General features: G+C 41.2%; 6 protein-coding genes across 6 annotated transcripts; 2 read left to right on the forward strand and 4 right to left on the reverse strand.

Annotated features, from left to right (window-relative positions):
- Positions 1 to 361: 361 nt before the first annotated feature.
- Positions 362 to 18,514, reverse strand: LOC139454010 (palmitoyltransferase ZDHHC1-like). The gene is made up of 12 exons (XM_071235483.1): positions 18,429 to 18,514; positions 14,749 to 14,921; positions 12,250 to 12,425; positions 11,242 to 11,343; positions 10,127 to 10,251; positions 9,386 to 9,403; positions 8,954 to 9,079; positions 7,891 to 8,021; positions 5,998 to 6,077; positions 4,394 to 4,499; positions 3,154 to 3,244; positions 362 to 1,826 (listed from the first exon to the last, which is right to left on the reverse strand). Exons 2-12 carry the CDS (start codon positions 14,911 to 14,913, stop codon positions 1,276 to 1,278), a joined length of 1,671 nt encoding a protein of 556 aa, XP_071091584.1. The 5' UTR covers positions 14,914 to 14,921; positions 18,429 to 18,514; the 3' UTR covers positions 362 to 1,275.
- Positions 18,515 to 28,788: 10,274 nt separating this feature from the next.
- On the forward strand, positions 28,789 to 58,962 carry LOC139445874 (uncharacterized). The gene is made up of 12 exons (XM_071227112.1): positions 28,789 to 28,864; positions 43,326 to 43,477; positions 44,249 to 44,331; positions 45,050 to 45,193; positions 47,970 to 48,076; positions 49,390 to 49,502; positions 50,615 to 50,724; positions 51,355 to 51,497; positions 52,371 to 52,498; positions 53,439 to 53,611; positions 55,082 to 55,195; positions 56,745 to 58,962. The coding sequence occupies exons 2-12, from the start codon at positions 43,343 to 43,345 to the stop codon at positions 57,016 to 57,018; spliced, it is 1,524 nt and encodes a 507-aa protein (XP_071083213.1). The 5' UTR covers positions 28,789 to 28,864; positions 43,326 to 43,342; the 3' UTR covers positions 57,019 to 58,962.
- A 3,001-nt stretch (positions 58,963 to 61,963) lies between these two features.
- LOC139446821 (histone-lysine N-methyltransferase SETMAR-like) lies at positions 61,964 to 62,992 on the reverse strand. The gene is made up of 2 exons (XM_071228161.1): positions 62,665 to 62,992; positions 61,964 to 62,385 (listed from the first exon to the last, which is right to left on the reverse strand). Exons 1-2 carry the CDS (start codon positions 62,990 to 62,992, stop codon positions 61,964 to 61,966), a joined length of 750 nt encoding a protein of 249 aa, XP_071084262.1.
- A 14,253-nt stretch (positions 62,993 to 77,245) lies between these two features.
- Positions 77,246 to 93,312, forward strand: LOC139445884 (sushi, von Willebrand factor type A, EGF and pentraxin domain-containing protein 1-like). Its single transcript, XM_071227123.1, has 8 exons — positions 77,246 to 77,369; positions 78,501 to 78,683; positions 85,769 to 85,930; positions 86,493 to 86,657; positions 88,045 to 88,209; positions 88,700 to 88,855; positions 89,577 to 89,952; positions 92,895 to 93,312. The coding sequence occupies exons 1-8, from the start codon at positions 77,246 to 77,248 to the stop codon at positions 93,310 to 93,312; spliced, it is 1,749 nt and encodes a 582-aa protein (XP_071083224.1).
- An 8,274-nt stretch (positions 93,313 to 101,586) lies between these two features.
- Positions 101,587 to 103,897, reverse strand: LOC139445891 (atrial natriuretic peptide receptor 1-like). Its single transcript, XM_071227135.1, has 2 exons — positions 102,536 to 103,897; positions 101,587 to 101,691 (listed from the first exon to the last, which is right to left on the reverse strand). Exons 1-2 carry the CDS (start codon positions 103,895 to 103,897, stop codon positions 101,587 to 101,589), a joined length of 1,467 nt encoding a protein of 488 aa, XP_071083236.1.
- Positions 103,898 to 103,907: 10 nt separating this feature from the next.
- Positions 103,908 to 105,707, reverse strand: LOC139447101 (phosphate-binding protein PstS-like). The gene is made up of 3 exons (XM_071228266.1): positions 105,400 to 105,707; positions 104,140 to 105,089; positions 103,908 to 103,960 (listed from the first exon to the last, which is right to left on the reverse strand). The coding sequence occupies exons 1-3, from the start codon at positions 105,705 to 105,707 to the stop codon at positions 103,908 to 103,910; spliced, it is 1,311 nt and encodes a 436-aa protein (XP_071084367.1).
- Between the last annotated feature and the right edge of the window lie 26,948 nt (positions 105,708 to 132,655).

Consider the following 132,655-nt stretch of genomic DNA (forward strand, 5'->3'; position numbering starts at 1 on the left):
AGTGAAGAAACCCTTATTATGTGTGTATAGTGAAACCCTTGTTATCTGTGTGTTGTGAAACCCTTGTTATCTGTGCATAGTGAAACCCTCGTCATCTGTGTAGTGACTTTCATGATGTACATAGTGAAACCCTTGCTATCTGTGAATAGTGAAACCCTTATTATGTGTGTGTAGTGAAACCCTTGTTATCTGTGCGTAGTGAAGCCCTTCTAGTTCTGATAATTTCCTTCTCGACACTTAGGAACATCTACACATAAACAGCATTCTCGATTATCCAGTATATAATATCTCCATTCTATTATGATCTATTACCTGGACCCGTTCGCCGCCATAGATTCATTCTATGGCGTCATCCATGTTTCCCTCTCCCTCCCTTGCCCCATCCTCCCTCTCCCCATCCTCCCTCTCTCACACATCTCTTAAAATTGTGTACGTTCAACGGGACGCTGGCTATGTTGGCAAATGGGTCCATCCATGGTTGTTATTACAATAGAATGGAGATATAATACCCTGGATAGATGAGGATGATTCTGAAATGTGATAGTTAAGATGATGATGCTGGGATGTTACTGTTTGGATTAACAAGGTTTCAGTGTATGTGGATCGAAGGGAGATACAATGAGTAGCAGGGTCCTGTGTTTGTACGATCACAGTCTCGCAGCAAGTAACAATTAAAACAGCGCTGGATCGGATTGGACAAGTGAAATAAAATATCATAAATAAAAACAGAAAAACAGAAAACAAACAATACTAAATTAACATGACACAATATGTCAATGACTGTCGCTCTGATAAATATGTCAATAAATATTATACACACAGAAAATGACTACAAGTTAGGCGTATATCCACCATTTTTCAGAAAACAAAGACATGTCTATACTTATCACTCCTGTACTGTAATTAGAATCCACAGGAACAATTAATGTTTACTTTATACTCTCTTTTCTAGTGTGATGACACCGATATGTTGATAACGGATGCTACAAATATGTTCCTGAGTAAATACTGAAAGCAAATTTATAGTTTTAACATCAGTTACTGGCACAGAGAAGTATATTACAAAATTTGGAACAATGTTAAACATTGTTTACTGAGCAATTTTCAACTTCCTGGACAGATGTAGAACCAATTATATCCTTCCCCACACACCACAAATGTAACTTATCTGCTTCATAATTAAAGGAAGTATGTTTTGTAGACTACATGTATATTTAACAATTGATGTCATCTCATGTATCTATTCCCTTCTGTCTTCCTGACCCAAACAGATGATCAAACTTCAGTATCTAACCCTCCTTCCGGAACAGCCTTCAACCTGGGCAGAGGTCTGTCCGTCAGACCATATGTGTCCGTGGAACGGACAGTTCCGCTATATGGCCTGAATGTAGCGGACGCTGTGCTTTCAGTGCTTGACCTCAGCGCGGTCAAGTCAAGCGGGGGCACATCCTGCTTCTTCCGCAACATCACAGGAGTGAGGGGCAGAGAGGCACCGCCATTGGAATAATCTAAGCTACCATCCTTTCTGTACTTGGCATTTTCGTTGATAGAAAACATGTGTGTTGCATTGAGGTCATCATTGTCCTCTTCCGTGTTGACGTCAACGCCAATGACTTTCGTTCTGCGTTTCCTGTTTTCCTGGCGCCGGTGGGAGTTCCCTGACAACAGGCTCGCCTGCGAGGAGTGTTGGTCAAAGTTCATAAGCACGGCGCTGTCATAAGACTCGGTGTCTGGGTGCCTGTGTTGGACTTCTTTTAAGGACTCTCCAGAATCCGAGTGGTAATCAGAGTGCCGTGTACGACTCGAACTATATAAGTCGGGGTTGTCTGAAACAGGAGATGCTTGTTACTTGAACTCTGCTCTCATCAATATTGCAGTTATAATGACAGGGGTCAGTAATTAACAAACCAGTGAATGATATGAGTAACAATGAATGCTAACAACAATGTCACAGAACATGACCACCAATATCATTCAAATCAGACCTTAGTTCTCGCTATCGCTAAACAAAGATCTGAAGACATCCCATTAGGGGTCACGTCAGAACAACCTTTCATCCGACCAATCAGAGTGTCGCTTACCAGATTATGAAAGTGACAGTCGGAATGTGATTTCTAATCATGCAACCTCGAAATTTTAACGCGGTGCATTCCGAACAATAGTTACGGGTTTAACGACAACAAATTTGTAATCAAGAATTTGTCAAAGTATGTTTCGAAGTGTGGTCGCCAATTTGAAATTGGTGCCGTAAAGCGCGAGAAAGCTGCCTTCTGATTGGTCATTCCCTTGGTCAGTCAAAGTTCGCGCAAGGTCGGTCTGCCGTGACCTGTAATGGGATGTCCTCAAATCTTTGTTTAGCGGTAGTGAGAACTAAGATCTGATTTTAATGAGATTGCATGACCACCTGAGTTGTTTTGTCACCTCATTCAACCAGCTCAGAAGGCTGGGGAAATATTCTTACTGGAATCCCTACATGGGGTGATGTTGGATCAGTGTCCAAAATAACTGCCTGCCAACCTGCCTGTGTCTGGTAGCTTTTCTGTCGGGATGACTGAAATTTTCCTCGACCTGTCCGGCTGTGTGGCAGATAATGTTAAGACTACTCACTAGGGCTGGGATGATAATCCAACTGTGCGATACAATATGTATCACGATACCTTACTCACGATCCGATATGTATCACAATACTTGCATGTGCTCTTATCTGTGGTGCGTAAGCCATCTTTGTCATAGACAGGATGGCCAAATACTTGGCACACTGACGATTTACAGTTGGCATTTTTACTGTAATTTGCTGCAGACTTTGGGGCCAAATATTGGCCTCTGAGCAGGTCTAGAGAAATACCTGCTGTTGGCCCAAATGACCATATTGTTAAACAAGTAACAACGGTAACATACCAGCTGTGCTTATACCCAGCTGTTGTTTAACCAGTAACCTTGGTAACATACCAGCAATGCTTATACCCAGCTATTGTTTAACAAGTAACCTTGGTAACATACCAGCAGTGCTTATAAACAGCTGTTGTTTAACCAGTAACCTTGGTAACATACCAGCAGTGCTTATACCCAGCTGTTGTTTAACCAGTAACCATGGTAACATACCAACAGTGCTTATACCCAGCTATTGTTAAACAAGTAACCATGGTAACATACCAACAGTGCTTATACCCGGCTTAACAACTTTCTTTTTCTTCTTTTTCATCTTTTTAACGGCTGTCATGCTGTCATCTGGTCGGATGCTTTTCTGAAAGAAGTAGCACAGAAATAGACATGTTGCCATGGTAACATGAGTAAAGAAACACTTGTAGTCAAAACAATGATGGGCAAATATTAATGTTAGGCATTCTTGACATAAATCAATGAAATCTTGAGTGAAGTCACCAACAGTAAGACTAAAAACGCCACATGACAGCCTTTTTATTTTTACTACGAATGAATGACAGTCATGTTATATTGAGTACCAATCCAGTACCCCACTTTTCACAAACACAAAAGAAGTTTCCTGACCCCAACACTTTTCTAAAAGATATGATATTCAACCATATTTATTTATCTGAATAATATAATTTTGAATCCGGAATGGATATTCAAGCTTATATTCTGAACTGCAGTTATCTTGAATCTTCCTTCAACCAATCTTTGATTCATTGTGATTGTTCATGATGTTACCAAATACTCCACTGAATTAGTGACCTGGGTGCGATTTACCAAAAACAAAAAGGTGGAATTCCAACTTTAGATGGAAGAAATCACAAAAAGTGAGTGAATGCTGCGAATATACACCATATTCAGTTATCTCACTGCATTCAGTAATCTCACCACATTCAGTTATCTCATCACATTTTGTTATCTCACTACATTCAGTTACCTCACCACATTCAGTTATCTCACCACATTCAGTTATCTCACCACATTCAGTTATTTCACCACATTCAGTTATCTCACTGCATTCAGTTATCTCAAAACATTCAGTTATCTCATCACATTCTGTTATCTCACTGCATTCAGTAACCTCATCTAATTCAGTTATCTCGCTGCATTCAGTAATCTCACCACATTCAGTTATCTCATCACATTCTGTTATCTCACTGCATTCAGTAACCTCATCTAATTCAGTTATCTCACCACATTCAGTTATCTCACCACATTCAGTTATCTCACAATATTCAGTTATCTCACTGCATTCAGTTATCTCACACATTCAGTTACCTCACCACATTCAGTTATCTCACCTTGGAACAGAATAACCAGTGTTTGATGGTGTGATCCACATCACTGGGATACACTAGCACACAATCAACACAGTATCACATCGTTACCCACAATCCTCAGGCCTTACTTAAGTAAGGGGAACTGGGGGAGACAGGTGCTCCACAAAGAGAAGAGTACATACTTTAGTACGAGAGTCATCATGCTTGTGTATTGGGCTGGCTGTAGGGGGTGGAGTCTCTCCCTCCTCATCACAGTGGTTCCTGAATGCCTTGTCATACGACAATTTCCTGTAGCGAAAACAGGCCAACACTACACACATCCAGCTCATACGCAATACTACTACATTTTGTACTACTAATAGGCTAATAGGTGCAGATATTCCACACCACACAGAGGCATGCTCAAAGCGCTATTATTACCCTGGTCCCTGGATCACTGTGCACTCTAGAATTATTCTCAGCTCCCTTGGGAGTATACAACTCAAGCTGCGTTAGAAGGTTAACAACCACATTGCCATCGCATCCTACCGGGTACCCATTCACTGCTGGGTGAACAGTGGCACATTTCAAAAACAGTCACTTGCCCTAGGAGATGCCAAGTTTGTTACATGTGCTTCAGTGCGGGGCAGAACAGAAGTCCTAGAAACTCCCAGGAGCCAAGCTGCCGAAACGCGGTCATCCATCAGAGGACTCTGCGACCGACGTTGCTTAACTTCACCTGATTTGTGACCTGTGTGCTGTGCACAGAACCCGTGACAGCATGTACATGAATAAGGAATCTGAACCATTCTGAAAATTCGAAAGTAACTTTTTTTCTTTGTTAACTTCTGAAGCATTGATCCAAATGAATAAAGGTTTCTCTGGGCCAAACAAAACAATTTTTTTTTGTTATGCTTAGAACTGTTTGGGACAAGAGTTAGTGAACATTATTTCAGTTACATCTTCTTAATGTGGGAGGAGAGCCCCAAGCGATGCAGGTCATAAGCATCTACCGTCTTCATCATGTTCATGCAGCCTTCAAGATGTGACACTCTGAACTTTGAGTGTGCCTCTTAGTGGAACACAAATGCCAGTGATATGGAATTTGCAAACTTTCACTTTGATCAGGTTTATTGAATCAAACAGACACAGAGCTACAGATAAGCAGCGTATTTGCATAAAATACCCCCCCAAATATTCAAAATCCAATTACTATCAATTAAGTTGCATACAGAAACACATGCTTAAAAAAAACACCTCAAATGTATGAAAACAGCTTGCGTAAATACCAAATGAAGCTTTTTCAGTATGCGTACAAAGAAGCTAATTTCCAAAACACAATGATGAGCTTATTTACTTTCCGAGTCAAGCCTATATATTTAGAACAGTTATATACATCAAAAACATTATTTCATTTTTTGTAAATCCTTAAATGTTCACTAATTTTGGGAAAAAAACAATAGAGTGATAAATAGATGAGTGAAAAAATATTGGTTACCCAATGAAGAACGTAATGACCAAATCAAAATCGAAACTCTGGAGTAAAAACTCAATTGCTCGAAAAGTTATCTGTAGCTTTGCAGACATATTTTTTGTGAAGTATTTGAATCCATTCTAAGTTTGCATGTGTATAGGGAGCAATATTTTGAGTCTGGTGAAAACCCTGCCTCAGAGATGAAAATCAAGACAATTCTGGGATTCATTCACACCATCATCAAGATCATAGGATCTTGGCACGACTAAGGGAGGCAACTCCACACATTACAAACAATGTGGTGCCTCAGACAACTGGGCCCTGAGAACATACCTGCGTTGTTTGTGAAGGCTGCCATCAACAGTGTCTATTGTCGTTGCTGGCTTTGGCTTTGTTGGCGTCACTCGATTACTCTGTACACAAACAACAATCATTGGCAATCTATCCAATCTCAAGTACTACCTTCCTTTCCTAAGCACAAAAAAACACAATTGTGCCTATCCTTCTCACAATGCTCCTCACATGTATGTGCGTTGGATGTTTTTAGGGTAAACAGTATTTCAGCTTAAGTTCAGTCCATGTTGTTTACAATGGATCTGAATTGCGATGAACATCTTGGCCTTGGAAACCCACTATCAGCAGGTCTTAACGTGGATAAGAGACACAACTCATGATTGTGAAATGCAGCATCTTATAACACAAGCAACTCAACATCAATCTCTGGGCAAAGTTCTTCTTAACCAACTAGGAGCTACAACCCTATGAGAGCTAAAACAATCCAAGCTACAACCACCACAGAGTTACAACTATGATAGAGCCACAACTACCACAGCCCAAACTGACACATAGCTAGAACCATCACAGAGCTGTACCCATCACAGAGCTACACCCATGACAGAGCTACAACAATCACAGCCACAACTGACACATTGCAAGAACCATCACAGAGCTACAACTTTAATGGAGCCACAACCATCACAGCCACAACTGACACATAGCTAGAACAATCACAGAGCTATATCCATCACAGAACTAGATCACAGAGCTACACCCATCACAGCTACAACCATCACACAGCTAAAACCATCACAGAGCTATACCCATCACAGAACTACACCCATCACTTAATGGAGGCACAACCATCACAGCCACAACTGACCATAGCTAGAACCATCACAGAGCTATACCCATCACAGAGCTACATCACAGAACTACAACCATCACAGAGCTATACCCATCACAGAACTAGATCACAGAGCTACACCCATTACAGCTACAACCATCACACAGCTAAAACCATCACAGAGCTATACCCATCACAGAACTACACCCATCACTTAATGGAGGCACAACCATCACAGCCACAACTGACCATAGCTAGAACCATCACAGAGCTATACCCATCACAGAGCTACATCACAGAACTACAACCATCACAGAGCTATACCCATCACAGAACTAGATCACAGAGCTACACCCATCACAGCTACAACCATCACACAGCTACAACCATCACAGAGCTATACCCATCACAGAACTACATCCATCACAGATCTACACCCATCACAGAACCACCCCCATCAACCAGCTACAACCATCACAGAGCTACATCCATCACAGAGCCACAACCATCACAGAGCTACATCCATCACATAGATATACCCATCATAGAGCTACAACCACAACAGAACTACAACTATCACAGAGCTACATCCATCACAGAACTACAACTATCACAGAGCTACATCCATCACAGAGCCACAACCATCACAGAGCTACATCCATCACAGAACTACAACTATCACAGAGCTACAACCATCACAGAACTACAACTATCACAGAGCTACAACCATCACAGAACTACAACTATCACAGAGCTACAACCATCACAGAACTACAACTACTATAAGTCTATCCAGGATGGGAAATATGACAGATAGGCAATATGTGAATCCTTCTATGTTAACATGGTTATGAGAATGAAAGGACAGAAGTTGGAGGAATATTTGCAGCATAAAAGTTGTCAAACTTCTGTAGTAAATTGCGAGTGAATCAGTTATTTAGGCTTATCACCGCTTCGAACAGTATTTCTGTCATACAGAAACATGTCAGCTTGATGTGGGAGGAAAGCCCAAAATGATGCAGATCTCAGATGTTGACGATCATGATGAAACTCAGGAGCACAGGCATGGTGGTGACAAAACAAGGCTCAAGAGCCGGTGTTACCTTCTTGGCGGCCTTGGCCTGCTGCTGCTGCAGCCGCTGCTTGTTGCTGGTGTACTCCTGGTACTCCTCCGCATCCTTCAGGTCCTCCCGCTGCATCACGATGTAGTCGTACGTACTCAGGCCCTTACACACTGCAACACAGGCAGGCCGTGAACACATTCATGTTGCCGTCAGTGCATCACAACATAGAAATTAAGTATGGAGGCTAGGGCTGGGTAAAAAAGATTGATAATCAGAAATATCATTGATGGGAAGAAATATTAACGATTATCAAAACGAAAATTGTCATGAAACATCTTACACGAACAACTGTGATGAAATAAAGTTTAAATTTACCCAAACAGACTTGTTATCATCAATCGTATCAATTACCAAAGATGGAAAGCAACTGTTTTTGTAATAACTTAAATGTTCACAGTGAGTGAGTGAGTTGGATTTAACGCCGCTTTTAACAGTATTCCAGTTATAACACCGCATGTCAGCTTAATGTGGGAGGAAAGCCTGAAGTGATGCAGGTCTCAGACATTTACCACTTCGGTGAAACCCATGAGCACGGGTATGGTGCTGACAAACCTAGAAACATAATCGGGGCAAACGGGGATTCGAACCCACAATCATAGGTTTCTGGTGTTCCCAAGGGACGCAACTCTGCACAGCGAATCGCGGCGCCTCAGATGACTGGGCCACCCGTGCCCCCCGTACGACTGCTGACAAACCTAGAGACATAGCCAGGATTTGAACCCTCGATCTTAGGTTGCTGGCATGCACAAGGGACACAACTCTGCACAGCGAATTGAGGCAACTGTGTGCTCCAACAGCGACAGGATGAACTATTCAGTTCTCCCACTTACAGATTTTGTACACAACACCCTGTCAAGGGAAATGTTTGGGGTACTTAAAGATAACTTGTTTGGATAGTAGAAGGCATGAAATGGTCCATGATCTTCTGTCGCATTATCACCGTCTGACAGAGCTTGTGAAGATAAGTGCAGATCAGCATGGCCTCTATAAGCATGTTATTGTACTAGGGGTGTCAGAGCAAGGTAAAATGTAGGACACTTACTGAGGTAGACATGGAAGCTGAAGAGATGTGTGAGCAGTGCGACTGCGATGAAAGCCAGCAGGCCTGTGATCCCCACAAGAGCAAGCCAGCCTTCCTTGTTCACTTTCTGGTGCAGTATCTCAAACTCTGTATTATGGAAAGTCATATTGAAAAAAAACAAGTGATGACATTCCGACGAACAAGCCCTGTTTTTGGTGCTTTGAAGTATTTATCAAGTAAAAAAAATTTATTTTACCCTTTCCTTACTTTATAAAATTCAATTATTCAAAATTATATAATTCTTATTCAAATTACAATATATTCTTTAAATCCTTGTATTCCTGTCACTATGGACAAAATAATAACAACTTGCCTAATGAAATACAGTTACAGTAATTATAGTTTCCAATGATAACGATTTCTTTTATAATGTTCAAATGTTTGTGTACATACCAGCTATGGAATGGTTGCCTGGAAATAAAGCAAACAAAATTATTACCTTTTTAATCCAAAGTTACCATGGTTACAAATGTTACATGTCACGTCTGCAAACAACTGAATACAACATCAAAATTTTGTCAATAGAAGAACCTTCATAGGCCATGGTCATTCAATTGCTGCCATGAAAAATAACATCTGTAATAGTTTATCATTGCGTGCAGGTTGTGCAGGTGTGCATCCTGTATTTATTGTTTATCTAGCAGCCATGTGAAGTACAGAATCTCAAACAAAGGGAGGTAACTCAGTGCGTATAATGGGAGATTACAGGAAACACTTAATGCATGTACAATACATAACATAACAAATCCCAGTAATAGCCAGCTCCAGTATAATCATCAAGCATCAGCCGGGACAATTTACCTGAAAGCCCTATTAATCAATTCAAGAGTGCAAGAGAAAAAAAGAAAATAAATGTTTGGCCTCTTGAAAGCATTAATAGTGAACTCAATGATGCTCATAAACCAAAGCACAGGGAACTTGAAAGTAAATACTTACATGAATGTCTATCAATATAGTCAAGGCCAAAAGAAAAGAAAAGGTGTTGTTCTTATGAATGTGTAAAGTGCAAAATGCTTTCATTTGTGGCTGTGCAGCTAATGAAAATATACTTTTACCAGGCGTTCAATGAGATGAACATGGTATTAGCCAGGAAATATTAATATCCTTAGTATAGTTTCCAATAACAGTGTGTACCTCTGTATGGCTGCAGGAGACGTCCATCTTTCTCATCTGTGTAGAATCCGATGAACTGTACCAGACACACACAGAGAATCAGCAGACATCCCACTCCTCCGCTGACCAGCGTGGCAAGGAACCATCTGCACACAAAATACTACTTCTTGACGACTACTTCACAGACAGTAACACTTCTTGACAATTACCTCACATTTACATAACATTTGAAACTTACTTACGTGTGATTATGACATACTACTTCTTGAAGACCTCAACATACAGACACCACTTCATGACAACTAATGAACATACCGTACTACTTTCAGGGCAACTACTTCACATACTGGTCGCTATATGGCTGAAATTATGCCGATGCGGCATTAAATTTTAACTCACTCACTCACTTCACCTACTGATACTACTTCATGACAACTACTTCACATACAGATACCAATTCATGACATAACGATGATGATGATGATGATGATGATGATGATGATGATGATGATGACATATTTGTACTATGATGTAATTATCATGAAGATCAACAAATACTGCCATGCAACTCAATCGCATTAGTAACACACCGTAAACGACTAGAAACAATAAAGCCTTAATTCTTGGCTGTATCATAGAGATTACTGTCTCATTTGCTGAAGCAATAACACACAGACATATGATAGTTCAGATGAGCAGTCAAATCCTACCAGCATATTTTCTCAAAGCAACCATGCTTGTCTTAAGATCCGATTAAAGAGGATCTATTGGTTAGGCTGTGATTTGGCCGATTCTGTGTTATCATGCCCCAGCAATGTAGCTCGGTGTTCATGCTCTCAGTCTGTGGTTTGCCTGATCGATTTCTTACAGCAATCGTGAGGGCAGTTGGGAAGCCTAGTGATCAAAGCGTTCTCGCGTCATGCTGAAGGCCCGGGTTCGATTCCCCACATGGGTACAACATGTGAAGCCCAATTCTGGTGTCCCCTGCTGTGATGTTGAAGGAATATTGCTGAAAACGGCACAAAACCATACCCACTCATTCACTACAGCCATCCTGATATTGCTGGAATATTGCTGGAATATTGCTAGCTGCTGCATCATGCCACGTTCATTCACTGACTCTCAACGAGACTGACCTGTAGTTCCTGCCGCCGACACAGTTGTTGAGCCACTTACAGTGGTGATCAAAGTCTGACACACACTTGTTGCAGGCACTGCAGTGCTTGGACTTGGACCCACTGAAACACAAACACATGAGTTGACGAATGCTGACACTCTGTGGCAGCCCATGTGGTCTAGGCTGAACCTGTGTCTTAATCATTTCAGTTAATTTTGATATTAGAGCAGAAATTAAATACAGTAAACTACGGTTATAACAAACACGCTTATAACGAACTGACGGATATAACGAACTTACTTTTTTGGTCCTGACTATTTGCTGTAGCAACGCAGTATATATGCTTATAACGAACTACGGTTATAACAAACCAAAATTAGAAGTCCCCTTGAGTTCGTTATAACTGTACTTTACTGTATAATAACATTAAAATAATCATGACACTTCACAGATGAATATCAAATTTCATTCAATGTCGTCTAAGGTGCTGCAATTCACTGTGCAGAGTTACGTCCCTTGGACATGCCAGAAACCTATGATTGAGGGTTTGAATGCTGATTGGCAGAATTATGTTTCTAGGTTTGTCAGCACCAAAGTTATAGATGTCCAAGACCTGCATCACTTCGGGCTTTCCTCCCACATTAAGCTAACACGCCGTGATATAACTGGAATACTGTTCACAGCGGCGTAAAACCAAACCCAAGCAATATTATGGATATAATTTGAGAGGTCCTAGTCAAAATCATACGTCAAAAATTAATTACACAACATATCGAAGGGTCCTTAAGAGAAAACCAAAATATATCTCAAGACACACTCCCTCCTCCACACAGTGTTAGTTATTAAGAAGATTAAAGATGTTATTGTGACACCTAACGTAATATTAAATATCCTATCACACATCAATATTACAGCTGAAACCATGAAATATGTTGCTATTTGCCCAGTAAACTAATTACTCATCATTAACGTATGATTTAGTCTGGTTCAGATACTCTACATTAGCCATGACAACCAATTCACTTACACATTCACACGACACAAATAACAGTGTTGATTCTCAATAACATGTCTTCGTTTCTTTCTGTCAAATGTTGGCATCTTGTCGTTGAAGTTTGCCCGGAGAACAGCTTCGTCCGCTGGGTTGATGAGGGTGGCGATGAAGTGTGTGAAGACGTGCACCAGACACGCCAGGCCGTTAATCTGAGGGTGTCAAGGAACAACAGAACAGGGAGATCAACAACAACACTAGAAACTGACCCATCACCATGTTGTTTGATTACTGTTGTTAATACTGCAGTCAGTAATACGCAAGCTTTTTCACACTGGCCTTTAAATATTCCAGTCTCAGCCAGTGGTTGATATTACGAGATACCTCGAACATTTTCAGGTTCTGTGACGTGCAATTGTCCAAATCACTGAGCCTTACCACTCAATCATTTTTTGTTCCTCTTACACCAAGAAATAGGCTGCTAGTAATCATTTCTAAACGAGATCCCTATGTGACGAACTGACCAAATCCAATTTAGTTTCTTCTTACACCAAGAAATGGGATGAAAAGGACATTTTCTAACCGAGGTCCGCACATGACAAACTGATGTATTTAATACTTATAGGTCATGTATCTCTCCACCATAGAGGGGGTGTGGGTGGGTGCAGTCGGGGTGGAGGAAGACGCCGGATAGGTGTGGTCTGGTCAACCCCTTTTGAAAACCAATTCAACATGTAGCATTTTTTGGCAGTAATTAGATATTAGTATTTTGGACCCCTCCTTTTTTAAAATGCTGGATCTGCCTTGTTCAGGTCCAAGGGGACACTCAGTATACGGCTCAGAAATGGATGGTCATTTGTTATTTCTGGGGTCAGTGACACAGGCCACCTGGAAATCTGAAGCATCGCAAGTTCATATCAAGCCTCACACATATCCATCTTGTCACTAATCTGTACATGCAGGTGACCATATTCCACCGTGCGTGTCGTGCCACTGTAGAATCTTCCATCTGAAAGTGTTTTGCTCCTCGTTTTAGTGAAACTGATCTAAAAGGATTTAATCTTGTATCATAACTGCTTCATTATTTTGGCATCATTATTCAAGCAGGGTAACCAGCAAATTTTCATATTCAGCTTTGTGTGAGTGAGTTTGATTTTACGCCGCTTTTAGCAATATTCCAGCAATATCACAGCAATATCACGACGGGGAACACCAGAAATGGGCTTCACACATTGTACCCATGTCGGGAATCGAACCCGGGTCTTCGGCGTGACGAGCGAACGCTTTAACCACTAGGCTACCCGACCGCCCCTATTCAGCTTTGAAAAGGCCCTTCTACATACTGTTTCTGGCAGAGCAAGTCACCTAATACTTCACTTGCGTCATCTGTATCAGCGCTATTATATCTGTTATGTTTTATAATTTTATTGACAGAGCAGCAGAATATTTATACATGTCTAAACACACCATATGATAACAATGTTAACGAGAAATCATTAGTTTGCGTTACAAGTCGAAATAAAAATAACCAAACATTGCAGAATGCTTTGCAAATGGCTAACTTCATAGGTAACTTCATCAACAGTCCCGATTGGACTTGTGAGCACATGAAGACACCGACATTCTGTAATTAATTCCAAGACAAAGTCTATTGTATTTTCAACAATGTTACCAAATTACTTAGCCACTTCTTTCATCTTGCTCACCTCGTCATTGCCAGTATACAAAGTAATAAATTGGTATAGTCCAAAGTCTGAAATAACTGGTAGCCCACCTGCCTGTGGCTGGTAACTTTTCTGTCGGGCTGCATGAAATTTTCCTCAACCTGCCCGACTGCCTGGCAGATAATTTAAGAATACTTACATATTCACTTTTATTATAACTCCTTGTAGATTCTCAAGTCATAGTTTGCATTATTTCAACAGAATCAAGATGCAATTTGTCTCCTATGTTTTTACGATATTAAATATTTATAATGTCTGAATGCGGGCAAGTAACTTTTAAGATGGGCAGGCAACACTTATGGGTAACCTGCCTGACTGCCTTGTTGGGTTTTAATATTATTCCAAACAGTGGTATAGTCTGATAATGGCCATGCTGTATCATGGTCAAGACACAATACCAAATCAGTAAAATATGACATATTCTCACTGATGTCTACCCGTAAAGATTCCGGGGTAGAATAGGTCTTCAGCAACCCATACTTGCCGTAAAAGGCCACTATGCTTGTCGTAAAAGGCGACTAACGGGATCGGGTGGTCAGGCTCAGTGACTTGGTTGATACATGTCATCGATCCCAATTGCGTGGATCGATGCTCATGATATTAATCACTGGATTGTTTGGTCCAGACTCAATTATTTACAGACCGCTGTCATATAGCTTGAATATTGCTGATTGCGGCGTCAAACAACAAAGCAACCAACCAACCAACTCACTGATGGAAACATTCAAAACAAGCAAGCAAAGTACATCCTGATCTAGTGAGGTGTTCAACATGTTAAAAGAGTGGTAATCTGCTGTAGGGTAAAAGATACGATATATCCCGCCGGCTGCCACTCCGTGGGCAGGACGGGGACGAGGGTGGTGAAGTAGATGATGATGAAGTAGATGACCACCAGCCAGGCCACGCCCTGCAGGGGATGCGGCGGGAGGGACCAGCCATTCCGGCGACTGCTCTCCTGGTAATACTCTGGCTCCATCGCTCCACCTGAAACAGGAGATATGGTACCTTTGGTTGATAATATGAGTAAACAAACCTTTGGTCGATAATATGAGTAAACAAACCTTTGGTTGATAGTATGAGTAAACAAACATGTGGTTGATACTATGAGTAAAAAAAACCTGTTGTTGATAATATGAGTAAACAAACTTTGGTAGATGATATTATTAAACAAACATGTGGTTGATTAAATGAGTAAAAAAACCTTTGGTTGATAATATGAGTAAACAAACCTTTCGTTGATAACATGACTAAACAAACCTGTGGTTGATAAAATGAGTAAACAAACCTTTGGTTGAAAAAAATGAGTAAACAAACCTGTGGTTGATAAAATGAGTAAACAACCCTTTGGTTGAAAAAAATGATTAAACAAACATGTGGTTGATAATATGAGTAAACAAACCGTTGGTTGAAAAAATGAGTAAACAAACCTGTGGTTGATAATATGTGTAATGTTGCACACATTCAGACGGACACCCAACCAACTAAATCAACTGACCATGAAACGCTCTTTTATCGGCTAATACACAGATACAACAACTATATGCATGATGAACATGCAAGCTATTTCACCCCAGAACCTTCCCTTACCTCCCTCCCCGCCAGGGGCGGCATGGCAAAATTGAGTTGAAATTCTACTACACTGCGTCACTGGTCAGGACTCGTATAGGCTTGAAAAAACCCTTGAATTTGAAGGTCCCACATGAAAATACTTGAAAATCACCAAAATAGCTTGAAAAGCCTTGAATTTGTACCTAATCACATATACTTGTCAAAGCACACACACATATGTACCAAAGACGTTTAAGTGAGCTTTATCACTGTGATAGATTTGTGTGCCAAAGACCCTGAACAATTCATGATTTATTTTTCTGTTGGGTGCAAAATAAATCTTGTTGGAAAATGTTTGATGGTCATAGTGCTTTTGAGACCTTATGACTAATATACAGTATGCTGGATTTAATACAATAATAACAGACTAAGGCTAATAACACAACAAAAAAAGCTTTGAAAATGACAGTTGGCAGCCTTGAAAAGCCTTGAAATTTAGTGTTCCATCTTTGTATTAATATTGAATCTTGTTGGTGATACTGAGTCTTCAGTTGATAAGATATACCACAGAGATAAGACTTCAAAATGAGTGAGAGAGTGATTGAGTTGGGTTTATCGCCGCTTTTAACAGTATTCCAGTTATATCACGGTGTGTCAGCTTAATGTGGGAGGAAAGCCTGAAGTGATGCAGGTCTCAGACATTTACCACTTCGGTGAAACCCACAAGCACGGGTATGGTGCTGACAAACCTAGAAACATAATTGGGGTGAACCGGGATTCAAACCCACAATCATAGGTTTCTGGCATGCCCAAGGGACGCAACTCTGCACAGAGAATTGCGGCGCCTTAGACGACTGGGCCACCTGTGCCCCCATTTTCAAGATGAAGGAGGAAAATGTGGTTCAATGATTTGCAATTTTGATTTTGTCTGTAATGCTTAGAATCATCCATGTCATCATCAGCTCTCAAAACAGGCCTTTAAAGTTTTCCACTATGAGTCTTTGGACTACGTAAATCTTTAATTTAAAAATTGGAGTTATGACACGGACCCCTTGATTTTTGTGGTTAATTCTTACACTGCATCAGTCGTAAGTGTTTACAAGTCTGGTGAAACACGCCAATGCACATCATGCATCTGGCCCAGGTATCGTGGTCTAGTCAGATGACAGTCAACAGTGCCAGTCTAGTGTTGTAAACTTGCTCCAGGGTCAAGTAGAGCCATGGTAACAGGCGCATCCTCAACTACCACATCTTTGTGTTCTGCCATTCTTATAGTGCCTCTATGCCACTTCTGCCATTATGGGAGGTAACTCTATTAGTTCATGTTCTATTTATAGCATATCGCGATCTCACAAACTGACATTTCAAATATCATGTGTAACTAGTATCAATGATGTCGTAGGTATCAGTGAATCATTACAGCCCTACTGTCAAGCATTCATTTTTCAGAGCTTGTTAAGACGCAATTAGTGCTGTGCGCACTTCCTCTGAATATTCTATGTAATCTTGACAGGATTGAGGAATGCAACACCTCAGCCAGAATCACACCAAACTGCAAGTTGTTGGTTGGTTGTTTTACACCGCATTCAGCAATACTCCAGCTGTGTGACAGGGGTCTGTAAATAATCGAGTCAGAACCAGACAATCCAGTGATTGACATTATGAACATCGATCCACGTAGTTGGAAATGATGACATGCATCAACAAAGTCAGCGAGCCTGACCACCCGATCCCGTTAGTCGCCTTTTAACGACAAGCATAGTGGCCTTTTACGGCAAGCATGGGTTGCTGAAGACCTATTCTATCCCGGATCTTCACAGGTCTCAAACTGCAAGTAACTAGGCTGAGTCGCATGCATGTGTGTGGCTGCTTTTAGAAGTCCAGAATAATACCAGTTTTACAGTGCTATGCCACACCACTGTTAACATGAATACCCAACTCAGACACAGTATATTGACTCTGAGTCGACCAGTCCTTGTTTTATCACCTTATGCAGAGCGCCAGACAGGGTAACAACAAGTACCATCTTTTAACGTCTTTTGGTATGACGCGGTCGGGGATCGAACCCCGGACCTTCCACTCTCCGGGCGGACGCTCTACCACTAGACCACGGAGACGGTCCTCATTTTCAAAGACACAGAAAGAGGTTTTAATCTCTAAACGTCTTTAGGTATGACACAGGCAGTCATCAAACTATCCACTAGACCATGGGGCTGCAGGTAATAGTCCAGACAAACCAATAGGCAACGTGTAATGAACCATGCACATTATGCCAATAGGATGCAATGACCAACAATCAGGTCACACACTGCAACTAAGGGATCCTCGTTGGTTATTTCTGACAAGCCTTGAGTACTGAGCGCTTTTTCACCACTTGTTTTACATGTATAGCTGAGATTGTTTAGGATGATGATGATGATGATGATGATGATCGGGGAGAAGTTATCAATATCAATGTTATCATTATCAATAATGAAAACAATGTCAAAATACAAGCTAGGAACATACTGTGCAAGCTATCAATATTCGTTTCACTACAAGGCCCCAGTACACATCCATGAGAGTGTTATACTAGTTTTATTTACTCTGGTATAGTCAATACTACGTAAGCCTGCACCCGCGGACCTTATGGTAAGCGGGCACCTGCGACAAGACGGAAAGGAATTTGAATAAAAGAATATAACGAGAATAACAGGCATGCACAATCACTGAAAAATACCAAAACACTAACATAATGTATTAAATAGTTTGAAAATAGTCAAACTTTCAAAGTGAAAATGATTAGGCCAATGTAGATATCGAGGTAGATATAAAACATACGGGCCTAGTGACACTGACACCGACTCTCTATTTTCGGAAAACACATCGCAGAGTATTCAAACACATGTCCATTGCCCGCTGATAAACAATCCTACAATTTTACAGCAATAATGACAGACTTACCTTAGTGCCGATGTCAGATCTCGAACATGTCACCCGTCAGATAGGGTAATATTTTGTCCACGACAGATAAACAACATTATTCCGCCATCTTGAATCCAAGGTAATTTCTCTTTCGGGAGACTTCGGTAATCTCCGACAATTGCTTTTACAGACGCTTCACACGACCTGCGCATGCAGGAAACGACGCAGCAAATGTGGGTGGTATTATAACCTCTGCAACTCACAGCTAGTTTTGTTGGAGGCCATGACATGAAAATGCTGTCAAGTTATGAAAAGGCAACACTATTCATTCACATGACACAATGTCGATAAAACCAATTGACTGTTTCAGTTGCTCTGAGAGTATTACTATGACAAGGGCGGGTAACAGTGCCTGCAGCAGACAAAGACTTAATTACTTGTAAATGACTCGTTAGTATTGATTGTGGTTCATCTTGTTAACCGTGATCCAATGCGTTCACCCGTTTCTTCACCTGTGTTTGACACCTGTTAGTCTGATACTAATTAGCTGGTTTGTTAGAACCAGTGAAAGAGAGTAAGTGTACTTTGACGAGACCAATTAACCGTATTATGTTCGCTATTGAATGAACAACAAAGTGTTTATCCCTCATTGTGTTTCTTAGCAACATTAATTAATTTGCATTATGTAAACGAAAGGTTGATAATCTGACATTCTCAAAATGGAAAAAGAACCCCCTTAGTGTTGGGATGGGAGGTTCTTTTTAAAAAACATTATTATTATTATTATTATTATTATTATTATTATTATTATTATTATTATTGTTGTTGTTGTTGTTGTTGTTGTTGTTGTTGTTGATGTTGTTTACAGATTTTTTTAAAAATGAAGCAAAGGGGGCTTGGGTGATCCTGGCACAGTCAGGCTGGTTAGGCTCATTATCAGCTCAGGGCCCTTGCCCCCTCTACACGCAGCCAAAACAGCGAATGGGACTTCTCCCAGGAAGCGCTGTCTTGTCGAACCCATCCAGAACTGTTCGGAGAATTTGAAGACGCCCCAACACTACAGCGTTCTGCATTATCCAGATTGTCAGAAGGGCTGTATTCCTGGTAGCACACCCGGGTACTCTCCTAATGTCAGTCAACAGATAGGGAGGTACCAAACCTATGGCACCGAGAACAATGGGGAGTCGGACAACTTGGTACTTTGGGATGCAAGCGTGACATTTCGAAAACTAGGTCATGTTAGTGTAAAACAGGACAGAAAATTCAATATTATGAATTATTTCATTGGATTTATCAAAAAGGACAAGATCAGGTTTGTTGGCCTGGAAAGATCTGAGGCTGTATACGGGCCTATTCCAAAGAATTGTGTAATTATCATTTTCCATGGCGCTCTCTACATATTCTGGGTCGTACCATGGATTAACCTCTGTGTCAAAACCACATACAGTCTATTTGGTATTCTCAAACCAACAAGTTGACATTTTAAAAATAACTCTACCTCATCTGGTGTTTCCTGTAACTAATTTTCCTCTGTTAACGTGTTGCCCACATGTGTCAGATTGCCGCCAAAGCTCACAACAGCGATACATGCGTCAGTTGCAATAAGCGGGACGTCGCTTTGTGCAGCATTCACTGCAGTAGAGTTTATGTACAGGCGATGTCTGCATTCGATCAGTGAATAAAGATGTGTCAAGATATTCGAGTACGCAAGCTATTGGGTTTGTAACATTACAGAAGTGACTCAAATTAATTTGGTTTTTGTGAACTATTTTACGTATTTTTACGCAAATGCGCAGTGTATTTGGTGCTCTAGCTGTGCACGCAGGAACATAACCTACTGAGTTCTCAAGCAGATTAACCCTTAAACTCGAAGTGTCAGTTATTCTTCATGTGTGGATATGTGAAAAAATCTGTTTGGCAGTCCCGGCTGTGCAGTTGTTATTCACGCCCTGATTGTGCTACTGCTACAGTAGCGACACACTCCGTCGCAGTGGTGACTCAGCATAACACCACTGCCACAGGCTAATTTGCATATCACGTGACCGGACTTTTCTCTTGTTTGTAAACAAACGCGCTTTTTCAGAAATCAGTATAGAACGGACTAATGCAAGTATTTGGGGGCGCTTTACATATTGTTTTGCATAACTTTATAGATATGCTACTACAACTGCGACAGTGACAATATATATTTATGCATCAAAACGACCGTGTCGCTAGCTCTCCGTTGAGCACGTGGAGCCGTACAACCAATGTAAACATAGGATAACTACTAAAAAACAAGTAGATTTTTACGTATTTGCATACTTCCTCAATGAAAGTTAACCATTCTTTGACATTTGTTTATGAAAATGTGTAGACTTGTCAAACATGAAACGGATGAAAAGCATATGCAATATCTTGAATGGACTGTGAAAGATGTGACGAATCGTCACATGGCGCTGGCCTGTGGCAGAGGTACTCTAGCTTGCTGCTTGCCGCATGGAACTCTGGGTAGGAGAGTGCTGTAGCGAGTGTTGATTCAATCAATCGCAATGAGTTCAGTTTGGTTCAATGTGTAGCGCCAATACGTCCGCGGCAGTTCGTTTCCTCGAAAACTAGCTCTCTGATTGGCCAACTGGAATCTCCGGGAAAACCCGAAGCTACGCAGTAGCCTTGTGCATGTCACATATCCAATGCAATACCGCATTTCGGATTGTATAGTAGACAGGATTTTCCGCGTTTTCACATCTTTTCTGATATACGACCAGCTTTATTCTATAAATACATGACCCGTATTTGAGATATTATTGGCATGAAATGTATGCCATTTTTACTAATGAATTGATAAGTTAAAGGAAGTGTGTGTATGTGTGTGTGTGTGTGTGTGTGTGTGTGTGTGTGTGCGTGCGCGCGTTCTCAGGGGGTCACTCAAAGGTCTACCCAAATATCATAAACGCGATATTTAACCCATTATTAATTGTATTTTAAGATCCAAATCAACATGTTATCATGGACTGTTTGATAGGCATTACTTAGAAGTTGACGGATGACAAGATAGACACAAATATATGGATAACAACTTAACTTCCCAGTATTAAAGAAGTTGTTATCCATAAAATTGTGTCTATCATGTTATCATGGTATGTAATGCCCATACAAAATGTCATCAGTGTGTGTGTGTGTGGGGGGGGGGGGGGGGGGGGGGGCACCCTCAGACCGACACAACCCCCCGCCACCTCACCCCTCCCCTGGATCCGCCACTTAAGGGCTGACAAGCCTACGATCCTTATCACGGTTATAATGAAATGCAAACCAACGATCACCGGATCCTTGTTCGTCTACAGGGACGCAACTCTGATTATGATCACGGGTAATCATATTCCCAAATAACTCGGGAAAATGCGACAGAAAGTACACCCTGTCAGCTGTGTACTACTATCCGAGAGCTGCGAGGGTACTACTATTCGACAGCTGTCAGGGTACTACTATTCGACCGCTGTGAGGGTACTACTATCCGAGAGCTGCGAGGGTACTACTATTCGAGAGCTGCGAGGGTACTACTAGTCGAGAGCTGTGAGGGTACTACTATCCGAGAGCTGCGAGGGTACTACTATCCGAGAGCTGCGAGGGTACTACTATCGAGAGCTGCGAGGGTACTACTAGTCGAGAGCTGTGAGGGTACTACTATCTGAGAGCTGTGAGGGTACTACTATCCGGGAGCTGTGGGGGTACTACTATCCGAGAGCTGCGAGGGTACTACTATCCGAGAGCTGTGGGGGTACTACTATCCGAGAGCTGTGAGGGTACTGCTATTTGAGAGCTGCGAGGGTACTACTATTTGAGAGCTGCGAGGGTACTACTAGTCGAGAGCTGTGAGGGTACTACAATCCGAGAGCTGCGAGGGTACTACTAGTCGAGAGCTGTGAGGGTACTACTATCCGAGAGCTGCGAGGGTACTACTATCCGAGAGCTGCGAGGGTACTACTATTCAAGAGCTGCGAGGGTACTACTAGTCGAGAGCTGTGAGGGTACTACTATCCGGGAGCTGTGAGGGTACTACTATCCGGGAGCTGTGGGGGTACTACTATCTGAGAGCTGTGAGGGTACTACTATCCGAGAGCTGTGAGGGTACTACTATCTGAGAGCTGCGAGGGTACTACTATCCGAGAGCTGTGAGGGTACTACTATCCGGGAGCTGTGAGGGTACTACTATCCGAGAGCTGTGAGGGTAATACTATCCCAGAGCTGTGAGGGTACTACTATCCGAGAGCTGTGAGGGTACTACTATCCCAGAGCTGTGAGGGTACTACTATCCGGGAGCTGTGAGGGTACTACTATCCGAGAGCTGTGAGGGTACTACTATCCGGGAGCTGTGAGGGTACTACTATCCGAGAGCTGTGGGGGGTACTGCTATTTGAGAGCTGCGAGGGTACTACTATCCGAGAGCTGCGAGGGTACTACTATCCGAGAGCTGCGAGGGTACTACTAGTCGAGAGCTGTGAGGGTACTACTATCCGAGAGCTGCGAGGGTACTACTATCCGAGAGCTGCGAGGGTACTACTATCCCAGAGCTGTGAGGGTACTACTATCCCAGAGCTGAGAGGGTACTACTATCCCAGAGCTGTGAGGGTACTACTATCCCAGAGCTGCGAGGGTCCTACTAACCCAGAGCTGTGAGGGTACTACTATCCCAGAGCTGCGAGGGTACTACTATTCGAGAGCTGTGAGGGTACTACTATCTGAGAGCTGTGAGGGTACTACTATCTGAGAGCTGCGAGGGTACTACTATCCAAGAGCTGTGAGGGTACTACTATCCGGGAGCTGTGAGGGTACTACTATCCGAGAGCTGTGAGGGTACTACTATCCGAGAGCTGCGAGGGTACTACTATCCGAGAGCTGTGAGAGTACTACTATCCGGGAGCTGTGAGGGTACTACTATCCGGGAGCTGTGAGGGTACTACTATCCGGGAGCTGTGAGGGTACTACTATCCGGGAGCTGTGAGGGTACTACTATCCGAGAGCTGTGGGGGGTACTGCTATTTGAGAGCTGTGGGGGTACTGCTATTTGAGAGCTGCGAGGGTACTACTATCCGAGAGCTGCGAGGGTACTACTATCCGAGAGCTGCGAGGGTACTACTATTCGAGAGCTGCGAGGGTACTACTATCCGAGAGCTGTGAGGGTACTACTATCCCAGAGCTGTGGGGGTACTACTATCTGAGAGCTGTGAGGATACTACTATCCGAGAGCTGCGAGGGTACTACTATCTGAGAGCTGTGAGGGTACTACTATCCGAGAGCTGCGAGGGTACTACTATCTGAGAGCTGTGAGGATACTACTATCCGAGAGCTGCGAGGGTACTACTATCCGAGAGCTGCGAGGGTACTACTATCCGAGAGCGACGAGGTTACTAGCATCCGAGATCTGTAAGGGTGGCCAGGACAATATCTGTTGTCCAACTGAGCTAACTAACGGCACACAGGATATCACAGCTCCCAATAGTCTAGATAAACGTCGAGTAGTACCTGGAAATCTCCCAGTTCGGTTTAACCTTCAACGTCGATACCATAAAGGTGTCATCCAGACCGCATACATGGAGTCCCATATCACACATGTACACATACACCCATATCAGTTGAGGTCGCTATATAAGGGGCATATTGCAATTTCTGTTTCGCTTTCCACGTAAATTGCACACACCAAATGCCTTCATGGTAGGACACTGCTTTGTATGTAAAAGGCCTGGTTAGGGTATGAATATAAGTATATATGTGGCAGTTGGTAATACGGCTGCATGTGCACAAAACATCACGTGTCGCTGAAGTATGACGTCACACGCATGTTTACACAGGTGAGATAGTTTAGATCACGCGGTCTTTGTTCAGTATGCATTGAACCCACTGAGAGAAGGAGTGAGTGAGTTTGGTTTTACGCCGCTTTTAGCAATATTCCAGCAATATCACGGCGGGGGACACCAGAAATTGGCTTCACACATTGTACCCATGTCGGGATTCGAAGCCGGGGCTTCGGCGTGACGAGCGAACGCTTTAACCACTAGGCTACCCGACCGCCCCACTTAGAGAAGGAAGGGGGAGGGGGGTTAAGAGAGAGAGGAGGAAGAGGGGAGACAGAGAGAGAGAGAGGAGGAAGGGGAGAGAGAGAGAGAGAGAGAGAGAGAGAGAGAGCATGTTTTGCATATTGCACTATGTTGAAACGAACACGGTCTCTTAGCGTGGCGAGCGAGCCTTTGACTCAAAACACTGTCACTTCTAGGTATGTTTGGCACTGTCATTTCTAGTTATGTTTGGCACTGACCCAAACAACGAATGGTAATGATTCCACGAAACGCTGGATCCATTCGAGGAATTAGCTTGTTAGAGATTCCATGAACTAACTGGAACACTTTAACCTACCACTCAACTTTTGATGATCAGGGTGCCGCTGTACAAAACAACTGTCGTAAATCTAAGTTTAGGTATGGGAGTTACGATCGCTAAGATCGCTTTCTACAGAGGCACCAATTTAATTACGTCATTTTATTTACATATTATGAGAATCTGTTTATGTAGCATAGAAATATAAACATATCCGTATCTAAAGTGGAGTATTAAATACACTTAGCAAGGTGACAATGTTTTTCCGTGTGACAATACATAATTTGAATACATATGCAAATATGCAAATAAAGGTTCTTTTGCCCTGTTGAAGTGAGACTGTGAATTCTCATTTACGCCGAAATAATCAATATGAGAGCTTCAAAATCGCGGCTTGTGCAATAGTTCCATATTATCCCATGCTTAATATATACTACCAGGGTGCAATAGTTCCACATTATCCCATGCTTAATATATAATGTGAAACTATTGTACCTTGGTGGTATATATTAAGCTTGGGATAATGTGAAACTATTGCACCTTGGTGGTATATATTAAGCATGGGATAATGTGGAACGTCACGTCATATTGTCACGTAGTGTTGCCACGTTCCCATGTGCCATTGTAGGATTTAACTATATGGGGTTCACGCTTATCTGTATGTAACATATATAGTACTATATACAGCCAAAGACCTGCACATTTCCCGGAACACCCCCAACAGCTGCAGTGTACAATACAAATGCATTTGCTGTATAGCTCTTTGTTACTGGCGTTGTCACATATCACCGCGACCTCCCCGGAGTCTGTAAATGTGAATGACACTCTTGCCCTTTCCTCCATGCACGACTGCAGAGTGAGTGAGTGAGGGAGGGAGTTCGGTTTAACGCCGCTTTTAACAGTATTCCAGTTACATCGCGGCGTGTCAGCTTAATGTGGGAGGAAAGCCCAAAGTGATGGAGGTCTTAGACGTTTACCACTACGGTGAAACCCACGAGCACGGGTATGGTGCTGACAAACCTAGAAACATAATTTGGGCGAACCGGGGTGATTCGAACCCACAATCATGGGTTTCTGGCGTGCCCAAGGGACGCAACTCTGCACAGCAAATCGCGGCGCCTCAGACGACTGGGCCACCCGTGCGCCCCGTACGACTGGAGAGATCCTGGCGCGTCTAAAATGGCCTAGAGAGGAATGGCGTTAACATTTATGTAAATAGAGCTGCATTAGTTACAAAGCGTTTAGCAAACGTACATTAACTACGACGAACGAAGACCAACTGCGCTTAAGCCCTCTTTATCTGACCTAGTTCAGTGGTCACAGATTGTGCATATGTCATGCCCGCATGAATGTAGGGCGTTTCACACGCAAAAACACACTGACGTCAGCCATGTCAGCAGCAATGCAGTCAACTGGAATGTTTGATACAATTGAGGTCAGCTATAAAAAGGCACCCCCAGATATAGAATACAGGACAGTCAGTCGTGCTGTAAAACATAATGTTAACGTTTGTAAATTCCTTAGGAGGTTGGTTGATTGGTTTGTTGTTTAACGCCGCACACAGCAATATTCCAACTATATGACGGCGGTCTGTAAATAATCGAGTCTGGACCAGACAATCCAGTGATTAATATCATGAGCATCGATCCACGCAATTGGGATCGATGACATGCATCAACCAAGTCAGCGAGCCTGATCACCCGATCCCGTTAGTCGCCCCTTGCAACAAGCACAGTCGCCTTTTACAGCAAGCATGGGTTGCTGAAGACCTATTCCACCCCGGATCTTCACGGAGGGAAAGAACAGGCGTGTCAACATAGATCTACGTGTGAACGACCAGCGTCAACGCAAAGTACATACGGTCTTGCTTGACAGCGGAATAAGGATCTGGACCGAACAGTAGCTATTACAGTATAATAAAGACGTTTGTTCATAAATTGTTTCTATTGTGACATCCATCAACCTCTCAGTAATGTTTATCAAACAATTCAAGCTTCAATGAACACGTTCTCTTCGTCATAACTAGGAATGTCTTGAGAGAGTGAAGGATGTCTTCATTATATCTGGCCAAAGGGTTGAGAAGAGCGGCTAATGCCATCTTATTCTGAAGAACGTAAACTTGAAGGTGAGTATTTGGGGAAATTCAGTACACAGGCACAACGCAATATGTTATATGTATGTGACAATATGTACTGATATGTATCTGGATGGTGCACTTGTCCTTGGGCAAATTGGAATTGAAATACCTACAATAGAGCGTGCCATCATTTCAGCTTTATCAAACATTGAAATTTTAAAAATAGATCACACAACATTATATCTGTTTCCATGGCTTGCATCGCCAAGCGAACACATCAATCATTTCGTTTGTGTTTCATATGACGCACTGTAAACACATGAGAACTTAGTTTTCTCAACATACTCCGTCACATGTGGAGTAGCCAAGAGGTTAAAGTGTTCGCACGGGTTCGATTCCCCACGTGAGTACCCTTCAAATGTTAGTGACATTGCTAAAAGCGAGTAAAACTATACTCTCTCACCCACCCACAGAATGTGAAGACTCTCAACACTGCAGCCTTCTGCATTACCCAGATTGTCAGAAGGGCTGTATTCCTGGTAGTAGACCCGGACACACTCCCAATGTCAGTCAACAGATTGGGAGGTACCAAACCTAAGGTACCGTGAACAATGGGAGGACGGACAACTTTGTACTTGGGATGCAAGCGTGACATTTCGACGGCGAGGTCTGCATATTTGCCGGGGTTTTCCTCAATCTTATCAATCACATTCGTGTCAAAAGGGACAGAAAATTCAATAATATATATGATTTCATTGGGTTTATCAAAAAGGACAAGATCAGGTTTGTTGGCTTGGATATGTCAGAGGCTGTAAACGGACCTATTCCAAAGAATTTTGTATTTATCATTTTCCATGACGCCCTCGATATATTTCGGGTTGTACCATGGATGGACCCTTGTGTCGAAACCACAAGCATGGCGAAGACGGTAATAAAATGATCGAGCCACCCCATCATGTCGCTTAAGATACTGTGTTTGTGCCAAATCCACTGACAATGTGTTGGACAGTCTCATTAAATTCATTGCATAATCTTTATTTCATATTTACATTTTGATGCAAAATCACACATTGACTGTTTCGAGTGGGAAGTGAATGGTCCTGAGCAGCGAACAGAAAGCCTTCTGTTTCACTTTTCACGCAAAGGACTCTGCAGGATTGCTGATCTTCTCAACACACTGCACATAAACTCGATGCAGTGGTCGTTCAGAAAGCCTCTCCTGGGCCAACCTGAGTCTTGGCCGACTTGATATGGCACTTCGCTTGGTTGACACTCATTTTTGTACCGTCCAGCAGTACAGAACCATCAACATAATCAACATCGACATTGAGATTATGTCCCACATCCTTGGCACGTTTATTATCAATATTATTATTACAGTAAAATACGTTTATAACGAACACGCTTCTAACGAACTGACGGATATAACGAACTTTTTTGGTCCCGGCCATTTGCTGTATAGATGTTGTATATATGCTTATAACGAACTACGGTTATAACGAACTAAAATTAGTGGTCCATCTGAGTTCGTTATAACCGTAGTTCACTGTATTATTATTATTATTATTATTATTATTATTATTACAACTCGATTCCCCCGCATTGTCATGCGGGATTATTGCTGCGCGAAACAATATCGACTATGAGTCATAGTATGACCCTACCACTGACATTCATCGTGAAGCCTATTCGCAGCGTCTATAAAGATATGAACCTCAAGTAGTCAAATCAGTTCCAATGATATTGAAAGAAAGTAAATCCTTGACTCCCGAAACCATCAAACACGAAACTACTGTGTGGTGACCTTCGAAACCACAGGTAAACCCCGTACTGTGAAAAGGAAAGTAGAACTGATGCATTGCAGTTATCAGTCGAGAGGTTCTAAAAATAAACATGTTTCCACGAACTGTTACGGTTCCAAGAATAAAGTCGATTCATTCAAATGTTGATCAAAGCGTTAAAAGCCCCTGTGGTTTGACAGCTCGTACAGTCGGACTGCGATTTGGACGAATGCGTAGAAGTTAGAGAAGCTGCTGTGTTGTATAAGGTGAGTGGCGGCTCAGGTTGTGCAGTAAAGATACGATCGATGGCGTGGTCGTAATGTGCCGTTGTGCTCTTGACAAGGCGCTCAGGTCATCGTACCTTAGCTGTCATACGCTCTAAGTCCACTGACAAAACAATTTTCGAAATTATTTCATTAAATATATTGTATTTCACACAAATACGAAATATTATGTCATATAATAAGTAAACGTAATTGTGTTTAACAACAAACGAAACGCGCACAGGTGTTTGGTTTAGACAGGTGTTGGTGTCCGCAGGTGCTAGCCTGGTGTAGCGTTTATTTTGTTTAGATCCATTTCCTCGTATAAAATGCATTTTATTAGAATAACTATGTAATTTGTATTTGAAACGAATAATAAGCTTTTTTGTGAAATTGTCGTTGATGGAAATTTTGAAAATGTTATCACAATAACTGATATGTTCGCAACGTGAAAATAAACGTTCCAACAAAACATTCACATTTAACCTTTAGGTGATAGATATCATGGGACACAATCACTAAACAGGACAAAAAGACCAAAAGACCGAATGTAACTTTGGTGTGACCTTTTCCTCATTGCATGACATAATCATTCGTGTCGTTAATCATGGTCATTCCCGTCGTTATTCATGGTCATTCGTTTCGTTAATCATGGTCATTCCTGTCGTTATTCATGCTCATTCGTGTCATTAATCATGCTCATTCGTGTCGTTATTCATGCTCATTCGTGTCGTTATTCATGGTTATTCGTTTCGTTAATCATGCTCATTCGTGTCGTTATTCATGGTTATTCGTGTCGTTATTCATGGTTATTCGTGTCGTTAATCATGCTCATTCGTGTCGTTATTCATGGTTATTAGGGTGGGAGCAGCACCTCGTTGGCTCCCCAGAAATCCATATTTTTGTGTCTTTGTTTGAGATCGAATATTATGCATTTTGTTAACATTCAGAAACCGTTTTAATGTTTCTGTTTTTGGTAGAGATTTCTATTGCCTATGGAAAGGGTTTTGTCGCTTTTATTTACTGACAATGTAGTGTAGCGTGAATATGTACTTGCATGTACAGTAAAGTATGGTTATAACGAACTCAAAGGGACTACTAATTTTAGTTCGTTATAACCGTAGTTCGTTTATACAGCATAACTACAGCAAGTAGTTACAAAAAGTAAGTTCGTTATATCTGTCAGTTCGTTATAAGCGTGTTCGTTATAACCGTAGTTTACTGTTATAGCATCAACACAGTGTAAGTAGCTATTCTCATCGAAAGATGGTGTTGTATATTGCTTTTTTGCGCTACAAACACTACTAAAAAAACTGTTTTGCTGGATTTAATAATCGACACAAAGCATTACGTAGATGTAAATACGAAATAACAAAACAACTGGAAAAATACTAGTCTGGATTTGCTAGTTTTATCTCAGTGCTCAATACAAAATGTAATTTACAGGAGGTAATTTGTAGGCACTTTCAACATTCAAAAATGAAACTAAGTCCAAATTGACATGGCAGAAACAGGCTTTTATCGAAACAAGAATTAAAAAACAGCTATGTTTGTGTACATAATAATAATGACATGGAAGTTGTTGTTTGAGAAGGGAATATGTTACTTTTACGTTCTGATATTTTGACGATGATCTATGACTTTCCTTTATAACTCTTGTTTCATGATGACAGGGGAACTTTTACACACTCCAGCTGAGGTAGTTGTGGGACTGTGATTGCATACAAAAGAAAAACAGGTTTGCAGCAGTACCTATATATGCAAAATAGACCACATAAGGTGAACTAAAGTCATGGTGCGTGGCTGAGCAGAATAAAATACATCTGGCAAGGGTAAACATGTATACAGGCACATTTCTTTTTACTCCCACCAGAAGACTGAGATAGCATTTTCTTAGAAACATATGGCTAACTCACCAGCTTATGTGCCACCATGGTTCTTGTGATTAAACAAACAAAAATTTCATGCACTGTTACAAGTAAGTAATATATCATATTCATATTACAAATATATTTTAGAATTGTTTTATTTGGAAACAAACAACGTAATGCACAAGATGAATGTCCATATGAGTTTAGTATGTATATGTTAAGGATCTGATCAATTTATTAATTATTTCTGGAATACTAAACTTAAATGACATAGTTACTTATTCACATAATTGATGTTCAGAGTGAAAGATAATAATTGTAGAATAAAATATCTTTAATCTCAAGAAAATAATTGAAGTTTGATCAGTAACACTGTGCTGATGCAGTGACCAATATTTAGTGTCCATACACACAATCATTGTGGAAAACAATAACTAATAGATATAAATATAAAAATAGAACATAAAATTTTAAAACCTGTAAACAGCTGTAAATAATTTAACAATTACAAATCTATAATCAATACGCAATCATGGCGTTCTTCATATTTTTGGAATAAATTTAGAAATGCTTCGTGAAATTGTTCTAAAATCATGCTAGAATCTATGAATGTATTATGAAAGGAAAACTGTCCCAAATGTAATGTGGAACTATCACCGAAAATATGTATGTAGCATTTTATTGCTTATATATAGCCTATCATATTCAACAACGCAGGAATGTTATTTTGAAACACGTTTCGTTTGTCAAAACCATTTTCGCTCACCTGTTGTAGAGGGTGATATTAAATTGATGATCGACGATATCCATAGACGTATTGCGTGGGATACACTTATAATAGTGAAATTTATCAGCGAGTACATCGCAGAAATATGAAACACGCTCATTTATATTCACCGTAACATTGAATGGGGATTCTTGAATATCAACAAAAGTTCAAAAGATACCGAGAAACTTGCATGTAGCATGCTGATTTATCGTCTACCGTTTCTGGGTCAAACGGATTAAATAATACGCCAATTATATCGTCAAAGTCACATTTTTATTTCATATTAGTGGTGATTACTGATACTATGTATTGACTTATGTTTTAGCTGTATGTGATAGGAGAAATATTTCAAAATTTACTGTAACTGTTTTGGTACTAAACATTATCAGGAGACAACCCCTGTCTGTGAACATCACATCCGGTGACCTTTGCACTTACTGAATTATTGCTATCAGAATTCACGATCTTTATTTTCGTTTTTCTCTCGTCATAATAATTGGAAAATGACAAAAAAAACATCCTTCGATTGAGAAGATCGTCATCTTTCGCCAAGGCATACTTATAAAGGCAATGTAAACTTTGTTCATATTGAAATAGCAAAGAGTTATTCAGAGGTCGGGCGAAGCGCGCCATGTTAGATTTTAGGATGTCTGCTAGCATCATGACACGGGTTGTTTATTTTTGTATATCGTAAATATTCAACCTAAACGCTTGAAATTAGGATTAGTGAATATTTATAAGTCATTAATTGTTTCCTGCAAGTTTTATAACATGACACATCAGATTAACCCGAATGTTCGTATTTCTCTAACCGACATGATGACCTCGAAAATTAAGTTATTTTTCTGTTTAACATTTAGATAATAAATTTACTGAAATGGTTCATAATTTACCATCGCGCTGTTATTTGCCGATAAAAAACCCCCGAATTTTAACACAATTAACATTAAGATATCGGAGATTATTGAAATCAATTTTCACAAATGTTACCATATTAAAAGGTTTCTAGCATGAAACGCAAACCACCTTCAATAACGCAATTCAGGAAAGTTTAAGAAAATTTAAAAATTTTGTGTTCGCTTTGGTCTTAACCTTGGTATGATTGAAAACCTCGGGATATTTTTATATGGTACTGTGTAGTTTTCTATTATGAATAAATGTGCAAAATATTTCTTTAATTTGCCCTTGTTTGATGAGGCACCGACTCATTGAAATCACCCATCCTCTTTAGAGCGCCTTATGCTGAAATTAATCCAGCAGGCAGGGGTAAGAAGTGTGAAAATAATTCAGCAGGCTAAAGGTTAAAGACGAGCAGGTGAGTGAACACGACAGCGCACAAATGTTAAGTTATTGGTAATGTCAAAGGTGTTCCAGATACGAAGTTTCGAAATAGATTGTGCATATGCCGCAGGGTTATGGTTAAACAGTGTGACAGTATATTCAATGAATTTATCTGTCGTCAATCAGCTGCGTAACATGCACCATGCACTCGCACCTAGTGCGAGTTCGAATACATTTAGTGTTAGGCGAATGTCAGCTTGGTTTTTGTTTGGCAAGAAAAAATATGACCTTTCACCACATCTTTTTTGTAATAATTAACTAAATTGCTACGTTGATTTTTGTTTTGTTTTGTACACACTTACATATCTACACACATGCTCTTATGTATACATACACACACACAAACACACAATACATACATACACACGTACGTATGTACACACATGCTCTGATGTATACATACACACACACAAACACTCAATACATACATACACACGTACATATCTACACACATGCTCTGATGTATATATACACACACACAAACACACAGAAGATAGGTACATACGTACATGTGTACAGACATGCTCTTATGTATATATACACACACACAAACACACAGAAGATACGTACATACGTACATGTGTACAGACATGCTCTTATGTATACATACACACACAAACACACAATACATACGTACACACGTACATATGTACACACATGCTCTGATGTATACATACACACACACAAACACACAATAGATACGTACACACGTACATGTTTACAGACATGCTCTTATGTATACATACACACACAAACACACACAATACATACGTACACACGTACATATGTACACACATGCTCTGATGTATACATACACACACACACACACACAATACATACATACACACGTACATGTGTACAGACATGCACTTATTCATATATACACACAATAGATACGTACTAACGTACATGTGTACAGACATGCACTTATTCATATACACACACAGTAGATACGTACTAACGTACATGTGTACAGACATGCACTTATTCATATATACACACAATAGATACGTACTAACGTACATGTGTACAGACATGCACTTATTCATATATACACACAATAGATACGTTCACACGTACATGTGTACAGACATGCACTTATTCATATATATACACACTAGATACGTACACACGTGCATGTGTACAGACATGCACTTATTCATATATACACACAATAGATACGTACACACGTGCATGTGTACAGACATGCACTTATTCATATATACACACAATAGATACGTACACACGTGCATGTGTACAGACATGCACTTATTCATATATACACACAATAGATACGTACACACGTACATGTGTACAGACATGCACTTATTCACATATACACACAATAGATACGTACACATGTACATGTGTACAGACATGCACTTATTCATATATACACACAATAGATACGTACACACGTACATGTGTACAGACATGCACTTATTCATATATACACACAATAGATACGTACACTCGTACATGTGTACAGACATGCACTCATTCATATATACACACAATAGATACGTACACATGTTCACACATGCATTTGTATACATATACACACGTACATATATACACACATGCACTTATTTACACATACACACATAGCGGATTCTTACAAAAGTTTGCACATCGGTTTTTCGATTCATACCTCAATGAACCGAAGAAAATACACAGTCAATGCTTATAATTAAATTCGACAAAGTAAAACATGTTTTATCTACAATAGTTTAACCCAAAACAGTCAAAGTAGACAAAAATGACGAGATTGATAAGGATTGATGTAGGAATACATACTGTGGCGTGACATGAATCAGATGATCGTTTAATTTATGCACATAACTTGACACGCCTACACAGTCAGTAGATAATCACCGGAGAGCAGGATCTAAATAATGTTCATTGGACCTGTCAATTAAGGCAAGAGGTGAAAAGAACTGCAACAGTCAGACTGTAAAGAATCGGAAAAAAGTCAGGGAGAAGGCGGCTGTTTCAAATTACATGGTCAGTTACCGCCAGATTCAGACATTACTTCTCTGATTACGGTAAAACACACTTGGGAAAATGCTGATTAGAAATGAAACCCGAAGCCATGAAAGTTGAACCGAGGCGAGCGCGAAAAAAACAGGCGAGCGAGTCTGCACGTTTGCTGTTTCATTCATTCCCGGCATTCGGTTTCAAAGGGTTGTTTGGACAATGAATATGCATGAAAGTCGCTAAACGTCCTGTGCATGACGATACACGTGAGCAGAAAGGTGATATTGGGATTCCCCGACATTCCGAAGTAATATAAGTATTGCGCCTCGGTGGGCGTGGCTTAATGTTTTACATTCACTGGGAAATGAATGCAATAACACGTGATCAGTTCAGCTAATCAGAATACAGGAATTTCAATGAACACAACGAAAGTTTAATTATATACACATAAACATACGTACATATATACACACATGCATTTATATATACATACACACATACATACACATAAACATACATACATACGTACATATATACACACATGCATTTATATATACATGCACACACACATACATAAATTCATACGTACACACGTACATATATACACACAGACACTTGTATATACATACACACAGATATTCATATACATATGCACACACGTACATATATACACATATGCACTTATATATACATACACATAGATATAGGTACACACGTACATATATATACACACATGCATTTATATATACATGCACACACACATACATAAATTCATACGTACACACGTACATATATACACACAGACACTTGTATATACATACACACAGATATTCATATACATAGGCACACACGTACATATATACACATATGCACTTATATATACATACACATAGATATAGGTACACACGTACATATATATACACACATGCACTTATATACACACACATAGTTAGTAATTACACATAAACATTCGTACACATGTACATATATACACACAAACACTCACATATACATACACACACATACTCGTATACATAGGTAGAGACGTACGTATATACACAGATACACTTATATATACATGCATATATACATAGACATACATATGCACACACAAACATGCATATGCATTATTATACATGTGATACATTTATATACATTTTCTTTCAAGTTTATCTATTTTTGGTACATTGGTTAAAAATATTTAATGCATTGCCAGTAGTTAATGAACGCTGTCAATGATGGACATTTTGGATTTAAGTTAAGGCTGGGAACTATAGAATCTTTCTAAACAGTGCTAATTACATGGAATACTATTGTTTTACTTCAAAATCATAGTCATAACGAATAGTAAAACCAATAGAAAATATAACTATGACTTGTTATGCCATACCAATATGTATTGAATGTACTTGTTACAATAGAGAAGTAGCTAGTGATTCAGTTCTTGTTAAATAAAATAAAATACAATTTATAATCTGTTTGTTTTTACTATAAATTGATGAACATATTTAAGAATTGAATAATGTTGTTCTTCTGATAGATTTTTGTAACCACATAGAATTGTATCCGAATTAGACCCAGCCTCTATATTGATAATGCTGATAAACAAACATTGTCTTATTAAAGTATATTTCTTACGTTCGAGATAACAGTGAAAAGCATTTTCGTATTGGGAACTGCAAGACCAAGAAAGTGTCCGAAAAATTAAGGGTAAATAAATCATCATTGAGATTGCTTTCCATAACTGAAATAATATGGAGATCTAAATAACATTTGGATATGTTTTTGTTTTAAATTCAGCTATAGAAGTATTGTTTGTTTTTTTCATTTTCATTTAAGTGATTTCCATGAATCTATAATACACGGCTTTTGGAACGTACATGTTCTGTTTGTTACGTTGGTTATAATTTGAAGCAGCTGATCTATTGTGGGGTTACAAATCATTTAAACACGAGTGACATTCGTACACTATTATTTTGTGTACTGTCGTGAGTTTTTCGCCTCTCTTTTAATGGAAGCCAACTCGTTTCGAAATATAAACTTTCTCTTGGGGCAAATTTTGTCAAACCTGTAGCAGCGTCAAGCTGTAATAATTCAAGTTTATTTAGCAGTTGTTCCAAACCTCAGATGAGTATTCAGTAATAGGTCTTATGAATGTTAGATAGATGTTTGACACATTGTATCTATTTACGCATAGCTAAAACAATGTTCGCTGTTGACCTAGCAATAATTGAAATACGTGCAGTCCATTTAGTATTTTGAGATAAAGTGACATCTAGGTGTTTGATAGTTTCTATATATTCAATGGCACTGTTAGCAGAGAAATTAATTGGATAATCCCGTACCTGTTTGTGACTATAAAGCATATGTTTTGTCTTAGTTCGATTAAAATGCACAAGCCCCCTGATGAAGAGTCGTTCTTGATTTAGTCTTTGTTCAATGAAAACCATATTGGTAGATGAAGTTCCTATACATGTATCATCGGCGAATAACCTAGTAATATTTTGAAGCTGGTCAGTTATATCCATAACGGTCCCAGAACAGAACCATAGGGGACACCTTCTTTGATGAATTGATTCCTTGATAAACTACCATCAATATATTACTTTTTGGCAACGATCTGACAGATAACTACGACATCACGCTGATAGTTTACCAGTAATACCCTATCGTTGAAGCTTTTGCAATATGTTTGAGTTTTCTCATTGAGTAAATCATCTTAGAAGTTGTTTTAATTATGGTATCTCTGTGACCAGACCATTTGCCACTGGCTTCAAGCATAGCACTCAAGTGCTTATGATTATTTACAGAGCTGATTTCTTTTCCGTTGAAATATAGTTTTAGACCTCCAGATTTAGTCTTTTCGGGATCGTAAGTTTTCAACCAAAGTTTCGCCCATTCGCTTAAGATTGCTAAATTTGTGCTTAAGGTACGTTCCAGTACACTGTTATCATTGATGACATGCCAATCGATATATCGTCTTCAAACAGTCTTGTCATACAGTCAAATTTATCAGCAATGTCATTTACATAAACAATAAAGAGTAAAGGACCTAGCACGGACCCCTGTGGCACGCCAGCCTCCATGTATCTTGGTTTGGATATTTCCCCATTCACAAATACGCTTTGGCTACGATTACTCATGTAACCGGTTAGCCATTTTAAGGCTTTTGATACATCACAAAATACAATACAATATTTTTCTTTGTTATCTCACGCTAGACAAATTTGATGATAAAGTTCTATTAGTTGATGGACAGTTGAGTGACCAGCCTGAAACCCAGATTGGTACTTATACAACAACCTGTTCTCATGAAAGTAATCATATAAATGTTTGAACACAACTCTCTCAAACAATTTTCCTAAACAGCTAATGAGTTGTATCAGTCTATAACGATAGTGTGATCACCTTTCTTAAATAATGGCATAACTTTTGATTTTTTCCATACTGATTGAAATATAATTGATTGTAGTGACATATTGAACAGTAAACACAATGCTTCGCTAATAGAATACACAGTTTTCTTTTTTCATAACGATATAATCCAATTCATGATCACATAGTTTAACAAATGGTGGTAGCAATAGTACGTAAACATTTTCCTTGGCAGCTTTCTTCAAATTATTTACGTATTTCTTTGATTTCTATTTTTAGATAAATCGCTTTCGTCTAGCTCTTTTTCACAGTCGTTCTCTTGTTCTTATTTCTCTAAATAGTTAACTATCAAACCATGGTTTATCTTTTGATATTTTTGTAACAGCACGACTTGGTACGCATAAGCTTATGCCGCAGTTAACTGTGGACAGAAAAATACCAGATATTGCATCAGCTGACTAGCAGGTATAATACAAGCACGTCTAATCAGTTTATTTGATCGGTAGTCACCTTTTTTAAAAGAAACCCCTCTTAGATAGGATTTTTTCATATAAATGCAGTTCGTTAGTGACGCAACAACAACCCTGCGGTCGCTGATATCCGTGCTGAAGTCGACAACACTCGACTCTATACAAATACAATCGTCAGTGATAACAATAGGGTCAAGCAGACACTAGATTAACATTTAGCCTCTGAAATGAATATATTTGAAAGATAAAAAGAGTTGGTAAGAATAGTTATGAAAGAAAATACAAACCAGTCCAGAGACTCTTCTGCAGTAATCTAGACTTACCAAATATTATAGACTTGCACGGGCTGTATTAGATAGATTTGTTTCAGGGTCTGTATGGCAGACAGGGTTTATGAATGCTGAATGACGCGTGTCGGCTCTTTAATTAAACTTACATTAAGCAAACTATTCCTAACTAAAATAGCGTGTAAATGATTAAGGTGGCTCTTGACCAAATCTTCCTTAAAATCACCGAACAACATTTAAGGTGTATAATCTGGTGCAGTTTCCAGCGAACGTTCCGGCTGATCCCACTGTAGCACAGGAGTGTCAGGTATTCCATACCAAGCACATGACAATAAACGCGCCCGACATTAATATGTCAGCATACGTACATCTTCCCGAGGCACGTGAGTTAACCGACTATAAAAGACTAGTTTCCACCCTTGCCGAACTAGACTGGAATTCCGGAGTTACATTTTGGCTTGACTAACGAGTCTATGCATAGGTCAATTAAAATCGCGTAACGAACTAGACAACATGAATTTCGCGTACAGATGTCCGTCGATTGAGGGACTTGCAAAACATGTGTACCGTCAACATGCCGTCGACAGATATTTTGGAAATCTTTCCATATTTTTAATCAAGGTGCTCAAGTGATTTGAAGAACTTCGCGGGGTAAGACCCGTTTTATTACAATATAGATCTTGCTTATCGATCAGATCATCTTGACTGGGCGCCGCCATTTTGTTGAAAGCGACTGCATGTGAGATGAGCGATGGAATCTGATTGGTCAACATAGCGAGGGATGTGGAAGACACATAACTCGATATAGCCACTGGTGGCGCTACGATCGAACCTGGTAATTCCATCCTATTTCGGTAAGGGTAGAAACTGGACTTTTATAGTCAGTTAACGCCCTTGCCTCGGGAAGATGCACACGTAATGATTTGTGATAAGTGCTTAGTGTCGAGTTACATGTTAAAAAAGCAACACGACATTCCAGGGGAATACAGCAACCCGCTGTTAATCAGGACGATATCAACCTTGTAGTGTAGTCATTCAGGGAAGGTGGCGAGGAGGAAGAGGATCCACAAACCCTTGTCACGTTTCAGGTGTACCGATAACTGGATCGAAACGAATTACCTAAAATATCGAATTACCTGACAAAAGTTAGAATAAAGGATGTCGCAAATAGTTCACATCATGTCCTGATGAATAATGGTTGTGGTCAAAACAGTTTCGTCCTTTCAAAAATCAAAGCAAACGCCATCTGAAGTTTACTGAGAAAACAATATGTGAAATGCTTGACTTCCTCATTGATAACATCTACGTACAATTTTGGGGTCAGACCTGTAGGCAAGAAGCAGGCATCCCCATGCACCAATTGTTACATCCAGCCTTTGGTGTTTACAATTTACATCTTTTGAGATTCAATCGAGCATTCCCTTTCTATGAAGATTTCAAAGAGCGTCATACGATTCTTACTCAGAGGTTGTGTGCTCAAGGTTACAACATTGAAGGCCCCAGTAAAGCTTGCATGGTAGACATGGGAAGGACATTTCAAAATTTGACGCATCACTGACAAAAATGATGTCCGATGCAATTCCCTATTTTGACTTGTACCATATGTTCCCGTGTTTTTTAGGTGAACAATTGAGTTGCCTTTGCATGTGTTTGTGACGCACCCCTTTTCGCGAAACCCGGCATCATCCTTATTTCATACTAAATTTATAAACACATGCTCATTATAGTCGGAATCATAAATCGACTATATCGATTTCTATTGAATAAGGTGAGGTGAAATGGGGTTTAACGTCGAATCCAAGATTATTGCACTTATATAGCGACGTGCATGTACATATGTGTGTGTTTGTGTGGTTGCTTGTACTAGTCCGGACTGATGCCGATTTATAGTGTTAGCACACTGAGATACCATGCCGCAGTTTAACATGAATACCCCACTCAGACACAGTATACTGACTCCGAGCCGACCACTCCTTGTTTTAGACCCTTAATGCCGAGCGCCAGACAGGGCAACACCAAGTACCATCTTTTAACGTCTTTTGATATTACGCGGCCGGGGATCGAACCCCGGACCTTCCGCTCTTCGATTTCTATTGAATATGGAAAGGTTTTGTCGCTTATATTTATTCAGACAAAGGAATTGTATGTCTTGAAGAGTTGATCTCAGAAAATTCTGCACCTTTGGCTGTTCACTGCATCTGAGGCTCTCATGTCACCACACCTATGGTTACATATCCCGCATTATGAATATTCCCTGTATGTTTGATATCTATAACCTGCATTTAGAACATGGGGTTTCATGTTTAAAGTTGTGCTGCATTAAATTAACGACCGGAAGTGATGTCATTGCACCGGAAGTACACACAACAATGTCCGGTTGCAATATCTGGCACTGCTTTGATAACCAAAACGGAGAAGGACCTGTATTTGGCTTTTCAGTCTCTGGGTATCGTTGACCGACAAACACTACGTGTACGTCTGCATCATCTACTAGGACATCCCGGGGGGAGGGGCAGAGGCATGATCGGGAACATCACCCAGGACTTAGACCTGAAGTGTACTCTGGTCATGGGACAGAGGTCTGGCATGATTACAATGTGTATTGTTAAAGCTCCAAATCCAAAGCATGCTCAAAGTGTTACATTATTACCCCGGTCAGTGTATCAGTGTGCATCCGATTTTCATTCTCAGCTCCCCGGGGAGTATATAACCCAAGCTGCCTCTGAGTCACAAGTCGCATATTTGGGACAAGATCGTTGCCCAAGAAAACAATTGTAACATGTGCTTTAATGTAGGGCCACACCCGAGCAGAGAGAAACTGTCTGGAGTCAAGCTGACGAGCACGGTCGTCCATTTTCACACACTTCTCTCCGCGACCAACATTGCTTACGTGGGCGTTTTACGCGGGATCACGTCCCACATCACAAAGCCGTCGTGGGCAGAGAGTCGACACAAACCTGAAAACAACAATATTGACACATGAACATATGGATACTCAGATAATCAAATTACAGTGTCAGTCGGAGAAATTCTTTGACTGAAAACTTCCCGTCGCTTGAACAAAACAACAAAACGCACAAGCTATTGAAGTTTATTATTGATATTCAGTCACATCATGTTTATAGTATCACACAACAAACATCCATCCAAATACTATTAATACATACATGCATAATTATGTACACACACACATACACACATACATGTACACGGATACATACATACATACATACATACATACATACATACATACATACATACATACATACATACATACATACATACATATATACACACACACACACACATACATACAAACATACATACACACATACATACATACATGTACACGAATACATCCATCCATCCATCCATCCATACATACATACATCCATACATCCATACATACATACATACATACATACATACATACATACATACACCTACAGAGAGAGACACACACACATATACATTCACATACACACGCATGCACGCACGCACATACGTTTTAAGTCTAGATTAAATTATACTTAAAAAATAAAACCATCTGCAGTTATTTTTTTAAATATATTATCGCTAACTTAAGAATTTTTCCATTGAAAATCAAACAAAATCAACTGAGAGGTAAAGTTTATTTTGCTCCTGAGTTTATTTAAGGTTATGCTTATCAGAAATCCTTTTGTGCCAGCTATTTAATATATCTATTTTATTTAATAGAACGTGCAAGTGGAACGTATTTAAATATGATAACCTGCTGCTAATCAAGAAAATGAATGTCAAGAAAAAGATGAATTATCTGTGAGGCATTTAAATTACTGATGACATGAGAGAGAAGCCATCGATATCAACTACCAGAAAAATAATTTGATATCAAGATTTGTCACCCTTGAAGTCGCACATACAAGTTTATATCTATACAACCTTTTGTATACAGTCTCTCGACCCGTGAAGATTCCGGGGTGGAATAGATCTTCAGCAACCCATGCTTGCTTGTCGTAAAAGGCGACTAACGGGATCGGGTGGTCAGGCTCGCTGGCTTGGTTGATGCATGTCATCGATCCCAATTGAGTGGATCGATGCTTTTGATATCAATCACTGGATTGTCTGGTCCAGACTCGATTATTTACAGACCGCCGTCATATAGCTGGAACATTGCTGAGTGCGGCGTTAAACAACAAACCAACCAACCACCTATACAGTCTCTCAAAGTACAACGCGAAATGCTGGAGCCACACTACGTATACGTTGTTAGATGTTTTCAAATCCAGCCTCAGATGGGATGCCATACGTACTAGTTATAGTAATATTCACAGTGTTGTAATCTGGATACGTTATAGTCACAACCATCTTGACTTATCCCCCATCAAATTTCAGTGTCTTACGATTTCACGATGTCTGTGGTTGGGGTGTACACGCTGCCAGGCTGGTGGCGTCGCGAGGTTGCTGCTGCCATTGTCTGTGGGGGAACTATTATCTGGGGCCTCTGCGTATTTGTAAAGAAACGGTACTTTTCTCCACTGAACAAGGTGAGGCCTTAATGCACCAGTATGTTAAGAGTGAGTGAGTGAGTGAGTTGGGTTTAACGCCGCTTTGAACAATATTCAATCAACACGGTATCTGAATATACACAACATCATTGCTCTGCTGATAACGTACCAATATTGTCCCACCTTGTCAGGTACAAAGAATGAATGATTGAGTGAGTGAGTTGGATTTAACGCTGTTTTGAACAGTATTCCAGTTCTATCAGGGCGTGTCAGCTTAATGTGGGAGGAAAGCCCGAAGTGATGCATGTCTTAGAGGTGTGTTCACCACTTTGGTGAAACCCACGAGCACGGGCATGGTGCTGCCAAACCTAGGAACATAATCAGGTGAACCGTTCCCTTAAGAAGATACACATGCACATGTACAGTCCTCCCTGGTTTCAATGCCACCTTTCGTCCAGCGGAAAAAATGACATTATAACCAGGGAGGACTGTATATCTATTCCCAACCTAAAGTTTGTAATTAAATGTTTGAAACAACGGCGATGAAGATATTATTACAGAAAGTGACATCAAACAAATTTGTCTGTTATTTAAGAAAGTGCATGATCCTCTGTCGCTATAACAATAATCCGGAATTGCGTTATTTCGTAGGTTTTATTGGTATGGATAAACGGGGTTTTGTTGTACTCTAGAACGTGGGGGTTAACAATAATTCGTTAAACTTGAATTGAGTTATTTCGTAGGTTTTATTGCTATGGATTAACGGGGTTTCATTGTATTCAGAGCATGATATGCTTCGTCTACCTCCAGATCCCCAGCCGACCGAAAGGAAGTCTCTTGTATGGCAACATGAAGGACTATTTCAACGGGGACAAGATGGATATACACACGGAGTAAGTTTGTTTGTTTGTTTGTTAATGTACTGGGAATATTCTGCCCTTGGCCACCAGCCTTGTTTGTTTGTTTGTTGTTTAACGCATCACTCAGCACTATTCAAGCAATATATATAATCGAGTTTGGACCAGACAATCCAGTGATTGACATCATGAGCATCGATCTACGCAATGGGGACATGATGACACGCATCAACCAAGTCAGCGAGTCTGACCACCCGATCCCGTTAGTCACCTCTTACGGCAAGCATGGGTTGCTGAAGACCCGGATCTGGACATCAGCATAAACATGCATATGGTAGATCGGTTTCAGACAGCTTCTTCTGAACCACGACCTACTGAGTGAGTGAGTGAGTAAGTGAGTGAGTGAGCTTCCTCTGAACCACGACCTTCTGAGTGAGTGAGTGAGTGAGGTTTAACTCCGAGGGTTACCGAGAATGTGCTTCACCTGATGTGTCGCCATGTGGTTGTAGTGCGAGTTGGTTTAGTTGAACGCCGATTACAGTTTTCAGTCATGTCAGCTTAAGGTGGGAGCAAAGCACGAACTGATGCAGGTCAGAAGTTTACCATGGTTATGGTGCTGACATAACTAGGGCGAACCTGGGATTCGAACCCACGATCCTAGGTTTCTGGCACGTCTAAGGGAGACAACTCTGCTCCACGAATTGCGTGTCACCTGGTAGTAGAGGGTGTCAGTACAGCGATGGAACTGTTTCAGGTGGATGCGGGAGATGGGGACCGGCGTCATCCGCTACTTCCACTGCATGGGCGAGCAGCGGGTGATGATTGCTGACGCCCAGGCCATGAACCACATCCAGCACGCCAACAACAGCAACTACGTCAGACCCAACTATGTCAAAACGTGAGTTTACTTCCGGTCAATGAAGTTCCAGGGTTCTGAAACATACCAAATCATGTGATACCCATACTTACTGGTTGAAATGTAATTCATGGAGATGGCCTTAGCACCTGGTATCTGTAATGAAGGAACTCAATCTCACTGTGATTAAAATAAAATCTTGTACTCCAAGCGATGATTTTTGACAAAAACAGAAAACCCTGCAAAAGAGTTTTAATGAAATTGGTAAGTGAGTGAGTGAGTGAGTATGTCGCTTATAGCAATAGTGCAGCAATATCATTTCCAGGGACACAGAAATTGGCTTTACACATTGTACCCATGTTGGGAATCGAGCCCGGACCTTGAGGACGCGTTGACCTCTTGGCTATCCCACCATCAATATCTATCAATAACAACAACTGAAGCATTTCCTAATACCCCCTTCACATACACGGATTTTTCGGATCGCACAAATTCACGGATCCTTACGATTTGGCAACTTTTACGACCGATTTAAGAGTTGTTACGAGTTATTACGAGCTATTTAAGGTTTATTACGGATTATTACGAGTTATTACGATGTATTCACGGCAAAATTCAACGATTTGTTACGAGTTGTCAAGGATAACTACGAGCAACTTACGGTCATTTTACGAGCTTTTCACGGATTGTTACGAGTATATTATGTTGTTACGAGTATTTACGAGTCCTTACGATTTTTTACCAAAAAATATATAAATCCTGCAAATTTCAATGTATCATCATTGGACAACTGACATCCAGAGAGACAACATGGCATATGAGAGAAACAGATTGTTACAGTTCTACAATTGCTTCTGCAACTAGCCCAGAGGGAAGAGGACAAGGCCCAGAAGCTACCAGATATTCCTCTTCTTCCGTGGAGATTTTCGAAGAACGGGAGACTTCATGTTGACTGCCTTCTTCTTTGGAGCCATGCTTGTAGATATTGTAGAGTAGATATGCAGAGATGTGACTTCCATGACTTCTTAATAACAACTGAATATGAAGTGTTCGATTTTGCAGCTTTTATACCTTTCCCCAAATCGTAAACAATACGTAAGAATATGTAAAGTATACGTATCTATTCGTAAAGTACTCGTAACTACACGTAAAGTGCTCATAATAACTCGTAACAATCCGTAAAGCCATCGCAACACGACCACAATGAAATCGTAAACAACACCTAAGCACTCGTAATAATCCGTAAATAATTCGTAAACAAATCGTTAAAAAACTTGTTACGAGTCATTTACGGATTCTTGCGAGCAGTTTACGGATGGTTACGTGTTGTTGCGAACGGTTTACGATACTTACAGATTGTTCCGAGTTATTTCAAAACAATCAATCCGTGGACAATCGTAAGATGATTGTTGACATGTCAAAAAAATTGCCTCTCCTTCCACGGATCCTTAAGAGTGTCTGCGAGTTGTTGCGAGTTGTGACGAGTTATTTACAGATACCAGCGAGTTATTTACGGATGCTTGCGATTGACTACGAGTTGGCGATCCGTAAGGACTCTTTAGAAAAATCCGTGTATGTGAAGGGGACATTAATAATAGTTACTGCAGTTACAGATTCAGCACGTTCTGTGGATGTTGTTTGGGAGATAAGGGAGGCAACTATGATCAGTACATGTTAAAGATTTTTGAATGGGTCACGGGTGGATCAATCTTCGAGCAGATTTCTGGTTGACAAATGTTTGAACAAGTTTCAACATTTTCTTCCTTCTTAATGTCTATCGAGTCTACTATCGATGTGTAGTACTGTATCTATCAACCATACCATCGGGTCTCGTGCGCCGCGATTAGCTGTGCAGAGCTGCGTCCCTTGGGCATGCCAGAAACCAATGGTTGTGGGTTCGAATCCCGGTTCGCCCCGATTATGTTTTTAGGTTTGTCAGCCCCATACCCGTGCTTGTTGGTTTGACCGAAGTGGTTAACGTGTGAGACCTGCATCACTTCGGGCTTTCCTCCCACATTAACCTGACATGCCGTGATATAACTGGAATACTGTTAAAAGTGGCGTTAAACCCAAGACACTCACTCACTCACTCACTTGGGTCGTGGACAGTAAATATCCATGGAAAAACCTGCTGTTTCTGGACATATAATCCAGATGTGTTACACATACTTCATTCGGTTTTATGTGCAAAAATTAGGGCTTCCTTTGAAAGTGCGATATTAACGACTTTCATTCTGTAACACATACTAATGGTAGTCTTGGGGACCAACTTTTTTATATCCTTGGGTTCGTGGGGGACTGGTGTCGAGGATGGGGCTGGTATTTTGTATTGAGACGAGATATTGTTTTCAGTTACAGCTGCAAAACCAGATATATTTATTAATTAAAACTTTGAGCCAAAAGTGTTGCCCATGTTATTCCACATTGCAATAATGGTTTTCATTACTTTTGTGGCAGACAAGTTCGTTTTTTCAACAATATGAAGCATCCTTCATTTATTTCAAGAAATGTCGTGAATTTTTTTTCATAACAACCCAGCCAACCCCCACTTTTCAATCCCTGTGGTCTATATTTGTAGCAATAAAAGCAAATATTTGCACTGATACTCGTGACATTCTGACCAGAGGAGGGTATTTGAAGATGCTGATGTTTTATTCTGGGCGGGGAATATTATCGGGGAGGTTATCGTACAACATTGATACCATCTTCCCGAAGCAAGGTTGACTTTTATAGTCCTTTATAGCTCCCTCGCCTCGAGTAGATGCAGTGGTTCATGATAATCCGTTGTATGATTTTTATTGTTATCATGCATTTCCAGAGTGTTGGAGCCAGGGATAGGCATGAGCCTACTGTTTATGAACGGCGAGGAGCATCAGGTTCACCGCCGACTGTGTAGCCAGGCGTTCAAGACGCAGGTCCTGCAAAGTAAGTCTCACAGACTGGTACACAGACTCTCCACAAGAGAACATCTCACTTAAAGCTTCGCGTGTAGCATCACAGTCTCCTTCCGCCCATCCCTTACTGTAATGCTATAGCTGTACACAACTGAAGCAAGTCTAGTGCAGGAATCTCGAATCTCACAGGAGCTCCTGTTCAATTTAAATGTGTGATTATTTGTAGTTTCTCAGAATGGATCTAAATGACTCCTGCTTGTCCTAGCAGCCGACTCAAATGGGGATTTGGTGTTTTACAGTATATAACCGCGCCTACGTGTCCCCCTGGCGGCGTAGTGTCGGTGCTCATGGCATCAACCACTGGACACGACTATTACAGCCCTCGTGTATTGTACTGCCCACGGCGTAAAACAACATTCACTTACCTAGTTATTTGTGATACGAGTACCCATTGTTCAATTAGTTTATATAGGGGCGGTCGGGTAGCCTAGTGGTTTAAGCGTTCGCTCGTCACACCGAAGACCCGGGTTCAATTCCCGACATGGGTACAATGTGTGAAGCCCATTTCTGGTGTCCCCCGCCGTGACATTGCTGGAATATTGCTAAAAGCGGCGTAAAACCATACTCACTCACTCAGTTAGTTTATTTTCACGAAAAAAGGACACTTCACTGTTATCAGTGTGTAGACATACATTACTCACACAAAGACGTTCCATATATACATCTACATATAAATAAAGCATAGAAAACATATATCGGTATAACATAAACATGTCGGTAACCATAGAAAAATCATTTAAATTTGAGTACTGGATTCTCAGACCCCATACAGTTTACACACAACCAAATGTTTTCCCATAGACTTCTATAGTAACGTTACAATATTTTTTTAAATAACTAAGCATTCAACAGCTATTACCTGTACGTGTGTGCACAGTTTGGCCTTAGAGCAGCAATAAAAACAAAAAAATGACTAGCTTAGCCAGCTCCTTTTCCGAGTACAGGAAGCTGAACACACCACCCCCAGTTTCGCACCAAATGTCACCTACTTGAAAAAAGCTGTGGTCACATTCAGCATAAGTCATCATGTTGAAAAAGACCGTACTAAATATAGAAAACCATGGTCAGTTTTAATAACTGGATGGATGTACATTAAAAAGACACAAATCTTACACAATATCCCCCAATCACAGCCTGCAGATATCTCTCGAAGGCTCCCTACGAAAACTGCACTGTCCCAACTGGTTCTGATTTGGAGTAGTAGAACCTATAGTGTCGATGCACGAGGTAATGCAGATTTGAGACGCTCTAGGTCGTTCACTTACTTACTGCTTGGTGTTAAAGGGATGATCCCAGCTATCCAGACTCACGGGGAAGGTCTCGTTGACGCTTGGACAAATGAGGCTAGAGACAACAACGATGGGATGGTGGAAGTGGCAGAGGATCTGAGCAAACTGGTAAGTGATATACAATGTATGTCTTCATATCCTGTCAACTACTGACCCGTGAAGATTCCGGGGTAAAATAGGTCTTCAGCAACCCATGCTTGCTGTAAAAGGTGACTATGCTTGTCGTAAAAGGCGACTAACGGGATCGGGTGGTCAGGCTCGCTGACTTGGTTGATGCGTGTCATCGATCCCAATTGCGTGGATCGATGCTCATGATATTAATCACTGGACTGTCTGGTCCAACTTCGATTATTTAACAGACCGCCGTCATATAGCTGGAATATTGCTGAGTGCGGCGTTAAACAACAAACCAACCAACCAACCAACCTTTCAACTACTAAAACCACTTTCGCCAATGAGCATCACTATTCGGAAGTTCCATGACGGATAATTATGTTTTTTCTATTGCAATTTTTTTATTGTTATGCTTGGATGTGTGTTAAATGAACAAAATAAAATATTAAATTTATATAAAAAATACGAAACTTAATGTATTTGTTTTATAAACTCAGCCTTACTATCGTGGGTGCAGTTAAAAAACCTTGGGATTTGATGGTGTGCTTTGGTTTGATGAAATTCATGCCCTGTACTACAGCTGGGTCCTTTATTTCTTAAAATCTTTTTGATTATGTCAACATTAACACAATTTAGATTTAGAATGGTCGCTACGAGTATGTCATAAAGGTTAAGAATTTATGTTTTCAACCTGACATCGAACCGGTTATGTTTCTAGGCTTTTCAGCACCATACCCATGCCCGTGGGTTTCTCACACGTGGTAAACGTCTGAGTCCTGCATCACTTCGGGCTTTCCTCCCACATTAAGCTAACACGCCGAGATATAACTGAAATACTGTTCAAAGCGGCGTTAAACACAACTCACTCACTGGAGCTCTTGAACTGTACTTCGAATAACACGTATCTGATCTCAATGTGGTGTAATTAGAATAATAAAATTGTATGCCAAACATCCCTGTCCTTATCTATACATATTGCCGGGAGTGCGATGTTATTATTTAATCATAACTTCAGAACTCTGGACGTTATCATCAATTGGTATGTTACGGGCCAAACGTAAGAAAGGGACAATACAGTACTATTCATAAATCTGTCCCTCTTTCAGACGACGGAGAATATTGCCCAGTGTGGGTTCGGGGTCAGGATGAGTGATCTGTCAGCATCTCACGAAGACGTCGCAAGAGCTTTCAACGGTGTTTCCAAGTATAAGCCAGGGTGAGCGCCTCAATCCAACAGCACGGGGAGGTCAGTGGTTAAAGCGTTAGCGCGTCACGCTAAGTCCGGGTTCGTTTCCCAAAATAAGGTAATTTAGGAACCTCTTCGTAAACTCCTATACCTTCACACTATAGTGAAGACAATATCCTTGTCTCAGTCTCCTCTTCGTCGGTCAATTTGGGTAAACCTTGACGACGAGAAGCTTGTTTTTTATGGCCCTGGTTCGATTCTTTATGTGCCGCTGTGATACCGTGGCATATTGCTGACTGCAGTAACAATTCCAATCATCCACTCACTGTATCATCCGTCCCCTAGTACAGAGGTGGGCGACATGCGTTCAAGTTAAGTGAGTGAGTGAGTGAGTTTTACGCTGCTTTGAGCAATATTCCAGCAATATCACGGTTGGGGACACCAGAAATGGGCTTCACACATTGTACCCTTGTCGGGAATCGAACCCGGGTCTCGGGCGTGACGAGCGAACGCTTTATCCACTAGGCTACCCGACCGCCCCTTGTTCAAGTTAAGACAGTTTGTAATGAAAGTAGCACATTATGGGATAACGTTGATGCTGGTGAATAGGAATGAGTACCGAGTTTAATCCCGATGTCACAAAGAAACCATCTGTTATAGGAAACTGAGGTTTTTGTGGCCTAAACTAGCCATGGCCCTACCCACTAAAGCCAACAGGACGTATTCAAGAAATCTTAAAGTTTGCGACCAGATAATTGAAGACGCCATTCGCATGAAAAAGGCCGCCATCAACACCGACACAGGTATGTATATCGCAAGAGCGTGGACATCTGGTCGACTATTAGACGTCATACTCGTGTGAAGTCCGCGGTCACACTGGTTCAAAGCACAAATCGCTGTTCAGAGTTGTGCCCCTTAGTCGTGACAGTATCTGCTGATCGTGGGTCCGAACCCCTGATCAAATCCGATTATGATCTTTCATATTAAAAGTCAAAGACCTTCATCAAGCTAGGCTTCCCGCACACATTTAGGCGACACGACGTGATAGAACCAGAATACTGTTCAAATCGGCGTTAAACCCAACTCACTCACTCACTCCGAGATTTAGTTAATATGACTGACATGCTGTTTTAAAGCGGCGTTAACATATAATAATAATAAGTGCATTTATAATGCGCCAGATTCCATTCACCAAGTGGATGCTCATAGCGCTACACTATTATTACCCCGGTCAATGGATCAGTGAGCACTCGATTTTCATTCTCAGCTCCCTGGGGAGTATACATGTATGTTTCATGTCATTATTCCGATGTGTGTCATAGATCCGTATATAGTGATCACACGTGTCTCATATAAACTGCCGGAAAAAAGGAAAGTATACACCCATGTGTGATGGTGGTTAAAAAAGAAATGTTACAAAAATGTTTTTCCATAGTAAGGTATTTGATACAGGTATCATAGGTGCGTTTTGGGCCTTACGGTAGCAGTGTTCCGGCGACTATTTTCAACCAAGCGTTTGTTCTTTTTTTCGTCAAATCCAAGTTTTAAGTGTGTACTTTCTTTTGCCCGGCGGTGTATCTCAATATAGTGTCCAGGTGTGTGTCATATAGTACATATAGTAGTGAGTAGTATCTATGTGGAGTTCAGTGTTTTCATGTGTATGGTTTATCCCCCAGTGGATGAGGATGGACTGAAGGATATCTTGAGCGTGCTGATGCTTGCCAGGGATGAGGAGACAGGGAAACAGCTCTCCCCAAAACAGCTCCGGGATCACGCCATGTTTTTCTTTGCTGCTGGAATTCAGGTAGATTGCTGGTACATATAAATCCAGGCTTAGCATGTTCTTTGAATGGACTGAATGGGGCAGCTCGATTCGAAAGTTTAATATGTATGCCAGTCCTGTAGAGGGGCGGTGGGTTAGCCCAGTAGGTAAGGTGTTCGTTAGTTGAGGAACCAATCTGGATTGGATTTCCACCAGGCAAGCAATAGGCGAACCGATTCTTATGTTGCCTCCCACCATGCTGGCAAAATCATATTCATTTACACATGCATTCAATCATTTTAATGAAATTTATAAAAAAAAACGATTCCAGGTTCAATTCTGAGAACAAAATGTATCATGTGAGAGAACAGACTGTCTTGGTTGACAGTTTACAAGAATATATGAGTTTGAGTTTGTGACTCCGGTGCTTGACCAAGCTACGAGTATAAATACTAGAAACCAACCTGAAATGTAGGTCATAATACTATAGGGGGCACGGGTGGCCCAGTCGTCTAAGGCGCCGCGATTTGCTGTGCAGAGTTGCGTACCTTAGGCACGCCAGAAACCTATGATTGTGGGTTCGAATCCCGGTTCGCCCCAATTATGTTTCAATGTTTGTCAGCACCATACCCGTGCTCGGCCCGATTATGTTTCTAGGTTTGTCAGCACCATACCCGTGCTCGTGGGTTTCACGGAAGTGGTAAATGTCTGAGACCTGCATCACTTCGGGCTTTCCTCCCACATTAAGCTGACACGCCGCGATATAACTGGAATACTGTTAAAAGTGGCTTTAAACCAAACTCACTCACTCACTCATAATACTATATGTAGGTCATACTATAGGCAGGGCATGTGGTCATTGGCGGCCTTTCCCATACGGAGAAAAACACTTTGTTATGTTGTTTTATTGGGCTTATAACATGTATACTGTGCCTAGATTACCACAATATTGAAGAAAAACAACCTGTGACTTCTTCCGCAGAATACAGCTACCTGCATGTCCTGGTGTCTCCTTGCTTTGGCCACTAGACCGGAAATACAGCAACGAGTCAGGTCAGAGGTCACCACGCACCTGCCTCCGAGGGGAGAACCAATCACAGACGCCCATCTTCACAAGTTGAAGTATCTGGAGAGTGTGATCAAGGAGACGTTAAGGTGGGGATTATAGACTTGTCTTTATGCTTTGTTTGGGCGTCTAATGAATGGTTCATGGCAAAACATAAGAGAAACCAACAATGTCCATGCCTTAATCAAGTTGAAATATTTGTAGAATGGTGTGTGTTTTGGTTTCAATATTAGTATTCTTGGGTTGCCCTGTGTTGAGAAGCAGGATGAGATTTCTAGAAATGTCTTGTACTCAAAAATTGCCAGATCTCGAATTTCCCGCGTGTACGAAGGTGTTCCAGTCATTACAGGTGTGTCAGTCACGTGTCTGTTAGAGGGTCGGTAGTCAAACATTTGTACAGGGTGTGTGGTCAAACATTGATAGAGGGTCGGTAGTCAAACATTTTTAAAGGGTCTGTGGGCAAACACTGATAGAGGGTCGGTGGTCAAACATTGATAGAGGGTCGGTGGTCAAACATTGATAGAGGGTTAGTGGTCAAACATTGATAGAGGGTTAGTGGTCAAACATTGATAGAGGATTAGTGGTCAAACATTGATAGAGGGTTAGTGGTCAAACATTGATAGAGGGTTAGTGGTCAAACATTGATAGTGGGTCGGTGGGCAAACACTGATAGAGAGTCGGTGGTCAAACATTGATAGAGAGTCGGTGGTCAAACATTGATAGAGGGTCTGTGGGCAAACATTGATAGAGGGTCGGTAGTCACACATTTGTACAGGGTCTGTGTGCAAACACTAAAAGAGAGTCTGTGGTCAACGTTGACAGAGGGTCTGTGATCAAACATTGATCGAGGGTATGTGGACAAACATTGATAGAGAGTCAGTGGTCAAACATTAATAGAGGGTCGGTAGTCAAACATTGATAGAGGGTCGGTAGTCAAACATTGATAGAGGGTCGGTGGTCAAACATTGATAGAGTGTCTGTGGTCAAACACTGATAGAGGGTCGGTGGTCAAACATTGATAGAGGGTCGGTGGTCAAACATTGATAGAGGGTCGGTGCACTTACGTTGATAGAGAGTCGGTGGTGAAACATTTATAGAGGGTGTGTGATCAAACATTGATAGTGGCCTGTGATAAAAAAATTATAGAGGGTTTGTGATCAAACATTAATAGAGGGTCCGTGAAACATTGATAACGGTCTGTTATCAAACATTTGTTGTAACCCTGTCTGACGCTCGACAATAAGGGGCTAAAACAAGGACTGGTCGACTGAGTCAGTATACTGTGTCTGAGTGGGGTATTCATGTTAAACTGCGGCATGGTATCTCAGTGAGCTAGCACTATAAATCGGCATTAGTCCGAACTAGTACAAGCAGCCACACAAACACACACACGTACATGCATGTCGCTATATAAGTGCAATAATCTTGGACGCGACGTTAAACCCCATTTCACCTCACCTCACCTATTTACATTTCCTTTCACACTTCACCGACCGCCGTACTTGACCCTGTTTACATAACGAGTATGCCATGTCCAACAATCACGTTGTTGTTGCCAGGTTCCACCCCGTTATTACCAACTACAACAAGCAGGCCGTCAGGGACGACGTCATCAACGGCTTCCACATTCCTGCCGGCACCATCGTCACTCTCTGTGTGGAGGCACTACACAGGTGGGTTCTTTAGTGTGTGAGTGAGGGGGTACAATAAGGAGGGGTATCAGCCAATTTAATTTTTATTTTAAAATTTCGAAATTGTTGGTATATTCACCCACAGACCTATGAAAGTACAGTATAACTGATACCCCAACTCTGGGCGAGTAAATATTTATTCTCCATTTCATGTGATGTTAACGCATCAGAGCTGAGGCAAGTAATTGAAACGGACATGAAATAATATTATGCCAAATCGTAACGCGTTTCCAACATTCATGTACATATTCCACCACGCCTCCCAAGTGGCAGAATGGTAATGTCAGTGTCTTAACAATAAAACGTTTCGGAGTTCGAATCCCAAGCGTGAACTTTTGTCCCCTTACAATAAGATATATGAATCGATTTAGCAGTCAATACAAGAAAGAGTACAATTAAAACAAGCTTAAGAGCCTACAGCGACGAGACCGGGAGTGGAGTATAATGAACATTATATACCATATCCGTGGATAATATGGACTGTTGTTCCCGTGAAGGTATAGGTGTGACCAGTGAAGGCTTAGACTGACCACAGACCACCCTTCTCAACCAGTTTGATAACCCATTTCAATTTGACTGTCAACGGAAAAAGGGGTTCCTCGTAGATATGAAAAGGCTGTGATCAGTCCGTGTTAATACTGTGACGAAAAGAACCAAATCCGATTTATATATGCCCCTCTTCCCTGATGTGTTCAGCCCGCTAAACACCCACTATTTTAGCAATGCAGTTTGTTTCTTGTTTAAGGTCATGTGAGACGTTGTTTACGGTTTGTTAACACTGAGACTGCTCCAGTATAATATAGCGACGCCCGCCTTTAAGTAACCGTTTAGGAAATCATAAATTATAATGGTGGATGATGTTCTGCAGATCTCGACACATTTTGCAAATCTTTCTCCCACAACGTTGTCTGACAGTTGTTTGTTTATTTGATTTCACGCCGCACTCAGCAATATTCCAGCGTGTAAATATTTCAGTCTGCACAAGACAAACCAGTGATCGATATTGTGACCAACGACAAACGCTATCGGGAACAATGACACGCAATCAACCAAGTCACCGATCCATTATGGCCTCTTGTGTTCAGCGACCTGTGAAGATCCGGGGTAGAATAGGTCTTCAGCAACCCATACTTGCCGTAAAAGGCAACTATGCTTGTCGTAAAAGGCGACTAACGGGCTCGGGTTGTCAGGCTCGCTGACTTGGTTGATGCATGTCATCGATCCCAATTGCGTGGATTGATGCTCATGAAATTAATCACTGGATTGTCTGGTCCAGACTTAATTATTTACAGACCGCCGTCATAAAGCTGGACTGTTGCTGAGTACGGCCACGGACTTGTATAGGTCCGTGGTACGGCGTAGGACAACAAACGAATCAATCAATCAATTAATCTTGTGACCAGGATTACTTGCTAGAGACCAAATCTAACTTGGAATCCCCACGGGGTGGTTTATCATTTGAAGAGTTTATATCCAGCCATTGTAATTGTACCAGAAAGTGGATTTATTTTTTGTGAATTTGTATGTTCAGGAATCCCGCCTACTGGGAGGAACCCGACGAGTTTCAGCCGGAGCGGTTCCTGCACCAGGAAAAGCAAGAAAACACAAAATGGCGTCCGTTTGGCGCCGGAAATAAGATGTGCCTCGGCAACAAGTTTGCCATGATGGAGATGAAGGTGACATTGGGCTTGTTGTTACGAGACCTTCAGTTTACGAAGGATGACACGGACTATGGCAGAAAGAAGTGCATCACCATGTTCCCTGACCCCCCGCTGACCCTGCAGACGCGCCCTGTCAACATGTAAAGGTCTGAGTGTGACCGAGTGATGAAGACGGTTAAGAGACGATAAGAAACAGACTTTGTGTGTTTCTAGTGACGTGTTTCATTTCGCATCTTTTGATGCCTGCATGAAAGATGATATTTAACAATACAGTCGGACACCGGTATCTCGAACCTAGTGGGACCATGTTGTAATTTCGAGATGTCCTGACATTCGAGATAGCACGGCATGTGCTTGTGAAACATATTCAATGTGCAAAAGACAAATTCGAGATAAAGGTACACAATTCTATAGAAGTCAAAGTTGGGACCGTGTCCAATGTTCGAGATAGCGATATGAATTCGAGATAAGCTGTCAAATGTCAGTCGGGTCGGTACTGAAGAATAGGTTCGTCTTATGGGGTACATTCGAGATAACGGTATCCGGCGGCATATGTTTTGTTTGTGCCAAAAGAGGTTGGGTGTGAATTTCTGGTGTACCCAAATATTCACCGTAACATCTCACCTGCAGACATGTATGTATGGGTTTTAACATTCCAACTGTTTTCTACAGTCAATCACATAGTCCCCTTCAAACTCATGAACTCTCTAAAGGGTTATAATTAATATTGCTAAAGAGTTATAATTAATATTGACCAGGCATTTTTTCTATAACTTGTGTAAGGACACAGATTGCTAGGACAATTTGGATTAATTATTTTGTTTATACATTTTCTAAAACGAAAATGTTGAGCCAGTAGCGCCCATCGTCCTTCCGATTTAACATTTGGAATATTCAAGTTAAACGTGGGGCACGGGTGGCCCAGTCGTCTAAAGCGCCGCGATTCGCTGTGCAGAGTTGCGTCCCTTGGGCACGCCAGAAACCTATGATTGTTGGTTCGAATCCCGGTTCGTCCCGATTATGTTTCTAGGTTTGTCAGCACCATACCCGTGCTCGTGGGTTTCACCGTAGTGGTAAACCTCTAAGACCTACATCACTTCGGGCTTTCCTCCCACATTACGCTGACACGCCGTGATATAACTTGAATACTGTTAAATGCGGCGTTAAACATAACTCACTCAAGTCAAACGTGGGTACAAGGTTGCATTTTATGCGTGGTATTTCAGGTACTGCCCAAGATTATCTTGATGAAGACTGTCAACTCATGTTAACCTCAGTTGACTCGGTTGACCCAAATGTTGAAAATTGTTCAAAAACATGTCGAGGTTTGGTAAGGGTTGTGTAAGAGTGACATCGAGTTCTAGCAAATTTGAATGATTTTCAAATTTTCACATATTGAAAGTACCTTTTGCCAAATCGATGAAGTGGAAGTGTTATGTGTGTGTGTGTGTGCATGCGTGCATGCGTGCGTGTGTATATATGTGTCTTTGATGACATTGTTTTCTCAACACAAAAAGCATTGTTTTTATAGCCAGTGAGTTTCTTTTGCCCCGTTTTGCTTTGCCAGGAGTGGGAGGTCAAAAGCATTTATTGCTATGATATTATTTTATATTTGTTCTTCTGTCTTGTTACAGAACGTGATATGTATTATATTAATTTTCATTTGAAATTAGATTTGAATAATGTTTACTGCGCTATTCAAATCCTGTTTAAGCTCAATGCTTTTATATTCATGTTCTGTATACTGTATATATAATAGGTAAATAGATTGTGATATCATGCTCAATATTTCAATATTTCTGAATCACCGGCACAAGTCAAAACATATCTCCTGCAACAGTCTCGTGTGAAGCGGGGTGTTCCGTTGATTACTGTAAATATCTACACATGAGTTGTGATGGAAGGGACGCAACTCTTGCCGACAAGTCTGTGATACAATTCGGGTTTCCTGTCATGTCCGCTTTGTATTATATCAGTTGGTGTGTCTGAAGTATGCAGACATGGATATTGATGAGATTCTCTTTAGTGAATACTTGACAAAGACAATACAAAAGAACGTTTATGTATAAAGGTTTTGTACAACAGAATTTCGAGCTGTATATTTTATTTTGAGTAATAAACACTATCTTACATATGTTTGAGGTTTAAATACTTGTTCACGTCACACGTATTGTGTGTGCTTTATTCAAGGCGTAACACACCGTACCATCCGTACCACATCCGCAACACATACGGATCATCAGTAACACATCCGTACCATCAGTAACACATTCATACCACATCCGTAACACATACGTATCATCAGTAATATATACGTACCATCAGTAACACCTTCATACCACATCCGTAATACATACGTGTCATCAGTAACACATCCGTACCATCAGTAACACATTCATACCACATCCGTAACACATCCGTACCATCCGTAACGCATCCGTACCGACCATAACACACTCGTACAACACCCGTATCACCCGTACCACATTCGTATCACATCCATAACACATCCATAACTCTTTGGAACTTGTTATATTTAGTCTATTCATGTTTTCCCTCTAATATTATTAATTGCCATGACATAAGATCCATAAGATCCATTCTTTTATCAAATGATAAGAAACAATACTTATATTATATAAGGAAATGCTTGTGTTGTATAGGTTGTCATTAGAACAATGAAAGATTGTCATCACCATTGTCATATTTATTCTATAATACAGTGAACATATGAGATATAGCGTGGTTACGTTTGGGTGACAAAACGAATAATCTTCAATGGTATGACTTGAATTGGTGACATGCAAAACAACTGACCTGTATTCATATTTCATCTCTTTGACAGTGCATGAATGTGAATTTTGCCGCACATAAAGGCGTGTGAATATTTGACAAGTTCAAAATAACAAAACAATGAAGATGTTCCCAATTTATAGTGAAGAATTTATTTGGAATGGAACACGGAAATATACAAAAGATCGTATTCAGTATGGTTCCACAAAATAATATAAACAAAATCATGTTCCGCATATATATCGCCATTCCTTTTAGAGCTAACCGAAAGCATTGCCGCAGTAAATGGGGTTTATGAAATTGTGGACTGTTTATCCCAGTTCTGGTCGTCTCCCAGTTCTGGTCGCTACATACGTCCACAGATTGAGTTCTGTTTAATGACGTTTCAAGTGAGCGAACGACTGAGTGACAGTTTTACAACTGAATAGAAATTCACCAGAATTTAGATTTGAACCCGGGCTTTTGGTCTGGTAGGCTAATACCTCTACCACTTGGCTCATACCCAACCACAAACAGAGAATCTAGTATGAGGGCGTTGTTCCTTGTCCTTTCCGGATGAAGTGTTTGTTGCATTATGGGAAACAATGTCAGTCGCCAGTGGTATTGCCAGCTGTAAAATACATTCCCGGCCATGTCGACCCCTGGACTAGTCGGCTGTTGATAAAATAATGTTAACATACTGTGTCTATCACACATATAGTTTACCCACAGTGTCGTGAAACCAGCGTCTGTTGTCTTGAGGTTCTGAGTGAAAACGACCGCCTCCGTGGTCTAGTGGTAGAGCGTCCGCCCGGAGAGCGGAAGGTCCGGGGTTCGATCCCCAGCCGCGTCATACTCAAAGACGTTAAAAGATGCTACTTGTTTTTACCCTGTCTGGCGCTCGGCATTAAGGGGCTAAAACAAGGACTGGTCGGCTGAGTCAGTATACTGTGTCTGAGTGGGGTATTCATGTTAAACTGCGGCATGGTATCTCAGTGAGCTAGCACTATTAATCGGCATTAGTCCGAACTAGTACAAGCAGCCACACAAACACACACACACGTACATGCACGTCGCTATATAAGCGCAATAATCTTGGATTCGACGTTAAACCCCATTTCACCTCACCTCACCTGAGTGAAAACTAAATACCAATAACTTTGACGTCACTCGGGATACTCAAGGTGTACAGTCATTCGTCACCGCTCGCCCCTTTCCGTAACCTGCAAGAAGACTCGTCCCACTATCGATGAATGTTATGCGCGAAAATACGACAAACCAATCAGAATGTGCGTATGATTTCACGTTCTTCGTCAAAGAATCCCTCAGAAATAATTTTTGATTTTACATATGTCTTGCATCTAAAAATATACCCAAGACACAGTAAATGTGTTCAATCATACTGTATAATTCCGCATGTCCCGATGTGCTTTAAATTGCATTTGAAATATATATAATATATGGGGAAATATATGTGAACCATTACGCAACGAGTTGACAATTGTTTTAGGTATGTCCGTTTGCGCTAAGACGGAACCCGGTCGCAAAAACGGCTATGAGAGGGGCACGAGTCGCTATTCGGCTTGTCCCGGAATAACACGAGTTGGTCACGAATGGGTGTACAATATGGCTTTGTGACAGATGACCTCGTTGTCGTTGATAGCAACCATTATCAAAACGCCACCAATTTATGCTTTGTATGATTGAGCACACAGCATTATTCCAGTGATATAACGACGGTCTGTAAAAAATCGAGTCTTGCCCAGACAATCCACTGACTGACGTCATGACCATCGTGCAACGCAATTAAGATACGATGACATGCAATCACTCGTACCCCCGACCTCTCGATCTATTTATTCGTTTCTTACCATCTACACAGGTTGCTGGGAACATATATTCTTACCATGAATAGCCGCAGGTCATACATAAAGCACAACGTTTTAAGCCACGAGAGCATTCTGGCGTTTGCCCGCGTAATCTGACTATAACTAATTAGCTGATACAATTCTGAGGCACATTTTGATTCCATTATTACCAGTAACATGATACCATTTATTTGGTTGGACGTAAGATTATTACCTCTTAACATGCATAATCTGGCCGGAAACCTTATTTTGTGGGAGTACCAGTTCTTATAACTAGCTCGAAGCTTTAAAAAGGGACACAGCATCCACTATCCACTCCCAAACTCAGTCCCATTTGGAACATGTCTTTGCCTTTGAACAAGATGTTACTCGCGTTCAATTCGAGCATTGTTGTGGGGTAAACCAAACATAGTAAATACGAGGGCCATTCAATATATAACCAGCCTAACCTATTTGCTACTGCTCCTCACTTCTTCTTTTTCCACATAACCACCATTGAGGTCTATGCACTTTGTCCAGCGATGTGTGAGAGCTAAAAGCCCGCTGTGATAGAAACCATGGGGTTGTTCGTGTAACCACGCCTCCACTGCTGTCGTGAGTTCATCGTCGGACCGGAAATGACGTCCACGCAGTTCTTTCTTCAAGTTTGGGAAGAGAAAGTAGTCGCTTGGTGCCAGGTCTGGTGAGTAAGGTGCGGCAACCGCCAGTCGACAGGTGTGCACTCTGACATTATCATGTTGGAGCAGCACACCTTTTGTGATCTTTCCACGACGTTTGGCAAGAATAGCAGTCCACAAACGGTCCAGGAGATCGGAGTAGTACTCTCCAGTAATAGTCTCGCCACGTGGCAAGTAGTCAATGAGCAAGACCCCTTTGGTATCCCAAAAGATAAGAGTCTTAAACTTTTTGGGACGGGGTAAAGCGAAGCCAGTTCACTGCTTACTCTGTTCTTTGGTTTCTGGATCATAGTGGTGTACCCAGGTTTCATCACCAGTAACAATTCTCTACATAAAGTTGTCTGCATCCCGACTGTATTGCGTCAAAATTGCCTGACACATTGACGAACGTACAGCCTTCTGATCATCACTCAGACATTTCGGGCAGACAGCTTCCTCATGCCCAGACGATCATGAAAAAATGGTATGGACACTTCCCTCCGAAATGGCCAAGGCCTTGGCCATTTCTGACACCTTCATTCGCCTGTCTTTGACAACCAGTTGTCTCACAGCTTCACTGGTTTGGTCATTGGTCACCTCTACAGGCCTGCCAGGGCGTGGCTCATCTTCCAGGTTCACCCGACCCCTCTTAAATTCTGCAACCCAGAATTTGACCTGTGCATACGAAGGTGCACTATCATCATAAACATCTGACAATTCATCATGTATCTCCTTTCCCGGTTTCCCTTTTAAGTAGAGGTACCTAATAACAGCCCTGTATTCAACCTTTGACGAAAATTTGGCAGAATCTACCCTTGCCATCTTTATAGATCACGTGTGTGACTTCAAATACAATTTCCTCAGAGAAACTTTGTCTATGCATTGGTGCACAGCACGTGACAAGCATGCAACCGTTAAGATCTGATTAATAGCTTAGGCTGGTTATATATTGAATGGAACTCGTATAACACAGGATCCTGGGATTCTTCAGACCATGAACGGTATTCAGATATAATTTATGCAAGACCCACCTCAGATCAAAACCCTCGAACAATGAATCATGAGAACCTGGCAGTCCTTGACGAGGAGATTCAGAGACTGTTGTTGAAAGGGGCGATAGAGGAGATATCTCTGGGAAGTCATCCGGCGGCTTATACTTCTCAATTCGTGAGTATTGGACATCTAAGTTCTAGATTTCGGACGAGTGGGATACAGTTATCTTTCAACAGAGGTAGGCTATTATGTAAAACTTCATAGGCCTGTATCCACAGCAACGGTAGCTAAATGGATAACAAATGTCATGAAGGATACTGTGATCACTGAGCTATGACCCGTCAAGATCCGGGTTAGAATAGGTCTTCACCAACCCATACTTGCCGTAAGAGGCGACTATGCTTGCCGTAACAGGCGACTAACGGGATCGGGTGATCAGGCTCGCTGACTTGACTGATGCATGTCATCGTACCCCAACTGCGTGGATCGATGCTCATGATATCAATCATTGGCTTGACTGGTTCAGACCGCCGTTATATAGCTTGAATATTGCAGCCTACAAGTGATTCAGTCTTACACACACTTACCAATATTCAAAATATAAAGCAGGCCCTGTAAATAATGGAGTATCGACCAGACAATCCAGTTATTGATATTGTAAGCAACAATCCACGTCGGGTTACGATAAAGAGCTGTCAGCCAAGTCACAGACCACCCGATCCATTTTGTCACTAATTACGACACGACTAGGTTTCTGAAGACCTATTCCAATCCGGAATCCCTACGGCGTTCTGAAATGGGATGCTGGCATGGGGAATCGAACCCGGGTCTTCGGCGTGAAGAGCGCACGCTTTAACCACTGGGCTACCCCATCGCCCCTCTGTAATGGGAAAATCATGAGTATCTCTTGATTCCGGAAGTAGAATGGACGAGCACCGACATTCGAGTATTTCATCTGTCTAAAACCATGTTAGAGTTAACGTATGGTTTCTCTATAATTTTGCATAATGACCTACAGTTGCATCAGTTTTAATTGGGCGGAATGAATCGTCAGTACATTCCTGGCTCAGAATCAACCGCATCAACATTAGCGTGATCTCACCACAATGGTTTAATATTATGTGAAACACAATTGTAGTCGCTCTACAAGTACATTCCAGCATTGTTTTTCAAATAACAAGAGTGCAACATGGCCACGAGAAGTTCATTTCAGTGCATCAGTTTTGTTTCTGTCCTTCCTAAATAATTAATAACTGTAGCTATAGTGACAAAGCGAAACAAAATTGTTTACAAGCAACGGACTCCATCTGACCTAAATAACTCTCCTCCATCTAAGAAGGGCGCGGGGGCACTGGACATGGAGTCTGTTTTTCAATATTTTGATATTTCACTTACTTTTATCATAACCTTTTACAAATTAACACAATAATGTAATAATGTGCTTTGAGCATGATATTCGGCATACAATTGGACAATTATTATTATTATTATTATTATTATTATTATTATTATTATTATTATTATTATAAATAAACTCGCTCACCCTCTCAAATCGATGAATTCGGTGTGAAGAGTTGCGCCCCCCTTGGGGTGCCAGAACCCTATGAGCGTGTGTTCGAATTCCCGATTCGTCCGGATTATCTTACTAGAGGATTTTATACTTAAATAACGATGTATGCATTTTAATCACATCCTGCAACGGGTATTTATTCTTGTGTGGACTTGTCAGGTGTAGATTCCAATTTACATAATCAATTTGATTGGTCAGTCCATGATGACTTGTTCCGTCATCATAATGGAATTTTACTTCGACCAACTTCTTTGCACTAACAGGTTGATCTTTTATTGAAGCTCCCAACCCCAATCTTCAATGAACTTCATAAAATAGCTGATGAATATAATATAAAGTCTTCTACAAATTCTCACATATGTCAACCTTGATTTAAGAATGATTGCAAACAGGCTGGGAAGGCAAGGGAAAAGGCTGAACACCATTTCCGTCGCCATGGTACATGATAACTAAATTCAAAATTATCAATTCTGAAACCCAGCGTACTTCTAGACAAAACATACGTCAGTGATGGCAAACATTATGTCTCCAAAATAAATTCGCGTAGTGCCACCATGTCCAAGGTATTCAACACGAGTAAGAAAATCAAAGGTAAGGGTACACCATCTTAAACTTGGGATCAATTGATAACTGATAAAATGGGTATTGTAAATAAACAACTTGTGAAAATTGGAATAAGTATTCTTCATCATTTTTTTACGTACGTCAGTTTCAAAAATACAAACAGCAGCAAGAGAAGAAAAATATATATTTCAATTCAGATAATGGGAAAGATTATTATGAAAGATGAAATATTTTTTTTATGAGCTTCATACTTCCTTTAGGCAAGCTCATAATATTGCTACATGATCTGATAATATACAGTATCAATACTTAAAGCATTTATCGGAATTATGTTTAGAAACCCTTTTGATATATTTGATGAAACCTGGATTTCCGAATTTCCTTCTTCATGGCGTGATGATGACCATGAAACAGCTAAACAAACAATCCAATAGGTATGAACGAGCAATATTGCTAAGGACAGATGCCTTTGGGGATGGGACGGTCCCACGTCGAGATGACTGGTGAACTTGCTTGGACATTTAGTGAGTGGTAGCCGGTTGACCACAGGTCCTCTGCCCCAGCTGATGCAGTAGTGAAAGGACCTCATGCCGCCATTTCTTGATATGTACACCAAGTAACAACAGCAACCCTTTGTCTTCTTCACATATTCGTTCACCAAGGCTACAGAGATACTCTTGCACAAGATGATGAGAAGATTGACTTCTTATCTTGGTGCAATATCAACATGAGTCAAGTTCTTCAATTCCAGAACTGGAACTTCTTCTTGAACTTCAACGTATTGCCATGCAATTTATGCGTTGTCTCCGAGAAGGATACTTAAAGCTCTTTTTTCAACATTTCGACGAACCAAAGCCTGCCGGGAACTGCATTCCCTAATACAAATTGGTACTTTCAACGTGTGAGAAATAAACTACTATGGTTCTCTGTCTGGGTAATAAAGTGTGTTGGGTAACTTTCACCATATCCAAGGTTGAAACAATAGCCAGTAATGTATGACGTGAACAGACTGTTGCCATGAATCGCAAATGCAACAGATCCTAGAAAGTACATTCATCCCTGCACTACGCTCACACGAATAGCTGAGATGATTAGGGCTGGGATGATAATCACTCAAATAGTGACGCAACCAACAAAATGTGCATGAATTATCACCTCGTGTTACTTGAAACGCGTTGGCCAATTGAACTCCAAAATGGCCGCCATTGTTACAAGATGGCCGCCAGTGACAGAATGAATTAACGTTTACTGTAAGAAACTGACTCAGTTATCCAATTTTAAAGATCGAAGTGCTGATTTATATGTTTATTCGTATGAACACTCGAGTTGTGCAAACGTTAATGCAGTAAAACAATTTTGCCCCTTGATTCTCTGTTGTATAAATGACAAAACTATGTTATAACTGAACCAACTATTCTTCACCCGTTTTGAAAGGTTTGTGATTATCGTTTTTGAAATTAATTGAACTGTCACCAAAAAAATGACGCTTTTGTGCAAGGGTCGTAAGAGGCGACGTAATGGGTTGGGAGGTCAGCATTGGTGAGTTAGATCATCGTACAAAAAGTTGTGGATCGTTGGTAAATTATCAATCACTTGATTGCCTGCACCAGACTTGATTATTTACAGCCCGCCTGATAGATTATTGCTGAGTGTGACCTGAAACAACGATCAAATCCAATTTACACAAATTATCGAAGAGATTTATTTCGAAATAAAAAAATCCCTAAAAATTAAGTGAAATAGTAATTTTGCCTTGAAACAGTCAATTAAATGATATTCTGCCTCCAACAAAAAGTATTATCTCTAACCAACCGATCAGTCCAAAAAGTAGGTGTGTTGCTGTATTTGATGGTCGAGTTAATGTCAGTATTAAACATAATATCATTCTAAATATATAAAGATTGGTGCGAGTAGGATATTATATACTACCGACGTGACTATTCGACCCAAATGTTTTTCTCTGTTTATGTGGGACTGTCCTGAATGATTAATGACAGAAATTGTACCTGATACGACAAGAAGCCTATCTACACTTGTAATTCTATCTAGGGATAGAAAGGTAGCAAGCAGCTACCAAGCAAAGGCATAGACGTGTGAGGTATTGTACAGCTCACTTTACCCTATGTACTACACAGAACAAACTCTGAAAAAAGTGTGATCGTGTGGTTGTAAGTTAAAGAATGGTGGGGAAATATCAGCTTGTGGTTTTCCTGGTTGCCATCATTGACACCTTTGCCATATCGAGGTAGGACATTTCAGTTTATGGATCTATGAGGGATGACTTAAACTTTCATGCGCCATTTTTCAAAAGTTGTTTCATCTGGGCCCCGTCCTACATGCGATCGAAGCTAAGACTCCCATAGGTTGACATAGACTTACGACAGTCGTAGCTTTAAGATCCCTTGTGGAATGGGGCTCAGGGTCACAACATGCACGACCTTAGTAACACTTGTAAAGCGTTTTATGTGTTTATGGAGGACATTACCTTCTACTGTTTCACCCACCTGAGCTACTGAGCTAAACATTGAAGAGACTATTGAAACCGGCTCATATATTTGATATTTAAATATAGGCATACAGATTCAGAGTGACAAAACACTCCCACAATTCTGTATGACAAGAGGGAAGACTTCAACTTTTCAACTTTAACGTTCCTTTTATGTCGAGCAACATTCCTACAGCTCCAGCCTTTGGTGCCTGCATTTAGCAACTTTTGAGATACAATCTCTTTCTACGAGAATTTCAAATAGCGTCATATCACTCTTGCTGAAAAGGTTTTTGATTACAACATTGAAGGGCTTACAAAATGTTTCAAAACGTTTTATGGTAAAGTTGTGGATGACATTTCCAAATTTGACGCGTAGGTGATAAAAATGATGTCCATGCAATTCCGTTTTGATTTATACCATATGTTTCTGGTTTTCCCGGATATATTTTGTGAACAATTGACTTTCCTTTGCATGGTTTTGTGATGTATGCCACCGGAAGGGCAGAGTACGCTCACCTTTTAGCGAACACCTGGTGTCATTACTGTTTGATAGAGATTAATCAACACAAGCTCATGATATAGTTGGAATCTTATAATAGACTCTGCGTTTAAAAGATATTTCTTATGATTGTGGAAAGGGTTTTGCTGCTTTTATTGTCAAGCATATATTCACCTTATGTTTTATATACTTACGGGCAATGGAGGCGGCAGGGTAGGCTTGTGACTATGGTATTTATTAATTCTATGTAACTTTAAAGGTTCGTATTCGTTATCGTATTTGCTGCTTAATCCTTCAGGATAATAAAGTCTTACCTTTTCTTGTTTTAATGTGAAGATCCAGTTGCTATTCACCATAAATGGGTTCAATGTGTTTTGTCCACCGTTGTTGTTCTTTACCGAGATGAAACCACTCATTCACTCACACACTGTAAGATCTGTAATTGAATGCCAAGACAAATGAAATGGTAAACCGGATGCCTAATGTGGGATTTCACACCCTCTTGTGTCATTAAACAAACACATTGATGAAAAAACACAACCAGAACGCCATGCACAGCAGAACACTGAAAGCCAAACATTTGTTATTGATGGGAGCAAGCCACATCCATGTGTCGAGTACCTTCCGCTGTCAACGTCTTTATAAACATGATTCAATAGTCAGATCGACAGGTGATACGTCAAACATCACCAAGAGCGGACAGATTGCACGTCACCATTACGACCAGTATCTGTAAACACTGAAACTCAGTAATCGCATCTTGACAGTGACCTCATCAACGCGCAATACTTTGAGTCGTAGGGCGACCCGACTAACAGCAATCAGGAGACTATGTAAGATAGGTATCGACGTCTACATACCATGCAGGGGATCAACGGTTACTACAAACTGATAAAGTCAGAGATTTAGACGGCCCCAGTAGTATGACTACTGAGGGCTTGGCTCTTTTGAAAGCCAATAATTCTGTTAATAAATGGGGAGACATGGTAGTTATGAACGCATAGTGCATAGAGCACTAATTGTAAGTTGAACCATTTGTGGGATTGTGGGCAGGGTGGAATGTGTGGCCATCAGAGGACCCAACTGGTTGCTGCTAATGGACAGGTGATGAGGGATGAATTCCTGCAACAAGGACCCTATTTCAACATGCTAATGTCAGACCACACACAGCATGCATTGTACAATGTTACGTGTCAGTGGAAATTGTTGTTGTGCGGATTGGATACGAGGGCTGGTCCTAAAGTTTTAAGCCTGACTAACTTTCAGCAAACTGAACTAGTCAATGTTGAGGCCGTTTGTGTATTAGTGACAGCGCCAGTTGAACGTGGTAGGGGTCCAAATGGACACAGAAATGGAAAGGAACAAGTACCTAGCAGTCATCAAGTTTTTGACTTGAGAAGAGTACTCCCCAAGAAATTCATGACCGTATGTCATAAGAGTATGGGGATAAGTGCCCTAGCTATTCGACTGTAAATCGTTGGGCAGCTATGTTTAAGGCTGGGAGAACACGCCTGGATGATGATGATGATCCTAGGTCTGGACGTCCCTTAACTTCCATCAATGAAGAGTCAATCAAGGGGATACTAGTACCTATCTGACAACATCACATTCCGGACAGCTTCCAACACTATTCTGGATTCCATAACCGAGGCCGGCGTATTTCAAGACATTTCACAGTGACTAAATTCTGGGTATTTGTGAGTGCACTGACATATATGATAGGGGCTGTTATTTAGTCAGTCAAAGGAAAGGGGAGATGATACCTATGTTGAGATTGCTAGGAAAGAGAGACTTTGTTTGATAGATAGTGTTTATTAAAGGATGTTGGTCAAGATTTTCATAAGTTGAGGCAGCTAGTTTGTAGGACTGTCCAGGTAATTCAGATCAGGAAGGTCAGGTGCTTCTTTTCAGTCAGGTTGAATCCAAGCAAGTCAAATTGTTTATTCTCTAAGAATCAGATACCTACGCTGGTTTGAAATGGGATTCAGGTTTGTCATGTGGTGTTAGATGTGAATATTGTCTCAAGCCAGGTTATTTGATGTCAGAGTGTTGATATACCCAAGTCACAAACCTCACCCCAAGCTTTTATGAATGTCAAGTCCCACCTTATTCTGATGCCATTCACGCCGCGGAAGAGCTACCAGAGCTGTTGTTAGGGAGGAGTACACTTAAAGGTGTTTAATCCACACTGCAACCGGGGCGATCGGGTAGCCTAGTGGTTAAAGCGTTCACTCGTCACGCCGAAGACCCGGGTCCCATTCCTGACATTGGGACAATGTGTGAAGCCCATTTCATGTGTCCCCCATGATATTGCTGGAATATTTCTAAAAGGGGCGTGAAACCATACTCACTCACTCAATCACTCATACTGCAACACTTTACTATTCCGATGAAACTCCAGTCTTTGTTTGAGGCTGTTCTCCCTTTTTCTTCCAAGTATCTTCTGCTAACTAATATGCTTTATTATTGGGTATTGGTGATTCTCTCCAGAGAGCACTGTTTCCCTTCAGGAAGACATTTCACGTATATTTCCTTCATGTGCTGTGACTCGTTCTATGGCTAACAAGATGTCCCAGGAGATTTCAAAGGAAAAAGATGCCACTTGCTGCTACTTTCACTTTCGATTGTTCTCTTCAAGAAACCTTTTCTTCAAGTGAGAGTACATTAATTTTGAGCAATACACATTTTTTTGTTAGCTGACCCTGTATTCTATTGGACGCAGCTCATTTCCTCGTAGGGTGACGATCCTGAAAGTCAATTACAAACCTGTTTGTTTCCACTACAAAAATGATGTCTTGATAAGAAAATGAAGACATCCAGAAGTTTCTGCTGAAGAAGAGTAGAAAGTCTTTCAGCAGATTCTGGTTCAACAAAGATTTTATGAACAAGTAATGAGTTTGGCCCATGATATTCTTATGGATGGTCATTTTGGCTGTTAGGACAACTTGTGATGAGATTTAGCTAATTTCTTCAGGCCTATATTGCGTCAAGAGGTGTCATAGTTTTTTAAGACTTTTTATGCAATCAGTGGGTAGAAAAACCTAATCACAAAATGTCCTCTGCGCTTTTTAAAAAAAATTTTTTACAAGTTTTAATGTGTAACTTTAAAAAAATGAAAAAATGTCGAAGTAAGCGCCAATACAGCTCATGTTCATATAATATCGCTAACTTAAGATATTTTCAACTGAAAATCAAGCATACGACAAAATCAGCTAAAATAGTTTCTTTTGCTCCCCATATTCTGACGTAAAAATTTGATCGAGTGTGACGATCTTTTGAAGAGGATCCATGTGTTCTTTAAGATTCTATTGTAATGTTCTTATGCACTATGAATGATTGTTGCATTTGGAAAGAATCGTTTGTCTGCTCGGACAAATGAAATACTAAGACTTGCGGTGTGATGTCTTCATTTATTGCCATGATTACACGGGGTTTTACATCCGGTGAAAGGGGTCCAGTGGCTTGGCTACTAAGGGAGGTAACTCTCATATCTTGCAAAATGTTATCATAATCGGGGCGAACCGGGATTCGTACCCACAATCATAGGTTTCTGACGTGCCCAAGGGACGCAACTCTGCACAGCGAATCGCGGCGCCTTAGACGACTGGACCACCCGTGCCCCGAATAATAAATATGAAAAATTACGGGTTTAACAATTACAATGAATAGGGTGGATGGGACATAGAGCCAAATTTGGGACTTGATAATATATAGTATATTGTGATAGGATTTAAAAGTCTCTGTGTCATTTAATGTACGAAACCTGCGCGTGTTGACACGCAAAACCACAGTGAAAAAACAAGTCTTAGAAGATATAAGATATAGCCTATATAGTAAGATTTTATTAGAAGACAAACAACATTTTGTCTTTCAGGCACATCCATAGGGGTCATCTCTTCTGCGTTGAGGTGTGTCTCCAGAAAGGAACCTGCTCTGCGGTTGTGTATAACACCATTCACAATACCTGTCAGGTACAGCATGAGACAGCAGAGGAAGATGAGCTAATCTATCCAACAGCATCCGTATGGGGTCTGAGTCTTGAAGGTGCCTCGGGTTAGTGCCAGCGAACCATGCATGATATGGAAAGGATAAAATTGGTCTTTACTTTCTTAACCTCAAAGTTAGTGTTAATGTGGTTTTAAAGAGTAATTAAAGTGAACCTTGTTTTCTCATCACAATATCGGATTCACCAAGAATGTTCTTCAGCCAAAGGATACATGGCAAAAATCCCTAATATTTGATAGCTACCCGTTTTTATAGAAATCTACATGACCTATTTACGACTATGATATCTTTCTTTTTGATGTTCATGTTAGGTTATTCGAACCAACACAATGATAGATAAGTGAGCTTGCAGGATTTATAATAATTTCTTCCTCTCAACTTTCATTTGCCACGACCTCTGACAAACCTGGACACGTGGTTTGAACATAATTATATATTATTTCAGTCGCTGCCCTCATAACCCTATGACTGTTTTCTCTTACTAAAGATGTCCCGAAAATGTAGCCGCCTTAAGTGGTAACAGTTCCACTGACGCATTGCAATGATGACTAATTCTTTTCGGTTGATAAGGAAATACAAGTACATAATGATTTCTTTAAAAAGCCATCACTTTGATACAACCATTTGCTTTTCAGATAAAACAGGCAACGAGACATTCCAGATGTGGTGTGCTCCCGCAAAAAATGCACTGCAACAAGCTATGCATGATATTGTGTGCATGGCGAACAGTGTGGTAGATTTCCCCAACAAGAAAGAAGCGGAAGACATAAATGTTCAAATAAAAAGCCCAACACTAGGTTCAATTGATGGAGTAGAAAACGCCACATCCTCAAATAAGTCCATTTCAGCCGTGCATATAACACTCAACAAACCATCGGACGGAAAAACCAATCGCTCATCTGACTCCAGCAGGAAATCCAGTGCATCTGTACGCGTTACAGAGACATTGCATGGACACCAAACAACAGGAGGTGGCTCCATAGGTGGTGCAACAACGCAGGGTGGTTTTAGAGACATTGCAACAAGAGGAGGTGGTTCAGGGGGCACTGCAACAGCATTTGATGGTTCTGATGCAACAGAAAGCAGGGAAGGGAGAACAGATCGTACAACTCGAGATGACGTGCAGCTCCAATCATTTAGAAAGACCGGATCATATTTAGATATAACATTTGATGGTTCTGATGCAACAGCAAGTACGGAAGGGAGAACAGATCGTACAACTGGAGGTGACGTGCAGCTCCAATCATTTAGAAAGACCGGATCACTTTTAGATACAAGTAAAGAACAACAAAAATCAACAGCTCCAAGTGTACCCAGAAGATTCTCGACTGTGGAGGTTCCAGAGAGTATCCACGAAACAGTCACAGATCAGGCAGCTTCGAGGGATCACTCAATATCTGTAGAACAGTCTACTCATCATGTTAAATGCACATGTAAGTCACATTTCGATGATTATTAATTGTTTGAATGTGTCGCTTTGATCAGTATTTCCGGTTTATTACCCCAAATAGGATGTGTGTCAAAGATGTATACCACATTGCTGTCAACACAACACGGGTTCAGTGCTTAGAGACCAAATAACAAAAGAGGGTAGACTCGTCATTCTCTACAGATAACCATTCTCTACATAACATGATTCTCTGCTTTTAGCAATATTTAGCAATATTCCAGCCATATCACGCCGGGGAACAGCAGAAATGGGCTTCACACATTGTACCCATGTTGGGAATCGAACGTCTTCGGCGTGACGAGCGAACTCTTTAACTACCAGGCTCCCCCACCGCCCCTACATAACATGATTATCTACAGAACACCATTCTCAACATGATATGATTTTCTACATAAAACCACGCTCTACATAACACCATTCTCAACAGAATACCATTACCATCATGTACTAAATTACATGGCGCACGGGTGGCCCAGTCGTCTAAAGCGCCGCGATTCGCTGTGTAGGGCTGTGCCCTTTGGACACACCAGAAACCTATGATTGTGGGTTCGAATCCCGGTTTGCCCCAATTGTGTTTCTAGGTTTTTCAGCACCATACCCGTGCTCGTTGGTTTAACCGAAGTGGTTAACGTCTGAGACCTGCATCACTTCGGGCTTTCCTCCCACATTAAGCTGACACGCAGTGATCTAAGTGTAATACTGTTAAAAGCGGCGTTAAACCCGACTCACTCACACACTCTACATAACATCACGCTCTACATAATACAATTCTTTACATACCGTCATTCTCTACATGCCATCATTCACTACATACCATCATTTTCTTCATACAACCATTCTCTACATACCATCATTTTCTTCATACCACCATTCTCTACATACCACCATTCTCTACATACCATCATTTTCTACATACCACCATTCTCTGCACACCATCATTGTCTACAAACCATCATTTTCTACATACTATCATTCTCTGTATACCATCATTGTCTACATACCATCATTCTACATACCATCATTTTCTACATACCATCATTCTCTAAATACCATCATTGTCTACATACCATCATTCTCTACATACCATCATTTTCTACATACCATCATTCTCTATATACCATCATTCTCTACATACCATCATTCTCTACATACCATCATTTTCTACATACCACCATTCTCTGTATACCATCATTGTCTACATACCATCATTCTACATACCATCATTCTCTGTATACCATCATTGTCTACATACCATCATTCTACATACCATCATTTTCTACATACCATCATTCTCTAAATACCATCATTTTCTACATACCATCATTCTCTACATACCATCATTTTCTACATACCATCATTCTCTATATACCATCATTTTCTACATACCATCATTCTCTGCATACCATCATTTTCTACATACCATCATTTTCTACATACCACCATTCTCTGCATACCACCATTCTCTACATACCATCATTTTCTACATTCCACCATTCTCTACATACCATCATTTTCTACATACCATCATTTTCTACATACCACCATTCTCTGCATACCATCATTCTCTACATACCATCATTTCTACATACCATCATTCTCTACATACCATCATTCTCTACATACCATCATTCTCTACATACCATCATTTTCTACATACCATCATTCTCTACATACCATCATTCTCTGTATACCATGATTCTCTACATACCATCATTCTCTACATACCATCATTCTCTACATACCATCATTCTCTGCATACCATCATTTTCTACATACCATCATTCTCTACATACCATCATTTCTACATACCATCATTCTCTACATACCATCATTCTCAACATACCATCATTCTACATACCATCATTTTCTACATTCCACCATTCTCTACATACCACCATTCTCTGCATACCATCATTTTCTACATACCATCATTTTCTACATACCACCATTCTCTGCATACCATCATTCTCTACATACCATCATTTCTACATACCATCATTCTCTACATACCATCATTCTCAACATACCGTCAATTTCTACATACCGTCATTTTCTACATACCACCATTCTCTACATACCATCATTTTCTACATACCATCATTTTCTACATACCATCATTTTCTACATTCCACCATTCTCTACATACCATCATTCTCTACATACCATCATTTTCTACATTCCACCATTCCCTACATACCATCATTCTCTACATACCATCATTTTCTACATTCCACCATTCTCTACATACAATCATTCTCTACATACCATCATTTTCTACATACCATCATTTTCTACATACCACCATTCTCTGCATAACATCATTCTCTACATACCATCATTTCTACATACCATCATTCTCTACATACCATCATTCTCAACATACCGTCAATTTCTACATACCGTCATTTTCTACATACCACCATTCTCTACATACCATCATTCTCTACATTCCACCATTCTCTACATACCATCATTCTCTGTATACCATCATTTTCTACATTCCACCATTCTCTACATACCATCATTCTCTACATACCATCATTTTCTACATTCCACCATTCTCTACATACCATCATTCTCTGCATACCATCATTTTCTACATACCATCATTTTCTACATACCACCATTCTCTGCATACCACCATTCTCTACATACCATCATTTTCTACATTCCACCATTCTCTACATACCATCATTCTCTACATACCATCATGTTCTACATTCCACCATTCTCTACATACCACCATTCTCTACATACCATCATTTTCTACATTCCACCATTCTCTACATACCATCATTCTCTACATACCATCATGTTCTACATTCCACCATTCTCTACATACCATCATTCTCTGCATACCACCATTCTCTACATACCATCATTTTCTACATACCACCATTCTCTGCATACCACCATTCTCTACATACCATCATTTTCTACATACCATCATTTTCTTCATACCATCATTTTCTACACACCATTATTGCCTACATAACAATATTCTCAACATCACACTCCCCATTACATTTTTACTCAACTCTGTCATCGTGCGGCACATAACGCCATGTTATACATGACATCTCCCTATATACATGCTTGCTTTATCCAGTATGTTGTGGGGAATCTACACTGTCATCGCGCTGCACATAACGCCATGTTATACTTGACATCTTCCTATATACATGTTTGCTTTATCCAGTATGTTGTGGGGAATCTACACTGTCATCGCGCTGCACATAACGCCATGTTATACTTGACATCTTCCTATATACATGTTTGCTTTATCCAGTATGTTGTGGGAATCTGCACTGTCATCGCGCGGCACATAACGCCATGTTATACTTGACATCTTCCTATATACATGCTTGCTTTATCCAGTATGTTGTGGGGAATCTACACTGTCATCGTGCGGCACATAACGCCATGTTATACTTGACATCTTCCTATATACATGCTTGCTTTATCCAGTATGTTGTGGGGATCATCTGGAAGTAGACAACGCCGTGATGGCGGGTGAGGAGGGGTGTTTTCGGATCTACCGCTGTGTCTCTGGCTATAGCAGCAAGACCAAAGTCACCGTCGTTTGTTCTGCCGAGTGTCGATGGACGAGACCGAACGGTTCCTGTGTTAGTAAGTAGGTCGTCTGATTTCAATAGAGTCCATGTCTTTGTATGTGGATCACTGATCTCGTATATAGTGTCCCTGTCTTAGTAAGTAGGTCACTGGTCTCGTATAGAGTCCCTGACTTAGTAAGTAGGTCAATAGTCTCGTATAGAGTCCCTGTCTTAGTAAGTAGATCACTGGTCTCGTATAGAGTCCCTGTCTTAGTAAGTAGGTCACTGGTCTCGTATAGAGCCCCGGCCTTAGTAAGTAGGTCACTGGTCTTCAATGGAGTCCATGTCTTAGTAAGTAGGTCACTGGTCTCGTACAGGTCTTCAATGGAGTCCGTGTTTCAGTATATGGGTCACTTGTCTTGTATAGAGTCCCTGTCTTAGTGTGTGGGTCACTGGTCTCGTATAGAGTCCCTGTCTTAGTAAATAGGCATTGGTCTTCAATGGAGTCCGGGTTTCTGTATATGGGTCACTGGTCTCGTATAGTCCCTGTTTTAGTAAATAGGTCACTGGTCACTGGCGGGTGAGGAGGGGTGTTTTCGGGTCTACCGCTGTGTCTCTGGCTACAGCAGCAAGACCAAAGTCACCGTCGTTTGTTCTGCCGATTGTCGATGGACGAGACCGAACGGTTCCTGTGTTAGAAAGTAGGTCGTCTGATTTCAATGGAGTCCATGTCTTAGTATGTTGGTCACTGGTTTCGTATAGATTCCCTGTCTTAGTAAGTAGATCACTGGTCTCGTATAGAGTCCCTGTCTCAGTAAGTAGATCACTGGTCTCGTATAGAGTCCCTGTCTCAGTAAGTAGATCACTGGTCTCGTATAGAGTCCCTTTCTTAGTAAGTAGGTCACAGGTCTTCAATGGAGTCCATGTCTTGGTATGTTGGTCATTGGTCTCGTTTAGATCCCCTGTGTTAGTAAGTAGGCCACTGGTCTCAAATAGAGGCCCTGTCTTAGTAAGTGGGTCACTTGTCTCGTATAGAGTCCCTGTTTTAGCATGAACAGTAGTAATAGTAGTAGTAGTAGTAGTAGTAGTAGTAGTAGTAGTAGTAGTAGTAGTAGTAGTAGTAATGGCAGCAGCAGAAGTAGGTGTGGTAGCATTAGTAGTAGTAGTAGTAGTAGTAGTAGTAGTAGTATACTTGCTCACGTTTCAGAAATCTGTGGTGAGCTGCCTCGGCTGTATGGTGCCGAGACGTTGCCCGGAGACAACATCGCGGGGACGATCCGTCGGTACCAGTGTGCCCCGGGGTTCTCCATGGCCAACGACCAGGTAATAGAAACCACCTGCCTGCACACGGGGAAGTGGACGCTGCCCTCCAACAGATACGCATGTACAGGTACTTGGAAGGGTGTTAAAAGACATATAGTCCCCGAAATGAAGTTATGTATTTGGTTGAATAAAGAAATTTTACAAAGGGTGCCACGTGTATTTAAGGACCCAAAAACTTGAAAGGGGATAAGCATGGGCTGCTAGTGTTGAGAAGGGGATAAAATGAGTTGAGGGGGGTGGCTTCTATACACAAAGAAAAAAGTTAAGCACATCCTAATATATTTCATTATTGTTTGGTCCCAATATTTGTAACAGGCATGTAAGATATAACTATGGGAAGAATAGTGTTTTCTCAATTATGAAGGTACTTTATTACCGATATTTATATTGGTACTTTGTTAACGAAAATTATAAACGTACTTTATTCACGAGATTTATAGAAATACTTTTTCAGCGAGAATTATATAGGTACCTTTTAAACGAAAATGACATAGGTCCTTTATTCATGAAATGTAAAGGTGTACTTAAATAAGTAAGAGAGAAGAACTTGTATAACGAGAATTATAAACTTTACTGTATTAACATGAATTGTAAACGTACTTTATCAAGGAGAACTATAAAGGTATTTTATTGACGTGAATTGTAAAGATCTTTTATTAACGCGGAATGTAAAGGTATTTTGTTCAGGAGAACTATAAAGATACTTTATCAACGGAAATTATAAATGTACTTTATTAAGGAGATTTATAGAAATACTTTTTCAGCGAGAATTATATAGGTACCTTTTAAACGAAAATGACATAGGTCCTTTATTCATGAAATGTAAAGATGTACTTAAATAAGTAAGAGAGAAGAACTTGTATAACGAGAATTGTAAACGTACTTTATCAAGGAGAACTATAAAGGTATTTTATTGACGTGAATTGTAAAGGTATCCTGTTAAGGAAAACTATAAAGATACTTAAGCTTATTAATGGGAATTGTTACGGTAGTTTATTAAGGAGAACTATAAAGATACTATATTATTGAGGAGAACTCTGTGGGTGTTTTATTAACGTAAATGGTAAAGGTACTTTATTAAGGAGAACTATAAAGATACTTTATTGACGGGAAATGTAAAGGTACTTTATTAAGGAGAACTATAAAAAATACTTTTTTACGGGAATTGTAAAGGTACTTTATTAACGGGAATTGTAGAGGTGCTTTATTAACGGGATGGTATATTAAGTGTAGGATAATGCACGTTCGAGGGTTATTATGACCCGCATCCGCAGGATAAAACAGAGGGCGGTAGCCCCTAGGGTTTATCCCGAGGATAAGTGTTATAAATATCATCGAAAAAAGAAAATTAAAACAACATTTATCAACATACTTTTCATGAACCTTAGGAGACGGGCGTAAAATATATGTAGCTGGCGAACGGTTCTTGAAAATGACATTCTGAAAAGCAGTGCCTCTGTTGCCTTGTGGTACTCTCATTGGGCTACAGATACAAAGGTTCGATCCTCGCGAATATAAAAGGAAACATTTGTCATTTTATTTTACATTATGACAATAGGATTACGTCACTGGAGGTTTATCAGGGGATTTGTGGATGTACTTTATCAACGAGAATGATATAGGTACGCTATTATTGACAATTATAGAGGTACTTTGTAAAGAAGAATTATAAACGTACAATTAGAATATTAACGGGAAGTGTAGAGATACTTCATACACCAGAAATATATAGGTAGGAGAATGACAGAGGACCTTTATTCATGAGATTTACAGGTATACTGAAATGACGAGAATGAGAGAGGTACTTTATTCACGAGAATTATACCGGTATTTTATTAACGAGAATTGTGGAGGTACTTCATTCTAGAGAATTTAAGACGTTTCACTGGCATATTAACGAGAATAAAAGAGGTACTTTATGAACAGAAATTGTATAGTTACTGTATTCACGAGACTTATATAGGTGCTTTATTCACGAATAATATATATATAATAAATTAACGAGATTTAAATAGACACCTTTTTAAGGGAAATTGTAGAGGTACTTTATACACGAGAATTAATCAGTTACGTTATGTACATATTTTCTGTTGTAAACCGTCCTTATTGATTGTGTTAACAAAATAACTATGTAGGATATCCAAAACCATGAAACACGAACCACGAACCAGGAACAGAGATATACAACGCAATAAGAATGACGCGAAGTTTAGTAACACTGGTCGTGGAGAGAAGTTGGAACGGTGACCGTGTTCGCAAACTCGATTCCTTAGAGTTTCTAGGACTTCGGTCCCACCCCACACTGAAGCAGAAGTGGCTCGTCATCAGCTCAGGGCCCATGCCCCACTACACGCAGCCCAGACAGCGACTGAGACTTCTCCCAGAAAGCGCTGCCTAGTCGAACCCAGCGAGAACTTTTCGGAGAATGTGAAGACTCCCCAACACTGCAGCCTTCTGCGTTACCCAGATTGTCAGAAGGGCTGTATTCCTGGTAGCAAACTCGGATACTCTCCTAATGTCAGTCAACAGATTCGGAGGTACCAAACCTAAGGCACCGAGAACAATGGGGAGTCGGTCAACTAGGAACTTGGGATGCAAGCGTGACATTTCGAAAGCGAGGTCATATTTGCCGTTTTTCCTGAATCTTGTCAATCACATTGATATCAAAAGGGACAGAAAGTTCAATAATATAAATGATTTCATTGCATTTATGAAAGAGGACAAGATAACGTTTCTTGGCCTGTATACGGGCCTATTCCAAAAAAAATATTGTATTTCACATTTTCCATGATGCCCTCCAAATATTCTCGGTCGTACCATGGATGGACCTCTGTGTCAAAACCACCAGCATGGTGAAGACGGTAATAAAATGATCGAGCCACTCCATCATGATGTTTAAGATACTGTATCTGTGCCAAAGCTGGGCATCCACTGACAATGTGTTGGACAGTCTCATTAAATTCATTACATAATCTACATTTCATATTAACATTTTGATGCAAAATCACACGTTGACTGTTTCGAGTGGGAAGAGGCTGGCCCTGAGCAGCAAACAGAAAGCCTTCTGTTTCACTTTTCAGGCCAGTCGACTTCATCCAAGCGACTGATCAACTTAACACAGTGCACATGTACTCGATGCAGTGGTTATTCAGGTAGTTTCTCCTTGAAAAGAATCTGGGACGATTAGATATGGTACTTCGCTTATTATTATTATTCAACTCATATGAAGGAATATAATGTCAGTGTATGACTACTTGTGTACTTGAACAACTATATCGTGACCTCTGACCACGGACGTGTATCGATGTTCTGTTTTATACGGACGCGTTTCGATGGCAGGGCGGGACCAACAGTATCTCCTTTGTGGGTCAGTGGATCTAAGTAGAGGTCGATCGAGAATAGGCTTTAGGTAGCAACTGTATCAATATATTATTATTTATTAATTATGATATGTGCAATGTTTCAGCGTAGTGCATTTGTCACGGACTGAATTGCAATCCATCCGATCGGTTTCCTGTCCACTGATGTTGGAAGTGATATACTATACACAAGGGACGGTCGGATAGCCCAGTGGTTCAAGCGTTCGCACGCCACGCCGAAGACCCGGGTTCGATTCCCGACATGGGTACAATGTGTGAAGCCCATTTCTGGTGTCCCCCGCCGTGATATTGCTAAAAGCGGCGTAAAACCATACTCACTCACTCGCTATACACATGTTATGCGCCCTCTGCTGTTTTGACCATGAGGTTTGAAAACCTGTGCGCGGCCCCCAAATCTATGCCATAAATACCAGAACATGTGGGTTCTTTTTCAGAAAGAGTAATTCTGTGTCGATACATTAGGACAACAATCATGAATTCCACAAAGTTATATTCATAATACCGATGGACATTTCATTGTGTGTTTTATTGAAAAACTTGGTAGGTGAGTTAAGTATGGGGCTTCAGGGTGTCCTGACGGGCGTAGATGGACAGTTAAATGGTTAAATGTAAATGACCATAAGGACCCCTGTGATGACATTGTTATTTGCGTATATAGCCATCATATGCCGGGATGACCGCCTCAACCCTCCTCAGCATGCCTCCAAGGGCAGTTTAGCCTTTGTAATGCTTGTGTCAGTTCCCGTAGCTTGGTTGCTGGTCTTCCAGCTTCTGTATCTTGCGTCCCAAGATGACCCAGATGTGTTCCAGGCGGATTATGGGAAATATTTTTTGTGGCACTTTTTGTGGCAATTTCACATCCTGGTTCCCTGGGTATGCTGCCCTGGCGCTACTCAATTTCCCATTTTTCAGCCCCCAGAAATCAAATGGTTCGTTCCTTAGGGCATTCTGGTACAGGAACTCCGTTACTTGTCGAGAACTGTGTGGTCTCGCGATATCTTTCATGTGGTCGGGTCAGGAAACTATAGGCTGGTAATCAAACTATGATCGGATCGGATCCAGGAAATGTCACCCGTCGGATTCCTCTGCACACTGACCATGACCATCTTGCAGTCATTGGACAAGCAACCTCTCATCATGACAGATCCACCTCCATGTCCACATGCCCCAGCCACGTCTCACCAAACACCATGCCAAACACCACTCCAAACACCATGCAATGACGATCTGGCAGCATAGGACTCTCCGCCACCTTCCTTGCCGTAAAACCTGCTGATTTGAGTCGATTTCTGAATGTTCGTGAAAATTGTTCTCTGTGGGGCATCCAATTCTCCTTCAGACTGGTGGTTTTTGCAAGGGGTTGTGGCCTTACAAAGATCATCTTGCCGAGGCAAGAGTGTCAGCTGATCTACATCAAAGTATATGCCACTTCAAGCCTACATTTCTGTGCAAAAGAAATAAGAGTGGACTATCACTCATATCGATTGTCCAATCAGAGAACGTTATACAAAATCAACATACGATGTCGCTGCCATGGCCACAACCATCACCTGTCGAATTTCCGCTGAAAGTAGTCAAAATATTTAGCAAAGACAACCACTTTCGAAGTGGTTTAATCTTTCAATCTACTTATAAATGTTTGAGTGCAAACTGCATTGGTTTTTTTTAACTCAAATGATTGAATGCTGGTGACAGTTTATGCTTGAGTGAAATGCGTAGTTAAAGGTATCTTTTCTGCCAATCTGTCATTTTGTTTCGCTATCTGATCGACCAGGTTTGTTTGTATTTTTGTGTTTTTTGTTTAACGCCGCACTATTCCAGCTATATGACGGCGGTCTGTAAATAATCGAGTCCGGACCAGAAAATCCAATCATTGACATAATGGGCATCGATCCACGCAATTGGGATACAATGACATGCATCAACCAAGTCAGCGAGCCTGACCACCAGATCCCGCTAGCCGCCTCTCACGACAAGCATAGTCGACGAGCATGGGTTGTTGAAGACCTATTCTAACCCGGACCTACACGGGTAGTGATCGACCAGGTAGTCATCTTTGTGAAGCCATTCGAAATACGAACAGCAATCTGTTTGGATATCGCATTTTTATCACAGGTGACACAATCGGATGCATTCGTCACCACTCGCCTCTTTCCTTTACCTGCTATTCGGCTTGTCCCGGAATAACACGAATGGTCACGAATGAATCGGATGGAGCCACGATCGAGCCAACAAAAATAGGCTTGTAATGGCAAAGGTATGGCTTTCTCATCTCCTCTTATCGCGTAATCGCTTTCTCGTGACCGTAATTGAAGGCGATGAAGCTATGTCCCCTTTCGACCACCATACAAAGGTAGAATCTATGCTATGATATACAGTCAAGTCCCGTTAACCGACATCGATGGCTGCATATGATTATGTCGGATTAACGAGTATGTCGGATAAACGAAATTTAGTAGCATCAACGTTCGTGATCGAAAATCAGACAACTACACCATAGATAAGGATTCAAACACGTAATAAAAAATATAAAATAAATATTCATATTGTTATATTACATTGTTGGCGGAATATTTTTTCTAATCATGCAACTTCTAAAGTTTAACACAAAACAACCGTTGCGGACTGTATGACCGATTCAAAATACTTTAAAAAGCATAGCCTGGAATGGAAGTCGCAACTTTGAAACTGGTACCCAAAGCTTAAGAAAGCTGCTTTCTAAGTGGCTAACGTCGACTTCCTGTTGGTGATTTCATTGGTAGGTCATAGTTCGCGAAAGGTTGTTCTGACGTGACCTGTAATGGGATGCCCTCGTCGATAGCGAGCATTTGTGTCTGATTTTAATAAGATTGAGGTAATCTAAGCATGTGAAGTATCCTGTTTTCTTTATTTAAAGCATTAATTGTTTAGCAAGTTTATCTCTGCAGCCGTTGTTATATGCAGCAACCAGTAGTGGACACTTTTGCCGCGGTAGGATGGGAAAAGCGGACCAGTTTGCGCTCCTCCCGTGTTGACGTCACACGAGGTCGTCCAGGCCTTGTAACCGAATGATATAAAACCAAGTGAAGGACCAACAGTCTTGTAGGACATTCATGTAGTAATCATGCCTAATATTCGCCACCAGGCCTAATATTCACCTTCAGACAATCTCCTAAGATCCGCGTTGAACATTAAGACGACAGAATAATTTTAAACTTTGCCTGGATTTAGCATCGACTTCTTGTGCGTTCTTATCAAATTGCGAGTGACTTGTTGCACGTGAGTGATTATGGTTTTACGCCGCTTTTAGCAATATTCTAGCAATATCACGGCGAGGGAACTAGAAATGGGTTTCACACATTGTACCAATGTCGGGAATCGAACCCGGGTCTTCGGCGTGACGAGCGAACGATTTAACCACGAGGCTTCCCGACACGTTGCACGTTCAACATGCGCGTATTTTGAGAGTTTGAACCGCTAGCAAACATCCACATCTTAGCTGTATATAACTGTTCGTGCCATTACCAAAATGACTGGCAAATTAAATTCAGGGGCTTAACCTTCTTCCAAGAGTATATGTGACGAAATGCCACCAATGCTTCTATTTATAGCCAATTGCAGAAGAGGACAGCCTTATCAAAAAAACGCCAGTTAAATTATGATCAAGCTTTAATAATTTATCAAAAATAACTATGACAATGCAGAAGGTGAACACATATTTAGTGTTGGTGAATTTTGAAAGGTGTCTCATGGATGAAATTATCGTTACTCTCTCGTCCATCGTTGTCCCCAGTGACCTGTGGGGAGCCCCCGTACCTGGAAAATGCCGTGGTGGTGTCGAGAGCTCCTGGGGAGATCACCCAAAAATGCAAAGACGGCTTCATCCCGACAACCCCCATCCTGCTGGAGTGTCTACCCAGTTTCATCTGGACCACCCCCAAGGAGACCTGTGTCAGTGAGTAACTAGTCCTTGAAGTCCTGTCATACAGCTATTGCTGGATTAACGCTATGAAAAGTGAAAAGACGATATATTCTTGGGTAGTAGCGGTCAAAATGTGTAGCAGTGAGAATATATTATACAATCACCTCTCCGATGTGAACTGGGAGACGAGGTTAGCAAAGCGTGGGAATTAATTCTACCTATTGTCAAACAGGTTGGAATTTTAGTTAAACCGTCATATTATGACGTAAATGTGGGAAGCTGCACGAGCGAGTAGACTACGAAACGGTGTGTAAAAACTTTTTTGATCAAACTAGACTATTGCTGACTGTGCCGTAAAACAATATTCAATTACTGCTATATGCTGTTCTGTTGTTTCCAGAGGCGGGCTGCATGCACCATGGCCCGAAACAAAACTAGAATATGGCTGACTGTGCCGTAAAACAACATTCACTAACTGCAATGCTGTTCTGTTGTTTCCAGAGTTGGGCTGCACCATGGCCCCAAACTAAACTAGATTATCGCTGACTGTGCGGTAAAACAACATTCACTGACTACAATGCTGTTCTGTTTCCAGAGGCGGGTTGCACCCCGGCTCCGCACTACGTGATCCACGCCAGCAGGACGACGGGGAACTCCACCTACCAGGCTTACAAGTGTGCCAGTGCTTATCGGGAGACTGGCCCCATCTATTCCAACTGTGTGGACGGCAAATGGACAAAGCCCACTGAGAAGTGTACAGGTATTGTGACGGCGGCCTTGTGTCCGACATAAGGTGCAGACACGTGAAGATCCGGGGTAGAATAGGTCTTCAGCAACCCATGCTTGTCGTAAGAGGCGACTATGCTTTTCGTAACAGGCGACTAACGAGATCGGGTGGTCAGGCTCGCTGACTTGGTTGATGCATGTCATCGTATCCCAATAGCGTGGATCGATGCTCCTGTTGTCAATCATTGGATTGGATAATCACACGATCATTTACAGACCACCGTCATACAGCTGGAATATTGCTGAGTGCGGTGTTAAACAACAAACAACTCACGTTACGGTAAGTTCAACGTAACGTTTTGCCAACGGGAAAAGACGACCGTTGAATTTTTTGTTTGTTCTGAATGTTCATATTTTCTGTCAATTATGTATTTATACAAAAATAAATTTCAAATTTTACGTATAGAAATCGCAAATGAACAGTGTTTTAGTTTTATCAGCACTTGTTTCTGACGATTCATCTTTCACTAATAACATTGAGACCATCAAGGTTTTGTGGTTATGTTTTCTCGAATACGGCCGAGTTCTTCTCATGGGATACGAGCGGTGAATATTTGAACATATGTGCATGGATGTGACTGTCCTCACTCATGGACACATACACAAAGACAACGACACATTATCATGAGCCTTACTGTATCTGTATTTACATCAACGGCACTTTAGAAAAACTTAAAATTAACAATTCGTGCATTGTCCTCAAACAAATACTGTCTGAATGTTGGACCATTAAGTGTGTTTTCCTCATAGCAGAGCGCTTTTGTACGTTAGTGCAGGGATTATCACACCTGCTGGTTAAAGAAAGTGAAAAAATGAAGGCAAGAAAGTTACAATGCCTGTCCTGTGTGTACTATATTGCAGTAGTAGTCAACGGCGTACTTCCGTTGACCATGTGTGGGCTCCAGGTCCCAATAGGTCCCAGGTGCTTCATCCTTGTCTTCCCCGTGAAGATCCGGGTCAGAATTGGTCTTCTGCAACTGATGCTTGTCAAACGAAGCTACTAACGGGATCGGGTGGAACGGCTCGCTTACTTTGTTGATGCATGCCATCGTATCCCAGTTCCATAAAGCGATGCTCATGATGTCAATCACTGTATTATCCAGACGCGATTATTTTCAGACGGCTGTAATATAGCTGAAATGAGAGCGGCGTTAAAAAAACAATACTTGTAGACGAGACTGCGGATTGGGAGATCACGCCTAGAGACATTGTTGACTGTGCCGCAAAACAACATTCACTTACTGCAATGCTGTTCTGTTGTTTCCAGAATTGGGCTGCACCATGGTCCCAAACTAAACAAGATTATCGCTGACTGTGCCGTAAAACAACATTCACTGACTGCAATGCTGTTCTGTTTCCAGAGGCGGGTTGCACCACGGCTCCGCACTACGTGATCCACGCCAGCAGGACGACGGGGAATTCCACCTACCAGGCTTACAAGTGTGCCAGTGCTTATCGGGAGACTGGCCCCATCTATTCCAGCTGCGTGGACGGCAAATGGACAAAGCCCACTGAGAAGTGTACAGGTATGGTGACGGCGGCCTTGTGGCCTTATATCTTAGCGTGGATGTGAGTCAATGCGGAGACGATCATACCTGCTGGTTAAAGAAAGATTAGTGTAAAAATGAAGACGAAAGTTGCAATGCCTGATCTGTTTGTGTCTAGTAGCCCGTGGGTCACATCTGTAAGCCAAAGTTATTTATGTGAAGTATTCGCTGTCAATTTTGCGGACTCGGTCTAGACTTTATGGAAGTCCTCTCGGTTATTGTTTAAAATTGGCTGTTTTAATTCGGGTAAAAACTCGATTGCTGGGATGAAACTGCAACTCTGATTATCAGGAACAATTGTAAGTCGTGCAAGTTAAGTCCACATTTAAACACTTCAGGTAAATCACATTGTGTCTGGGAGAAAGCGCCGAGTGCAAACAGCTCTCAGGCGTTTCCCATTGTGGGGCAACCAGTGCACCTTCTCCACCTTCACACATTTATCAACCAATACATTTCTCGATGCTTGCAGGACAGTGTGGCCCACCCCCTGAGGTAGAACATGCCATTCTTGGTAGAACGAGCTCATCTCGTCAGTACTACAACTGCAAGCCGGGATACAAGGCGTCAGGCAAGATGTACGCCATGTGTGCCGGGAAGAGGTGGATCAAGCCGGCGGCCGCTTGTTGTAAGTGTGTTCAAGACATGAGTGAGTAGTTGACGGTGGGGGACACCGGAAATGGACTTTACAAGATACCATGTGGGAATCGAACCAGGCCTTCGGTGTGACGAGCGAAAGTTTTAACCACTAGACCACCTTAGGAGACTGCTCTTCTTCCTAAGACAAAAATGACACAGTTCATTTTTTTTCAAATGAACATTTTTTTAGGCACTGGTCATCTTTTATCGGGATGGAGGAGTGGGTCATAAAAAAATGTTACATTAAATTGGAGGTAGGGGGAGTTGGGGGAGGGGCGCAAAATATGGTACTAAGACCTAAGACCGAATTTTCCCCTCCCCCTCCCTATAATAAATGACAAGTCCCTTATATGGTTAGAGTTTTAGGCTGTGTCGTATGGCGTTTCCTTATGTCTTTTCTGAATAAGGGCACCCACATACATGGATTCAACATTCTTGTATCGATAATAGCGCCACGCCAAGACTTACGGCTTTAGTCGCCTGTTTATCAGAAAAGGCACATGGAAACGGAAGCGAATTTTGATTTTCATGGAAAGCATTCAGGACGTTTGTTAAGCCGCGTTTTAGCGACCCATTATATCCATATGTGTGTCTCTTTTTGGCCGTTAACGTTAAATTTGGATACATACTAATGTCAAAAACGAGATACCTCATGAAGTGACGTTTCTTTTGCGGTTGAGTATATAGGCAATGCATGTTTTATGACACAGACATGTTTGGAGAGGCCGAGGAGATGAACCTAGTCAGCGACAAGAGAATTCATGACGCATCCGGTCTGGCGGCCAGTCGTAAACATCCGGGTTATCTGTACACGCACAATGACTACCACTCTGCAGCAGCCGTGTACGTGCTTGAGGCGAGCTCATCCGACCTCGTGGCCACTCTCACGGTCAAAAATGCAGAAAACTACGACTGGGAGGATATCGCCGTAGGCCCCTGTGGGGAAGATACGTGTATTTATATCGGGGATATAGGAGGCCATCAAAGCGGCAATGATGATGTGTATGTTGTGAACAAAATCTACCGAGTCAAGGAACCGGATCATCTGAAGGATGCCGCACTACATGCCGATGTGCTTGAGTTTGAGTAAGTAAAACTCCACAATAATTGTTCAACCTTTCGCCTTTCCTTTGTTAAAACCTCTTTATTACCAAATCTGGACATACATTTTAAAACGGAGAATAGTAGATGCAGTGAACTTGAAGTCGTATTATTATATAATGCGAAGTGTCTGCCATATTCATTGGTCTAGAAGCGGTCACGTGTCATTCGACAGAAATGGATATTGAGTCCAAGTCAGGTCTGAAAATTTGCGGTATTGACTTGAGTTATTGAAAACAGAATGGGAATTAATCGGAGGTATATTCCTCAAACCTAAGTCAATCACATGTCTTTGTTGGAATTTCTTGTCATAGTTTTATATGTTGAATCTGCTTTTGTCTCTTTATTATCAACAAATAAACAAACAGTTACTTGATATGAGGCCTGTGCCTGTTTCATATACGCGAAAAAAGCAGTATTAACCAAGGACTTGCTCTTTTCTCAACTGTTTTGACAATTTGGATCCCTACCGATATTAGCTGTTTTTTGTGGGAAGATAATTACAAAATTACACAAATTGTTATGAATCTAATTTAGACAATTAAAACAAAACCCTTTAACATTGTAGGGAGTCGGAGTAGACTTGAGAACTTCGTGTTGGCCCTAATAAAACGAAAATAAGTATCGTGAGTGTGAGTGAGTGAGTTGGGTTTTACGCCGCTTTTAACAGTATTCCAGTTATATCCTGGCGTGTCAGCTTAATGTGGGAGGAAAGCCCGAAGTGATGAAGGTCTCAGACGTTTACCACTTCGGTGAAACCCACGAGCACGGGCATGGTGCTGACAAACCTACAAACATAATCGGGGCGAACCGGGTTTCGAACCCACAATCATAGGTTTCTGGCGTGCCTAAGGGACGCAACTCTGCACAGCGAATCGCGGCGCCTTGACGACTGGGCCACCCGTCCCCCCAAAATGGGTTCCGGGTGGTTAGACTGTATGATTGATCGTGTGTCCTGCAATACACACGCTACCCTGATCACTCCTCCACATGCCATGTCGGGTTTGATTGTGTGTTTGTTGTTTAACGCCGCATTCAGCAATATTCCAGCTGTATGACGACGGTCTGTAATACCATCACACCAAACTAGTTCTCAATACGTTCGTGAAAATGTCGTCGAACGGGCTCCAACTGTGTATGAACGTAGTTGACGTAGTAGCAACTATTGACAGTCTTTTTACGAACTTCATGGACGGGCTCGGACGGGGCGGGTGCTCTGGAACTTTGAGTCTGCTCAAAATTTTATCCCGTCCATCCCGTTCTGCAATTAGTCGGATTGACAACCTACTTAAAACGAGAAAGACGTATTACGAACGGAATTGCCGTACTTCGAACCTACTAGGGACGTGTTTCGACGTAGTGCAGTCGAACATAAATTTCAGAACGTGTGCACACCGACCGGGTCGACTTCTCTTTGGAGGCATGATGTGTACAGCTCGGAGCCCTGAATTTGAATGAAGACTGGCTACAACGCGCTCGGTATCCATAGGAGTCGGGCCAGGACGGGCCAGGACGGGCCAGGACGCGAATACACACGCACTTGGGACGACATGAGGACGTACTGCGAACGAGTTGGTCGGGTTTAGAATTAGTTAGAACTGGCTTGGACGTATTGTGAACGAGGTGGAACGAGGTTGAACTGGTTAAGAACGGGTTGAGAACGGCTACGGACGTGTTCGAACTGCTTTCAAACGTTGTCGGGATGAGGTGAACGGGCACATTTACACGATCTGAACTGGATACAAACGGACTGCAGACTGGCTAAGAACAAGATAAGAACGAGATAGACGTATTGGGGACTGCTTATGAACGAACTAGCATCGTATTTTACGCCAAACTACGCGTTCTACCGTGATCACAGTCCGTTCTAGTATTTTGTTTCGAAAGGGGGAGAACGGGACAGAACTACTTTGGTGTGATGGTAGCATAAATAATCGAGTCTGAACCAGACAATCCAGTGATTATTATCATGAGTATCGATCCACGCAATTGGAATACGGTGACATGCATCAACCAAGTCAGCGAGCCTGACCACCAGATCCCGTTAGTCGCCTCTTTCGACAAGCACAGTCGCCTTTTACGTCAAACATGGGTTGCTGAAGACCTATTCTACCCCGGATCTTCACAGGTCCAATGTCGGGATTTTTTTATTTACATGCCACGCACATAAAGCTTGAATATTTCTGAATGTGATGCAAAACAACACCCAAACGAACCAAATTCTTTTAGCAATATCCGAGCCATATAACGGCGGGGACACCATACGTGGGCTTCACACATTGTACCCATGGAATTCAAACCAGGTCCTCGGCATGACGAGCAATCTCATTAAAATCAGATGTTAGTATTCGCTATCGCTAAACAAAGATCTGAGGACATCCCATTACGGGTCACGTCAGAACGACCTTCCGCGAATTTTGACCGCCCAATGAAATGACAGACAAGAAATCGACATTAGCCAATCAGAAGGCAGCTTTCTTGAGCTTTGCGACACTAGTTTCAAACTGGCGACTACGCTTCGAAACATATTTTGACGTATTCTCGATTAAAATAATTAAAACTGATAAGAGGAATATTCTGGAATGGCTTATAGATGGCCTAGATTGTATAATCATAAAACAGGTAACTGTCGTTCGGAATACCCCGTGTTAAACATTTCGAGGTTGCATGATTAGAAAACACATTCCGACTGTCACTTTCATGATCTGGTAAGCGACGCTCTGATTGGTTGGATGAAAGGTCGTTCTGACGTGACCCATAATGGGATGTCCTCAGATCTCTCTCTAGCGATAGCTAGAAATAAGATCTGATTTTAATGAGATTAGCGTGACGAGTGAACGCTTTACCACCCGGCTACCCGACACGGCTAGGGACCACAGCTAATTGCGGCGCCTTACCCGTATTCATGATCTCTGTTCCTGTTTCAGCGGGGACTACGAGGATGCTTACACTCTACTGGTGGACCCAGTGGGGGCGTTGTACGTTGTGTCCTCCGATACAGACAGCGACAGAGTCCTACACCATCTGCCAGACAACTGGGGCAGTTCCGTGCTAAAGGAAGCAGAAACCCTACATTCTATTAAAGGCCCACAAGAACCATGGCGTCACGTCTGGGCTGGAGACATTTCTCCCGACGGTTCGAAACTTGTACTCATGATAACAAATTGGGTATATTACTGGGAAGTGGGCAAAGGGGGCATCAGGGAGGCAACAAAAAAACCTGCTTCGGCCTGTCTCACGTCCATAGAAGGGCCACAGGGGGCAACTTTTAAGCTTGATATGTCCGGAATATACGTCATCACCGAAGGCAGAGACGAACCAATTTATTTTGTGAAGGCTAACTGATTAAATTACTCGACTAATTGGCAGTCCGAGCAAATTGGATTTGAGTCTTTCAAAAAATACGTTTGTTTTTTATTTTTAAAGTTATGATGAACTATTGTACGACATTGAATGACTACATTTTGTATAACTTCTTTCAGTGGCATTTAGAAGTTGGAGTGATGAAGTAAGACGTCTTACTACATTTTGTATGTATAGTATTTCCGTGGATACTATTTCCCACGTCTAGGCCTATTCTGATTGAATTGAATTGCTTGATAAAGGTGTTAGGATCTACACCGAAACGTCGCACTAATTGTAATAAAGAAGTTGTTCATCCATAGAACTCGTCTTACTACATTTTGTATGTATAGTGTTTCCGTGGATACTATTTCCCACGTCTAGGCCTATTCTGATATGAGAGGCCGAGATATAACTGCAATACTGTTCAAAGCGACCTTAACCAAACCCACTCACTCACTGATATGGAAACAATTCCTTGGAACACAATCCTTCTTGAAAGAAATAAAACATGGCTGGTTCTCTAGCTGGTTTAGACTTTACAAACACAAATGGCATTGAAAATATTACAAAACTTTGGTATAATTGTAATGAAACAATACGATGTATTATCAATTTCGATAAAAATTCGAAAATATAAATTGTAGCTCGGGAAATGAAATATTATTCCTCGATGTGAATAACATGTCATAATGTGTCAACTACTTTTTGTGAGAACACAGCTGATATTGGCTGATTTCAATCTTTGTATGGGCTAGGGAAGCATTAGTGCCTCGCATTGTACTAAAAAGAGTAGATTGTTCGGTCTAAAAATATAAGATTATAAGAAAGAAATATCCAGAGAGATCTATTATGGACATGGCGCAGGGAACCTTGACATGATGGAAACATCGGAACCGACCATTGTTTGGGGTGATTTTTTTTTGTTCGTTTGAGTCGGCGGCCATTTTATATTTGAAAACAGAGGAGCAAAAGTTACTATACTTCTCATTTGATTTTTTCATGTTTGATTTTCAATTGAAAATATCTTAATTTAGTGATATATTATATTTTTTAATGGAATGTACTGGGACTTGTATCGTATCTTTGAAAATAAATAGAATAAAATATTATTGCTTTTTTCGGCACAAATATTCAAATATGGCAGGGAACATGGGGTTGTAAATTCACTTTTGGAACCAATTTATTTTTACACAAAAGTTCCCAGCCACAGATTACTTTTGAAAAACTGCTGCAGGAATGAGTGATAGTTAAATTTAAGAAAAGTTCTTTCAATTTTCAGTTACGTAAGAACAAACTCTACCGACGACTGGGTCAAAATGTTAATTGTCGTCACGAGGCACACTGAACTAAAACGATTATTATTTCGAAAATTATTCAGAGCGTATCAAAATATTTACGGCTCAACATTTGGAGCAATATTTCAGGCAAGCACAGTAATGGAGCTTGTGCTCAATAGGTTGAAGAGTAGATTCAAATTTAAGCAAGAGAAAAACTAATATTTGTTTCCATATCGTACTTTTCGGGGGGTGTAATTGGGAACGACAAACACGGTTTGGTTGACTGGATCACTCACGCGTTTGAGAATGATCTTTGTTGTCATGACAACAGGGACTAACATCTGCACACGTGAAAGGGACAGAGTTATGAAAAGTTATATTTTGTTTCAAGTTTCAACGCACTTTGAGTTGATCCGTTGAAAGCCTACATGAAATTTCTTACAATCTACTATATTCCTCAGCTAGTGTGTACTTTGAAAACAGCATGGTTCTACAGAACAAAATGTATAAAATACATGTATATTGCCATACATTACCAGAAGTAGTAATGATTTTTCCAAAACATTAAATTTCTATTTCAATACTGACACAGTCCAATTTTCTTTTCGTAAACATATCGCTAGACCAGCGACTAACGGGGTCGGGTGGTCGGGCTCGCTGGTTTGGTTGATGCATGTCATCGATCCAAATTGCGTTTACCGATGCTCATGATATCAATCACAGTGAATCCAGTGAACCCAGTGATTGATATCATGAACATCGATCCACGTAATTAGGTTCGATGATCATGATATCAATAACTGGATTGTCTGGTCCAGACTCGATTATTTACAGACCGCCGTCATATAGCTGGAATATTGCTGAGTGCGGCATTAAACAACAAACAAACAATTTCACGAAGTGTAAATACAGACTGATACGATATCAAACAATTCCTGGGTTGAGACCAATTAGTGGCAGAACCGGACGCAACCGGCTGTGGGAGCACAACATTCAACCGCGACGTCTAGCGATTCGCCCAAATGTGCTTCCACGTCACCGTCAGGCACGCCTAACTTGGTTTAAACAGCATCTGAGGTTCAGATGACAAGGCTGGGACAGTATACAGTTGAGAAGATGAGCTTTGATGCTTGTGGGGCGGTCTGGTAGCCTAGTGGTTAAAGCGTTCGCTCGTCACGCCGAAGACCCGGGTTCGATTCCTGACATGGGTACAATGTGTGAAGCCCATTTCTGGTGTCCCCCGCCGTGATATTGCTGGAATATTGCCAAAAGCGGCGTAAAACCATACTCATTCACTCACTCACTCACTCTGATGCTCATGCTAGGGTCTACAGCCATTTAGGAGAATGTTTTAGCGATGCTTGCGTTACTCAACGTTGTCAGTTCGGGGTGGAAGCGTAAAAGCATGGGCGGCATCATAACTGATTGAAGAACACAACTTACCAGTGTTATTGGCTGTTTGAATGGCATACGCTACCGGGGAGACATCGTGCGAGATCATGGTGTACCCTTTGTGCAAATGCAGGGACGTAAAGTCACATTGCAGCAAGACAATGCCCGCCCACATGTTGCACGGGTTGTAACACAATTTTGAGGCAGCATCGCTGGATATCCATGGTCAACTATTTCTCCAGGCCTCTTCGCCATAAAACATGTCTTGAATGAGATAGAACGACGCCTACGACAGGACCAGAACCACACCCCACACGCTGCTTAAATACCACAATATCGCTCACAATTATTGGCATCTGGGCTTATTTCTAGTGAGCCGGGCATGTCTTGAAGACATAGCACGACGCCTACGACAGGACCAGAACCACACCCCACACGCTGCTTAAATACCACAATATCGCTCACCATTACTGGCATCTGGGCTTATTTCTAGTGAGCCGAGCAGTCTGCTTTCAAATATGTATTATATTTTGGGAGGGTGGATGGGGATGGGCCCGGTTCTTCGTCATTTTAAGAGTCGCAATGCGCTGTGAAGAGTTGCGTCTCTTCCAGAAAGTAAATGAACGCTGGAATTGTTGGAATGAGTTGGAATTCCTGTTTCGCCCGGATTACGGGGGGAGAGACTCTGCTACACGACTCCTAAACAGAATTTACTCAATCCCTCAGCTGCTGGTGATTTTGACAATTTTATATTGTAAATAACATTAACAAATATAATACGATTAAGACAGACGTAGATATAAAAATTCGTACATAATCTTAACCAAAACCGCATTTTTCGAGAAAGTTCATACCAAACGTTTTGAAGACTGTGTTAAAATGTGTTTTCAAAATCAAAGAGTAGTATCATGATCTGTATGTCTGATTTGTTTTTGCTTTTCTGTTTCAAATATCATAGCACATAGTAATCCTATGTTTAGTTTTTCGTGATGGAAACCTAGCCGATTTTGTTTTCGAAACGTGTCCACAAAATCATAATCAATATAAAACTGGTTGAGTTTTAAACGGGTTTTATTTTAAATCATCAAGGTCCTCTTACCCTAGCTCGGGCCTATGAAACTTAGGGGGCACGGGTGGGGCCGCGATTCGCTGTGCAGAGTTGTATCCCTTGGACACGCCCGAAACCTACGATTGTGGGTTAGAATCCCGGTTCGTCCCGATTATGTTTCTAGGTTTGTCAGCACCATACCCGTGCTCGTGGGTTTCACCGAAGTGGTAAACGTCTGAGACCTTCATCATTTCGGGCTTTCCTCCCACATTAAGCTGACACTCCGCGATATAACTGGAATAGTGTTAAAAGCGGCGTTAAACCCAACTCACTCACTCATTCACCTATGAAACGTAAGTGAGCTATTACATAAATTTACGTATAATGGAAGGGGTTTTCGAAACCATAAATATTGAATTAACACCACATTAATACACGATTGAAAATGACAGTTTTATCTTCCACATCATTAGAAAAAAGGATCACAGTGATTTGTTGGATTATCGATAGCTGCATGTGAGGCAATGATACTTCTCTGAAGGATTGATTTATCCATCTTCGATTATCCATGTCATTATATCGCCATTCAATATTTATGACCATGTTCCTGAAGTGGTTGTATCGAGATGTCCAGTCAATACGAACGTCGACTATAGATACACTCTCGTTTACAAGGAAGTATCCTAATGAGCCTCCATTCATCGTCACTTCTTTAACCATAACAACGACAATGAGTCGTTATTTCTTATATGAGGTATCAATATTATGCGCAGCCTCTCCTTATGGGTGTTGATCAAATAGTCACCCAAATTTTAATATTGATGACTCGCTGAAAAGAATCCGACCTCGTAAATGCCGGACAAGTCCATTTTACGAACAGGTTGGTTAAGTTTGGAATTTCCCGCATATTCTCATAATCCTCACGTCGATTATCTGTATCGTTTCTCACAATACCATATTTCTCCCACTTCTGGGTGCGATCGCTCGACCACTGCGTTTACCTGCGTAGCCTGGCTACATCTGTAGAGAAACAACTTACTTCGACATTTCCCTCTAAAAAATAACGTCGTCCAATACATGACGTATTCAAGTTGCGTTCGAATCTCAAGAAATGGCGTCATGACAGAATAAATGAAAATGTACCACGCTTCGTTCTTCATTATTCTTTGCGATTTATCGCGTAGCTATCTTTTATTAGTGCATAAAAACATTGATCCATGGTTAATAGATCTGTGGCTCTTCAGCCTCTTGGGAAAGCCCTTCCTGTATGTTTGACGTGCCCCTTCAAGTTGTGTGGTCTGTTCCCCGCGAGTAAACGAAATGGCTAATTAGGAAGGGAGCTATATTTCATGGTGTATATATACGAGTATCACATCAGCAGCCTTTGGCAATAATTCACCCATTTGTGTACGTTCCTATGTTACCCGAGGATACATACCATCGCCTTGCTGTTTTGTCGATATCGTCCGTCAGCGAAACAAACCGCGGCCTTGGTTCCATCGAGAGAGAAACACAGTATCCAGACCAATGGCGCCCAGATTAATTTCACAAACGTTAATATTTCACATGTAGAACCTTTGCATACAATGAAGTATTAAAGATTATCAGCACCAGCCAACATTTCTGTACATTGTGTCACGTTAAAACATGCTTTACCATTTTCCTTATACAAAGCTGTCAACAGTTGTCATAGGCTGCTAGCTTTTCACAACAAGCTCATATTAAGGTTCTCAACTATCAAGAGGTTTTTATATCACAGCTCTCGTCACAAAAAGCGACACTGTGTTTGTTTATTTCAAAGAACGTCATACTACTCTTGCTCTGACGTTGTTTGATCAAGGTTACAACATTCAAGGCCTCAGTAAAGCTTTCAAGAAGTTTTAAGGTAGACATGTTGTGGACATTTCCAAATTTGACGCATCAGTGACAAAAATCATGTCCGACGAAAATCCTACTCTGTTTTATGCAGAGATTTCTATCGGACATTGGAAAGGGATTTGTCGCTTTATTGATTGATGTACAGTATACAGGGAAAAAATAAGATGTCGACATGTTTCGATTACATAGAATAAAGTCTAAATAGAACCTCAGGTGATGCAAGGTATTCAACATTGATATGTTATTGAATTGCTAATTGTCAACAGGTGAAGGTTTTACCTCGTGCCTGATAACAAATAATGTGTTACCCTTGCAGGAGATGCCATATACGAAACGTTTTAGTTTTCACCAGTGCATAAAGAACATTGCTGGGAGTCATTCATGCCCAACGCATCAATAATAAGGCTTTAGACGAATTCAAACCTCTTTCTGCGTCTTTGAAAATGAGGATCGCCTCCGTGGTCTTGTGGTAGAGCGTCCGCCCGGAGAGCGGAAGGTCCGGGGTTCGATCCCCGACCGCGTCATACCAAAAGACTTTAAAAGAAGGTACTTGTTGTTACCCTGTCTGGCGCTCGGCATTAAGGGGCTAAGGGGACTGGTCGGCTCGGAGTCAGTATTCTGTGTCTGAGTGGGGTATTCATGTTAAACTGCGGCATGGTATCTCAGTGAGCTAGCACTATACATCGGCATCATTTGCCGCCTTTGGGACCGATACACAAAATTCAATTCCACTGCCGACCGTCCGTGAACGGGCCGACCAAGAGTTACCACCACCGCACAGGATCGCTACACTCGACTGTGCCACAGTTGCGAAGACTGCAGGACGTACATGTATATATATCCATGGGCTTTTTTTAAAAAGGGGTGTGTGGGGGGTGTGTGTGCATAATTAAGATCTTTTATTGTCTTTGGTGGTAATTTATACAGAAATAAAGATATTTTTCGAAATAAAAAGGGGGTGCCCCCCCTCTCTCTCTCTGTGTGTATCGGCCCATGATATCCCTGGTTTGAGGATGATATCGGACCAGACTTCAGGAAGCATCTTCGCGAGGCTGGAATCCGACCCAGTAGACCAGTTATCATCCCTGTTTTGTAACAGATCCATCGACAGCGACACTTGAGTTGGTACCATACCTTACAGCCTTGGAATTTGAGAAACCGGAGACGAGTGTGGTTTAGCGATGAATCACGATAACTTCTTCACCTGCGAGATGATGCGCAAAGATGTGCAACGTAATTATTATTTATTTAAACTGTAATAGTCGTCTATGGAATCGTTTTAAAATTTCTGTATAGTTGCTGGGCAACTACAATCGGCAATTATCGTTGAGTCTGATATTTCTGCTCCTGATTTAGAACAAGATTATAATTACAAAGTGACGTCACTTCCTGAAATACCTGCGACAGAAGACACCAAAAGTTCGAGCGAGAATCGAAGAATGCGTTTAAACACCAAATATAGGAAGTGACAGTAATTTGGATTTAATCTATAAATTAACTTGTCCAGGAAGCTGTTAACGTAAGTACTTTGAAAGAAATAGTTTTTCTCTATTGGATTTAAACCATGAAGAAATGTCGGAATTAACCACTCTAGATCTCCTACCACTGCGGACAGCATAGTACCCCTGTCACAGGCCAGCGCCTATGTAATGATTCGTCACGTCTTACACAGTCCATTCAAGATATTGCATATTTTTTCATCTTGTTCATTTTTGACATTTTTAGATAAACATGTGTCACAGAATGGTCATCTTCCCGAGGCAAGGGGGTTAACTGACTATAAAAGTCCAGTTTCTACCCTTGCCGAACTTGGCAGGAATTTCCAGGCTCGATCGTGACGTCACCAGTGGAGTTCTGTCCCTACTGTGTCCCTCCCATTGACCAATCAGATTTCGCCTCGCATTTCACTTGCATTCGTTCAAACAAAATGGCGGCATCCAGCCAAACTTAAATTCGGCAAGGCTGGGTTTTTATGGTCAATTAACTCCCTTGCCTTGGGATGATGTAGAATGGTTAACTTTTATTGACAAGATTCCGAAGAGTGGAAGTTTTTTGGGGTTTTTTTATGAATCCATTTTACGAACAAGTGGATTAAGTTTGGTATTTCCCGCATATTCTCATAATCACCACTTCGATAATATGTACCTTTTCTCCGAATACCAATTGCCACAGTTGTCCCACTTTTGGATGCGATCGTTCGACCACTGCGTTTATCTGCGTAACCCAGCTACGTAATTGAGGAACAACTTACTTGACATTTCCCTCTGAAAAATAACGCCGTCCATTTTATGACGTCATCAATGTGCAAGCGCATATTCGAATCCCCAGAAGTGACGTCATGACAGGACAATGTTGTATCTTGAATTAAACCATGCTTTGTTCTTCATTGTTCTTTGAGATTTATCGCGTAGCTGTTTAATATTTCACAAGATTCGAATGACGTCAACAATGCCGTCCGGATGACGTAAACAAGACGTGGGCGTGAAGTAATATTTGCACTCGTGCACATATGATTTTTATTAACTCGGTCATTTATAACACAATGGGTAATAATAGATAATGATATCACAAACAGTTATAAAATTCAATACGATTTCAGGAACGTGGGCGAAAACCGAAGGACTCAATCGTTCACGACCGAGGCTGACAATTATAGCGTCATTCATGGTTTAACAAATCCTAAGTATTCAATAACATTAGTAAAGCTGAAACCTGGAACCTCTTCATGGAAATATCAAGCATCCACTCATCGTAAGTCAGTATGTAGTTTGTATTTCGTTGTTTCTGCAACAGATGATGATGATGATGATGATGATGATGATGATGATGATGATGATGTTGATGATGACAGTTGTCAGGTCGGGGGAAATGTGCTGGATATCTGCCGACTTCCGATCAACCAGTAACTTCTTTCTTTTACCTGAAGAACAGAATGGAATATAGAATGAACATATAAAAAAATCCCTTTATCATGGTTTTGCTTGCTTATTCTCGGAAGTTTAACTAATGTATTCAGGGACATCTTATTATTATGATTATGTTTATTGTTTACCGCCACCCTCAGCAATATTCTGGGATATGACGCCCGCCAATAAATAATCGAGTCTGAACCTGACAATCGAGTGATAGAATCATAAGCAACGATCCACCCCGTCGGGGTATGATGCTACGCAATCAACCAAGACATCGAGCCTGACCACAAGATCCACTCGCGCCTCACGACAAGCTGAGGTTGCTGGGGAAACGTGTCAACCCGAATCACCACGGGATGCATGAAGAGTCAACTACAACAAATAATCATCAAGAACATCCTACCATCAAACATGCTACAAAGTTGAAGTCCTCATGCACTATTTTCAACAAAATCAGAGTGAATTACATTGACATGATTAAGAAATAACAGATCCTTTCCACAAGTCTAATATTATGAGTGAGTGAGTATGGTTTTACGCCGCTTTTAGCAACATCCCAGCAATATTACGGCGGGGGCCACCAGAAATGGGCTTCACACATTGTACCCATGTGAGGAATCGAACCCGGGTCTTCGGCGTGACGAGCGAACGCTTAAACCACTAGGCTACCCGACCGCCCCCTTAATATTATGACATGCGGGTAAAGACCAGCTTACCTTTTCATCTGGCGACTTCGCAGGTATTATTGTAAACTCTCTGGTTGTCTGTATGGCGGAACATGTTGCCTCGGAGATCTGTATAGTCATTGGCGGTGTTGCATTGGCGAAAGTGCGAGCTAAACCCGAAGTTGTCCCAAATATTGTATACTTCATGAGAAACTTAGGGTCAAGAACACCCGCCATTCCTGGCCCAGTGGCGACGCCTATCTTCATCTTAAGCTGACAGCCGTTATGTTTGACAATAATTGACTTTGTAATCACAAGAAATGCAAGAGCAATTCGCGAAAGGACAATGGCGTGGCCATTTCGCCTCGTCGGTAGCCCTGACACCACGAAATAGGAATCAGCAGAAATGTCGTATTTATGGACGCTTTCCTCAGCCAAGACGTGATCAAACGCCATGTACAGATCCTTCAACATGGTAGCAATATCAGGAGCGTTCGAGGCTGCTATTATGTCTGCAAAGTCGTGTATAACAGACACCAGCACTGAGGCCGAGTCAAACTTCTCCAGAGAAGGGGTAGCTCCAGCTGAGAACGACATGGCGATTTCTGCGGGTAAAGCTTTGTAATTATCAGTATCGGTGGACTTTGTGTAGTTTACATCCCACACCTGCGTTTCTTGTAACTTTTCTTCAAGTTCATTGGTATAATCTTCAAGAGCCTTCATCATACAGTCCATAAACGTTTTGTTTTTTGGATTGGAGTTTTTGAGCATGGTGCATATTCCAGTGAACGAAGGTCGCCCAATGGGGTCCATCTCCCACGCCCGCTCCATGATCTCCCTCGAGGCTACTGGGGTGTCGGGGGTGAACACAGGACGCATGGACGTCGATATGACAGCTTGAAGCACATCATTGGGCGTCTGTGTTTCTCTGTGCTCAACGTACGGTGCCTCTCGTGTAAATATTTCCTGCATGACAATGGCGAAGCTGTACACGTCGCTGCCCTCAGTTGGCTGAACATCTAATCGTAAGATTTCTGGGGCCGTCCAGAATTCTGGCATCTCCCATTCATTGGCACCGAAGACGTCTCGGTGAACTGCCTGCTCCTTCACGTCATTGGCTAGTTTGACGAAAGACCATGTCCCTACTTTAACTGTCCAATTGTCATCCAGAAAACAACATTTAGAGGTAAGAAGGCCATGGGAGATTCCTTGCTTATGTAGGTATTGCATGCCTTTTGATATGTTTAAACAGAGGGCATACTTCATACTATTGTTCATGTTAAATCTAGAATTATGCAGAAGTTCGTACACAGATTGTTTCGAGCAATATCCGTCTGCTGTAGAAAAACAGTCGTCAAGATCTGTTAATCCATAAAACGACACAACGTTCTCGTGGAGAATGAAGTCTCTCATCCACAGAATATCACGTTTGGTAGAAGATGACAGGTGGGTAGTTCTCGTCATGAAGGGCAATGGCTGGAATTGGACAAGTTTTCCTTTCCACTCTCCCACCTTTAAGGTTCCAATTGGTGCGATGCCTTCAGAGGAGACTTCACTGAATGTTCCGAGCGATGGATGAATTTTGTTACTGTTTGTTCTGGAACTAGAATCTGCCAAGGATTTACTTCTATTAGAGACTCCAAGGGATATTGTACTTGCTCGAATAAGCCACTCGTTTCGTAACAAGGCTTGATGAAGACGGATCTGATGTCTAACAAGATACAGTATGATGATGATAATAGCTAGGACTAGAAGGGGAGATCCGACGTAGACAGGAACTCGCCACGTCTGCAGTGATAGTTGTTCCTCTTCCACTATGGCCATGAGCATGCTGTAGACATTCTTGCCGTTACATGTGATTTTCTTAACGATTCTTTCCATTGTCATCGTGTAGACCTCTTCCGACAGGGGTACCATATACAGGTCCTCGCAATCCTGTCTTGGAATAGTTGTGGTGTAAAACCATTCAACATAACGAACTAGTTCTATAGCTGATTGACAGTTGGTCATGGATGTCTTCTTCACAATGATGTAGGTGTAGCCAGAGATGGGATAGGAATTAAATCCTGTTGGATTCGCTAACGACAAGGTCATACGTTCGTCAAAGGCGCTAGCGAAATCATTCATGGCATTTTGCACTGACTTGACAGACGCTTCAACCGTGTTCCCTGCCTTATTCTGAAGCCTGGCAAATGAGACTTTTGAAGTAACCGCATCCGACATAACAAGGTACCCGATGGAGAATTTGTTTGACAGAATAATTCCAGACACACCGCGATTGGTTTGCCCAAATTGAGTCACAACTGACGCGTTCCAGTAGAAGGGTTTTTCGTTGTCATCGACGCCTTTCGAAAAGACTCCATAAGTATCGGCCCAGTGTTGGCTGACTGAGGCAAGGGCCCGCGTGAAGATCTCAGTTGTACCTGACTTGTCTCTACGTGCCACCACAATAATCTGTTCGTTAGGTAAGTCTACACCAGGGTTGACGTCGGCGATTCTGGAATCATTCCACCATCGAATGGCACCACTGTAGACGTCCACCACATTTTCCATTTTAAGGTTTAGTTCAGATATTCCCTTAAGGTAGAAACCAATTACTATCGACCTGAAAACAAAAATTGATATAAATGATTGATCACTTGTACACGTGTTTGTGTACATGTATCTCAATACTTTCACACTTTTAACCTTTGCTTACACTCATCGGGAATGTGTAAATGTCTAAACGCCCCACTTGATTCTTGGAAAAGAACTTTTTTTAGGCTAATATTGTATAATCAAAATTGAATTTTCTGTTAGCAAGAATCATATTGATGCAGCATATTCAACCTCATCCCCTGTTGAGTAAATTAAGAAACTATGTTGAAACTTGGTTTATAGAAATTACTTCTGTCAAATTTCCATTTTACCCTCACCCAGCCATTGCCGGAAACATCTGAAGGTCGGGATGGTTTGCGTAATCTTCTTCCGACAGCAGAGAATCTGAGCCAGCATAGTCGACTTCCGGTCCTGTCGTTCCCTTGATACGCTCTTTTCCTCCTCCACTTCCTATAATCTCGTATTTCATCTCCACCGCGCTGAATCTGCTTCTGTAAGACTTGTATGCTGGTAGCCATGCTCTGTAGACGTCGGCGGGGAAGGACGCCCCGGCACCGTTCAGCTCGACGGCGGAATAGGCGCGGCTGAGGAGGATTGCGAGAAGTAAGCAACTCAAGGCTGTCATTCTGCCGTCATCGGACAATGCTGAAATACACCGCAGGACAAAGAATGATAAGGGCATGAAATGCCGCTCAGAATCGGCATAATTCAAGAAATGAGCAAAAACAGGTTTTCGAAAAAACTTAGACGTTTTATTAAAACAATTTGTAAATATTTGAACATGTGCAAGAATTTGACCTAAGCGGACATGTAGATAGAGACTTTACACACCTTTGGTAAAAGACTTGCTCATACTTAGAATTTCTGTTGGAGTTGACAAAACATAGGCGATCTCATGTCAAGGACTTTTTTCCACAAATTTGAATTGTCCATATTTGACCCCAGGGTTTCCACAAATTAAAATTGTCCATATTTGACCCTAGGGTTTCCACAAATTAAAATTGTCCATATTTGACCCCAGGGTTAGCAACGCATATGATGCAGTCCTGTTTGAATAAATAGGTTGGAATGAATGAATGTGTCTTGGTTTTTATTTAATCTTCCATATATCATGTCAGTAATTTCCCTGATTATAATACCATTGTTTCCTGTTCGTTAGACGAAAGATGGCATTATAACCAGAGAGATATTTAGGTTGAAGAATGTGGTAACATGTCTCTTTGAAACCATGAAAACATCGGATCAGTCAGCTGCAGTAATTAGAATGAGGGCACCAATGGTGCACCCCTTCTTGCTGATATGTTTCTTTACGCATATGGTCAGGTATGTTGATGATATGATATTGTTCAATAATGGTCACAAATGAAGTTCCCTTCCACTGATTTACCAGCCTAAACCAGAAATAAATAAAGGTGACCGGTGAAAACGCTGCATCTGTTTCATATTTAGATCGACGAATATAGATTCAGGGTGACAAAACTCTCTTCACAAGACTGTATGACAAGAGAGAGGACTTCCACTTTCAAAAAGTTCATTTTCCATTTATGTCGAACAATATTCCAACAGCTGCAGCCTTTGGTGTCTTCGTGTCACAACATTTGAGGTACAATCGTGCATGCCCTTTCTACGAAGATTTCAAAGAGTGTCCTGCGACGCTTGCTCAAAATTTGTTTGATTAAAGTTACAAGGCATCAGCTTTCAAAAACGTGTATAGCAGACGCAAAGGACGAATCAGTGACACACAATTCGGACTTTAACCATATGTTCTCGTGTTTTTTAGGTGAATTGACATTGTGACGTGCCACCGTCGCTATTTGATAGAGTTATAAACACCTGCTCATGATACAGTCTAAATATTCTTCCTCTCGGGAATCCACGTACATCCTGTCTTGTTCGTGGCGGGGTGTAAGGGATATATTTATCCTCCAAAGCGGGATACATAGTATTTTATTAAGATCACGTGAACCAATCAGATCTAATCATTCAGACATGGATGATAAACTATTTTATCAAGATCACGTGAACAAATCAGATTTTATCAGTCTGACATGAAGGTGTGGAGTGTTTTATCAAGATCACGTGAACGAATCAGAATTCATTCTTCTGACAATGAGGTATGATAAAGTATTTTATCAAGATCACATTCTACAAAACCGATCTCATCATTCTGACAAGGAGGTATGATAAAGCGTTTGGCGCCATAATGACCTATTCATGAGCTGTCGTGTAATTCTGGCGGTGGCCAGTGTGTTCACTTCTCAATTATTATCAACTGCCGTGGGTCGTTTGGGACACAGGCGGCAGCAACTTGTTTCTCTAAACCGGGCCAAGAAACTCTGATGTAGAGATCGATTCACAGGTTCGACGATAAGGACAACACCCTTGCTCATTGACAAGGTAAATACATCCGACCAGAATCACCTTGGGCCTCCTACATGCTTAGATATAACTGAACTACTATATAAGGTATGTGTACCTTCCTTTCTGTCTCCAACATTCACCAACTGCACAATAGTCTCAACAAAACACACCTCCTTTCAACTATTTCTACACAATTTATCGAACATTCAACCTGTGCATTGTCACAATGTTCGATTCTGATTACAATAATATGCATTGGACAGTTGATACAGAGGATGTTCCATTACGACATGTCCTTCGAGCGATAAAACATAGAAGATGGGTTATATATAAGAGCCTTGCACTTTTAGTCAAGTGACATTCTCTTGTGAATCGATGAAGACTGACAACAATCCAACAAGTGCAGTGTGCAAGTGTTCAAGACTCAACCATGTACCCAGACGTTGACATGTACCTTGTAGTACTGAACAGTCTGGCTCTGTCACATACAACTGTTTGAAAACTATCTCATCCCTCAATGGCGGTTGAGTAACCGAATGGTTAAAGTGTTTGTTTGATCATTCATTTATTTATTCATTCATTCATTCATTCATTCATTCATTCATTCATTGTCGCAGGTTTTCATGTCACGTACTTTCAACACAGCTTCCCGCTTTATATGTGAGTGAGTGAGTTTGCTTTTATATTCCAGCAATATCACTGCGGGGGACACCAGATATGGGCTTCACACATTGAACCCTTGTCGGGAATCAAACCGGGGTCTTCGGCGTGTCGAGCGAACGCTTTAACCACGAGGCTACCCGACAGCCCCTGCTTTATATGTGAAAATATGTGGAAGCAAATCCTGTATGGCAACACAGAAATAAAAGTAGCAAAGAGCTGCTTCCATTCCACGGGCACATATCCTCATTTATATATACGGCAGTGGTTTTCAAAACACGTTTTAATCATGAAAGTTTATTTATTTTTCAGAAAGCGGTATATAAATACAGATGAACGCGGATAGTTCAGGATTAAGAGAGTAATTGTTTTCTTTCTTTAGATAGGTTATTATATCATATATATAGATCAAAGTATCATCTCCATAGATGATATGTTTTTAGACAGTGGCACTAATAGTTTCCATACAAGCCAATGGCAAGCATAATGTCTATTCAGTGCGGAACGACAAAGTTATAAATAGATACGTGAAGGACTTCTCGAAGACATTCCGCAGCAAGCACTTAGCGGAATGCTCAGTAATCTGTAATCATATTTCCTACTTTCACAGGAGTCACACCGGCCATATGGGCTGACGACGTTTGAAGCTTCCGGTTCAATTAAGTAATGCATTACCGGTCAATAACCGTTAATTATCGGAAAACGGAAACACTGCGTCTTGACAAATTGTTTTTGAAACTATTTAGAAAGGTCACGGACTGTATCAGCCATTCGCACAACATCATCGATTGCCTTGTTTTATTTTGAAAAAAATGTTCATTTTTATGACATTACACAACCAACAACGGTGAAGGTTCAAGGTCAGGCGAAACATCACCGGAGATCACAGTGAGATTTTGAATTTTGAATTTTGAATAAGTTTATTCGTGATCAAGTTTTTCATTCACCCTTCTGTTTTGAAGTATTACACGTATTTAATGCTGATCAATTCCTGCCTTGTAGCGAGAGATTTTTTGTATGATTTCAAATATGTTTTGTTTATAGGAGTGAGTGAGTGAGTGACTTAATTTTAAAGCCGCTTTGAACAGTATTCCAGTTACATCAGGTGTGTCAGCTTAATGTGGGAGGAAAGCCCGAAGTGATGCAGGTCTCAGACGTTGGTGGAACCCAAGAGCACGGGTATGGTGCTGACAAACCAAGAAACATAACCAGGGCGAATCGGAATTCGAACCCACAATCATTTGTTCTAACGCAACTCTGCAAATCTTCTTCACAAATCTGAAAGAATGTTTAATGATTACTGTAGCTCTAGCTCTCGGCAAACATCTGCATAATGATGTACATCAGTTAATGACTACACCAAATACAAATAGACATTATCTCCGTAGGTGTCCTGCCACCAGGTAGCTATAACAAGTGACCACGTGGCTGAATCCACAGGTAATCCCCTAACTGTCACCTTCATCTCACTGATGGAAGCAAACCTGCCCGTTTGATTCATGGTATTAAGTACACTGACAGGACGGGAGCTCCTCCATTTGCTATCTCCTGTTGTTTAGGAATCAGACTCCGTACAGTTAGGCCTGCTGGTTGGTGGACGATGGAGACTACCAAGTTGTTTACACGCTGTTTTAAACATACCTTTCATGCCTTAATACCTTTTAAAAATGTAAATACATTCACATTCCTTTACATTTCAATTCTTTATTTCTGTCCTTGAGGCCAGTAGCGGAGGCAAGTCGTCCAAGGCGCCGCGATTCACTGTGCAGAGTTGCGTCCCTTGGGCACGCCAGAAACCTATGATTGTGGGTTCGAATCCCTGTTCGACCCAATTATGTTTCTATGTTTGTCAGCACCATACCCGTTCACCGAAGTGGTAAACGTCTGAGAGCTGCATCACTTCGGGCTTTCCTCCAACATTAAGCTGACACACCGTTATATAACTGGAATACTGTTAAAAGCGGCGTTAAACTCACTCACTCACTCACTCACTCACTCACTGAGGCCAGTAGCCCATATGCAAAAATAATATGATATAGAATGTGAAGACTCCCCAACACTGCATCCTTCTGCATTACCAAGATTTTCCCAGGAAGCGCTGCCTAGACGAACCCACCCAGAACTTTTCGGAGAATGTGAAGACTCCCCAACACTGCATCCTTCTGCATTACCAAGATTGTCAGAAGGGCTGTACCAAACCCGGGTACTCTCCCAATGTCCTATATACATGTAAGTCAACAGATTGGGAGGTACCAAACCTAACGCACCGAGAAGTCAGACTTGGGGTACTTGGGATGCAAGCATGAAATTTCGAAAGCTAGGTCCGCATATTTGCCATGGTTTTTTTCTGAATCTTGTCAATCACAGTAGAGTCAAAAGGGACAGAAAATTCAATGATATAATTATTTCATCTGATTTATAAAAAAGGACAATATCAGGTTTGTTGGCCTGGAAGGGTCTGAGGCTGTAAACGGACCTATTCCAAAGAATTTTAAATTTATCATTTTCCATGACGCCCTCTACATATTCCGGGTCGTACCATGGATGGACCTCTGTGTCAAAACCACAAGCATGGTGAAGACGTTAATAAAAGGATCGAGCCATTCCTTCATGTCGCTAAGGATACTGTGTTTGTACCAAAGCGGGGCATCCACTGACAATGTGTTCTTTTGCTGTGCCACAAGTAACAAATCGTATATTTAATACACGTCATCACCAATGGATACAAGCAATATCAACAACAGATGGTTTGATGGTTTGTTGTTTAACGCCGCACACAGCAATATTCCCGCTATATGACGGCGGTATGTAAATTATCGAGTCTGAACCAGATAATCCAGTGATTGACATCATGATCATCGATCCACGCAGTTGGGATTCAATGACATGCATCAACCAAGTCAGCGAGCCTGACCACCCGATCCAGTTAGTCGCCTCTTACGACAAACATAGTCCCCTTTTATGGCAAACATGGGTTGCTGAAGACCTCTTCTACCCCGGATCTTCACGGGTTAACATGCTAGAACTCGCACACTGGTTAAAGGCTTCAAACATATTCAACTTTTAAAAAGGAATTTGGTAATAAATTTGTAAAAATGTGTAAAATGAAACATGCCCCGTTCTCATAGGTTAACGGTACTTTTCAGATGCGGTGTTGCTCCTCTAAGAGTACAAACTGAAAGATATGATAACTGTCCTTTACCTAGGAGAAAATGTTTTTATTATAAATATTTTATTTAGTATGAATATCAGGTTTAACTACAATGCCCTTTATACTTTTAATACAGAAATCGCCTTTTTAACAAATGCATTCACGTTCTACATTAATGATGTCGAACAACATAATTATATTTTGTCAATCTGCCCAAACCTGCTTTGATATTTTAAAACAACATATTGTCTTGTATTCACTTAAGTGTAACATAGTTTCAGTATTTCAATTTAGTTTTTTTAATTATATATTGTATACATCATATATAATAAATATATTTAATCTCGTATATTTATGTGTCATATGTTGAAGTGAGACTTTAATAAACTGCCTGTCTGCCTGTGTACATTATTTGCAGTTTCAATGTTCTGTACATTGAGTTGATGTTGCCTTGTCTATAACACAATGATAAATACTATAGGCTGAGAACAGAAAAGTACAACCGTAAAAAATAGCAGAAATACTCGCCTCCCATTTACTAAAACACATTAAACATTCACACATTCGGAAGCTTTAGAAATGATCGGGTGTACAAATAGTGGACGTGGTACAACACTGCAATGATCTTATTTGGTGATATAATTTCAACAAAATTACATGATTATTAAACTAAAATTGCAAAATCACAAAACGCATCCGACTCTTTGCAAAATAACATATAAATATATAATCAACATATAAATATATAATCAACATATAAATATATAATGAACATATAAATATATAATTAACATATAAATATATAATCAACATATGAATATATGCTGCTAGGGAATGGTTAACGTGTAAATGTAAGATGTAATATTGTAATTCAAAGCTACTTTCGATATAGAGATGACAATACTGAGAAACCTACCTTCTTTTCAATGAAATTATCAAGTCAGCGGTTCCCAAAGCTTCCGTTTATCATGAAAGAAAATATGTTATCTTTAGGCAAATAAATCCACACAGTATAGGGCTCTGGCGGACGCTAGCAGTTATCGATTTGTTTAATTAATAACCCTTCGTACATTGTCGGTAGAATCATCTCGTGATTTCTATAGGTTCTGTGTTTATGAAACGACCAATGAGGACTCTTGTTACAGTTGACCCCAATACCCTCCTGATATGTCGTTCAGTTTACTTACAGTATACATTTTGGAAAGATGTGTGAGCCCTTAATCCTTTTATCTCTTATCGCCCATTGATCTGCCCTCGTGCGTAATTAGGGTTTAGGCTCATATGATCTAATTTCTAAACTAAACTTTTCCCAGATGATCTATAAACGCATGAGTAGATTTGATTCCAGAAGAGCTAAAGCTTGAGTTCACTGAGGTGTATCGATACAGTGGAAGAGGATACATGAGGCTCTATAGGGGATAAAGACGTAATTAAAGAATGCTAATTAATTCATTCTACGCAGCTTAAGCAGCTTAAATTGTAAACTGAAGATAAACCTAAAATATGAAATCTTAAATTAATTGAGAATGATTTATAGATGAAATGAGCGAGTGAGTGAGTTTGGTTGAACGCCGCTTTTAACAGTATTCCAGTTATATCGCGGCGTGTCAGCTTAACGTGGGAGGACAGCCCTAAGTGATGCAGGTCCTAGACGTTTATGGTGCTGACAAATCTAGAAACATAATCGGGGCGAACCGGGATTCGAACCCAGAATCAGTATTGTTATTGTTGTACATGTATATTAGCTATTGTCTTCAAACATGTAAGTCGTGATCGGGTGGTCAGGCTCGCTGTCATCGTATCCCAATTGGGTGGATAAATGCTCATGATGTCCATCACAGGATTGTCTGGTCCAGACTCGATTATTTACAGACCGCCGTCACATAGCTGAGTGCGGCGTTAAACAACAATCAATCAATCAAACATGTAAGTTTGCTCTTTGAATTGATTTTGAACCTGATCCCCCCAGATGAGATTGAAAATGCTTATCCCACTTAACTACCCATTCCCACAAGATCTGATAATAAGAAGTCACCATGTGTGCATTCCCACATGACCTAATATATTTTGGTACCTTGGGTTTAAAAATTAGATCAAGTGGGATGACACCGTAATTAGTTAATGCTAAGTTTATAAAGTGAGTGAGTGAGTGGGTGAGTATGGTTCTACGTCGCTTTAGTAATATTCAAGCACTATCACGGGGGAAGACACCAGCTTCACCCATGTAGGGAATCGAACCCGGACCTTTGGGGTGATGAACGAACGCCCTAACCTTACGGCTATTCTACCGCCCGTTAAAGTATTGACGTTTCGACAGTTTTTTGGATAAGATCATCTTATGATACGGGCCTCGTCCAAGTTTGAATTGTTTATTCCCAGAATTCATGTATATAAGAGTACCACCACAAGGGCACAGGTGTCACAGAGCTCTAAAGAGTAAAGAGTTGCTTCCCTTAGGCGTGCCACGATCCAATGATCGTTGGTTCGAATCGTAGATTCGCCCTGATCATGACCCCTGGTTTGACGACACCATACTCGTGCTCGCAGATTTCACAGACGTGGTCAAGGCTAATAACTGCATCTCCCACTTTAAGTTATATTGTGTTCAAAGCGGTGTTAAAAACAATCACGCACTCTCAATGATAATATTATTATTGATCCTTCGTTAAAATAGCTCTCGAGGATGAACTATAACTTTTGTTTCAGTAGGTACGAAATAAATAAGAAAAGTAATTATCGTTTCCTGACAAGCAAGTATAATTGGCAATCAACGTTATCCCTATCGGATTCAGCTTGTTAACGTTGATCAAAGACTGCTATAAAAAAAACGCTCTTTTATCCCGAGTGTTTCAAACATGATGTCATCTTGAAACAATTAATGAACGGGCTTTTGAACAAGGTTAATTACCTTTTAAGCTTTTTTGAGAGATCTGTTGCCATTTGTAGTAATTAGTCTGACATCTGCAACGATTTATTCCTAAAGTTGTTGTTTTTTTCCTATTGGGCTGAATTAAGCTCGGCTAATAAATCTGAACTATACTCTGTAAAAAAAGAAGCGCAAATTTAGTAAAATCGTAAATAACGTAAAAAGGTGTTGCAAACATCCATATAAAATCAATAACAAAAAGTGTATTGGTCATTTTTGCATGGATTGGGATTGATGTTGGTGTGGAACGAATGAGGTACTGCAGAAACTTGGTGAAAAGAAGGGACATCCTCCAAATCTCAACCACGTGAAAGCCTGGCGCCGAAACACCCAAACATGACTTTAGGTTTTCAATTGCATTCCATCACAATGTTGCCGCAAGGGAACAGTGAAAACGCCACCGACAAACTGCAAACAGGAGATTCATCTTCAGCTGTAGCCAAGTTTTACCACGTAACACCCAACACCATTACGAGGCTGTCGAACCGTTATCAGACACACGCGACAACACACGTGACCTTCCCAGAGCCGGTCGACAACCTATCGCTACTAGAGCACAAACAGATTAATACGACTACGTCACTTAGGTGAGAACCAGACCCGTGAAGATCCGGGATAGAATAGGTCTTCAGCAACCCATGCTTGCCGTAAAACGCGACTATGCTTGTCGTAAGAGGCGACTAATGGGATCGGGTGGTCAGGCTCGCCGACTTTGTTGGTGCATGTCATCGTATCCCAATTGCGTGCATCGATGGTCATGATATCAATCACTGGATTGTCTGGTCCTGATTCGATTATTTACAGACCGCCGTCATATAGATAGATTGTTATGAGTGCGGCGTTGAACAACAAACAAACAAACAAACAAACGTGAGACCTACCACGGTTAGTTACCCTTTACAAACATCAGGATTGCGCAGCCTATCAGCCCAAACAGTGAGGAACCCTTGACGCGCTGAAGGTATTCGCGCTAGACAACAAGTTCGAAGTGTCATTTGGACGGACATGCGTCGTCGGCTGCGACGTCAGTGGTGTCAAGGTCACGGATGTTCTAAGGTAAAATATGCATCCCTAAAACCTCAGCAAATTATAACAAAGTCAACCTTTAAAGTGGCGGTTATAACCACCAATTTAAAGGTTGATTTAGTCATGATTTACTGAGACATTTTTAACCTTATGCGATGCGATGGAGATATGGGACGAGTCACGTTTTCATGCTTCGCCGTGCGGATTGTAGACGTGGTGTTTACAGGCCTCAGGGGGAACGTCAGGCACGACACTGTTTACAGGAAATGAATTTGGTGGCGGCAGTGTGATGATGATTGCAGCAATCTCCCAAACTGGTAGAACAGACTTGGTGCAAGTTAGCGGATCACCAGGTCTCTAAACTTAAACCCAATCGAACATATATGGGATGTACTGGACCAACGACTGCGAGCACGTCAACAACAACCGCAGAACCGAAAGTTGGCACAAGCACTGCAGTAGGTGAACATTCCCAAGGCCACAATTCGGGATTGGTTGCTTTCATGGGATGACGATGCCAGTCAGTTTTCGATTCTAATGGTGGCCACACAAGATATTGATGACCTTCACCTTGTGTGCCATATGGAACCTCTGTCAATGGTAATCACGTGTTCCAACTTGGAACAATCGATTACCATTTGTTGATTATTTATATGATATAAAATATATACATCTGAAATCACTCTTGCGTTTCTATTTTTGCAGAGTACACGTTTATTGTTTAAAAATGAAAAGAAAATCAGTATGTGAACAACGTCTCGAAAGACCTAGATTTTCATTACAGCTTCATATAGCCGATTTGTTCCAAACGTCGCCAGCACGAGGTAGCTCTTCATGGGTTTCAAGACTAGTTTCGCCCTGATTAGTGAGTGTGTGAGTGAGTTGAGATTAACGCCGCTTTTAACGGTATTTCAGTTATATCAAGGCGTCAGCTTAAAGTTGGAGGAAAGAACGAAGTGATGCAGGTCTCAGACGTTTACCACTTCGGTGGAACCCACGAGCACCTAGAAACATAATCGGGGCGAACCGGGATTCGAACCCACAATCATAGGTTTCTGGCGAGCCCAAAGGACGCAACTCTGCACAGCAAATCGCGGCGCATTAGACGACTGGGTCACCCGTGCCCCTTATCCTGACTAGAGGGAGAGAGAGGAGGGGCGTTGGGAGAGTACATCTGTTTTCTCAGATATGATGATGTGGTGTTACATTGGAATTGGCTTCACAGTTGGATTGTTTTCATAACTTTCAATATAAGGAGGAACATTTATGGATTTCAACTTCTTTATAATGAGGAACACAACGTTTCGGAGTATATGCTTACTGACCTGGGGATGGTGTCAGGAGTTGCAGTTAATGTATGTACTGGTCTGTGTGTGTTGGGTTGCGGTATACTGATGTCCTGGTTTGGAGGGACACTTCCAGGAATGGAAGGTGTTGATGGGTTCCGTTTCCACGGTTAACTAGATTCTCTGCTATGTCCATTCTTTTAACTATCAGTGCTAATTACCAGCTGCCTCCCGTTTGCCCATTGCTCATTACCAATTACCAATTACCAGTCAGTGATAATAAAGTCCTGGCTTCCAGCTTCAACTATCAGCAATAATAACTGTAGAGTGTTGGCTTCCATTGTTGGTCGCTAATCACCTATCAGCGCCAATTATCTGTTGGCTTCCCTTGTTAAGTAACCTATTGTTATCTTAATACTTTTGTTGTTCTTACATGAACATATATATGCTCTCTGCCTCATTGCATTTATTCACCTGATGATTGGGAGCTCTGCAGAGTTGCGTCCCTTGGGCACGCCAGAAACCTATGATTGTGGGTTTGAATCTCGGTTCGCCCCGATAATGTTTCTAGGTTTGTCAGCACCATACCCATGCTCGTGGGTTTCACCGAAGTGGTAACGTCTCAGGGCTTTCCTACCACATTTAGCTGACATGCCGAGATATAACTGGAATATTATCACTCACTCACCTGATGAATGAGTAAATATATACTCCAAAACGTTGTGTTCATCATAATATAGAACTTGACAACCATAAATTCTCTTCCTTATGTGTTTCACTTCTAAATGTCTTTCAAAGACTTGAGCTTTAAATATACATCTAATGTTGCCTTTTAAAAGGTTTTTGTTTAAAAGTCTATTAATTTCACATGAAAAGGCAACCGTACATATAATGTTTAGCATTGCAACACACTGATTTCCCACTGGGGCAGACGATGTAAGGGTGTTCAGTCATGCATGTCAAGACTTCAGTTGTGTACATACTGCACGTGGTCCTCCTCTCACCCGCTACCATCGAATTTCTTTTTTATACCGCGACACCTTTATCGTTTCACTATGAGGTATTCCGATGATTTCCTTTCTGGTAGTTCTTGCATTTGTTCTGGTATTAGATGGTTCACAAGGAAGTTAAACCACTCTTCCACTGGCTTTTCCCTCGATCGAGGTTTTACATTGTCAAGCAAACCTTCTGAGTAGTGTTTTAACAATAACTTCAAAGCGCTTTATATCCGAACACACTCGTTGACACTGGCCAACAGAACTTGCTTTTACTGCCCATCACACATAAACATTTTTTCTCTACCTCCTAAAAACTGCAATTAATGTCCATAAAGTCTACAACACGCTGGACGCTGCCTCATATCGGAAGAATCCGAGCTAATCAATCAGGAGCACTGAGCAAAATGTGTCGGGTGAACATTAGCATATCCTTGAAGTGGAGATCGGGGTTGTTTGGTACATACGTCGAGAACAACGATTTGCAATCAATACTTACTCAAAAGATTATTTAGAACCTCTTGGTAAAATGTGTTACTTGTGGGAATACAAACACGCTTCACGTGTGTATTAAAGGAACGTGTATATGAACACAATCTTAAAAGTAACCTGTAACACAAGGAAAACACTCCAATGGCGAGTACATGATAAAAAACAACATAAAATGTGAATCATCGAAGGAATAGTATTATGTAAAAAAAGATCTTTGTAATCCTGAGAAGAAATTACTTTATCCAAACAGTATGTGAATAATCTCAGTCAATCTTATCGATTCTGCTTTCATATAGTTGTGATTTACTTGATTTCATTCATTGTCTGGGTATGAAGTAGCGATGCGGCTATTGAGATGCTGGAAAAACATGGCAGCATGCGATGGCCATTATGTTCAATGTTTCAGTCTGTGATGAGCAGACCATGGAACAGGTACCAACAAACCCAATCTGTTGACGATCGACCTCGTTCAGGGCGTCCCAGGTCAACGAAAGGAGTACAGGGTAGATTGATCCGAAACCAGGCTCTACGAAATCAAGCTCAAACGCGAATCAAATAGTTGCAAACTTTCATCAGGTTGCTGGAGTACCGGTTAGGTTTTAGACTATGAGAAATCGTCAACATGCAGCTCGTCGCCATGGCTCAGCACCCATCGTCATATTGCCAACACACAACAATGGTGTACACGACGTTAAAACGGTGGCAATCGTCGATGGTCCAGTGTCACGTTTTCAGATGAGTCCCGATTCCTCTGCACTTCCTTGATAGGCGTGATGGAGTCTGCTGATGCCGAAATGAGCGTCAAGCTAATGTCAGCCTGAGACCTCATGACACACTACGCGGTGGATCGGTTATGGTGCGGGGTGCCATCACTATGATTGACCGAACCCCACTCCATAATGTGCAGAAGGGTCACTGGACAATACTGTAGGGACAACATATTGACACCCTTTGTCTCCCGCTTGGAAGGTGTGTGGGTTGACGTTTTATCTTCCAGGACGACAACGACCGTCCTCACCGTGCACGAATCGTCAACGCTCACCTCCAGCAGCACAACATCCATATAATGCCATGGCCAGCAATGAGACCGACCAGACCTTTCCCCATTGAACACGTATACCTTACAGCGAGGCAGAAATATTGTATGTCATTGATGTTTGATTTTTACCCAGATTGGTGCGGGGAATTGGGGTTTAACCTCGCGTCCAAGATTATTGCACTTATATAGCGACGTGCATGTACGTGTGTGTGTTTGTGTGGCTGCTTGTACTAGTCCGGACTGATGCCGATTTATAGTGCTAGCTCACTGAGATACCATGCCGCAGTTTAACATGAATACCCCACTCAGACACAGTATACTGACTCCAAGCCGACCAGTCCTTGTTTTAGCCTTTAATGCCGAGCGCCAGACAGGGTAACAATAAGTGCCATCTTTTAACGTCTTTTGGTATGACGCGGTCGGGGATCGAACCCCGGACCTTCCGCTCTCCGGGCGGACGCTCCACCACAAGACCACGGAGGCGGTCTTACCCAGATTGGAATGTAAATGGGTTAAATATGATACCAGAACGTATTGTTTCTAATCATTCCATAAATATAACACGTCAACGCCAGAGAATAACCAGTTTCGATTATCCGCAGATTTCATTGGGCGTGATAGGCGTTAGTGGTGAAAATAATATGAATGGGTCACTAAAAACAGTAAAAGACACCAGGTGTTCGAGAAAGGGGTAAGTATGTCCTGCCCTACCGGTTCCGCCCACCACATAAACAATTCTCATAAAAAAGGTAAGTGGCCGTTGCCTTGAATGTTGTAACGTTGATCAAAGAACTATGGTTGGTTGGTTTGTTGTTTAACGCCGCCGTGAGTGAGTGAGTGAGTGAGTGAGTGAGTGAGTGAGTGAGTGTTTGTTTCTTTGTTTCTTTGTGGGCCGTACTCAGCAATATTCCAGCTATATGACGGCGGTCTGTAAATAATCGAGTCTGGACCAGACAATCCAGTGATTGATATCACGAGCATCGATCAAAGCAATTGGGATCGATGACATGCATCAACCAGCGAGTTACTAAAGAACTAAGGAGCAAGCGTCGTGTGACGCTTTTTGAAATCGTCGTAGAAAGAGCATGCCATATTTAGGAATATATAAACCCAGGAAGAAAACTTTATGTAAATAATCTTAGATATAAAACGTCAAATGCTTTGGTTCATGGCATCTATTCTGTTCAGATCGAAATGATTGTGCCGAATGTGAAACGTAATGTAATCGGGTAATAATTAACTAGGTTGACTGCAAGGAAATCTGGGTAGGCGAGAATCTTCGTTTTTGAGCCAACGAAATTTGATTTGCGTGAGCAATGAATTCTTCTTGGGTTATTTTGGTGCCATCTGTTTGCCAAAAAGAGAAGGGTTATAACTATTTCCTTTTCAGTCAGATTGCATATGATGAGTGCAAATAAGGTACACGAACTTTAGATACATTTCTAAGGTCGTTAGGCACCTGGAATTCATTAGTTAAATTTTAAATAACGAAACATTTCAACAAAAGCCATACATACCATATACGCCTTCTCCTGTTCGTTCCCCTGTAACATTAACATAAGTAATCAATTTATTCAGTGGAATTGCAGAGGTCTCAGGATCAATTTGAGTGATACATTTATTAATACAAGATTTTACGCCATCAGCAAACTGTATGCAGAAGACTTATCTTAAACAGACCGACATGTTTGATTTGCGTTGGTACAGTTCCAACCATTTTCTCCCTCGAGTGGTAAAGCTACTTTATCGTCTGTTGACAGCCAATGCCCCTTTTCGCTTGATACCAATCTTCAAGATACTGCAGTACGACTAACTCTAACATTTAGTAATCTCTAAATGACAAGCTCCCTAAGCCATGCATGACCATTGGTGACTTAAACGTCCATACTCAATGAAGCGTCGACGTCATGGTCACTGAAGATGTTATTTCCGAAAACAACTCATTCATTTCCAATGATGGATCAAATACACGTTTCTATCCTGCTGTCGGAACCTATTCCGTTTTAGATCTGTCACCAACAGATTCAAATCTAATAACGATTATACATGGTCAGTTAATGTTGACGTGTGTGTGTGAAAGCGACCATTTTCCTTCAACCCTGACAGCAAATAATCCACTTCAGTATGTGCCTGATAGATTTGCCAAGTTTCGATCAAATACACTGAATGGTTCTCGAATTCTGCCCCGGAAAAGGAAATTATTACAGACGGACGGACAGACGGACTGGCTGATGGCTATATCCCCCCGTATTATATGCCGGGGATGGGGGCGGGGGGGGGGGGGGGGGGGGGGGGGGGCGGTAAAAACAAAGCAGATGACAATAAAACCGATCACCTTAACGCATCACGGCAACGGCTATGGTAACCGATGCACGTGAGTTTCGTGCAAATTGAAATGCACATGCGTTCCCCCATTTCTTGCCCTATAAAAATCCACCCAGATCGGATAACATTCATTCGTTATTGAATAGCTATCACAAGCCAAGATTGACAAGAAATCAGCGACACCAAGCCCTTGGACGATTGCAAGCTGTACAAACCGCCCGGCAAGTAGCAAATGTATTTCAAGTCCACGTAAGGACCATATAAGGCTACAGCAACGGTACCAGACCACTAACACTACAGATGACAGACCACGTAGTGGAAGACCAAGGGTCACCACCCGACGACAGGATCGTCAGATTGTGCGACAGCATCTTCAAGATGTTACTGCTTTGTTACTGCTGCGGAAACTTCACGACAGACCATGGGGGCACACCAGCGACACATTAGTGCGGACACCGTGCGTCGACGATTGACGAGCAGACACCTCCACTGTCACAGGCCACACCGAGGACCCATTCTGACACCACGTCATCGCCGAGACTGTCTTCAGTGGGCAACACAGCACCAGCATTGGCGCCACCAGCAGTGGAGAAGAGTCCTCTTCTCAGACGAGAGTCGTTACTGTATCTCAACAGCAGATGGCAGAGTGAGAGTCTGGCGACGCCCTGGGGAACGTTATTCGGATGCTTGTGTTGGTGAGAGAGACTCGTGGGGTGGTCCGAGCATCATGGTACGGGGTGGAACTGGTCTTGCATAGAGATCGGCCCTTGTCTTCCAGAGCATCGGTCCAGGGAGAGGCAATGGTGACACAGCAGCTCGGTACATTAATCAAGTCTTGAGACCACACGCCATACCTCATTTGGCACGTCGCCGCAACCACGAGTTTCAGCATGATAACGCCCGTGCCCAGACTGCGAGAGCAGCAAGAGACTTCCTCCAGCAGAATGGCATCAGAACCATGCAGTGGCCTGCCGATTTAAATCCCAATGAGCACCTGTGGGACGAGTTTCAAAGACGGCTGAATGACGCCCGACCAAGGCCGACAACTGCAGCTGATCTGCATCAGGCGTTCCTCCGAATGTGGGTTCAAGTGCCTATGGCCTTCATCAACCGCCTCATCCATTCCATGTATCGACGTTGCACGGTAGTCATCAATGCACATGCTGGACACACGAGATACTGACTTGTGATGCCATTTTCTCAGATACTAGTGTTGTGTTTCACTTTAAGAACATTTGACACTTTAATTTCAACCTTGATGATCAGTTTTGCCAAGTTTCAGACAAATAAGGTTTCTCATATATCTATCCATGGTGACGTTTCTTTTTCGCGGTTCGGTACATTTTCTGACGCCCTCTCGTGTCTTCGGGCTATTAAGAGTAAACATCCACTCTTAATTGAAATTATTGAATTAAATAAGGATCTTGCTAATGGCCAAAACAACACTTTTTGTTGGTTACCCAGCCATGTTGGAATAATTGGTAACACAATGGCTGCTGCAGCTGCTAAAACAGTGCTCAACAAATATGTGATAGCAAATCTATTTCAATACATTTCAAACATGTATACAAAAGAAGTGAGACACACAATTAGGTATGAATAAATTACTGCAATAAAACCCACCATCGGTTACACCTACTTGGGTCGTCAGTCCAGGTTTGAAGAGGTCATTATTCTGTCTGACAACCTCTGTGGTCTAGTTGAACAAGGTCCGGGCCTCGATCCCCGGCCGCGTCATAACCAAAAGATGGTACTTTGTTTTACCCTGTCTGGCGCACGGCATTTAGGGGCTAAAAATGGACTGGTCGGCTCGGAGTCAGTATACAGCTGTGTCTGAGTGGGGTATTCATGTGAAACAGCGGCATGGTATCAAGGGCTAGCACTATAAATCCTGCATTAGTCCGGACAAGGCCATACAGACACAGACATATGCACAAACGTGTGCATGCACGTCGCTATAAAAGTGCAATAATATTGGACGCGACGATAACCCCGATTCACCTCACCTCACCTCACCTCTACTCTATTCTGTCTCCCTTGTGATGAAAGAATCACAGAGGACATTGATTTTTTCCATCAAAAGGGACAACTATTTCCAGGTTGTATCCATTAAGGATCTTTTTATGTAAATCATAATTTTATTTCCTGTTTTTAGTAAAAGAGATAAGGCCAATTGAAAAATAATGATAACAATATGTATTATAGAAAGAAAGTGATTTTTACTTTGGTAGAATGAATTCATAACTGATTATCATACTTCGGTGTCAGAGTAAGTGAGTGAGTTTGGTTTAACGCCGCTTTTAACAGTATTCCAGTTATATCTCGGCGTGTCAGCTTAATGTTGGAAGAAAGCCCGAAGGTCTGAGACGTTTACCACTTCGGCGAAACCCACGAGCACGGGTATTGTGCTGACAAACCTAGAAACATAGTCGGGGCGAACCGGGATTCGAACCCACAATCATAGGTTTCTGACGTTCCCAAGGGATGCAACTCTGCACAACGAATCGCGGCGCCTTAGACGACTGGGCCACCCGCGCCCCCCTCTTCAATGTCAGAGTGATGAGATCTGATTAGTTCATGTGATCTTGATAAAATACATTGTATCCCGATTTGGGGAGAATAAATACATTTCTGTCGCGACTTACATCAATGACAGCATCAGACATTCAGTGGAATAGGGAGATGTCGTCATTTCTGTCGCGACTTACAGCAATGACAGCATCATCCATTCATTGGAATGGGACGATCATTTTAAGCGGGGCCGAAAGAGGACTTATGGTTTCTAAATCTTGCAAAATTCGCTCAGGCACAAAAACAACAACTGAGATTTCTGGTTATCGCTAGACAGTGACCTCTCTCAAATTGTCTTTCGGATAACCACTGCCAGGCAGCTTTGGAAAGAGGAAAAGACATACTTTGAGGAAACTTTAAAACCACCAAGCGATGCATGTGACATTGGTTCTGATGGTGTTTGAACCAAACGGCATCGATCACCCTGTTTGTCACTTCTCAATGACACTTGAGAGGCACCAGACAGAAATCCTTTATTTGATTTTGTCATTGATCGCTGATTACTATAAGCTGGTCTTTCTTCAAAAGATGAAGATCAATAATCAGAGATTGATGAGGTAAAGTTTAATCATGAGATCAAGCATATCTATGACAAATGGATAAATGTGTATGTTTTTTCAAGAGTCAGTTGATTGGATGAGTATATCAATACACTTTTGATAATAATGTTCTGTTAATAGAGCTTGTCATGCAAACTTTGTTCATTATAAAGAAAATTTTCACTGCATTCGAACTTTCTCCTCTTAAACGAGGAGAGTGCTAGGTTACAACCCTTAATGTAAAAAATACTGAGAATCTGTTAATTCATTTTGGTTTACATTAAGGGTTACGTGTAATGTAAGATACATTTCATTAAGAGGAACAACCCGCAACCCCTAAAGTAAAATATGTTTGTTTTTTACATTAAGGGTAAATATTGTACATATCTGAATGTCAGTCAGGGTTTCGAAGAGGTTACTCAATTATTGATAACTGTTTTGTCTTAAACTCTGTCATTCAGAGTTATCTTTCACGAAAAGGAGGTAAATTTTATGTAGCATTTATTGATTTCTCTAAAGCATTCGACTCCATTCATCGTCATCTTGTATGGAAGCTATAATTGTACAAACATCGTTTGAGTGCTAAAATGGGTAAAATGTTACAATCCATCTACAGTAATATAAAGGCTTGTGTCCGTTCAAACAACAGAGTATCTGGTACATTTGATTGCTTCATGGGTGTGAGGGGCGGTCGGGTATCCTAGTGGTTAAAGCGGTCGCTCGTCACGCCGAAGACCCGGGTTCGATTCCCGACATGGGTACAATGTGTGAAGCCCATTTCTGATGTCCCCCGCCGTAATATTGCTGGAATATTGCTAAAAGCGACGTAAGGCCATACTCACTCACTCACTCATTCATGGGTGTGAGGCAAGGGCGTATGCTTAGTCCCTTATTGTTTCAGTTTTTCATAAACTGGTTACTGAAATGGAACAAAATTGTCCTTTTGGTGTTCAGTAACATCCGGAATGTATTCATACTTTTCTGCTTTAATTTGCGGATGACCTTATTGTGTTTGGCAATACTGTCAACAACTTACAAATGAAGTTGAATATCTTGCATGATTACTGTGTTAAAGGGGGAATATCAGTGTATCAAACGAAAACAAAAATAATTGTTTTTCAAAAATTGGGGAGGTTAATCAGATTATGAAAAATGGTATTATGCAAATATTGCAATTCAGGCAAGAAAGGTGTTCATGGTCCCGTTAAGTTGTACACATTCCTTGAAACCATACTCGCCTCACTTTTACTTCAAATTATTTGATACAAAGACAACATCAATACTCTTTATAGGGGGCTGAAATTGGGGGTTCAGTGACATAGAACCATTGTTCAATTGTTCAACTGTCTGCCTGTTAGAGTCTTTAATAATGGAGTGTGAGGCGAGTGTGGTAGATGTTCTATTCAGTCGCATGCTGATTGGAAATGCGTCAGATATTGGATGTCTCTTTTCCATATGCAGGAATCCCGTTTACCCAAAACATGTTAATAATATAATATGTTGCAGTAAATGTTGCCACGTAAACTTGGTAACGAAACTTAAAACTGTTACTTTTAGATCAGGATTTGGCCATGTCTGTGATGTATGTTAGCGGTTAACAGACAACATTTTCAGGTTTGGCATAGTAATCTATCTGAAAGCCCCAAAATGGCTTATTAAGCACAGCTTAAAACATCCATTTCATGTGAGAACGAGTAGTATAGCTGTAAATAAATTCACGACAACATCGACTCGTTTTCGGCTCGGACGACATTTCAATATTCCTCGTGAATTTAGAAAATGTAAAGTTTGTAGCTTAAACCATATCGAAAATAAGTGTCACTTTTTGTTGATTTGTCCAGTTTATAGTCATCTTAGGCAAAGTTACATAAAATCTAAATTTTACATCTTTCAAAATATTCTGAAGTTTAATACACTACTGTCATCGCAATACCCTGTTATCAATATGAATACAGTAAAGTACTTGTTTACGCCAATGCTGTAAGAACACAACTACTTCCAACTTTGATAATATGCACTTATTTTAAATCAGCTTTTTTAAAAAGAGCAAAGAAATGTGTTGTATTTTATACTGTTTGCGCCTTAATTGTGTTTCGTCGGGACAAAAAGGCCCGTGGCCTACAAGTACTGAGTAAAGTGTAGACCAATTATTCGTAATAGAATATATTCTTCCTTCAATTTCGCGCGTTTTATCAGGAACAACATATAGTAGAGCCAAGGAACGTGTTTAAGTGCGCTGCACCTTTCATATTCCAACAACCTCTCAACAATGACAACCTGGTCGTTATTTACAGGTTTTCTTTTGGGGTAATTACTGACATGTCATTTAGCTGATTTTGTTAAATATAAGTACAAAGGTGTATCTAAGGACAGTATACAGTATGGCGTTATTTATGTTACTACCTTGCTCCCATGGAAACGGAACGCGGCATCTGCAGAGTTGATTGGTCGATATTCAGAGATTTCGTTCAAATTTGGTATTTAGGAACAATGTATTTCTGGATTCAACCGAATAGGCTTTCTTACCATCATGGCATTGTAACAGAGGCATCTGATTGGTCGAAATATAGTTGTTCGATTTCGTTGAAAGATATTTAGATATATTTATGCACACAGAGCACATTTTATAATAATAGCAACGGAATGGAGACCTCTGATTGGTCGAAATTAAGATAGTTAACCCTTTTAAAGTCTATTTTCCCATATTAATAAGTGACATCCTGTAATATAACCTCATTTAGAAATCCAAGATGGTCTCACGGTTGCCATTTTGTAATTTACAGGTCTCAAACATCTATATGAGTAAATATCTATTGATGAATTCCTTTTGAAAACCTCGTGAATATCATTTCATCAGATTATTAGTTCATTGTTCCCCCGCAACGAAGTTAGGGGGTATAATGGAATCAGCGTGTCAGCCTATCTGTCGGTCTGCCCGCAGAAAATCACTTTTCGGACAATTCCTTCTAAACTAATAGACTGATTTCAATTAAACTTTGCCCACGTGACCACTTCAACATGTTGTTTTGCACATTGCAATTGTTTTCATTTCGGCGGAGTTATTGCCTTTTACTACTTCCTCATTTCAGTTTGCCTGTACAACTTCTTAAGAACTACATCAATTCCTTCAGATATGTACGAATGTGTTGCCATGGACACTGTTCGACATGCCTTTATATCCTTTACCATTGTGGTACACTGACAACGGAACGGAGGCATTTGATTGGTCGAAATTTAAAAATTGTCCTATTTCGTTCACATTTTGTATATTGACTTGTTATCAGAAATCAACCACATAGGTTTTGTTTTTAACATGTCAATTGCTCCTTAAAATACTCTACCCTATTTCGAATAATCTTAAAAAGACAGATGATTGCAGAGGGTTGTTGGGATACTCATGTTAATATTATCAGACGTCTGCGGGAGGTATTTGATTCCCCATAGGACAGTTCTAGTTAGCCTAATTTGTATCCATACATGTACGATGGCCGAAAGACTTATGTGACGTATTGCCATCCGGCATCCTTCATGCGAAATCTATTCACAATCCAATACGATTTATTCTTAAAATATGTCGAAAGACAGCATTTATAGCTACTCTGGTACGAAATTCCACGGCGAGCTTAGGCCATCTTCCCCAGAAGATCGAATGGTCGGTCCCTGACTGACATAAAATACACTACAGGTAGTATGAATGTTCTTTTTTCGCTGTTTTTAATCAACAATGGTTTTACTACAGGGAATGCTAAACTGCTATAGAAAAGGTATAGACTTCATATCCGAAAAATATACAACTTTTCTATACTCGCGCGGTACTTGTGAAACCGACGGGGTGGTTTCTTTTAACAAAAACATCATTGCATTGGAATTCCTGTCGTTTGTAATATCATATGGTTCTGGTATATGCTCAATTGTCATATGCGCAATACTGCTTCAAAATGTCCATTATTTAATTCCTAAAACTCTGTTAATAGACCATTCTAACGACCCACCACCATCAACGACATGGTCTTATCTGCTAGGTCCGAGTCCACCTTTCCGCCGTTATCGTATTTGGATAGTGACGGAAATTAGGTTACCTTGCAGAGTATCGAAAGAAAACCTTTGTAAAACAGTAAGTTTGATAGAAATCGGTTAAGAGGATGAGGGGTCATAAACCGTTATATAAAACCTGCATATAGCATCTAAGTGGTCGTTGTTGAGAGGGAATCTAAAAATGATTAGTCATTTGCACATCTTGACAAAGTAACGATCAATTAAATCTGCGAAGTTTCATGAATGTTCGAGAACTATTATTTCTTAGTTATAACCCTTAATGACAGTTTCTAGAATGCTGGATGTACCTATATAAAAACCTACGAGGCTTTTTGATCGGACTGTTTCTACTTTACTTGCCAAGTTCGGATACCTATCTGGAAACACCTGCCAGCTTTCAACGCTTTTCTGGATTCAACATTGATCGTGACAATAGTGACTATAATCTAACATTCGTGAGTGCGCATATCAATTCTCAGGTATGTTACGTGTTGCTGTTTGTCCGTTGACATGTTGTATAGCCTTCTTTATCGTAAACCTATAACTGTGTATTTAAATATAGTAAGTGATTCTTTATTCGTTGGCCCTGTGTGGTCATTCATAAATTTCATAATGTACAAACGCGTCATTAGGTAGGTGAGTGAGTGAGTATGGTTTTACGCTGCTTTTAGCAATATTCCAGCAATATCACGGCGGGGGACACCATAAATGGGCTTCACACATTGTACCCATGTCAGGAATCGAACCCGGGTCTTCGGCGTGACGATCGAACGCTTTAACCACTAGGCTATCCGGCCGCCCAAATTAGGTAGGCAATTGAAAAGGATCTTGGTCATATATGCTTGCCCTTTGTAGCGACACGACTGCTTAATATATAATATTAATCATCAATCTTGTTCTAAAACGTGGTGTGAGTAGATGTATGTTGGGGGACACAGCTACTTTGACATATGAGTGTCTTGGTGGATTGGATGGGGGTTGGCGGTGGGGAAGTTGTTGCAGAAGAAACATAAATAAAAATAGATGAAAACAAGAAAACAAATGATTTGGGGAATAAATTTGTATATGTGAGCTGATTTCTTTCCAGTTAAAAGAATTACACGCAAACAATATAACAATGGTGGAATGCGCATCCCTGCAAACGTTCTAAATCCCCCCCCCCCCCCCCCCACCCCAGCTTCCACAACCCTCCACCCCCCACCCCATCGGAGTAGAGTAGACTCACCTTTGTATGGTCTTTTGACACAGCAATCTCAAAGTGCAAGGCGTGTCCGATTGAGTCCATACATTCGCGATTGGCATCATGTCTGACAAAGCCTTGTAAGTGTGATGTAGACAGATGTTTCGCTACCTGCTGGCTAGTGAGTCTCATTATTGACGGATGCGGGTCTCTGTGGCGGCGGGTGGTGCTGCTCTCACACAGGGCGCCGGGACCATTGGAAGAATTGATTTCATCCATGGAACCTCGGAAGGTGCAATAGACATTCTTGAGACCTGCAGTCGATACACAAGTGCTCGCACACTTAAGGTAATACCTTCCCACAACCCATTATGAGCTTGTTTAGCAGTAATGGTGATTTATACACATTCACTAAAGGTGTTTGTACACACACCATAAACACAACACTAAATGGGTCTATAAAAACACAAAAGGTGATTATAAACACACAAAATGTGTCACTTAACAAACACTAATTGTATCCATAATCAAACAGTTATTGTTTCTATACATACACACAAAATGTGCCTATAAATAAACACTAAAAGTGTCCATAGGCACAAAGTGTCTGTGAACAAACATTTAGGTGTCTATAAAGAACACTTGAAATGTCTATTAACAAACACTTAGGTATCCACACACACACGCACTTACGCACGCACACACACACGCACGCATGTACGCACGCGCGCAGACGTCATATGACCAGGCGGCTCTTGGACCGTGACGGACCTCCAGTCACTTAACTACCCATCTGCTGTCATAGCGTTTGCAGTTGTCTCTTTCTGTGAATAACTGTTTTGACGAGTTATTGAAATTGCTGACTCAAAATTTGTGTTTGTGGAGCTTGCATGCAAACTAAAGGTTAGACTTTATTACCTGCGTAAGTTTTGTTCCTCTTATAATAATCTCACGATGAGGATTGAAGAAGAAGTGAAGAATCATAATGTCAGTGTTTCGTCAGGTAACTATAGTTCCTCAAATAAAGGTCTCCCGATGAGTATTGAAGAAGAAGTGAAGAATCATAATGTCAGTGTTTCGTCAGGTAACCATAGTTCCTCAAATAAAGGTCTCCCAACGAGGTGTGAAGAACTGAAGAAACATAATGTCCGTGTTTCGTCAGGTAACCATAGTTCCTCAAATATAAATCTCCCGATGAGGAGTGAAGAAGAAGTGAAGAATCATAATGTCAGTGTTTCATCAGGTAACCATAGTTCCTCAAATAAAGGTCTCCCAACGAGGAGTGAGTGAGTGAGTGAGTTTGGTTTAACGCCGCTTTTAACAGTATTCCAGTTATATCGCGGCGTGTCAGCTTAATGTGGGAGGAAAGCCCGAAGTGATGCAGGTCTCAGACGTTTACCACTTCGGTGAAACCCACGAGCACGGGTATGGTGCTGACAAACCTAGAAACATAATCGGGGCGAACCGGGATTCGAACCCACAATCATAGGTTTCTGGCGTGCCCAAGGGACGCAACTCTGCACAGCGAATCGCGGCGCCTTAGACGACTGGGCCACCCGTGCCCCCCCCCAACGAGGAGTGAAGAGAGGTGAAGAATCATAATGTCCCTGTTTCGTCAGGTAACCATAGTTCCTCAAATAAAGGTCTCCCAACAAGGAGTGAAGAAGAAGTGAAGAATCATAATGTCAGTGTTTCATCAGGTAACCATAGTTCCTCAAATAAAAATCTCCCAACAAGGAGTGAAGAAGAGGTTAAGAATCATAATGTCAGTGTTTCGTCAGGTAACCATAGTTCCTCAAACAAAGGTCTCCAAACGAGGAGTGAAGAAGAAGTGAAGAATCATAATGTCAGTGTTTCATCAGGTAACCATAGTTCCTCAAATAAAAATCTCCCAACAAGGAGTGAAGAAGAGGTTAAGAATCATAATGTCAGTGTTTCGTCAGGGAAACCATAGTTCCTCAAACAAAGGTCTCCAAACGAGGAGTGAAGAAGAAGTGAAGAATTATAATGTCCGTGTTTCATCAGGTAACCATAGTTCCTCAAATAAAAATCTCCCAACAAGGAGTGAAGAAGAGGTTAAGAATCATAATGTCAGTGTTTCGTCAGGTAACCATAGTTCCTCAAACAAAGGTCTCCCAACGAGGAGTGAAGAAGAAGTGAAGAATCATAATGTCAGTGATTCATCAGGTAACCATAGTTCCTCAAATAAAAATCTCCCAACAAGGAGTGAAGAAGAGGTTAAGAATCATAATGTCAGTGTTTCGTCAGGTAACCATAGTTCCTCAATCAAAGGTCTCCCAACGAGGAGTGAAGAAGAAGTGAAGAATCATAATGTCAGTGTTTCATCAGGTAACCATAGTTCCTCAAATAAAAATCTCCCAACAAGGAGTGAAGAAGAGGTTAAGAATCATAATGTCAGTGTTTCGTCAGGTAACCATAGTTCCTCAAATAAAGATCTCCCGAGGAGCAGTGAAAAATTGTAATGTGAGTGTTACATCTGTTCTTTATTATAGTTGTAGACATCAGCTGACCTACGGATTTCAATGTCTGTGTGCCTCTGTGTGTGTCTCTGCGTGTGGGTGTCTGTGTGTGTGTGTGTGTGTCTCTGTGGGTGTGGGTGTCTCTGTGTGTGTCTGTGAGTTTGTGTGCGTCTCTCTGTGTGTGTCGGTGTGGGTGTCTCTGCATGTGTCTGTGAGTTTGTGTGCGTCTCTCTGTGTGAGTTTGTGTGCGTCTCTCTTTGTGTGGGTGTCTGTGTGTGTGTCTCTGTGGGTGTGGGTGTCTCTGTGTGTGTCTGTGAGTTTGTGTGCGTCTCTCTGTGTGTGTAGGTGTGGGTGTCTCTGCATGTGTCTGTGAGTTTGTGTGTGTCTCTCTGTGTGTGTCGGTGTGTGTATCTCTGTGTGTGTTGGTGAGTGTGTCTCTGCGTGTGTCTGTGAGTTTGTGTGCGTCTCTCTGTGTGTGTCGGTGTGTGTATCTCTGTGTGCCTGTGT

The sequence above is a fragment of the Haliotis cracherodii genome, unplaced genomic scaffold (genome assembly GCF_022045235.1).
Source record: "Haliotis cracherodii isolate W230 unplaced genomic scaffold, xgHalCrac1.p SCAF_10, whole genome shotgun sequence".
NCBI lineage: Eukaryota > Metazoa > Mollusca > Gastropoda > Lepetellida > Haliotidae > Haliotis > Haliotis cracherodii.

Bases quoted from the DNA above. Each gene is read 5' to 3' on its own strand.
- LOC139445884 (XM_071227123.1), top strand. From the start codon at position 77,246: ATGGCGGGTGAGGAGGGGTGTTTTCGGATCTACCGCTGTGTCTCTGGC. The intron at 77,370-78,500 runs GTAAGTAGGTCG...CTCACGTTTCAG, and splicing joins ACCGAACGGTTCCTGTGTTA to AAATCTGTGGTGAGCTGCCT. The intron at 86,658-88,044 runs GTATTGTGACGG...TTCTGTTTCCAG, and splicing joins GCCCACTGAGAAGTGTACAG to AGGCGGGTTGCACCACGGCT.
- LOC139445874 (XM_071227112.1), top strand. From the start codon at position 43,343: ATGTCTGTGGTTGGGGTGTACACGCTGCCAGGCTGGTGGCGTCGCGAG. The intron at 49,503-50,614 runs GTAAGTGATATA...TCCCTCTTTCAG, and splicing joins CAGAGGATCTGAGCAAACTG to ACGACGGAGAATATTGCCCA. The intron at 55,196-56,744 runs GTGGGTTCTTTA...TTGTATGTTCAG, and splicing joins TGTGTGGAGGCACTACACAG to GAATCCCGCCTACTGGGAGG.
- LOC139447101 (XM_071228266.1), bottom strand. From the start codon at position 105,707: ATGACAGCCTTGAGTTGCTTACTTCTCGCAATCCTCCTCAGCCGCGCC. The intron at 105,090-105,399 runs GTGAGGGTAAAA...TTTTGTTTTCAG, and splicing joins ATGTTTCCGGCAATGGCTGG to GTCGATAGTAATTGGTTTCT. The intron at 103,961-104,139 runs GTACAATATCCC...GTCCAATTCCAG, and splicing joins CGAGTGGCTTATTCGAGCAA to CCATTGCCCTTCATGACGAG.
- LOC139446821 (XM_071228161.1), bottom strand. From the start codon at position 62,992: ATGGCAAGGGTAGATTCTGCCAAATTTTCGTCAAAGGTTGAATACAGG. The intron at 62,386-62,664 runs GTGTCCATACCA...GGGATACCAAAG, and splicing joins CTTGGCCATTTCGGAGGGAA to GGGTCTTGCTCATTGACTAC.
- LOC139445891 (XM_071227135.1), bottom strand. From the start codon at position 103,897: ATGAGAGACTTCATTCTCCACGAGAACGTTGTGTCGTTTTATGGATTA. The intron at 101,692-102,535 runs GTAAGCTGGTCT...CATCTGTTGCAG, and splicing joins CGAAGTCGCCAGATGAAAAG to AAACAACGAAATACAAACTA.
- LOC139454010 (XM_071235483.1), bottom strand. From the start codon at position 14,913: ATGGAGCCAGAGTATTACCAGGAGAGCAGTCGCCGGAATGGCTGGTCC. The intron at 4,500-5,997 runs GTATGTTCTCAG...TTTTCGCTACAG, and splicing joins AGCCTTCACAAACAACGCAG to GAAATTGTCGTATGACAAGG. The intron at 1,827-3,153 runs GTATGTTACCAT...CTCCTGTTTCAG, and splicing joins GCCGGGTATAAGCACTGTTG to ACAACCCCGACTTATATAGT.